General features: G+C 67.8%; 6 protein-coding genes across 16 annotated transcripts; 3 read left to right on the forward strand and 3 right to left on the reverse strand.

The window, feature by feature from the left end:
- The first annotated feature begins 2,027 nt into the window (after nucleotides 1-2,027).
- CEP170B (centrosomal protein 170B) lies at nucleotides 2,028-24,593 on the forward strand. Of its 2 annotated transcripts, XM_045822021.1 has the most exons (20): nucleotides 2,028-2,460; nucleotides 2,667-2,840; nucleotides 6,000-6,130; nucleotides 10,267-10,356; nucleotides 11,453-11,531; nucleotides 12,165-12,223; nucleotides 13,164-13,299; nucleotides 14,297-14,401; nucleotides 14,562-15,029; nucleotides 15,240-15,997; nucleotides 16,111-16,242; nucleotides 16,654-16,744; nucleotides 16,882-18,543; nucleotides 19,610-19,856; nucleotides 21,443-21,593; nucleotides 21,781-21,924; nucleotides 22,059-22,147; nucleotides 22,531-22,624; nucleotides 22,763-22,814; nucleotides 22,959-24,593. In XM_045822021.1, the coding sequence occupies exons 1-20, from the start codon at nucleotides 2,307-2,309 to the stop codon at nucleotides 23,192-23,194; spliced, it is 5,052 nt and encodes a 1,683-aa protein (XP_045677977.1). In that variant the 5' UTR covers nucleotides 2,028-2,306; the 3' UTR covers nucleotides 23,195-24,593. The 2 variants fall into 2 exon arrangements, with proteins under 2 accessions (XP_045677977.1, XP_045677978.1); XM_045822022.1 differs by lacking the exons at nucleotides 2,028-2,460; nucleotides 2,667-2,840 and adding an exon at nucleotides 3,272-3,430.
- Nucleotides 24,594-29,948: 5,355 nt separating this feature from the next.
- PLD4 (phospholipase D family member 4) lies at nucleotides 29,949-37,539 on the forward strand. 2 transcript variants are annotated; one of them, XM_045822023.1, is made up of 11 exons: nucleotides 29,949-30,055; nucleotides 31,653-31,715; nucleotides 31,982-32,163; nucleotides 32,724-32,907; nucleotides 33,062-33,182; nucleotides 33,494-33,621; nucleotides 34,039-34,239; nucleotides 34,863-35,002; nucleotides 35,114-35,279; nucleotides 35,356-35,452; nucleotides 35,701-37,539. In XM_045822023.1, exons 1-11 carry the CDS (start codon nucleotides 30,029-30,031, stop codon nucleotides 35,901-35,903), a joined length of 1,512 nt encoding a protein of 503 aa, XP_045677979.1. In that variant the 5' UTR covers nucleotides 29,949-30,028; the 3' UTR covers nucleotides 35,904-37,539. The 2 variants fall into 2 exon arrangements, with proteins under 2 accessions (XP_045677979.1, XP_045677980.1); XM_045822024.1 differs by having other exon boundaries at nucleotides 31,988-32,163.
- A 1,207-nt stretch (nucleotides 37,540-38,746) lies between these two features.
- On the reverse strand, nucleotides 38,747-68,290 carry AHNAK2 (AHNAK nucleoprotein 2). The gene is given in 44 exon segments (XM_045821975.1): nucleotides 38,747-42,596; nucleotides 42,661-43,023; nucleotides 43,026-43,841; nucleotides 43,843-44,040; nucleotides 44,042-44,323; nucleotides 44,388-44,495; nucleotides 44,497-44,925; nucleotides 44,990-45,163; nucleotides 45,165-45,683; nucleotides 45,685-46,380; nucleotides 46,382-46,801; nucleotides 46,803-46,910; nucleotides 46,912-46,953; nucleotides 46,955-46,997; nucleotides 46,999-48,824; nucleotides 48,868-48,894; nucleotides 48,896-48,975; nucleotides 49,013-49,085; nucleotides 49,087-49,344; nucleotides 49,346-49,408; nucleotides 49,473-49,646; nucleotides 49,648-49,713; nucleotides 49,715-49,756; nucleotides 49,758-50,207; nucleotides 50,492-51,031; nucleotides 51,096-51,331; nucleotides 51,334-51,651; nucleotides 51,715-51,901; nucleotides 51,903-52,109; nucleotides 52,111-52,224; nucleotides 52,288-52,461; nucleotides 52,464-52,559; nucleotides 52,561-52,785; nucleotides 52,850-53,119; nucleotides 53,121-54,878; nucleotides 55,709-56,038; nucleotides 56,147-56,331; nucleotides 56,568-56,709; nucleotides 57,506-57,607; nucleotides 57,906-57,998; nucleotides 58,102-58,160; nucleotides 65,662-65,774; nucleotides 67,360-67,598; nucleotides 68,198-68,290. Coding segments are annotated over 44 exon segments (16,446 nt in total). The 3' UTR covers nucleotides 38,747-38,888.
- A 10,128-nt stretch (nucleotides 68,291-78,418) lies between these two features.
- Nucleotides 78,419-85,746, forward strand: LOC123808360 (cyclin-dependent kinase inhibitor 1C-like). The gene is made up of 4 exons (XM_045822958.1): nucleotides 78,419-78,904; nucleotides 79,877-80,055; nucleotides 80,335-80,421; nucleotides 82,750-85,746. The coding sequence occupies exons 1-4, from the start codon at nucleotides 78,736-78,738 to the stop codon at nucleotides 82,840-82,842; spliced, it is 528 nt and encodes a 175-aa protein (XP_045678914.1). The 5' UTR covers nucleotides 78,419-78,735; the 3' UTR covers nucleotides 82,843-85,746.
- On the reverse strand, nucleotides 84,403-97,071 carry CDCA4 (cell division cycle associated 4). Of its 6 annotated transcripts, none has more exons than XM_045822955.1 (3): nucleotides 96,956-97,071; nucleotides 95,609-95,711; nucleotides 84,403-86,365 (listed from the first exon to the last, which is right to left on the reverse strand). In XM_045822955.1, exon 3 carries the CDS (start codon nucleotides 86,357-86,359, stop codon nucleotides 85,664-85,666), a length of 696 nt encoding a protein of 231 aa, XP_045678911.1. In that variant the 5' UTR covers nucleotides 86,360-86,365; nucleotides 95,609-95,711; nucleotides 96,956-97,071; the 3' UTR covers nucleotides 84,403-85,663. The 6 variants fall into 6 exon arrangements, with proteins under 6 accessions (XP_045678911.1, XP_045678909.1, XP_045678908.1 ...); XM_045822953.1 differs by lacking the exon at nucleotides 96,956-97,071 and adding an exon at nucleotides 96,266-96,629; XM_045822952.1 differs by lacking the exon at nucleotides 96,956-97,071 and adding an exon at nucleotides 96,266-96,628 and having other exon boundaries at nucleotides 84,403-88,196.
- Nucleotides 97,072-100,055: 2,984 nt separating this feature from the next.
- GPR132 (G protein-coupled receptor 132) lies at nucleotides 100,056-109,862 on the reverse strand. Of its 4 annotated transcripts, none has more exons than XM_045823116.1 (3): nucleotides 109,747-109,862; nucleotides 102,393-102,626; nucleotides 100,056-101,283 (listed from the first exon to the last, which is right to left on the reverse strand). In XM_045823116.1, the coding sequence occupies exons 2-3, from the start codon at nucleotides 102,397-102,399 to the stop codon at nucleotides 100,190-100,192; spliced, it is 1,101 nt and encodes a 366-aa protein (XP_045679072.1). In that variant the 5' UTR covers nucleotides 102,400-102,626; nucleotides 109,747-109,862; the 3' UTR covers nucleotides 100,056-100,189. The 4 variants fall into 4 exon arrangements, with proteins under 4 accessions (XP_045679072.1, XP_045679073.1, XP_045679075.1 ...); XM_045823117.1 differs by lacking the exon at nucleotides 109,747-109,862 and adding an exon at nucleotides 106,685-106,753; XM_045823119.1 differs by lacking the exon at nucleotides 109,747-109,862 and adding an exon at nucleotides 106,685-106,700 and having other exon boundaries at nucleotides 102,393-102,498.
- Between the last annotated feature and the right edge of the window lie 23,062 nt (nucleotides 109,863-132,924).

The raw sequence follows: 132,924 nt of genomic DNA on the forward strand, positions 1-132,924 counted from the left end.
GCTGACGTGTCCGTAGGGCCCTGCTCCCGCCCCGGCTGCGGCGGACCTCTGGCTTCTGCAAGGCTGGGTGGAGCCCTGGGAAGGGAAAAGGGAAGGACTGGCCCCTGGGCCTGACTCTTGGGACTTGCTGGGTCTGTGTCTGTCACCTTCTTGTCACATGCGTGTCATCTGCCAGCACGGGGCTTCCCCTCCCGTGAGCAGCAAAGGCTGGCTCCCGGGGCGCGGCTGTGGCCAGAGCTGGTGATGCGCTGAGGGAAACTGGTGATGAAATGCAGACCTCGGAAGGCACAGGGGCAGCTGGAGTCCCACAGCCCAGCCCTGGGGGGACAGGGCCGCCATGCTCATGGAGACCCTGGCCCAAGGCCTGGACAGTGGGGTGGGGGTCCACGAGGAGGTCGGAGGGAATGCGGGCTGACATCCTGCAAGTGGTTCCAGCCCCAGCCGGCCTGGACCTGCTGAGTCCAGGGCTTCAGAGGGCTGCAGGGCCCTTGGTGGGGGACGGGGTGGTGGGTTGGGGACGCCTCTGCCCCCCCACACCCAGCTTTCCTCTTCTCACCCCCCGGAGGCGGCATCTGCACCCACACCCCCAAGCCCCAGGCTCCTGCCCAGCCCGGAAACCCGCTGCCCTGGGCCCCAGGCCCACAGGACCTGCTGGGCTCTCCCTGGAGTCTCCGCCGCATTCTGCACGGCCCTCCCCCCGGCCACCTCCTGTGTCCCCTGAAGAACACAGCAAAGCCCATCACGGTTCCCACGGCTTCCTCGTTTACCCTGAACCTCGGGCAGACAAGAAACGAGGCCCAGGCACGGCGCGCGGAGGCCGCTGCTGCGACGGGACAGCGCAGGCGTGGGCGTGTGCAAGCCCAGGGCCGTGCCCTCACCGCGGTCATTCGGCCGCGCTCGCTGGTCAGCAGAGCCCGTGTTCAGGCCGCGGCTCCGTGCAGACCGGTCGTCCCGCGCGGCCACGCTGCTGCCATCTGGCGGCCGCTGGGAACACTGCCGCCACCGCGAATGGGGCTGTGCAACTACCCTCCACGCGCCTGCTTTCAGTTCTCTGGGATAAATACTCGGAAGTGGGGGTCCGGACCACATGGCAGTTCTGTTTTGTGTTTTTGAAGAACTCCATACTGCTCTCCGCAGTGGCCGCACCATTTCCATCCCCCCCGGCAGGGCCCAGGCTCCCTTTTCTGCAGGGCGCGCCAGCGCGGCTGTCCTGCGTTTCCTGACAGCCGCCGGCCCCGGGGTCCGAGGGGTCTCCCGCTGCGGCCTCGGTGGGCGTCTCCCTGCCGACCAAGGAGGTGGTGCCTGCTTCCATCTGCTTCTCGGCGTCTGCGAGTCTTCTCTGGATACCTGTCTACCCAAGTCCTGTCAGCCTGTTCGTTCTTTTTGTTTTTTCAATTACAGCTCACACCCAATAGCACTTTGTATCAGTTTTAACATGTACAGCACTGTTTATTCTCGCACCACTATTTTCCTCCTTGACTTTAGGCCTGGTTCACGTGGTTATACAAACACCCTGTACCTCCTTCATTGGGCTGCATTTGGTGTGGGTCAGTTGGGGGAGGAGGGCAGCCCCAGCCCTCCTTGGCCGCCCCTGCAGGTTTCTGACTCTGTCTACCCACCCCCGCCCCCCCATGGCTCCAAGTACCACCCATACCTGCTCCCCTAGCTCTGTGCCAAACTCCCAAATGCTATGGGGCGGCTCACTAAATGTCCTCGGTTCTCTCCATCCCTCCGGGTCAAGCTCGGGACCCCTGACCTCTGCACACTTGCTTGCCTGTCCCCCACTGACAGCAGGGGGTCCAGGTGGCCACGGGGCACCATCCTCACCCCTCCCTCACCTGGGAGGAAAGCTGGTGAAAGATGCAAAGAGAAAGATGCAAAGAGAAAGATGCAAAGAGAAAGAAGGACTTTTTTAGATGTGGGTAAGGGGTCAGAGAAGCCAGCAGGTGGTGGAACTCCTGAGAAGGTGGAGAATAGGGCCTGTGCAGGGTGGGGGGGGGTAGGCAGAGGGGGGGTGGAGCGGGCAATCCCCAGCTTCTGGGCCAGAGGCCACACTCACCGGAAAGCCAGTGAGGGTGGAGGGTGGGGCTCGGGGCCACTGACGCAGTTCTTGGGCCTGGGGAGCGATCCAGCAATACCCAGTCCGACCCCCGTCCCTGTCCTGGCCTCTCCCATCACAGCTCAGGGCTTCTGGCTGGACTCCTGGTGCTTCCCCGGGACCCAAGCTCCCAGAGCTCTCTCCGACTAGGCCCCGAGCAGGCCTCGGCCGGCTCCAAGCTCTCCTGCGGCGCCACACAGTCCTTGGAATGAAGTCCACACTCCTAGATCACCTGGTACAGGCCCCTCCCCGTCCCGCCACCTCCACCCCTGCGCCCCCAGCGCTCGGGGTTCCCGCCACCAGTCCCGCCCACTGCCCGGCGCGCTGCAGGCCCTCTCCCAACCTCCAGGCGGCCACTGCAGGTGGGTATCCCCACTCCAGGGTGCTCCCCCCCGGGCCAGGGCCTCGTCCCAGGGCACGGCCGGGGACGCCCGGCGGATCGTGAAGTGTGGCCGGGACTCGGCGGGCGGCCGGCCGGGCGCAGGGCAGGGCGGAGACTGCCGTTCGGTCTCCCGGGCCAGCGCCCCCGGCCCTAGACCCTCGCCGCCCAACCCCGCGCCTCTACCAGGCCTTCCCCACCGGCGGGGCGTCCCTTGGCCGGGCGTCTCCCACGGCATCCCGCCCCCAGCGGTCACCCCCTCCCCGCGCCTGCCTGGAGGACTCACCCCGGGAACGGCGAGCACCTGCGGGACCCCAACCAACCGCGCCCCTCGACAGGGTCGGGCCCACCGGCGACGCGAAGGTAGGACCATGTCATCGCCCTAGAACCCCAGCTCCGAGCCCCCAGTCCAGCCTGGGACGCCCGGGCCGGGGGTGGGGGGTGGCGCGGGAGAAAGGGTCCGGGCGGGGCCGCCCCAGGGGTCCGGCCTCCTTTCCTCTCCACCCTCCTTTGGCCCGCGGCACCAAAGGTTAGGGGCCAGGGGCACGGCCCGGGGCCCGGACGCGGGGCTGCTGGACACCAGGGGTCCCTCCGGCGCGCGGGGGCGGGTTCCAGCCCAGGAACCGGCGGGCGCAGGCAGGTCTGCGGGCGGGAGAGAGGGGCCGGCTGCCGCGCCGGGGGCGGAGGCCGCGCTCACCTGGCGCCGGGCCCGCCCTAACCTGAATTTCCGGGGGCGGGGCCAGACCGGGGGCGGGACGGGGGCGGGGCCGACCGCGAGGGCGGGGCGGACGGGCGGGAGCCCGCAGACGTCAGGGACCCGCGGCGGGAGGCCGCCGCTCTGCCCCGGGCTCGGCCGGGGCTCCGCGCGCGTGCGGGCCGCGCCGGGCAGGTCCTAGGCGGCGGCCCGGCCCAGCGCTCGCCGGCCGGACGGGAGGGCCCGGGCTGAGGCGCAGGTAAGACGCCCGTCCTCGCCCGCAGCAGCCGGGCCTCCGTCGCCCGCACCTGTGCGCCTGCGGGGCCGCGCGGGCAGGGGGCCTGGGCGGGGAGTGGGGTCCCTGCGCGGCCGGACAAAGGCCCGGGGTGGCGGGCGACCGGCGTACCTGGGCAGGCCGAGCCCCGCGCCGCGGAGTCGGCCCAGGTCCGCGCCAGGCTGGGCGGGGCCGCGGGGCGCGCATCTACGCGGCCTGGGAGGGGGCGCGGGCCCGGCTCCGGCGCGGCCGAGGCCGCCGGGGCGAGCGCTGATTCAGGGGCAGGCGCGCTCCCTCCCCCTCCGGCCCCGCTGGCTCCGGCCGCCTCCCGGCCTGGTCTCTCGGCTCCCGCGGTCCCTCCCTCCGGGTCCCTCCTCTTCCTCCCAGTCTCCCGATTCCCTGCGCCGCCGCCGCCGCCGCCGCCGCCGCGGTCCCCGGCCTCCGTTCCGGCTGCTCCTTTCAGCCACCCGCCCGGCCCCGCCCGGCCCCGGCTCCATCCCTTCCCTTTCCCAGTCCCGCGGCTTCCAGAGCCGGCTCCCACCTCCCGGCGGGTGGTTCTCGCGGCTGGGGGGCGAGGGGACGAGTTTGGGGTGTTGATTATTCTCCCTCCTAGCAACGATGGCTGCCCAGCCCCGGCCCCGCGGCCGGCTGTCAGGGAGTCCCTGTGGCTCCCAGGCCTGGGCCTTTCAGGACCGGCCGGCCGTGGTAGGGCGCCCTCGCTTTCGGGCAGCGTGACCGGGCTCCAGGGGTTTGTCCCTTTGCCTGAGGCTTTGGGTGGGGTCTCCCTGCCCGCGCCTGTCGGGAGCTGTGGCAGGTGATGGCCGAGTGCGGGCCCTAACTGGGAGTCGGGGCTGGACGGGGCTGGGGGCTGGGGCTGGGGCTGGAAAACACAGTGGTGGGTGGCGGCTTCCCAGGAGGGAGCCCTGTGGCCGCCGCTGAGGGGCCGTGGAGGCCCCGAGGGCCGCAGGGGTGTGGCAGGGCCTGCCCCTCCGTCTCCAGGGTCAGACCCCGAGTGGACCCGAGGAAGGGCGGGGGCCCAGGGCGAAGGGACTCTGACCAGGCAGAGCTGCCACCTTCTGGGTGGAGTTGTCTCCGTCTCCCCCCACCACCACCTGCCCCAGGTGACCTGAGGGCATGCATGGTCACATGGGCCCTCGCAGGTGGGTGGGCCTGGGGAGACCCCTACCTGGGGCCTGCTCCTGCCGCTCCCCTGGCTACTGGCTCGGCTCTCAGCGAGTCTCCTGCCTGAGCTCTGCCTGCTCTGCCCTAGGAGTCGGTCAGGATGTGGGACCCCAGGGCCGGTCTCACGGGGCCCCAGGTGTCCTGCCCTCAGACTGGGCCTCCAGGGACGCCCCTCTGGCTCTAGGGCCAGCCACGGACTCCCAGGGCTGCAGGGCCTGGCATCCGGCCGGGCTGCCCCCTTTGCCAGGAGCACCCCCCGCCAGGCTCACACCCCCCTTCTGCCCGCTCTGCACGGCTCAGATCCCGGCCTTCCCGACCACCCCCTCGAAGGGGCCCGTGCCTGTCACTCCTCCTCCTCGTCCTCTGAGGGAAGCCCCGGGTGCAGTTCACGTCACTGCATGTGCGTGTGCGTTCACGTCACTGCATGTGCGTGTGCGTGTGCATGTGGAGGAGAGTGGCCGGGACCCCCGTGGGTGGTGCCGGGGCGCGTGTGGGGCCGTGCGCACAGGCACGTGGCCCGGGCACGTCCAGGAGCCCGGAGCCCATGCACCGGTGCTGGGTGGTGGTGACGCAGCTTAGCCGCTGTCACAAGTGCACAGTGACGGCGCGTGGCCGGCGCTGCCCCAGGGCCTGGTCTCAGGTGACGCCAGCTCTTGTCCGGGTTCACGTGGCCGCTCAAGCCACCCTGCGGCCCCTGCTGTCCCGACCACCTCGGCCCTCAGGTCCTCCTTCGCCGGGGCCCCCCGGGCCTCGGGCACCAGAGCGCCGCTTCCGCCCTGGGCACTGGAGAGGCCGCCCTGGCCTGGGGGCCTCGGCGGGACAGTCACGGCGGCCACAGGGCAACGACCCGTCTCCTCTCCGTGGGGGCATATGGGTGGGCCAGGGGCACCTGTCTCCAGCTGCCCCCTGGCCCCTGTGCCCAGGTCCGTCTGGACTGTCCGGCTGGGGCAGCAGAGCCTCTGGCTCCGAGTGCGTGTCCGGGGCGGGTGTGGTGCCCTGGGCCTGGCCCTGCGGGGACCCTGGCTGTGGGAGCTGCCCCCGCCAGGTCCCGGGGACGCAGGCAGGCCCAGGCGCAGGCGCCGTGGTCCCTGGCCCCACAGACTCCACCCCTCCTGCACTACGAGAGAGGAGAAGGGGCTGTGGGGGCACCCAGCGCTGGGGGGACCCGGGCACCTTAGCCGGGGAGGGCCCGAGTGGGACAGACACACTCAGGGGAGGACAGGTGGTGGGTGGCCGGGTGCAGCTGGAGCCCAGTGTTTCCGGAAGATGCTGCAGGGGGGTGGGGTGGGGGAGGGGTGGGGTGGAACCTCAGGGGGTGGGGCCCGGGCCGGGCTGGGCAGGGTAGCCGCTCTGACCGCCCCTTCTCCCCCAGGCCTGCCGGGCCTCCCCGGCGCCAAGATGAGCGTCACCTCCTGGTTCCTGGTGAGCAGCAGCGGCACCCGCCACCGGCTGCCGCGGGAGCTCATCTTCGTGGGCCGCGATGAGTGTGAGCTCATGCTACAGGTGAGCGCGGCACCTCCGGGGCTGGGAGGGCGGGGGAGGGCCGGGCGGGGCCGGGACCACCCGTTAGCGGCCGGACACCAGCTGAGGAGGCCACACGGTCACCAGGGCCCACAGCGCCGTCACTGCGGCCTCGGGTGGGCGTGTGCAGGCCCCAGGGGGTGCTCCAGGTGCTCGGGCTTCCGGCAGGTTCTCGAGGCATGGGCGGGGGGGCACCTGTAAAGGTGTTGGAGAGGGGACCTGCCCATGTCCTCGCTGTGCGGGGGGCACCCCCTGGGCTGGGCCTCTGGCGGGAGCCACAGGGACGGCTCCGACTGTTGGGCCAGCCCAGGAGCTGGTGCCTCCTCGAGGTGCGGGGGGTGGGGGGTCTCAGGCACGAGAGGCCGACGCCTGGCAGTCAGCTGGGCACGAGGCTCTGGGCAATCAGAGCTTTCTCCCCGGCCCAGGTTCCGGAGCCCAGGGTCAGCCCCCATGGGGCTCATGGGTCTAACTGTTTGGGAGCAGGGTGGGCAGGGCGGGGGGCGGGGGCTGACGCCGTGGGGTGCGCCCTCGCCTGGACGTCCTTTTCTCTGCGGTCCTGGTGGTCTGAGCGGGCTTCCTGCAGCCCTGGCGGGCCTGTCGGGGCCCTGCGTGCGGGCACCTCGGGTACAGGGGCCTTGGGGGCCCCTCCTGCCGCCCTCCCCACTGCCGGCTCCACACACACAGGTCTGCACGTGCAGGGCGTGCAGACACACTGGGTGTGCACACATGCACACACACACCAGCGCGCACACGTGTGCGACACAGTGCACACGTGGTTGCACATGCGTGTGCGTGTGCCACTACGTGTGTGTGGCGGGGTGTCCTCTCGGCCCCTGCCCGCTCACGCCCTGCCTGGAAGCCACGCTGCCCCGGACCCGGCGCGCCCCACGGCCGGCCAGCGGCTGGGCTGGGCTGTGCCGGCTGAGCTGGCAGGAGGACGTGCCGGGCCCTGGCCTCCGACTGCCTCTGGCCACCGCGGCCCGGGCGGGGCTCTCCCCTCGGAGGGCGGCGGGCCAGGATTTTGGAAGCACATCTTTTTTCCGTTTTAAAGTGAGTACAGACAGACCCTTTAAAAAAACAAAACAAAAACCCATGTGTTGGGAGCGTGTTTTCACAGCTGCTCCTCTGGCGCCGCAGGCCCTCCCTGCGAGGCTGGGTTCGTGTCACCCATGGGTCCCCGGCCCAGGGGCCCAGAGCCAGAGGGAGGATTGGGGGCGGGGCTCCTCCCTGCCCTTTCCCCAGGAGCCCAGGTGCCGCCGAGGCCTGGGGAGCGGATGGGTGGGAGCTGGCCCCGGGGGACATGCCCTGGCCAGGCGTGGACGGGGCACCCCAGCTTTGGGTGCAAACTGAGGGGGGGTGCCATGCCCAGTCCAAGGTGGGTGGGTGCATCTTGCCCGGAGAAGGGAGGTGGGTGCGGGGAGAGGGGCGGGTCCTGGGCCCGGGACCTCCCGAGCCTGCGGAGGTGGCAGGCTGGCTGGGGCCGGGTGCGGACAGGGAGGCCTGGAGAGGCCTCAGGGCCTGTGGCTCGTGGGACGAGGCCTGACCTTTCCCCTCAGCAAGGCTCAGACGAGTGGCAGGCAGGGCCAGGTGGGGGCTGGGAGGACGGGAGAGCGGTGGCTGTGGGATGGAGGCGGGTGTCCAGGTGAGGAGGAGGGCAGGGGGGGGTACCGGTGCCTGGGCAGCGGGAGCTGGGCTGGCGCTGTCCCTGGAGGAAGGTGGGCGGTCAGGGGCCCGTGAGGGAGAGCGGGGTACAGCCGGGCAGGGCTTGAGCCGCCTGGGGGCTGGCAGGGCCGTGCAGGGAGCTGGGAGCCTCCGGCCTGGGGATGGGGGGCCTTCCCTCGGGCTGGAGAGGCTGCCCAGAGTCCCCTCCAGGGGCCTCCAGCGGCCTGCAGCCCATCCCTGCTCGCTGTGGGCCGTCCGCCTCCCACCCCGTCCTGGCTCGGAGGGACCTGCGGCCCCTTCGGTGCCCTTCTCGGCCGACATCCCTGCGAGGGCAGAGCCCGGCCCCCGGGCCTCGGGGCTCCCTTCCTCGAGACAGTGGGTCCCCCTGGCCCAGTGGCATCTGTGTGCCGGGCAGGGCTGAGGCAGGCGGCTGGCCTGTCCCTGGGAAGGGGTGAGCCCGGTCCTCTCGGCTGCCAGGCTGGACTCTAAGGACCCCCCGTCCTGATCCCAGGGCTGCCCAGAGGGGCAGTTGCCTGGCCCAAGGTGGGGCGATCCTGAGAGGTGCTGGTTCTGGTCAACTCCACCCCGAGGCTGGGTCCAGGGAAGCTCTCGCCCTGCCCTGCTGGCCAGGGACCGAGGCCGGGGGGGGAGGGTACAGGGCCACAGACGCACTGGGTGGGGAGGCCCAGGCCAAGGCCAGTGGGAGGGTCACGAGGGCCGGGTCCTGGGGGAGGCGACCGGCCAGCAGAGGGACGGAACGAGGAGTCCTGTGGAGGAGGCGGTGGTGGCACTTGGCGTCCAGGGGCAGGAGCTGCCTGGCCGTGGTTGCCGATGTAGACCGGGGATTCGGGACGGGGGCAGAGGTGAGGCCTGGGGGACGGGGCCGTGGGACTCAGGGCCACAGACCCGCTGCCTTGGGAGGCCAGCAGGTGGGCTCCAGCAGCTGCCCCGGGCTCAGGGGGGCCATTCTGGGGGGCGGCCCAGGGGGGCCTCTGTGTCCTCGGGGCCCGGCCGGCCCACAGAAGGTGCTCCGCTCTCTCGGTCACCCTGCTCCCTGCCCAGGGTCCCTGGCAGGGTGCCGTGTGGGCCCCGCACCCGCCTTTCTCCCTCCTCGGGCCTCCCCCAGCCTTCCCTCTGCGGCACCGGCGCTGCGGGTCGCGCCACCACCCGGGGGGGCCCCCAAATCCAGAACCGGCTGCAGTGCAGGGGCCGAGCTCAGGCCCAGGCCGCTGGGCTCTCCAGGGCGGGCCCGGCACCCCTGCCAGGCTGGGTGACCTTGGGAGGGTGCTGGGCCTCCCGGAAACTGGCCCTTGCAGGGCAGTGCCCCAGGGGCCGGGCAGGTGGAGCGGACGAGAGACGTGTCTCTGAGGGGCGGCCGGCCACCCAGGCGGGGCGGGTCCGGGCACACACACCTGTGAGAACTAGGCCTCGGGCTGCGGTGCCCCGGGACTCGGTGGGGGCGTGCGTCCCAGGCCGTGGGGAGCAAGTGCACCGCCCCCTCCCCATTCCTGTGTGTGCCGGGGAGGGGAGAGGGCTGGGTGTCTCCTGGGCTGGGCCCCGGCCTGTGGCTCCTCGGGTGGTGGGACGTGGTTGCCACCCCAGACACCGGGGCTCCAGCTGGGTGGCATGGCCTGGGGGCAGGCAGCTCCCTGCTGAGACCACCGGCCTCTCGGCTGGGTGAGGCCTGCAGCGCCTGGGCGAGGGGAAGTCACCCCAGGACCCTGTCCCTGCCTGTGTCCCCAGGCCCTGGGAGTGGAGGCTGGGGTGGCTTAGCTGTGGCCCCCCAGCTCGTCCGTGTGTGGGAGGTGGTGGCTGTCCCCGGGGTGGGGTCCCGGGGGACCGGAGGCCGGGGCCGGGTCAGCAGCGCTCAGGGCGGAGGCGCCTCGGCGTGTGTGTGCGTGTGTGCGTGGGAGCGGGGTGGCAGGCGTGCTCGGGGCGTGTGTGAGTCCTGTGCGGGAGTGTAGAGCTGGTAGGGTCTGAGACACGCCACCCACGCGGGTGCGCATGTGCCCATCACTTGGGGAGGTCGTGTGGGCCCCCGTGGGGCTGGCTGGGCGGACCGGGGAGGCCTCTCCCTGGGCCCCGCACCCCGGCCCCGTGATCCTCCACTGGGCTGCCCGACCGGCCTGCCTGGCGGCCCCACCCCTGCCCTGGGGCATGGACATGGCTCCCAGGTGCCCAGTGAGTTCCCAGCCCCTCCCACAGCCCAGCAGGAGCAGCCGCTGGGATGGGAGGGGCCCTGGCCCGGGCATCTGGGCAAACCCCCGCGGCCGGGTCAGCCTGGCCACGCTCTGCGGGACACCCCCCCCACCCCGCAGGTGTGCGTGCGTGGGCGTGGGCGCTTACGGCCTCCGAGTGCGGGGCGGTGCTGGTGTTCTGGTGGGGGGCGGTGGGGGCTCCTGCAGGACTCCCACTCCTGGGAAGGCCACCTGAGTGGCGCCTGCCCCCCCCCCCAGAGTCGCAGCGTGGACAAGCAGCATGCCGTCATCAACTACGACCGGGACCGGGACGAGCACTGGGTGAAGGACCTGGGCAGCCTGAACGGGGTGAGTGCGTCTGCCCGCCGCTCCTCTCCCCACGCCCCTCCCTCTGTGCCGGCCCCACCCTCTCCAGGACCACGCGCCTCAGCTGCGGCCCGCCTGGCCCCTCTGGGGCCTGCACCACCTCCAGGGCGGAGACCTCAGGGCCCCCCCGGGGAGGGTCGCCACTGGACAGGGCCCCCTCTGGGAGGGGCCACTCTCTGGTGGGGAGGGGCCGGCCCTTCGGGCGGGCAGGGGGGCACTGAGACCAGGTGCAGGCTGGGAAACGGGGGTCCCGAGATGCCGGGCTGGGCGGGGGCACCCTTTCCTGGGGGGTGTGGCCTCTTTTGTGAGTTGGGGTGGTGGGGCAGGGAGGGGACCAGGAGGAAGGCCCCGGCTGCTGGCGCTGGGTCGGGGTCAAGCGAAGGAGCCCGGGGTCCGGGTGGGCACTGGGCAGGAAGGGCAGGGTGGGCGGGGGCTCTGCAGGGCCCAGGGTCCGAGGTCTGTGCTGCACTGGCCTCGGTTTCGGTAAGGAGACAAGGCCACTGGCCTCCATGCACTTTTGGTGGGTCCAAGGAGGGGCCCTTTGCATCCCCCCGGTACCACCCTGAGCTGGGGTCCCGTGGGAGCCTCAGTCTGGCCCTGCCTCCACAGCTGCCCTGGGGGTCTGCCCCGGAGCCCCTTCCCCCTCCACCCTCCGAGTGGGCCGCGAGGAGGCTGGCACTGGCCGCCTGAGTGAGGGGGCTGCAGCAGGGCCTGGGGCTCCTCACCCCAAACCCCAGGGGCAGGCTCCTCGGAGGCCTGTGACGCCCACACAGCCGGGGCCCCTGCCCACCCGTCCAACCCTGGGCCCACGCCGGCAGGCAGGGCGCCCCGTAGCTGTCCCCACCCTGGGCCTGGGGGGCTGCGCGGGGCCAGCACGGGCGCCTGTGGACAGGAGAAAGGGTCTCCTTCACAACGGTGTCCAAGGCCTTTCAGTGCGAGGGGCTCCCTCAGTCCCCGGGCACTGGGTGAGGCCGGCCCTTGCACCCGCCCCGTCCTTCAGCCGCACCCGCCCCTTCCGGGCGCCAGGCGGGGTGCACGTGTGTCGGGCGGGGGACTGAGCCCGCCTGCCCCCCCGCAGACCTTCGTGAACGAGGTGCGCATCCCGGACCAGAAGTACGTCACGCTGAAGCTCAACGACGTCGTCCGCTTCGGCTACGATATCCTTTCCTCCGCCCCCAAGGCCACCATCGCCCCCGCCGGGAGCAGCTGGGGCCGCGGCGGTCACGGGGGGTTGGAGGGTGGCAGGGACGAACCCCAACTCCAGCCCCTGCAGTCCGCCAGCTGGCCTGAGCCACACGGCCCGGGAACAAGCGGGTCCCCCCCCCAGGACCCGGAGTCCCAGGCGGCCCCCCCACGGGCAGCTGGGGCCGAGTGCCCGACAGGAGAGCATGCTGTCCTCAGCCGCATGCGAACTGGCAGGCTGGCTGGGGCCCTCTTGGGTGGCCAGGGCTGGCGCGTGGTCTGGGATGGCTGGGTGGCTGTGGCGTGTCCTCTGGGGCTCCGTCTGGCCTGCCTGCCATGCCCTGGGCTGAGTGGTGGGTGGAGGGGGCGCCCTGAGCCCCGGGCGTGTACATGCAGTGACCTGGAGGGACTCTGCCCCCCACCCCCCACCTGGCAGGGGCAGTGAGGACATTCGACCAGCACGCGGGCGGCTGTGCGTGCAGGTGTCCACACTTGGGGGACCGCACCGTCCTTGCACATGTCCCCCCAGGACCCTCCTTGCCCGGGAGGGACCCTTGCGTCCCCTGCTCTGGCCACCCACCACCCTGCTCTCCTTAACGCGCCGCCACATCCCAACATGTACGTGCTGGAGCGCGTGCAGCACCGCGTCCCGGAGGAGGCGCTCAGGGTCAGTGCCCGAGCCCGCCCCGCAAGCGAGCCCCCGCCAGAGGGCCGCCGTGCGTCCCCGTTCCCCACAGCCCTCCCCGCCCTGGCCCGTGCTCTCGGGCCTCTGGCAGCCTTGGCCTGGCTGTGCTGCCTGAGCCGGCCCGGCCTGCTCTTCGGGATCTCCCGGTCTGGCAGGTGGGGAGGCCGCCATTCCCCGCAGGCTGGTGCGGCCACTGCGGTGGGTGTGGCCACCGCGGTGGGTGTGGCCAGTGGGCGTGGTCAGAGCCCGGCAGGCCACACCCTGCGGCTTCCGTACCTGGAGGACCCTGATCAGGCCACCGGGGGTGGGTGGCCAGGGACAGGCAGGAGGGGATGTTTGAGGCTGGCAGTCTGGCTTGAGAGTCCCGGCGGGGGCAGCCGCAGGTGGGGCACCACGGAGCGCACACTTGGGGGACGCTGTCCAGAGTTGTACCCAGAAGCCCCCGCGTGGGGGAGGGAGACCGGCCTCGGCTCCTTTTCGGAATGAGCCTCAGGCAGCACAGGGCCGGCGAGGGGCGCAGCCGGTGTGAGGCGGCTCTGACCGCTGCAGAGCTCGGCGAAATGGGGCCCTGGCTAGCACAGACATGCACACACGTGTGTACATGCAGACACTGTTGTGCACACACGTGGATGCATATGAACATACACACCCACAATCTGCTCAGACGGCCCACGTCACCCCCCGGCGCAGACCTGAGCCACTGACCCCCTGCCCTGGGCCCGTCCTGCCCGACTCGGGTGGGTCTGGGGGTGGCCCCTCCCTTCTGCCTGCTCCCCTTCCCCAGCCCCGCAAGCCCCAGCTCCCTCCCGGGGGCTCTGTGGTCCAGAGGATCCCGCCCGGTGTGGGTCTCAGGCTGCCTGCCCTGGGCGGGGGTGTCCTCCCAGGCGGCCGGCAGCCCCTCACTCCCGCCCGCCACCCGCAGCACGAGAAGTACACCAGCCAGCTGCAGGTGAGCATCAGGGGCGCAGCCCCCAAGAGGGGCGAGGCGCTGCCGGAGCCCGCGCCTTACTGCGAGTCCGCCAACCCCAGGCTGGAGCGGGACCGGAGGCCGGGAGCAGGTACCGTGGCACTTCCACGGGGCTGGGGGGTTCACACGCCTCCCCACGGCCCCCCCCTGATTCCCCTCCCCCGGGGGCAGGCCTTTAGCCCCCACACAACCCTCTGCTCCCCCTCAGCTTCCTCGTCTCACACTCCCTAGTAGCCACAGAACAGCCTGCCGATACGCCAGCTCGGGGGCCATGCACACGCCCACCCTGCAGACACCCCCACCCCCACACACACCTGTACCCTGCAGACACCCCCACCCCCACACACACCTGCACCCTGCAGACACCCCCACCCCCACACACACCTGCACCCTGCAGACACCCCCACCCCCACACACACCTGCACCCTGCAGACACCCCCCCACCCCCCCCACACCTGCACCCTGCAGACACACCCCCCCCACACCTGCACCCAGCAGACACACCTGCACCCAGCAGACACACCTGCACCCACATACCTGCACCCGGCAGGCATGCCCACCCAGTGTGCCTGCACTCCTGCTCCCACGCACACGCACCTGCCTGAGCACACCCCAGTCCCACAGCTCTGCAGGCACGCAGGCCCGTGCACGGCCGCACCCTTGCATCCAGTGTGGTCCAGTCAGACCGGTGGTTCTCAGCCTCCAGGGTCGGCCGTGAGTGGCCCGAACCCTGGCAGAGCCATGGAGAGAGGGGGCTCTGGCTGGGGGCTCACCGTCAGGCAGGCTCCGGAGGCAGAGGCCCCCGGCCGGGCCTGAAGGCACTGTCTGCCCGAGGGGGGGCACTGAGGAGAGTGCTTCCCTAAGGACCAGCCTCCCGCCAGCAGCTGCCCAACAGGGAGGCCCCGGGGGGATGGGGGGCGGGGAGTCTGAGTCACCCGGGTGCACACAACTCAGAGCCGTGGGTGGCTGGCCGGGTCCTGGGCACTGACGCCAGGTCCCCCCCAGACCCCAGTCTCCCGCAGCTCCGGGTCTCCCCTGCTGTCTCGGTTGGGGCCATGGCGACCCGGAGCCCCATGCTCCCCCCACAGAGACGGCGGCCTACCGCACACCCCTGTACGGGCAGCCCTCCTGGTGGGGCGAGGACGACGGGGGCACCCCGCCCGAGGACCGGCACCAGGAGGGGACGTGCCCGGGTAGGCACTGAGAGGGACCGGCAGAGGCCCAGACCCCGGGGGGTGGGGGCGGCCGGGCCTGGAGCTGCCTGCGCTGGGCGGATGGGGCGGACGGTCCCAGCCGAGGTGGGGGGGTGCTGCCCCTCGCCCCCACCTGAGGACGTGTCCCCCCACCCCCCAGAGCGGCCCAAGGAGCTGGCGCCGCAGGACGGGGACCCCCCAGGGGTGACGGCCGGCCCCCGGGCCCCCACGGAGCCCCAGGGCTTCCCCTTCCGCCGGGAGCCCAGCTACTTCGAGATCCCCACGAAGGAGGCCCCGCGGCCCCCCGAGGCGCCGGCCCCCGAGGCGCCCACCAAGGACGTGGGGCGGGGCGGGGCGGCGCCCGCGGTGCAGAGCCACGCCTCCTTCACCATCGAGTTCGAGGCCGGCAGCCCCGGCAAGGTGAAGATCAAGGACCACGTCACCAAGTTCTCCCTGCGCCAGCGGCAGCCCCCGGGCAAGCCCGCGCCCGTGGAGGTGGTCTCCGCGGAGACCAAGGTGGCCGACTGGCTGGTGCAGAACGACCCCAGCCTGCTGCGCCGGCCGGGCCCCGGGGACGGCCGCCACAGCACCAAGAGCGACCTGCCGGTCCACACCCGCACCCTGAAAGGCGAGTGCCCCCCGGCGACCCCCGCCTGCAGTTTTCCAGCTCACTTCCCGGGACCCGCCTGCCCCTGCGGGGCTGCTGCTGCTGGTGCGGGTCCCAGGCCTGCGTGCTGGGCTCCGCGCGCCCCGAGGCTGTGTCCCCACGCACGTGCGACAGCTGTGGCTGTGTGTGTCGGCCCCCCTCGGCCTGACGAGTCTCGGCCCCCACCCCCAGGCCACAGACACGAGGACGGCACGCAGAGTGACTCGGAGAACCCCGTGGCCAAGGCGGCGACAGTGGCAGTGGCGGCAGCCACGGCGGCGGCGCCCACGCCCCCCGGGGCCCCCGCGGAGAACGGGGAGCAGGTGCGGCTGCAGAGGCAGATCAAGCGGGACCCCCAGGACCTGCTCCACAACCAGCAGGCCTTCGTCATCGAGTTCTTCGACGAGGACACGCCACGCAAGCGGCGCTCCCAGTCCTTCACGCACGCGCCGCCCGGGGACGCCAAGGCGGACCGGCGCCGGGGCCCCGGGCCGGCCGACAGGGACAGGGACCGCTCGGGCACCCCGGCCCGGGGGGCGGGCAGCGGCGCGGGGCCGCAGCGGGCCAGCTCGCTGAAGCGGGAGAAGACGGAGGAGCGGCCGGGCGGCCCCTCGGCCCCCACGCGCGCCCCCGCCCGCCCCTTCGGCAGCGTGGGCCGCCGCTCCCGCCTGGCGCAGGAGTTCGTGGCCCAGTGCCTGCGGGAGGGCGCCCCGGCTGCCCGGCCCGGCCCCGAGCGGGCGCCCCCCGCGCTGCCCGCCCCCCTGACGCCCCGTGGGCCCAGCCCCGCGGCCCCCTCGCCCCCGCCCCCGCCGGCACCGCCCACCGACCCGCAGCTGAGCAAGGCCCGCAGGCAGGAGGAGGACGACAGCCTGAGCGACGCGGGCACCTACACCATCGAGACAGAGGCGCAGGACCGGGAGGTGGAGGAGGCCCGCAGGATGATCGACGAGGTGCCGCCGCCCGCCGGGGGGCCGGGGGCCGGGGGCCGGGGCCGGGGGCGGGCATGTCCCAGTGGGCCTCGCTCTGACCCGCGGCCGGCCCCCACTCCCCCCCCCCCCCGCAGGTGTTCGGCGTGTTCGAGTCCCCCGAGCTGTCCAGGGCGTCCTCGGCCGTGTTCCGCCCGGTCATCGGAGGGGACAGAGAGGAGCCGTCTGCCCCCCGGGCCCCGGGCGTGGCGGCCCAGGCGGAGCTCCAGGTACACTGTCCCCGTGCAGTGCGCACTGCGCCCCCCGGCCCGTCACGGGGGCCCCTCCGCTCGCACCCAGAGGCCCTGCTCCTGCCTGCAGCTGGGCTCCAACCCAGCACGAGGCCGGGCCGCACGCAGGCGGCTGGTCGTGCGTGGAGGGCCCGGCAGGCCCCGAGGCCCCGAGACACGCCGGGCGCCGGGTTGTGCGCTGCCCTCTGGCAACGCCAGGCCGAGCCACTGCTGCCCACCCCGGAGCCACGGAACCAGGCTCAGGTGCAGGCAGACCCCTCGCTGGGCCCCACAAGCCCCAGCAGGCATGGGGCCTCCTGGCCACCGGTGTGGGGAGCAGGCGGCAGGCCTGGCGCCGGCGTGTGGGGGACGGCTGTGGGGTGGGCTTCCTGTGACCCCCCCTCCCTGCAGGGCCTCCCAGTGCCGGGCTCCCCTGGAGGCCAGAAGTGGGCGTCCCGCTGGGCAAGTCTGGCTGACAGCTACTCAGACCCGGGCCTGGCAGGTGAGTGGCCTCCGGCTGCAGACCTCGGGCAGGGTGGGGGGCTGGTGCCCGGTGAGGCAGCCATGCCTGGGGCGGGGTCAGCCTCCTGCGCCTGCGGGCTGGCGGCCGCTCCGACGGGGCTGCCCTTGTCTTCACAGAGGACGGCCCCGGGCACAGGGCGGGGGACCTCGAGGGCACCCTGCCTGCACGCCAGCGGCGGCTGCTCCCACAGCTGCCCAGCGACCGGACCGACGGCACCGCCGGCCCCGAGGCCGCCAGGAGGAGCGGGCCCGGGCCCCCAGAGCCGGACGGCGAGCTGGCTAGCCACCTCTTGAACCAGGAGGACTTGGAGCCTGACAGCCTCAGCGACGCCAGCGGGTCAGATGGAGGGCAAGGCCCGGAGCCCGGCAGGGGCCCCCCGGAGGGACTGGTGTGGCTGAGGGGCCGGCGCTCGTCCAGGGACGCTGGGGAGCCGGCCCCTGCGTCCGTCCTCACCGGGGAGCAGAGCGGGGAGGTCGCCTTTCCCCGGAGGATGTCCACGGCTCCGCGGGAGGCAGAGGGCCCAGGGCCCGCGGCCCAGCCCGGCCCCTCACTGAGGGACAGCGTCCCCGCGGGCACGGGCGGCGGCAGGAGGGCCATCCAGCCGCAGACACGGCCGTCCCCGGAGCCTGAGGGCCCCGCCCAGGCCAAGGAGGCTGGCGCCTTCATCCGGCAGGAGAGCTTCACCAAGGAGCCGTCCGGCGGCGCCCCCGCCCCCGGGCAGCTCCCCCACATCTCCAGTCACCCCCTGCTGCGGGACCTGGCCGCGGCCCGGGCCTCGCGCGCGGCCCTGCAGCCCCAGGACACCCAGCTGATCCTGAAGGAGACCGAGACGGCCCTGGCGGCCCTGGAGGCACGCCTGCTCTCCCCGTCTGCCGCCGAGGCCCGGGGGCCGCCGGAGGACTCCCTGTCCGGGGACTCAGACGTGGACAGCGCCAGCACCGTCAGCCTGCTCAGTGGCAAGAACGGGGCCAGCCCGATGAACTCCCAGCTCGCGGGGCTGCAGAGGGAGACGCCGCCGTCCCAGGCTGCGGTGCAGGACCTGGGAGGCGCGGCCCTGGGCGGCCCCCGGGAGCGGCTCTCAGAAAAGCAGCGCCACCCGGTGGCAGACGCGGGCCGGGGCGAGCCTGCACGGCGTCTGGCCGCGCGGCGCGGCCAGGGCTCCCTGGACTGGCCCGACGAGGAGCGGGGCTCCGGGCTAGCCCACCCGCCCGGTGCCGACACGGCCGCCTCCGACAACGAGGGCCACTCGGCCCCCGGGATGGGGCGGCTGGGGTCTCGCCGGAAACCCTCGGGGCCCCCGCCGTCCCCAGCCGCCCGGGAGGAGCAGGGCCGCGTGTCGGCCAGTGCCCAGAGGGTGCAGCAGGCGCTGACCCGCTCCAACAGCCTGTCCACCCCGCGGCCCACGCGGGCCTCCCGGCTGCGGCGGGCCCGGCTCGGGGACGCCTCGGACACGGAGGCGGTGGACGGCGAGCGGGCGCCCCTGGCGAACCCCGAGCCAGGGGGGCGGCCAGCGGCCGAGCAGGCCAAGAAGCTGTCGCGCCTGGATATCCTGGCCATGCCCCGGAAGCGGGCTGGCTCCTTCACCGGGCCCGGCGACGCCGAGGCCGCACCCGCCCGCCCCGGCTCCTCCGGCCGCAGCGTCGAGTGGTCCTGCGCCGGCCGCAAGCCCACCAGGGCCGAGGCTCAGGCCGCCGTCCGGAAGACCCCCACCCCGGCCACGGCCCCCCGCCAGCCCTTCAGCAGGGCCCGCCCGGGCAGCGCCCGGTACTCCTCACCCAGTGAGTGCGGGAGCGGGCGGGCAGTGGGTCTGCAGGTTCAGGGGTCGCGGGGCAGGCCGTGGGCGGGCCGCGGTCCCCAGGGTCCCCAGGCTGTCCTAGCGGGAGGGCAGCAGGCCCCGACCATCTCCCAGTGCCGGGGGCTCCCCCCGTCCCCCGGGTGGGCCTGCCGCCTGTCCCCGGAGTCTGGACTTGAGGCTGGGACCCCAACGGGGTGCAGGCTTTGCATCCGGGGGGCCCTGCCCACCCGCCCGCCCACTGTGGGTTGCAGCTCCGTCCTGTGAGCCTGCACCCTGTGGCCAGGGGCCAGCTCTGTCCGTCCCCCCACCCCCTGTGTGAGTCACTTGCAGCCCACGCATGCAGCAGGGAGGGGCGGGCTGTGGTGGCCACTGTAGCTGGCCTCCTGCCTGGGGTGGCCGACGCTTGTGTCCACCCAGCTGGCTCACCCTGCTGGGCGCTGACCCCCTCCACCCCCACGCTGCTCCCAGCCTGGCAGCCTCCTCCTCAGGCAAGTGCTGAGCTGAGGGGCTCCTGGGAAGGGGGGCGGTCGGCAGCTGAGGACCACAGCTGCCCCTCGGGAGTGCTGCCCCCGTCCCCCCCTTGTCCCAGCCACGGTGGGGGGCGCGGGGCCAGGCCGGGAGTCAGGCGTGGAGACCGGGCAGGCGCTGTGAGGGGTGAACTCAGGCCCTTCCCGCAGGCCGGGCCTCACTCGGCCGCCCCATAGTGACGCCCACCCAGGTGGGGAGGTTCCCCCATTCGGGGTCTGGGCACCGCTGTCCTGCTGCCAAGACACTGGTCCCCTCCTGGTGGACATGACATGGCCCCGGCCTGCAGAGACCCCGGGCCTCCCAGCCCTGCGCGGGCCTCGGGGGTGGCCTGGCGGACCCCAGGGCTTGGCTGCTGCTGGCGCTTGAGCCAGGAGCTCCTGGGCGCTGGGGTGCCCGCATTGGTGTGGCCGCCCTGCAGCCCGGGACCCTTTCTGGAGTGGCCCGGGGGACCGCCTCGGGGAGCTGAGCACCGCTGGGCTCTGTGCTGGCTCCTGGACCGCGTCCCCCCACTCCCCCCCCAGGCACGCGCCGCCGGCAGCAGGGCTCCGACTGCACGTCCACCTCCGAGGAGGAGTGCGGCCCCCACCACGGCTCCGGCTCCCCCAGACACGGGCGCCCCCGCACCTCGGCAGCCACGCAGACCCCGAGGGCGGGCAGCTCCGTCCGGGCCCGGTCCCGGTGCCGGGACACCGACGACGATGACGGGGAGGAGGACCCAGACCCCTACGGCCTCATCGTGCAGACGGCGGAGATTGCAGAGATCGCCAGGTGAGCCGCAGCCGGGTGGGCGCTCCGCCCGCTGGGGCCGCCCCGGGGCCGGACCAGGCACACCCGTGGGGAGAGCAGGGCCAGGCCGGGCGCTCTTCCCAGATGGGCTTCGTGGGTGCTCTGCGGCCGGATGAGGGGTGGGGGGGTGCTCATGTTCCTGGGAGGGCGGGGGGCCTCTGGTACTCAGAAGGCCCCCAGCAAGGTTGCTATTTAAAACACACTTTTTTGAGACTTTACTTAATTTCTTCTTAGAGAGGGGGAAGGAGGGAGAAAGAGAGGGAGAGAAACATCAATGTGTGGTTGCCTCTCGTGCGCCCCCTACTGGGCACCTGGCCTGTAGCCCAGGCATGCACTGGGAATCGAACTGGTGACCCTTTGGTTCGCCCACCGGCATTCAGTCCACGGTTATTCAAGGTTTGCTCCCTGGTGTGTGTGGTCATTGGGCAGAAGGGCCCACCTCCAGGCCAGGTGCTGGGGGACGGGGTGCAGAGGTGGGAGGGGGGTGAGGGAGGGTCCTTGCCTGAGCAGGGAACCCTGCTGGGGGGCGGGGGGAGCCCTGGGACGCGGTGGGTGGTGAGTGCCGGTGCTGAGGGTGCTGACCTTGACCTGAAGGAGGCAGCCAGAGGCAGGCGGCTCCCAGGAGAGGGGCCCGTGTGGGGTCTGGAGCTGTGGGCGGCCCCGGGACCAGGAGGGCGACCAAGGCCACAGGCAGTGTGAATGCGAGTCCTCGGGGTGGCCGAGGGGCGTGGGGGGTGGGCTGTGGGGGCTGGGGGCCGGTGTAACAGGAGACGGCAGCACCCGGCCCGGAAGGCGGTCTCCAGCGTCCCAAGGCCTCTGCGCCCAGACCTCCCGTGCCCACCGCAGCCGCGGTTCGGGCCGGGGGCAGCAAAGGGACGGGCACGAGGCACGGGCTGGTCTGTAGCCAAGTTTGGGACCGTGTTTCTTCACTGTGGGGCGGCTGGGCCCGGCGGGGGGCCCCCTGGCCGTGTGGAGGGGCCGAGGGCAGCCCTGTGGGGGCAGGGCCGGGGCAGCCACGCAGGGCAGGGGCTGCGGGCGCCTCCTGAGTGGAGGGGCCCGAGGGCCAGCTGACGCCCTGGTGCCTGGTGGGCCTGGAGGCCCCACCCCCCGGGGGGCACCGTCAGGGTCGTGGCAGCGGATAGTGACGAGGGACTTCTGCCCCACGTCGGAGCTGAGAGCCCCAGGGGCGTGGCGCCTGCTGGCCGTGGCCCCAGGAGCTCCGAGGGCCGGGTGGAGGCTGGGAGCTGCGCCTGGCCGGGCCTCTGCCCTCTTCCCGGTGGCCTGGGGGCCGGTTAGGGAAACGTGTGTTGCCCGTGGGGAGGGAGAGGGGCCAGGCTGGCCCTGGGGGCTGAGCCCACCCTGGCCGCCCTACACCGTGGGGAGGAACCTGGCCTTGCTGGGTCGTCCTGCCTTTCCCTCCGCCCCATCCCAACCCGGCCTCAGTTTCCTGGCTGGCAGAGCAGGGGCTGCCTCCTGGGGTGGGGGGGGGTTGTGCCTGGCCCCTGGCCCCTGCCCCCGACTGGGAGGCACCCACAGCACCAGCCTCCCCGCCCTCCCGCCCGCCACAGGCTGAGCCAGACGCTGGTGAAGGACGTGGCCATCCTGGCCCGGGAGATCCACGACGTGGCCGGGGACGGGGACGCCTCGGTCTCCCCGGGGCCTGTGCGCAGCCCCTCCCTCAACAACTTGCCGGCCTCCACCATCTCCGCCCGCGAGGAGGTGAGCCAGCCGGGCCCCCCCCTCTGCCGGGGATCAGGGCCTGCAGGGACCCTGAGCCGACGGGCCTGGCGCCCACCTGCTGTCCACCTGCTGTCCCAGTGGGGAGGGTTGGCGCCACCGTCCCCACCTTCTGTCAGACGTGCCCCCCCCACCCCGGGCTGACGCACCTGCCCCCCGCGCCACGCAGCTGGTGCAGCGCATCCCCGAGGCCAGCCTCCACTTCCAGAAGGTGCCGCCTGGCGCCCCGAGCCCCCGCGACCTGGACCAGAACATGAACGACCGCCGGGAGGACCCCCTGGCCAACAAGACGAGGCCGCGGAACCGCGAGGAGGCAGGCGCACCCCCCTCCCCCGGACCCGGCTGCGCACACAGGGGTCCCTATGGGCCCGGGGGCGGGGGCAGGCCGGCCGAGGGAGCCGGCTGGGCGGGGACCCCCAGGCCCTGCGCTGATGCCCGCTCTCGCAGGTGATCTTCGACAACCTGATGCTGAACCCCGTGTCCCGGCTGTCCCAGGCCATCCGGGAGGACACGGAGCACCTTGCCGAGAAGATGAAGTGAGTCCCCGCCCACCCCGAAGTGGGCCAGCTCCCGGGGCCCCGGCCGGAAGGGGAGGGGCGGGGGCTCCCAGCGGGGCTCCCCCCAGACAGACAGGAGCGCCTGGGAGCGAGCCGGGACCGGGCAGGGCTGGGGTTCTCCAAGGCCCACGGTCCGAGGACACGTGTGCACGCGTGTGCCCAGGGGAGCCAGAGCCCCCACCCCACCCCACCCCACCCCCTCCCTTCAGTCCTCTCCAGCCCTGCCCATAACCGGACCGGACCAGCCTCGGTCCTGCCCGAGCCGCAGGCTCCCCTGGGGCCTAGCAGGGGTGGTCTGGGGTGGGGGGGCTTGGCTCCACATCACCCTCTTCCGCCTGCTCCCCCTGCCCCCCCCGCCGCAGGATCCTCTTCCAGAACTCGGGGCGCGCGTGGGAGGACCTGGAAGCCAGGATCAACGCCGAGAACGAGGTGCCCATCCTGAAGACTTCCAACAAGGTGAGGCCGCCCGGCCCGGACCCCCCAGCCCACTGGGCTGCAGGGAGGGGTGGGGGCGCGGGCCCGAGCCCCAGGGAGAGGGGGCCCCTCGGGGGCCGGGCCCCTCGGCGCCACCAGACTCCTCCCCGTGGCTTCCAGGAGATCAGCTCCATCCTGAAGGAACTGAGGCGCGTGCAGAAGCAGCTGGAAGGTGGGTGGGGCCCATGCCCCGGGGCCCTCGGGTGCTAAGGCCTGGGGCTGGGGGTTGGGGGCCCTGAGGGAGGGGCTGGGGGTGTGCGGGCGGGGCCGGGTCCTTCCCACCACCTGACACCTCACCCTCCGCCCCACCCTGCAGTCATCAACGCCATCGTGGACCCCAGCGGGAACCTGGACCTGCTGACCGCAAGCAGGGGCTCTGCCTGCAATGCCCAGCCCGGGAAAGGCCGGCTGGCTGTCCAGAGCCCTTCCTCACCGCCCTCGGCCCTGTCCCTGAGGAGCTTCCCGCAGAGGGCCACCTGCGGGTCCCCCAGCCTCCCGGACCCCTCCTTCCTGCCCGACTTCCTCCCGGACTCTGAGAGGTTCCTGATCTAGGGGGCAGTGGAGCAGGGGCAGCCCCTGTGTGGGGGCCCCTGGTGGGTGCCTCCCACTCGCCCTTCCCGCTGCCTGCACCCCTCCCGGCGGCATCGGTTCACCACGAAGACCCCCACACGTGCCATAACCCACGGCGGGTGCTGCCCCCAGGCCCCCTCTCGGCTCCCAGCCGGCACCCCACGGGATTGCCCAGCCCCCGCCCCGCCGGCCCCCTGGCCCAGCTTCTGTTGTGGCCACTGCCAAGGGCTGTGCCCCGGGCCTGTCCCCACACCCTCTGCATCACTGTCACTTTCGTCTTTAGCTTTCAAGGGAAGAAGAGTCGCCTGTTCCGTCTCAGCAGCCCCCCTGCCCCGTGGGCCGGGGCACGTGCTTACCTGTCCCATACCCGTGTGCTGGCTGGCCAGGCGGAGGCGGGGGCTGCCTGTGGGGTCGCAGAGTGCCAAACAGGGGGCTGGGCGGGCTGGACGCCCGGACTCGAGGGCGTGGGCAGGGCAGGGACCGGCACCTGGAGCCTTCGGTGCCAACACGCCTGCAAACCCGCCCAGCCTGCGGGCTGCTGCTGCGGTGGGGAGGGGCCGGGTGTGCCCCGGGCCTGCTCACTGCCGGCCCGGGCACATCTGTGTGGTGTGCAAGGCCTGTCCCGAGACCGTGCTGGGCCCTGCACTTGGCTTCCGGTAGCTCTGGGCCAGGTGGAGGTGCACGCCAGACCAAAGTGGCCGCAACCCAGCTCCCGAAGGCTCCCCAGGGACACGCCGCCCTGTCCCGGACTCTGGGCGGACTGGGCATCTACAGGCGCCCCCGCCCAGGGGTGGGGGTGGGGACGGGCCCCAGAAGCAGTGTGTCATTTCTCAGGATTCTGTCAGCGGGAACGTGCCAGGCGGCCCCTCCCGGGGGCTCGGGTTTCTGGAGCCTCTAAGCCAAAGAGCCGTGGGCGGGGCGGGGCGAACCCCTCAGCAGAGTGGTGTGGCCGCTGCACACGCGCCTGGTGTCTGTGTGTCACTGCAGGGGGGCCGGGGGCGGGGGGCAGGCTCTGTTTACATTGGCGTCCAGGCGCAGCCCCTGCCCGCGGATGTTTACCTGTGTGAGTGGCAGTCACGTGGAGGCGGTGCTAGTCCTGGCCCCGCCCACGCGCCCCGCCCCACTGCCCCAGCGCCAATCACAGCTCTGCCCGCAGAGCCTCCTCCCTCCCCCCGCCCCCGGGGCGCTGCACCGTGGATCTCTCCATCAGCCTGTGCCCCTCCGCAGCCCCGGGCCGGGATCAGTAACTTATTTGTCTGGCTCCGCGGAGGCTCCTCTGTGCTTGTCCTCAGGTGGCCTGTCGGTGTCTTCGAGAAAATGGTTATTTTATATGATTTGTCATGGAACTTGTTCTAATAAATCATTCTATCACGTGGCAACATCCTGGCGGTGGCGCCTTGGCCTTGTTTCTCGCTGGTGAGGTTTGTTTAGTGCGGGGGTTGTAATCCAAGGGGCCCCCTTTCCTGGCCCGGGAACTCGGTTTTGACCCCCGAGACCGGGGGACGCTGCAGTGCACAGATGTGACCACCAGGTGGCGGCCTAGGTGAGAAAGCAAAGTGGAATTCCCAGATGTTTGCTCCTGGAAAAGTTATTTTATTCCTGCCGTTCAGGCCGCACCCTCCAAGAGCACCCCCAAGAGGCAGGCTGTGCTGGAGAGCCCTGGGCTCTGTGCCGGGCCAGCTCCTCCCCCTGGGTGGCCGCGGAGGGGGTTCTGACCACCCACGGTGCCGGCATCCCCCCACCCGGTGCCTACAGCCTGCGTCCTCCCTCCCTCCCCAGGCCAGTCATGGCCCCCCTTCAGCCACAGGGGTGACCTGGAGGCCAGAGGGACAAGTGCCCAGCACGGGGGGAGCACCGGTGTGTGCGGTGGGGCCACCTGCTCCCCAGGGGAGACCTTCGGGAGACAGCTGCGCCCTGCTGGGCCTCGCTCTCTGACACCTTTAAGATGTGAAACAGAAAGATGTTGACTATTCTTGGAGTCAATAAATTATTTGTGAGCCCTGGCTGGCGCAGCTCAGTGGATTGAGCGCGGGCTGCGAACCAAAGTGTCGCAGGTTCGATTCCCAGTCAGGGCACATGCCTGGGTTGCAGGCCATGACCCCCGGCAACCACACACTGATGTTTCTCTCTCTCTTTCTCCCTCTCTTCCCTCTCTAAAAATAAATAAATAAAATCTTTAAAAATAAATACATAAATAATTTCTATCGAGCCAGAAAGAGGGAGACGACCCAATGGAAAAGTAGGTAAAGGACTTGAATGGGCAGTTGACCGCAGGTTACCAGAGTGGCCGTGACGACGTGGCCATGTCACGGGGGGAAGGGCGTGGCAGCAGCACGAGGCACCACGGCACCTGCCCGAGCAGCTGCAGCCCGAGTGCCCGCCCAGCCGGTCAGTCGAGTGGCGTTTGCTGAGCCAACCGAGGGCCCCGCTCTGTCCAACCCAGGACGGCGCGCACTCGGCCACAGAGGCCACGTGCAGGGGCCCAGAGTGGCCCTGCCACGCACCCCCCTGGAAGCACCTGCACGGCCCCCACAGAGGGGGTGTCCCTTCTGGCACGTCCGTGCCCCGCGAGCACAGAGCCATCAGAAAGAACTCGGGCCCCACACGCTCTGGCGAACAGCAGGTGTCGCCAACGCCCGAGTCCGCGTGCCGTGACAAGTGTGACAGCAGAGGTGACCGTCTTGGTTCCCTCTTGGAGGAAGGCCGGGACCGAGGGGGTGTTCGAGGGACTGTCCCCACCTTGGTCTCAGTGGTGGTTACACAGGCGTGCGATGTGTAAGCAGCCGCGGAGCACACTCGAAAGTCTCTGCCCCCCCCCGCCCCCAGGTGCGTCCCCGGCGACAGAGGAGGCTGGACATCGGAGCCGCGTGCGCTGCCGGCCTCCTGGGGCCTGGAAACGCCGGGCAGCCCTGGCGCACCCGCCCTCCCGCCCGGTCTGGCCTGGTCGCCGGCTTTACCGCGCTGCGCGTCGGCCTGACGTTCCGGTTTTGTGGGTTTTCCGTATCACACACTTCTGTCTCGCTCGTTTCTGCTGTTGTTCAGTACTTACTGTTTTATGTTTATGGGTTGGTTTTCCGTTCGTTCTTCCTCTCCCCTCCCATTCCCGATCAGCTGCGGTGCACACCGGGTCTGTGTTTCTCGCTGTCGAACTGCGCCGCACACCCCGGGTTGGCGGCGTGGTGTGCCCGGCACCAGCTGTGCAAAGTCTCACCCACTTCCTCTTCGGATGCCGTTCTCAGCTTCCCGCCGCCCTCCGCGTGGGCACGGGCCCACGCCCTGGGCCTCTCTCGTGCTCTCTATTTCCATGCCAAGCGGCTCCAGGTGGGCAGCGACCCCTGGTCCCTGCAGGGGCGAACGCACGTCACCTGTGGAGAGAGGCCTCTCGGGCCCGGCGTCCTCAGCAGCTCCCGGGCCCACTCAGCCAACGGGAGCTGCTGCCAGAAGTCGGAAACACACCGCGGGCGACCCCAGCACAGCCCAAGTAAAACTGAAGTCAGAAAGGTGCCAAAAAGGCAAAAAGAAATAAAACGCAGCTGGTTAGGGTTGGAAAAGCATCACCCTGGAAACTAGAATGACTGGGAGCAAAATCTTGAAAAAACATCCCGGCGGGAGAGGTGGAGAGTGGGCTACGCACAGCCAGACCGAGAGTCGGCCCACCGCACGGGAGCTGAGGGGGAGCACCCAGAGCGCAGCACGCGGGGACCCGGAAACGGGACGTGGGGGCAGCCCGTGGGCGCAGGGGGCTGGGGGGCAGCACCAGGACACGCGTGTGCTCTGGGTATGCTGTGTCCCCCCAAAAGTGTTGAAGCCCAAGTGCCCATCCTTCGAATGCGGCTTACTTGGGAATAAGGACTCGCCGGCGACCGAGTTGAGAGGAGGCCATCAGCGTGTAGACCCGAGACAGGGCGCCCGGGGTCCCTGCAGGAAGGGAGGCTGCGGTCGCAGACACAGATGTGGGGGTGCCAGCGATGAGCGGGGAGGCTGGGAGCCCGCCCCTCACGGCCCTCCAAGGGAGCCGGGCCGGCCGGCGCCAGACCGGGCCTTCTGGCCCCCAGAACTGGGACGATGAATTCTCGTGTTCAAGCCACCCAGTGCTTGGCTCTCCGTGCCAACAGCCCCACAGGCTCGGGGAGCCCACGTGTCCCGGGGGGCGTGGCTAAAACACGGAGCAACACCCAGTCCCACCAAGCAGCGCCGGAGGGCGACAGAGACAGACAGAACGCGTCAGAAGCCACAGAGGCAGGACTGCGTCCCTGCAAAGCCGCCGCAGCAGGTCCCTCGCCAGCAGCAGTGGGACCCGGAGCCCTCGGGTTTCCGGAGGGAACTCTGCCGGTCGAGGGTTCAGATCCTAGAGACGTGACCCTCACCGACGAAGTGAGAGACACTTTCCTGTTACTGAAAGCTGGCCACTGACCCCCCACTCACGGCAGACAATGGACAGTCAAGAATTTTGTGCCCAGCCCCGGCTGGCGCAGCTCAGTGGATTGAGCGCGGGCTGCGAACCAAAGCATCGCAGGTTCGATTCCCAGTCAGGGCACATGCCTGGGTTGCAGGCCACGGCCCCCAGCAACTGCACATTGATGTTTCTCTCTCTCTATCTCCCTCCCTTTCCTCTCTAAAAATAAATAAATTAAATCTTTAAAAAAAGAATTTTTTACCCAGTGAAATTAGTATTCTGGCTGGTTCTAAAGAAGGGATCCCAGGAAGGACAGCAGTCACAGAGGGAGGGGCTGAAATAAAGCAAAAAATTGGAGTAGATAAACTGGTGAAAGTGGGTAATTCTAAACATACCCCGACCAGGTAAAATAATTATAAAGTATGTAACTTATTTTTTAAAAGACTTTATTTATTTATTTTTAGAGAGAGGGGAAGGGAGGAAGGAAAAGAAGAAGAGAAACATCCATGTGTGGTTGCCTCTCATGCGCCCCCTACTGGGGACCTGACCTGAAACCCAGGCACGTGCCCCGACTGGGAATCGAACTGGCGACCCTTGGGTTCGCAGGCCAGCACTCAATCCACTGAGCCACACCAGCTGGGGCAGGTGAGTAACGTATGGGCTTAAAATAACAATAATAACGGCACTGCGAGAATTCGATAAAATCCAGGGGTAACTGGCTTGATCAGGAGTGACCACTGCACTGTGATTTTGTAAGAGATGTGTGTGTTTAGGAATGCAAACTCGAGCAGTCAGGGGTGAAATGTCCTTTGTACCCTCCTTTAAAATCCCTCAGCAAAAATGGCAAGGAGGCAGGTGTGGGCGTCCGAGGTGGGGGGACCTAAGTGGCGAACACGTGGGAGCTCACGGTGCTGCCCCCCACACACACACTTTCTGCACACCTGAGAATGTTTTTAAAACGTCAGGGGAAACGAGGAAGTAAGTAGGGGAACGTGTTGCTCACCCTAAAACTTATGATTTGGAATATTAAGTAAATCCTCTAAATCTACGTTTAAAAACTCAGTGAGTGGATCTAAAGAGGGGCAAAGACGTAACAGGGCCCCCCGGGGCCGGCCGGCGCGGGCACGTGCTCAGTGCCCCTCACGGCCAGTCGCTGGCCTGCCACCTTGAGACGCTGGTGCTGCCCCCTGCTGGGCTTGCGTGGAGCCGTGTGAGCCCACGCCAGTGTCGTCCTGGAGGGTGAGGACCCCCACGCCCGTCAACAAAGAAAACCGGGGCAGGCGTCCCGCCACCCAGCCAGAGAGCCCAGGCCGCACAGTCTGGGTCCTGGAGATGGCCCTGAGGCCAGACTGGGCAGCAGGCCCAGGAAGCACATGAAGGGACCCGGAGGCCACCATCCTCCACTCCTGTCCCAGGCCACCCACCCCGGCCCCTGAACCCCCTGTGGACACTGATCTTGGAAGCTGCCGCCCATGTGAACGGTGGGCAGGTGGCCACCCCGAGGCTAGCACCCTGGAGTAGGCCCCCTGCAACCCCTGTCCTGGGTGGGAGCTTGCAAGGGGGAGCTGGGGGGATGCCCGGCCTTATTCAAAGTGAGAGGGCTCTTCTGAAGGTGAAGTCTGCAGGGCCACAGGGTCCTGAGTTCAGGGAGCCCCCCCTGGACGGGGGGAGGCAGTGCCCCTTGCTGGGGCTGAGAACCGGCAACATCTGGCCAGGCCTGCCTTGTCTGACAGGCCGACGAGCAACCCCCTGCTCTCTCCGGGATGGAGTTCCTACCTGCCTCCATTTCCCAGCATCCCTTGCAGCTAGATACAGTCATGTGACTAAGTTTTATTTTTATTTTTAAATTTTTTTGTAACGAAGTTTTAGATCATGAAACATACATAAAAGTGCCCTGGGAGACTTCCAGGAAGTCCTTGGGATAGCCTTTGTGTTCTGCTAGAGGTGATGGCTGAGCTCAAGCAGCTATTATGGGGCCATGAGGCTGCAGGCCAACCCTTGGGAACAGCTGAGAGCTGGAGGGACCTAGCTCCCACGGCTGTGGGGCCAACACCATCCCTAGACCATCAGTGTCTGACCCTAGTCAGTGTGAGAGAGAAATGAGCACTCTTGCTTGCACCTCGGTTCCTGGGGTCCTTGGGTCTGCATTAACCCTGCTGACACACAGGTCCGTGCCTGGAATGCGTCCACCTGGGGCAGTGCAGGGAAGAGTGATTTTTCTCGAGTGGAAGTTTTCAGCACCACCCTTGAACTGGCTGACCCTGTTCCAGAGGTCACTTGCCGGGAGTGTGGAGGGAGGTTCTCAGGACTAAGAGGAAGTAACCGAAGGGGAAGCTGCAGACAGGAGGCAGGTGGGCGGGCTGGAGGCAGCCGGGGAGCCCGCCCAGAGAGCTGAGGGCTGCAGTCGGGCTGGAGCCGAGATGGGTGTCAAAGCAGGACCCCCAGAGGTGAGTGCCGCGGAGCCAGGGCCGGGCCCAGAGCGTCGCAGAGACACGGCTCGGCCTGCACACCGCCCGCCCCTCCCGAGGGTCCGTGGTGGGCCTGTCCCAGCCCGGGCCCCCTAGCCAGGCCCCGCACCACCAGGGAGGGTGTCCTGCACCTTCAGCCGACCTCTGGCGCCTGCGGGGCCCACGGCCCCCACACAGGGCTTGGGGGCCAGCTGTCCCCGGGGAGGGGGCCTCTCAACTCATCACAGCCCCGAGGACCAGCGCCAGTGGGTCACCCTCTCCGAACAGCCGCCCATCTGAGGGACACGGGGGTCCCCGGGGATGCAGGGAGCACACGGGGCTTCAGTTGCCTCAGCCGCCCTGCTGGCCGGCGCCCCCGTTCCCGCGGAGTTCCCAGTGGCCCTGAGCGGGAGACCACATGTGCAGGGGGTGGCTGCAAGGCGGTGCCTCAGGCAGCTCCGGACGGGCTGAGCCCCGACCTGCCGGTCCGCCGGTCGCACGTGTGGTGTGTGGTGCGGCGTCCGGAGCCTCCTAGGGACATCCCTGGTGCCCTCTTCCCCACCCCCGCCCTGTCACTCTGACGACCTGTCCTGTGCTGCCCTGCCCTGAGAGGCCCGGGCCTGGGGGCCTGGTGCTGTGCCCCGCACCCTCCCTGGGAGGGGGGCTGGCCGGCTCGAGCTCCAGGCCTCCAGGCCCTGACGGCCCTCAGGGGACACTTCCTGGAGGGAGGGTTCCCGCCCTCGGGGACTCTAGCAGGGCCCCCCCTCTTGCTCTGGGTTCCACCCCGGGATGTTCTGGCTCGGGGCGGGCACAGACCCTGGGTCCAGCTCCTGTGGCCGCCCTGCCCTGGGCGAAGGCAGAGCAGGTGTCCCGTGGGGGGACAGCCTCAGAGGGCCCTCAGGGGCCCGAGGCGGAGCTGGTGCTCCTGGTCTGTGTCCCAGGCAGGCCATGCAGCCCCAGGCCCCAGGCAGCATGGTGAGTCCTGCTCCAGCCCACAGCCCCCCGCGAGCACAGGGGGGCCCTGGCTCAGCCCACACTGGGTCCCTGTCCCTCTCCCAGTGGTGCCTCCCCTGCAGGACGGGGACTGGTGCAGCTCCAGGGCGGGTGCCGGGGGGCCGGTGGGGAAGGAAAGCGGCTATTTATAGGGCGGCAGCGAGAGCGAGAGCGAGAGTGAGAGCTCGAAAGCAGAACCGACTCTCGCACTCACTGCGGTTGTGGCCGGAACACGGAACTGAGATTCTGGCGCCCAGACACCCGCCGCGGGGGGACCGAGAGAGGGGAGACACAGAGCCGGCCCTGCACTCGGACTCACAGACACACGGACACACGCAGACACGTGCACAGAGACACACGGGCATGCAGACACACAGACACGCACGTGCACTAGCAAACAGCCAGGGACGACCCCACCCCAGGGTCCACCGCCTGCCGGCCAGAGCCCGTGGCAAGGGCAGCGGGGGGAGACGCACACGGGTGGGACCTCGGGCACCAGCGGGAGGCCCTGGGGGCTCGAGCAGGTGTCGGCAGGGTGCCCACAGCGGTGGGGGGGTGTCCCCAGCGCCCAGGGCTGCGGGTGACATGGGGCCGCCCCGCGCAGGTGCCGAGCCCCCCGCGGAGAGTGTTGCTGGCCCCCAGCCCACGGAGCAGAGAGCTGGGCATGGTAGGTCTGGGGCTGGGGGCAGGGGTGGGGCGGCCTCACAGGGCCCGTGGGCAGAGCTGTGAGGGACCCTCAGGGGCACCCCGGCCAGAGAGCCGCCCAGCCCTGGCCCACGCGCTGCTGTCGTGCGGGACCTGGGAGGACAGCCGATGACCACGTGGCCTTGCCAGCTCGGTGGGCCTCATCCCCGCCCACGCGCCCCCCCTCCCCCGCAGGGGCGGGCCTCGCCCTCCTGGGGGGCGGGGACCCCTCAGTGACACCTCCTCCAGTTGCAGGACCTGGGGACACTGGCAGTGCTGTGGCTCAGTGGCGTGGCTCTCATCTACCTCCTGTGGCAAGTGCCCCATCTGCCCGCCTGGGGCCAGGGGCAGTCTGCCGGGTCCCCGGCCCGCGGCCCCCGCCCAGCCTGGGAGCCCCTGGGAGGGGGGCGCGGGGGGCCAGACTCCTGCCGGTGAGTGAGCCTTTGGGGTCTGCCTGGGGGCGGGGTCTGCCTCGGCCCTGGGCTGTGATGTCCCGGCACCCCTGCCCCGACCCAGAAGCCCCCTGCCAGCTCCTCTCCGAAGACGCAGGCTCCAGGGAGGGAGGGTCCCAGACTGGGTGGGGTGGGCCCACCTGGGGGCTCGGACAAGGTGGGTGAACCGAGGCCCCCGCCCCCTTCCCCGGCCCCCCTGGGTGGAGACAGGGACTTGCCTTCCCCCGGCCGGCCCCGCCGCCCCCGCCGCCTCCATGCCAGCTCCACGGGCTCCCCCGGCAGCAGCTCCGACTGGGTAGGGTCCTGGGCCCCCCATCAGGCCTGCTCAGGCCGCCCCCCCCCGCCGGCTGCCCGCTGTCACCCCCGGCTGCTGCGGGCTTATGGGGCTCAGGCTGGGCACCTGCGCTGCCCAGGCAGGCGGCCGCCCCTCCCTGAGCCCCCGGCCGGCGGCCTCGTCCCTCTGGTCTGGGGCGGGGCGGGAACGGAGCGAGCGGGGGCTGGGAGGTGGGCCGGCGGCCTCACGCTGGGCCCCGCCGCAGGCTGCTCCTCGTGGAGAGCATCCCCCAGGACCTGCCCTATGCGGCCGGCAGCCCGTCCGCCCAGCCCCTGGCCCAGGCCTGGCAGCAGCTGCTGGACGCCGCCCAGGAGAGCGTGCACGTCGCCTCCTACTACTGGTCCCTGACGGGCCCCGACATCGGGGCCAACGACACCTCGGCCCAGCTGGTGCGTCCCCGCCCCCGCGCCCGCCCCTCCTCCCGGGGAGCAGGGCCGCCCACCACTCCGCCCCTGGGCTGGGGGTGGCCAGGGTGGGCCCTTCGTGGTGGGGGCGGCAGAGGGCCGCCTGGGGCCGCTGCTCACCGCTGCTCTGGGCCCGCAGGGCGAGGCCCTCCTGCGGAAGCTGCAGCAGGTCCTGGACCGGAATGTCTCCCTGGCGGTGGCCACCAGCCACCCGACGCTGGCCAGGAACTCCACCGACCTCAAGGCCTTGGCAGACCGAGGTGGGTGCCCGCCCGCCCCTCCCGCACGGGGTGGACGTGGGCGGACCAGCTGGTGCCGGCCCGAGCCGCTTCCAGGCAGCTCCACGGGGCTGGGCTTTGAAGAGCCGGGGTGCCGTCCGCGGGCACAGCACGGGGTGACCACCTGTGGGGGGCAGCGGGCGACAGAGGCCGTCAGCACGGGTGCTACGAGGCAGCTCCAGAGCCAGTCCGTGCCTCAGTTTCCCCACCCACAAAGCGGCACCGACCTAGCAGACGGCAGGCCGTGAGGCTCCCGGGAAGCCGGTTCACCCTGTCCCCCCGACCCCGGCCAGGTGCCCAGGTGCGCCGGGTGCCCATGGGGCGGCTCACCGGCGGCGTCCTGCACTCCAAGTTCTGGGTCGTGGACGGGCTTCACGTCTACCTGGGCAGCGCCAACATGGACTGGCGGTCCCTGACCCAGGTGAGCCCCGCGGCCTGGCAGGGGAGACCCTCCTGGAGCGCGCCCCCACCCCACACTCGGGGCTTTTCCCGGGGTCCCCTGCCGCCACCGGGGGGAAGCCTGGGTGACACAGCCACGGCATCGTCTCGGCGCAGCGGAGCCCGTGAGAGCTGCTTCCCGAGTCACAGGCTGCCGCCCGCCACCGAGCTCACCCCACCGAGGCAGGCTGGCCCACGCCACTCCCAGGGTCCCGGCCAGCGCTGACCCTGACCTTTCCGCCCCGTCCGCCGTGTTTGTGTGGTGGACGTCCATCACTCGGACCCTCTGGCCGCCGCGCCCCAGGGCCCCCGCACCCTGCCCGTTAGGGATTCCGGCAGTGGGGGTGCTGCTGCTGCCCTCCTGCACCGCGCCCCTGGCCACCGCTGCTGCCCCCTGCAGGTGAAGGAGCTCGGTGCGGTCATCTACAATTGCAGCCGCCTGGCCCGGGACCTGGAGAAGACCTTCCAGACCTACTGGGTGCTGGGGGCGCCCAGAGCTGTGCTGCCCAAGCACTGGCCTGGGAACTTCTCGACCCACATCAACCGCTTCCAGCCCCTCTGCACCCGGTTTGACGGGGTGCACACCACAGCCTACTTCTCGGTGAGCGGCCGGCAGGGCCCACAGGGCACCCGGCAGTCACTGCAGGGCCCTTGGGTCCTCGGGGAGGCAGCCCTGGCCCAGCGCCCTGGACGGCCCCGGTGTCGGGGGCGTGGGGAGAGGCCGGCCCAGTTCCAACACAGGATGCAGCCCTCACCGCCCACAGGAGAGACAGGCGGCCAGGGGGTGCCGCGGGGGTCTCCCAGTGCAGTGCCAGCTGGGGTTGAGGGGCTCCACTGGGGCCAGGGAGGCCGTGCGAGGCCAGTGCACCCCGCGATCTCGTCACTCTGCAGGGCAGAAAGGCAGCCGGGCGGGCCGACCGTGGCCCCAGCAGGCGTCCTTCCCTCTGGTGCAGCCCCCCAGCCACATGGCCAGTCCAGGGCCAAGACCTGGGGTCTGGGCAGGGACTCGGCCCAGGGCGCCCAGAGCAGATGGGCAGCCTTGCCTGGCACCGCGTCTGTCTTTCTCGGGGTGGCCAGGGCCGGTCCCGCCCCCTCCGGCCTCTGCAGGCAGCGCCTCGCCCCGGGGCCCCAGAGGCCGGAGGGAGGGCTGCACGAGGGCCCCAGGTCAGGGAGCTAGAGGCTCGGGACAGGGGCAGCGCCTGCAGGGGCCCCTCTGTCCCGCAGGCGTCGCCACCTGCGCTCTGCCCGCACGGCCGCACCCGGGACCTGGACGCGCTGCTGGCCGTGATGCGGGGCGCCCGGCGGTTCCTGTACGTCTCGGTGATGGACTACTTTCCCACCACCCGCTTCACCCGCCCCGCCAGGTAGGGCCCCAGGGCCCGGGGGCCGCGCCCCGCCTGGCGTCCCTCCTGCCCACACCTGGCCGGCCAGGCCCCCGCTGACCCCGGGGCCCGGGCCCTGCCCCGCTGCCCCAGGTACTGGCCGGTGCTGGACGACGCGCTGCGGGAGGCGGCCTTTGGCAGGGGCGTGCGTGTGCGCCTGCTCGTCAGCTGCTGGCTGCACACGGACCCCAGGATGTTCCCCTACCTGCGGTCCCTGCAGGCCCTCAGCGACCCCGCGGCCGGCATCTCCCTGGACGTGGTGAGCACCCCCCCGGGGCCCGGCGGGGGGAGGTGCCCCCCTCCTCTGTGACACCCCCTCCTCTCTGCCCCCGAAGAAAGTCTTCATCGTGCCCGTGGGGAACCACTCCAACATCCCGTTCAGCAGGGTGAACCACAGCAAGTTCATGGTCACAGAAAGGGCAGCCTACATCGGTGAGCGGCTGCGGGGGGGTGGTCTGCGGCAGGGGCGGCCCGGGGGCCCTTGAGTGAGGGCACCGAGGCCACCCAGACCCATGGGGAGGGACCGGCCCGGGGGCTGGCAGGGGCACCGCTCTTGGGCTGGAGGACGGAGGGGCCGCGGATGGGGTCTCAGCACCGTCTGAGGACCACACGGCCGCCCAGCTGTCGTAGTGCCCGCAGGACTGGGCCAGCCAGCCAGCGTCTCTGCCCTGCACCCCCAGGCACCTCCAACTGGTCGGAAGATTACTTCAGCAGCACCTCGGGCGTGGGGCTGGTGGTCAGCCAGAGGGCCCCGGCCGGCGAGCCCGGGCGAGGCACCGTGCAGGAGCAGCTGCGGCAGCTGTTCGAGCGAGATTGGAACTCCCCCTACGCCGTGGGCCTGGACGGACAGGCGCCGGGCCAGGACTGCGCGTGGCAGGACTGAGGCCCCCCTCCCACCCCCAACCCCGTCCCTGGTGGGCACTGCTCCCCTCCAGGCCCCCCACCCTGGCCCCCCGTCCAGGCTCCAGGCAGCTCCTCCCGCACAAGTCATGGTCAGGGTCAAGACTGCCCCGGCCCAGGGCAGCAGAGCGAACTGTTCGCTGTCCCCTGCTCTCCAGATACAGCCCCTCAACGCCCCCCCGCCCCGCACCAAGGGAGCCCCCCAGGAGGCCTCTGCGCACCTCCCCCTGAACTGCAGTCCCCGCCCACATGAGGGGCCTTCCAAGCACCCCCGCCCCCCCCCATCTCTCTCTGTGCGTCCGGCCAGGGCTGGAGTCCACACTGCACTGGAGTCCACGCGGCAGTGGGTGAGGGGGTGCTTGTGGGTCATGGGGGCCCCTGACTCTCACGGGGCTCAGCCCCTCCAGGGGGCCCTGGGCGGCCCGCATGCCAGAGCCGTTGGGTGGGGGCAGGAGCACTGGACCGGCCCTGTGCCCATGGGTGTGTGCTGGTCGGGGTCGAGGAGTGGGGCCCCGGACTGGGGCCGCCGGGCAGCAGCAGAGAGGACCTGGGATTGAGCGGGGGACGGGAACACAGGGCTGGGGTGGGGCTTGGACGCCGCCCCTGGGAGCCCACCCTCCCCAGGGGCCACCCTGCAGAGCCAGCTCCGAGCTCAGCCCCAGCCCTCAGGCAGCACTTGGGCTGCGAGCCCACCTGGCCTGGGGGTCCCCACGGCTGCCTGAGGCTGTGTGGAGCTGAGGGCTGCCTCAGGGGCTGAGGGTCACAGGACGCTGAGGGAGTAAGCCAGTGGGTGCCAGGGTCCGGCTCTCCCATGTCCGGGGTGGCCCCCTCCTGGCCCCCGCCCCGGTGCGGTCTGCCCCGGGGTGGGGGGCCCGGTGAGTTGGTGCTGGGCGTCTCAAACACCGGCCTCCTCGTCTGGGACGAGGCTCCCGGGAGCCAGCCTGCCTCCCCGCCCCGACGTGCGAGCGCCCGAGGGGGTCCCGGGGACCCATGCAGCACCCCGAGGCACCCGGGGCATCTGGGAGCCAGCCAGCTCGAGAGCCGCACCAGGCCAGCGCCTCCCATCCCTGTCCCGGAGCAGACGCCCCCGGCGGTCCGCGCGCTCAGCCAGCGCTAGGCCTCCTGTGCGCGCGGGGGGCCTGGTGGTCACACCTTGGTGGCAGCCTCGAGGTCTGCTCCAGAGCAGAGCCCGGTCCACAGGAGACCCGGAGGGAGGAGGACGCAGAGGCCCCGCGGGCCCCTCGGCGGGGCGGCTCCTGGGGCGCGCAAGCCCCGCCCCTCGTGAGCCCCGCCCCTCGGGGGCAGCGAGTGCTGCTGTCCTTGCCTGTGGCTGACTCCGTGCACAGAGGGGGAGGGGACACAGGGAGGTAACAGCGGGGAGTGTCCCCTGCGGGCGGGCTGACGGGCCCCGAGTGCTGCCCGGGTGGGACGTGGAGACTGCGTCCCCCACCCTGCGAGCTCGGAAGCAGCTCCTTCCGCAGTCAGGGCTGGAGAGGGGCCCGCGGCCCGGCTGCTGCCACCTGGGTCACGGCCCGTGGGACCCTGCGGGGGGCGGCTGAGCAAGGCTGGAGCTCCTGACCCGCGGAATCGGGGTGATAAACGTGTGTTGTTTAACCGGCGGTGTGTGGTGGTTTCTTACACGGGCAGACAGCAGACACCAGGGGCACGGGCGTTGGCCCCTGTGGCCTCCGGACTGAGGCCCCCGCATCTCGGCCCTCGACTCGGGGTTCCCAGAGGGATGAAAACCCCTGAAGCCAGGCGGCACCCCCCGCGTACCCTGGGGGGGCGCCCCACAGAGGCCAGGCAGGGAGGCAGGGAACCTGGGGGCTGGACGGCATGGCCAAGGCCCCGCTGGACGCCCCCTTCATGCATGAACCACTCAGGGACCTGGTGTCAGCTCACTTTCCAGAAGCTTCCACGCCCCCTCACTTGGATGCCCTCGGCAGCCCATGGGGGCGCGGGGAGGGACCTGGCCTCGCCTCTGGACCTGAACTCCCGCCCCGGTGGACCACGCCCCCCCCCACCCCCCGCCTCCAGTCCCCACGGCTCTCCAGCCTGGCAGCAGCAGCCCTGCAAGGCAGAGCCTGCGGGCCGGCCCCCCCGGGCCAGGCCCCTCAGAACATGTCTGCCCGTGAGCCCACGGGAGACGTGGCCACTGCAGGAAACCCCTTGCCCCTCATCCGCCACCCGAGTGGACTTGCTCCCTGTGGGCTGCTTGGAAGAGGCGGCTGCAGAGAGGGAAGCTTCTGAGAGGGCCAAGGACCCGCCTCCCCCGCAGGCCGGACCCCTCTCTCTGTGCCGTCCCACTGGGGCTTGGGGGGTGCGTGTCTGTGCCCCCCCACACCTGCCCGTGGTCTCCCACCTGCTGGTCCACAGGGGCCTGGACCCACACAGGGGTCGCTGGACCACCGCTCCCAGACTCGCCCTGAGTCTGCGGTCCCCGGAGCCTGGGGGCGGGGCTGCGTGGGGTGAGGGGCGGCGCTTCCCGGGACAAAAGCCCTCGCGGCAGTCACTGCGGTTCATCACCTCCTTTATTGCCGGTCGGGGACAGCGAGGCCCACGGGGCACGGCCCCAGCCGGCGCCGGCCACCCCACCCCCTCCACCAGCCCAGCGCCGTGCCCGTTGCAGGAAGCCCCCCCCCCCCCCAGAGCTTGGCTTGGCGGAAGGTCAGCGAAGGGGCCAGCTGGTCGACGGCGCTCAGGGCGCGGGTTCCCAGGAACGCGCCGGCGGGGAGGCCCCCTCAGCCGGGAAGCAGCGCGGGGCAGGGGCCACCGCGGCGCTGTGCGCGAGCAGCAGCCTATGCGGGGGTGTGAGGGCGGGTCCCTAGAAGCGTGTGCGCCAAGACCCAGGAGCACGCCGCCCGGCACGGTCCCGGCGTCCGTGGCTGCCAGCGTCGGGCCGGGGCCGGAGGCTCCGCGATGGCCGCGCCCTGGCGCCTCCGCCCTCCCCAGAGAGCACGCGGCAGCCTCACTCGGTTGTGGGCCCGGCGCCCGCCTCGGCGGGCTCCACGCCCTCGGGCTCCTCCACAGAGAAGCTGTCCCGGGCGTCGAAAAACGTGACCGCTTCTTCCTGGGGCTTGGGCCCGGCCGGGCCTGCCTCGTCCTCCCCCGCGCTGTCTCTCTTCCTGCTGGGGGCGGAGGAGAACCCGAGCTTGGGGAATCGGAACCAGCCGGCCTTCTCCGGCTTCTCGGGCGGCCCCGCCCCGGGGCGGGCCTCAGGCTGCGTTTGGACCGGAGCCGGTGGAGCGGGGCTGGGCGCGTCCTCCGCGGGATCCGCGCGCGCGTCGGCCGCGGAGGAAGAGAACCCGATGCTCGGAAGCCAGAACCGGAACCGGCCCGAGGGCCGCTGGCTCCCGGGTCTCTCTGCCGCATCCCCGTCCTCGTCCTGGCCGACGTCAGGGGAGAATTCGAGGATCTCCGCGGGCTCCTCGTCCGAACAGCTGTCTGCGCGCTGGGGGCCGCGGTGCGCTTCCCATGCCGAGGCCGGCGATCCGGGCGCGAGGGCGGCGGTGCGCGAGATGATTTCGAACGGCTCCCCGGTGTCCGGCTGCAGCGCGCCAGGGGCAGCGTCGGGCGGCGGGGCGTCCGGGGAGACCAGGTGCAGCTGCGCCCGCAGGGGCGCCTCCAGGACCTTCCCGGTCAGCAGGGAGAACCCGTAGGCCGGCGTCTGGATCTGGGAGGCGGGGACCTCTGCTTCCCGCACGATCTGGGTGGAAAAAGCCTCCAGGCCCTGCAGGTCGGCAAAGTCGGCTGTGACCCTGCTGCGGACGGTGACTTCGTGGCTCTCCCCCCGGGCGCCTTGAATGTGCACCCTGACCCTAGAAATGGGGGAAGCGTCCGAGGGGAGGTCAGGGGCCGAGGGCTGCTGCCCGGGGACCCCAGCGCCCGCCTTCAGGAAGCTGGCGCCACAGGCGCCCGGGCCATCCTCACGCTGGGCCAGGGCCTCGCTCAGGGGGGGGACGAAGACATCCCCCTCGGAGCCCGGGGCCGGGAAGGTGAACCTGGGCACCTTCAGCACGGGGAACCTGACAGTGAGCACAGAGTCCGCCCAGAGCTGCCGCACGTCGACGACAGAGACCCGGGCAGGGGTGTCGGTTCTCGAAGCCTTCAGGGTGAGGGGGCCCTCGGGCGGGGAAGGCCGGCGCTCCGTTCCGCCTGCACCCCCTGCCGGAGTCCCGCCCGGTTCCCCAGGGGGAGGCTGTGCTTCCCAGGAGGAAGGTCTGCCCCCCGGCGCCTGCGGGGGGCGGGAGCCCTCGCCGGGGCCCAGCCGGGCGCTCTCGGCGCTGGGAAGCTCATCCGAGGCGGTCCCTGCCCGAGGCAGGTGCACCGTCAGGCCTCTGCTGCCCAGACTCGGCCTCGGAGCCTCTCCCTCGGCCTCTGGGGGTGGGGGGGACACAGGGACCGCCACCCCCGACCCAGCGGCACCGACCCCGGGACTCGTGACCGCAGCTGGAGCCTCTCCGTCCTGCCGAGCGCCCGGCCCGCCAGCCGCGCCCCGCTCCTTGGAGGAGCGCCAGAAGCTGGGCAGGCGGAGCGAGGGCATCCTGAACCAGCTGTCCTGCGAGCTGGCCGGCACCGCGCCCGCTGCCGTGTCGCCCCCCTGGCTTCCCGCTGCGGGGGCCGCCGCCTCCGCCACAGGCAGGCTGGTGGGGTCGGCCGCCAGCCGGGGGCCTCCGCTGCCCTCTCGGAGAGACGAGTCCGGCGCAGGGGGGGGAAGGCCGCCTGCGGCAGGGCTGGGTCTGAGGTCAGGCCCTGTGGGCAGGAGGACCTGTGGCAGGGGGACCTCCGTGCCCACGCTTCCCGGGGGGCCCTCACTGCCAGCCCCTGGGGCGGCATGGGGGGCCCCCCCTGCTGCTGCGGGGCTGGCGGAACTGGCAAGGGCGGGCTCCGGGTCCCCTCCCCTGGAAGACCTCATTTTGGGAAGGGCCAGTTTCGGCACGGCAAAGCCAGGCGTTTTCGCCTTCCCCTGCTCGCCATTGGTCTCAGGGGTCCCGTCCCCGGGGGCACCGGGCACGCCTGCCTCGGCAGCCAGGCTCTGTCCAGGGTCCCCTTTAGGCACGACCTCCTTCTTCGGGGACCGCCTGAAGGACGGGAGGCGGAGACGGGGCATTTTTAGGGGGCTGCTTTTCCCCTCACGATCAGTGTCTTCAGCCGGCCCGGCCCCTGAGGCCACTGCTGGGATCCCCACACTGCCTGGCATCCCCTGGGACAGGGAGACACTTGCACACAGCGGCTGGTAGCCCGGCCACGGGCCCACAGTGGCTTCCTCGGAGTCTGGTCCCGGCGCGGGGCTGGGGAGAGACAGGGCACACCCCACAGATTGCGGCTCCTTGTCCGCCGCCGCAGCTGCAGAGCCTGGAAAAGCAAACTTGGGGCCGTGAAATTTAGGAAAGGTCACCCGGACTTCCGATGTGAGAGTCAGGGTGTCCACGGGGCCCGGGCGGCTGTCCGGTGGGGACAGAGGAACGTGCTCCCAGGACTGGATGTCAGCACAAGCCGCAGAGCTGAGAAGGCGAGCCTCCCGCTGGGGCTCGGAGCGGGTTTCCTCCTGCAGCTCCCCAGAAACGCGGGTCCCGGGGAGGGCCACTTGGTATCTTGTAAGAGTGACGCGCTCACAAGACGTGGCGATAGAGGACTCGGTAACGGGACCACCGATATCGTGGCTGGCTGAGGAGAAGCCGGGCCGGCCCAGGTGGCGCCGGGGCACCGGTGGCTCTCCAGACACCCCGACAGACCAGTCCTCAGCTGCCATCTCGGGGGCAGCTCCTGCAGGGCCAGATGTGGGGGCCCCCGGCTCTGCCCCCAGAAGGACCAGACCTGGAGGAGACTTTCCTGGGGGAGAGAACACCTTGGGGATTTTGAAATGCGGTTTCTTAACTTTGCTCTTTTCTCCAGATTTGGGGCCAGAAACTCCATGCAGCTCAGCAGACGGAACAGAATGACCACTGGGACCCACTGAAACAGAGCCCTCGATGGCAGAGCCCACACCTGCAGGACCGTAGCTGAAGGCAGGGTCACAGGAAACTGAAGTCTCACTGGATGATGGACGGAAACACGGCACCGTCACTTCGGGCAACTTGAACTTGCTGCTTCCGTCATGGTCACCCCGGCCCAGGTCCGCCTCCAGCTGGGCACCGGGAGACTGCACGTCCACCTCCACGTTAGGAGAAGAAAAATCCCCCCGGGGGCCAGAAAATGAGCCCTTGTGACCCTTCATGTCCACTTTGGGCGCCTTCAGGTCCACCTGGGGGCCCTTAAAGTCAACCTTGGGCATCTTGATGCTGGGAAAATGCACCTTGGGCAGGTGGCCCTTGAACCTGGCGCCGTCTGCTTTGCCCTTCAGGTCGCCCAGGGCCACCTCTCCCTCGGGCAGGGCCACCTCCACTTCTGCCCCTGGCAGCTCCATCTCAGCAGAGGGCAGCTGGACGCCTCCGTCTGGGGCCCGCAGGTCAACGCCCACCGAGGGCAGGCTCACCTCCCCAGTGGCCTTGGGCATGGTCACGTCCACGGAGGTGCCCAGATCCTTCCCGAGCCCGGACATGCCGAAGGACGGCATCTTGAACTTGGGCATCTTGAACTTGCTGGCCCCCTCCTTGTCACCCAGGCTGAGGTCACCCTCCAGCCTGGCGCCGGGCGCCTGCACGTCCACCTCCACGCTGGGCAGAGCCACGTCCACCTCAGGGCCGGTCACCTGGCCCTTGGGGGTCTTCACGTCCCAATTTGGGCCCCTTGAGGTCCACCTGGGGGCCCTTGATGTCCATCTTGGGTGCCTTGATGTCCACCTGAGGGCCCTTGATGTCCATCTGGGGGCCCTTGATGTCCACCTTGGGCATCTTGATGCTGGGCATCTGCACCTTGGGCAGGTGGCCCTTGAACCTGGCGCCGTCTGCTTTGCCCTTCAGGTCGCCCAGGGCCACCTCTCCCTCGGGCAGGGCCACCTCCACCTCTGCCCCTGGCAGCTCCATCTCAGCAGAGGGAAGCTGGATGCCCCCCTCTGGGGCCCGCAGGTCAACGCCCACCGAGGGCAGGCTCACCTCCCCAGTGGCCTTGGGCATGGTCACGTCCACGGAGGTGCCCAGATCCTTGCCGGGCCCCCGACACGCCGAAGGGACGGCATCTTGAACTTGGGCATCTTGAACTTGCTGGCCCCCTCCTTGTCACCCAGGCCGAGGTCGCCCTCCAGCCTGACGCCGGGCGCCTGCACGTCCACCTCCACGCTGGGCAGAGCCACGTCCACCTCTGGGCCGGTCACTTGGCCTTTGGGGGTCTTCACATCCAGCTTAGGCCCCTTGAGGTCCACCTGGGGGCCCTTGATATCCAGCTTGGGTGCCTTGATGTCCACCTGAGGGCCCTTGATGTCCATCTGGGGGCCCTTGATGTCCACCTTGGGCATCTTGATGCTGGGCATCTGCACCTTGGGCAGGTGGCCATTGAACCTGGCGCCGTCTGCTTTGCCCTTCAGGTCGCCCAGGGCCACCTCTCCCTCGGGCAGGGCCACCTCCACCTCTGCCCCTGGCAGCTCCACCTCAGCAGAGGGAAGCTGGATGCCCCCCTCTGGGGCCCGCAGGTCAACGCCCACCGAGGGCAGGCTCACCTCCCCAGTGGCCTTGGGCATGGTCACGTCCACGGAGGTGCCCAGATCCTTGCCGGGCCCCAACACGCCGAAGGACGGCATCTTGAACTTGGGCATCTTGAACTTGCTGGCCCCCTCCTTGTCACCCAGGCTGAGGTCACCCTCCAGCCTGGTGCCGGGCGCCTGCACGTCCACCTCCACGCTGGGGACAGCCACGTCCACCTCAGGGCCGGTCACCTGGCCCTTGGGGGGTCTTCACGTCCCAATTTGGGCCCCTTGAGGTCCACCTGGGGGCCCCTTGATGTCCAGCTTGGGTGCCTTGATGTCCACCTGAGGGCCCTTGATGTCCATCTGGGGGGCCCTTGATGTCCACCTTGGGCATCTTGATGCTGGGCATCTGCACCTTGGGCAGGTGGCCCTTGAACCTGGCGCCGTCTGCTTTGCCCTTCAGGTCGCCCAGGGCCACCTCTCCCTCGGGCAGGGCCACCTCCACCTCTGCCCCTGGCAGCTCCATCTCAGCAGAGGGAAGCTGGATGCCCCCCTCTGGGGGCCCGCAGGTCAACGCCCACCGAGGGCAGGCTCACCTCCCCAGTGGCCTTGGGCATGGTCACGTCCCACGGAGGTGCCCAGATCCTTGCCGGGCCCCCGACACGCCGAAGGGACGGCATCTTGAACTTGGGCATCTTGAACTTGCTGGCCCCCTCCTTGTCACCCAGGCCGAGGTCGCCCTCCAGCCTGACGCCGGGCGCCTGCACGTCCACCTCCACGCTGGGCAGAGCCACGTCCACCTCTGTGCCGGTCACTTGGCCTTTGGGGGTCTTCACATCCAGCTTAGGCCCCTTGAGGTCCACCTGGGGGGCCCTTGATATCCAGCTTGGGTGCCTTGATGTCCACCTGAGGGCCCTTGATGTCCATCTGGGGGCCCTTGATGTCCACCTTGGGCATCTTGATGCTGGGCATCTGCACCTTGGGCAGGTGGCCCTTGAACCTGGCGCCGTCTGCTTTGCCCCTTCAGGTCGCCCAGGGCCACCTCTCCCTCGGGCAGGGCCACCTCCACCTCTGCCCCTGGCAGCTCCATCTCAGCAGAGGGAAGCTGGATGCCCCCCTCTGGGGCCCGCAGGTCAACGCCCACCGAGGGCAGGCTCACCTCCCCAGTGGCCTTGGGCATGGTCACGTCCACGGAGGTGCCCAGATCCTTGCCGGGCCCCGACACGCCGAAGGACGGCATCTTGAACTTGGGCATCTTGAACTTGCTGGCCCCCTCCTTGTCACCCAGGCTGAGGTCACCCTCCAGCCTGGCGCCGGGCGCCTGCACGTCCACCTCCACGCTGGGGACAGCCACGTACACCTCAGGGCCGGTCACCTGGCCCTTGGGGGTCTTCACGTCCAATTTGGGCCCCTTGAGGTCCACCTGGGGGCCCTTGATGTCCATCTTGGGTGCCTTGATGTCCACCTGAGGGCCCTTGATGTCCATCTGGGGGGCCCTTGATGTCCACCTTGGGCATCTTGATGCTGGGCATCTGCACCTTGGGCAGGTGGCCCTTGAACCTGGCGCCGTCTGCTTTGCCCTTCAGGTCGCCCAGGGCCACCTCTCCCTCGGGCAGGGCCACCTCCACCTCTGCCCCTGGCAGCTCCATCTCAGCAGAGGGAAGCTGGATGCCCCCCTCTGGGGGCCCGCAGGTCAACGCCCACCGAGGGCAGGCTCACCTCCCCAGTGGCCTTGGGCATGGTCACGTCCCACGGAGGTGCCCAGATCCTTGCCGGGCCCCCGACACGCCGAAGGGACGGCATCTTGAACTTGGGCATCTTGAACTTGCTGGCCCCCTCCTTGTCACCCAGGCCGAGGTCGCCCTCCAGCCTGACGCCGGGCGCCTGCACGTCCACCTCCACGCTGGGCAGAGCCACGTCCACCTCTGGGCCGGTCACTTGGCCTTTGGGGGTCTTCACATCCAGCTTAGGCCCCTTGAGGTCCACCTGGGGGCCCTTGATATCCAGCTTGGGTGCCTTGATGTCCACCTGAGGGCCCTTGATGTCCATCTGGGGGCCCTTGATGTCCACCTTGGGCATCTTGATGCTGGGCATCTGCATCTTGGGCAGGTGGCCCTTGATCTTGGCACCATCTGCTTTGCCCTTCAGGTCGCCCAGGGCCACCTCTCGCTCGGACAGGGCCACCTCCACCTCTGCCCCCTGGCAGCTCCACCTCAGCAGAGGGCAGCTGGATGCCTCCCTCTGGGGCCCGCAGGTCAACGCCCACCGAGGGCAGGCTCACCTCCCCAGTGGCCTTGGGCATGGTCACGTCCACGGAGGTGCCCAGATCCTTGCCGGGCCCCGACACGCCGAAGGACGGCATCTTGAACTTGGGCATCTTGAACTTGCTGGCCCCCTCCTTGTCACCCAGGCTGAGGTCACCCTCCAGCCTGGCGCCGGGCGCCTGCACGTCCACCTCCACGCTGGGGACAGCCACGTCCACCTCAGGGCCGGTCACCTGGCCCTTGGGGGTCTTCACGTCCAATTTGGGCCCCTTGAGGTCCATCTGGGGGCCCTTGATGTCCAGCTTGGGTGCCTTGATGTCCACCTGAGGGCCCTTGATGTCCATCTGGGGGCCCTTGATGTCCACCTTGGGCATCTTGATGCTGGGCATCTGCACCTTGGGCAGGTGGCCCTTGAACCTGGCGCCGTCTGCTTTGCCCTTCAGGTCGCCCAGGGCCACCTCTCCCTCGGGCAGGGCCACCTCCACCTCTGCCCCTGGCAGCTCCACCTCAGCAGAGGGAAGCTGGATGCCCCCCTCTGGGGCCCGCAGGTCAACGCCCACCGAGGGCAGGCTCACCTCCCCAGTGGCCTTGGGCATGGTCACGTCCACGGAGGTGCCCAGATCCTTGCCGGGCCCCCGACACGCCGAAGGACGGCATCTTGAACTTGGGCATCTTGAACTTGCTGGCCCCCTCCTTGTCACCCAGGCCGAGGTCGCCCTCCAGCCTGACGCCGGGCGCCTGCACGTCCACCTCCACGCTGGGCAGAGCCACGTCCACCTCTGGGCCGGTCACTTGGCCTTTGGGGGTCTTCACATCCAGCTTAGGCCCCTTGAGGTCCACCTGGGGGCCCTTGATATCCATCTTGGGTGCCTTGATGTCCACCTGAGGGCCCTTGATGTCCATCTGGGGGCCCTTGATGTCCACCTTGGGCATCTTGATGCTGGGCATCTGCATCTTGGGCAGGTGGCCCTTGATCTTGGCACCATCTGCTTTGCCCTTCAGGTCGCCCAGGGCCACCTCTCGCTCGGACAGGGCCACCTCCACCTCTGCCCCCTGGCAGCTCCACCTCAGCAGAGGGCAGCTGGATGCCCCCCTCTGGGGCCCGCAGGTCAACGCCCACCGAGGGCAGGCTCACCTCCCCAGTGGCCTTGGGCATGGTCACGTCCCACGGAGGTGCCCAGATCCTTGCCGGGCCCCGACACGCCGAAGGGACGGCATCTTGAACTTGGGCATCTTGAACTTGCTGGCCCCCCTCCTTGTCACCCAGGCCGAGGTCGCCCTCCAGCCTGGCGCCGGGCGCCTGCACGTCCACCTCCACGCTGGGCAGAGCCACGTCCACCTCTGGGCCGGTCACCTGGCCCTTGGGGGTCTTCACGTCCAATTTGGGCCCCTTGAGGTCCACCTGGGGGCCCTTGATGTCCATCTTGGGTGCCTTGATGTCCACCTGAGGGCCCTTGATGTCCATCTGGGGGCCCTTGATGTCCACCTTGGGCATCTTGATGCTGGGCATCTGCACCTTGGGCAGGTGGCCCTTGAACCTGGCGCCGTCTGCTTTGCCCTTCAGGTCGCCCAGGGCCACCTCTCCCTCGGGCAGGGCCACCTCCACCTCTGCCCCTGGCAGCTCCATCTCAGCAGAGGGAAGCTGGATGCCCCCCTCTGGGGCCCGCAGGTCAACGCCCACCGAGGGCAGGCTCACCTCCCCAGTGGCCTTGGGCATGGTCACGTCCACGGAGGTGCCCAGATCCTTGCCGGGCCCCGACACGCCGAAGGACGGCATCTTGAACTTGGGCATCTTGAACTTGCTGGCCCCCTCCTTGTCACCCAGGCCGAGGTCGCCCTCCAGCCTGACGCTGGGCGCCTGCACGTCCACCTCCACGCTGGGCAGAGCCACGTCCACCTCTGGGCCGGTCACTTGGCCTTTGGGGGTCTTCACATCCAGCTTAGGCCCCTTGAGGTCCACCTGGGGGCCCTTGATATCCAGCTTGGGTGCCTTGATGTCCACCTGAGGGCCCTTGATGTCCATCTGGGGGCCCTTGATGTCCACCTTGGGCATCTTGATGCTGGGCATCTGCATCTTGGGCAGGTGGCCCTTGATCTTGGCACCATCTGCTTTGCCCTTCAGGTCGCCCAGGGCCACCTCTCGCTCGGACAGGGCCACCTCCACCTCTGCCCCTGGCAGCTCCACCTCAGCAGAGGGCAGCTGGATGCCCCCCTCTGGGGCCCGCAGGTCAACGCCCACCGAGGGCAGGCTCACCTCCCCAGTGGCCTTGGGCATGGTCACGTCCACGGAGGTGCCCAGATCCTTGCCGGGCCCCGACACGCCGAAGGACGGCATCTTGAACTTGGGCATCTTGAACTTGCTGGCCCCCTCCTTGTCACCCAGGCCGAGGTCGCCCTCCAGCCTGACGCCGGGCGCCTGCACGTCCACCTCCACGCTGGGCAGAGCCACGTCCACCTCTGGGCCGGTCACCTGGCCCTTGGGGGTCTTCACGTCCAATTTGGGCCCCTTGAGGTCCACCTGGGGGCCCTTGATGTCCAGCTTGGGTGCCTTGATGTCCACCTGAGGGCCCTTGATGTCCATCTGGGGGCCCTTGATGTCCACCTTGGGCATCTTGATGCTGGGCATCTGCACCTTGGGCAGGTGGCCCTTGAACCTGGCGCCGTCTGCTTTGCCCTTCAGGTCGCCCAGGGCCACCTCTCCCTCGGGCAGGGCCACCTCCACCTCTGCCCCTGGCAGCTCCACCTCAGCAGAGGGCAGCTGGATGCCCCCCTCTGGGGCCCGCAGGTCAACGCCCACCGAGGGCAGGCTCACCTCCCCAGTGGCCTTGGGCATGGTCACGTCCACGGAGGTGCCCAGATCCTTGCCGGGCCCCGACACGCCGAAGGACGGCATCTTGAACTTGGGCATCTTGAACTTGCTGGCCCCCTCCTTGTCACCCAGGCCGAGGTCGCCCTCCAGCCTGACGCCGGGCGCCTGCACGTCCCACCTCCACGCTGGGCAGAGCCACGTCCCACCTCTGGGCCGGTCACTTGGCCTTTGGGGGGTCTTCACATCCAGCTTAGGCCCCTTGAGGTCCACCTGGGGGGCCCTTGATATCCATCTTGGGTGCCTTGATGTCCACCTGAGGGCCCTTGATGTCCATCTGGGGGGCCCTTGATGTCCACCTTGGGCATCTTGATGCTGGGCATCTGCATCTTGGGCAGGTGGCCCTTGATCTTGGCACCATCTGCTTTGCCCTTCAGGTCGCCCAGGGCCACCTCTCGCTCGGACAGGGCCACCTCCACCTCTGCCCCCTGGCAGCTCCACCTCAGCAGAGGGCAGCTGGATGCCCCCCTCTGGGGGCCCGCAGGTCAACGCCCACCGAGGGCAGGCTCACCTCCCCAGTGGCCTTGGGCATGGTCACGTCCACGGAGGTGCCCAGATCCTTGCCGGGCCCCGACACGCCGAAGGACGGCATCTTGAACTTGGGCATCTTGAACTTGCTGGCCCCCTCCTTGTCACCCAGGCCGAGGTCGCCCTCCAGCCTGACGCCGGGCGCCTGCACGTCCACCTCCACGCTGGGCAGAGCCACGTCCACCTCTGGGCCGGTCACCTGGCCCCTTGGGGGTCTTCACGTCCAATTTGGGCCCCTTGAGGTCCACCTGGGGGCCCTTGATGTCCATCTTGGGTGCCTTGATGTCCACCTGAGGGCCCTTGATGTCCATCTGGGGGGCCCTTGATGTCCACCTTGGGCATCTTGATGCTGGGCATCTGCACCTTGGGCAGGTGGCCCTTGAACCTGGCGCCGTCTGCTTTGCCCTTCAGGTCGCCCAGGGCCACCTCTCCCTCGGGCAGGGCCACCTCCACCTCTGCCCCTGGCAGCTCCATCTCAGCAGAGGGAAGCTGGATGCCCCCCTCTGGGGGCCCGCAGGTCAACGCCCACCGAGGGCAGGCTCACCTCCCCAGTGGCCTTGGGCATGGTCACGTCCCACGGAGGTGCCCAGATCCTTGCCGGGCCCCGACACGCCGAAGGGACGGCATCTTGAACTTGGGCATCTTGAACTTGCTGGCCCCCTCCTTGTCACCCAGGCCGAGGTCGCCCTCCAGCCTGACGCCGGGCGCCTGCACGTCCCACCTCCACGCTGGGCAGAGCCACGTCCCACCTCTGGGCCGGTCACTTGGCCTTTGGGGGGTCTTCACATCCAGCTTAGGCCCCTTGAGGTCCACCTGGGGGCCCTTGATATCCAGCTTGGGTGCCTTGATGTCCACCTGAGGGCCCTTGATGTCCATCTGGGGGCCCTTGATGTCCACCTTGGGCATCTTGATGCTGGGCATCTGCATCTTGGGCAGGTGGCCCTTGATCTTGGCACCATCTGCTTTGCCCTTCAGGTCGCCCAGGGCCACCTCTCGCTCGGACAGGGCCACCTCCACCTCTGCCCCCTGGCAGCTCCACCTCAGCAGAGGGCAGCTGGATGCCTCCCTCTGGGGCCCGCAGGTCAACGCCCACCGAGGGCAGGCTCACCTCCCCAGTGGCCTTGGGCATGGTCACGTCCCACGGAGGTGCCCAGATCCTTGCCGGGCCCCCGACACGCCGAAGGGACGGCATCTTGAACTTGGGCATCTTGAACTTGCTGGCCCCCCTCCTTGTCACCCAGGCTGAGGTCACCCTCCAGCCTGGCGCCGGGCGCCTGCACGTCCCACCTCCACGCTGGGGACAGCCACGTCCCACCTCAGGGCCGGTCACGTGGCCCTTGGGGGGTCTTCACGTCCAATTTGGGCCCCTTGAGGTCCATCTGGGGGGCCCCTTGATGTCCAGCTTGGGTGCCTTGATGTCCACCTGAGGGCCCTTGATGTCCATCTGGGGGGCCCTTGATGTCCACCTTGGGCATCTTGATGCTGGGCATCTGCACCTTGGGCAGGTGGCCCTTGAACCTGGCGCCGTCTGCTTTGCCCTTCAGGTCGCCCAGGGCCACCTCTCCCTCGGGCAGGGCCACCTCCACCTCTGCCCCTGGCAGCTCCACCTCAGCAGAGGGCAGCTGGATGCCCCCCTCTGGGGCCCGCAGGTCAACGCCCACCGAGGGCAGGCTCACCTCCCCAGTGGCCTTGGGCATGGTCACGTCCACGGAGGTGCCCAGATCCTTGCCGGGCCCCGACACGCCGAAGGACGGCATCTTGAACTTGGGCATCTTGAACTTGCTGGCCCCCTCCTTGTCACCCAGGCCGAGGTCACCCTCCAGCCTGGCGCCGGGCGCCTGCACGTCCACCTCCACGCTGGGGACAGCCACGTCCACCTCAGGGCCGGTCACGTGGCCCTTGGGGGGTCTTCACGTCCAATTTGGGCCCCTTGAGGTCCATCTGGGGGCCCTTGATGTCCAGCTTGGGTGCCTTGATGTCCACCTGAGGGCCCTTGATGTCCATCTGGGGGCCCTTGATGTCCACCTTGGGCATCTTGATGCTGGGCATCTGCACCTTGGGCAGGTGGCCCTTGAACCTGGCGCCGTCTGCTTTGCCCTTCAGGTCGCCCAGGGCCACCTCTCCCTCGGGCAGGGCCACCTCCACCTCTGCCCCTGGCAGCTCCACCTCAGCAGAGGGCAGCTGGATGCCCCCTCTGGGGCCCGCAGGTCAACGCCCACCGAGGGCAGGCTCACCTCCCCAGTGGCCTTGGGCATGGTCACGTCCCACGGAGGTGCCCAGATCCTTGCCGGGCCCCCGACACGCCGAAGGGACGGCATCTTGAACTTGGGCATCTTGAACTTGCTGGCCCCCTCCTTGTCACCCAGGCCGAGGTCGCCCTCCAGCCTGACGCCGGGCGCCTGCACGTCCACCTCCACGCTGGGCAGAGCCACGTCCACCTCTGGGCCGGTCACTTGGCCTTTGGGGGTCTTCACATCCAGCTTAGGCCCCTTGAGGTCCACCTGGGGGGCCCCTTGATATCCATCTTGGGTGCCTTGATGTCCACCTGAGGGCCCTTGATGTCCATCTGGGGGGCCCTTGATGTCCACCTTGGGCATCTTGATGCTGGGCATCTGCATCTTGGGCAGGTGGCCCTTGATCTTGGCACCATCTGCTTTGCCCTTCAGGTCGCCCAGGGCCACCTCTCGCTCGGACAGGGCCACCTCCACCTCTGCCCCTGGCAGCTCCACCTCAGCAGAGGGCAGCTGGATGCCCCCCTCTGGGGGCCCGCAGGTCAACGCCCACCGAGGGCAGGCTCACCTCCCCAGTGGCCTTGGGCATGGTCACGTCCACGGAGGTGCCCAGATCCTTGCCGGGCCCCGACACGCCGAAGGACGGCATCTTGAACTTGGGCATCTTGAACTTGCTGGCCCCCTCCTTGTCACCCAGGCCGAGGTCGCCCTCCAGCCTGACGCCGGGCGCCTGCACGTCCCACCTCCACGCTGGGCAGAGCCACGTCCACCTCTGGGCCGGTCACCTGGCCCTTGGGGGTCTTCACGTCCAATTTGGGCCCCTTGAGGTCCACCTGGGGGCCCTTGATGTCCATCTTGGGTGCCTTGATGTCCACCTGAGGGCCCTTGATGTCCATCTGGGGGCCCTTGATGTCCACCTTGGGCATCTTGATGCTGAGCATCTGCACCTTGGGCAGGTGGCCCTTGAACCTGGCGCCGTCTGCTTTGCCCTTCAGGTCGCCCAGGGCCACCTCTCCCTCGGGCAGGGCCACCTCCACCTCTGCCCCTGGCAGCTCCATCTCAGCAGAGGGAAGCTGGATGCCCCCCCTCTGGGGGCCCGCAGGTCAACGCCCACCGAGGGCAGGCTCACCTCCCCAGTGGCCTTGGGCATGGTCACGCCCACGGAGGTGCCCAGATCCTTGCCGGGCCCCCGACACGCCGAAGGACGGCATCTTGAACTTGGGCATCTTGAACTTGCTGGCCCCCTCCTTGTCACCCAGGCCGAGGTCGCCCTCCAGCCTGACGCCGGGCGCCTGCACGTCCACCTCCACGCTGGGCAGAGCCACGTCCACCTCTGGGCCGGTCACTTGGCCTTTGGGGGTCTTCACATCCAGCTTAGGCCCCTTGAGGTCCACCTGGGGGCCCTTGATATCCAGCTTGGGTGCCTTGATGTCCACCTGAGGGCCCTTGATGTCCATCTGGGGGGCCCTTGATGTCCACCTTGGGCATCTTGATGCTGGGCATCTGCATCTTGGGCAGGTGGCCCTTGATCTTGGCACCATCTGCTTTGCCCTTCAGGTCGCCCAGGGCCACCTCTCGCTCGGACAGGGCCACCTCCACCTCTGCCCCTGGCAGCTCCACCTCAGCAGAGGGCAGCTGGATGCCTCCCTCTGGGGCCCGCAGGTCAACGCCCACCGAGGGCAGGCTCACCTCCCCAGTGGCCTTGGGCATGGTCACGTCCACGGAGGTGCCCAGATCCTTGCCGGGCCCCCGACACGCCGAAGGACGGCATCTTGAACTTGGGCATCTTGAACTTGCTGGCCCCCTCCTTGTCACCCAGGCCGAGGTCACCCTCCAGCCTGGCGCCGGGCGCCTGCACGTCCACCTCCACGCTGGGGACAGCCACGTCCACCTCAGGGCCGGTCACGTGGCCCTTGGGGGTCTTCACGTCCAATTTGGGCCCCTTGAGGTCCATCTGGGGGCCCTTGATGTCCAGCTTGGGTGCCTTGATGTCCACCTGAGGGCCCTTGATGTCCATCTGGGGGCCCTTGATGTCCACCTTGGGCATCTTGATGCTGGGCATCTGCACCTTGGGCAGGTGGCCCTTGAACCTGGCGCCGTCTGCTTTGCCCTTCAGGTCGCCCAGGGCCACCTCTCCCTCGGGCAGGGCCACCTCCACCTCTGCCCCTGGCAGCTCCACCTCAGCAGAGGGAAGCTGGATGCCCCCCTCTGGGGCCCGCAGGTCAACGCCCACCGAGGGCAGGCTCACCTCCCCAGTGGCCTTGGGCATGGTCACGTCCACGGAGGTGCCCAGATCCTTGCCGGGCCCCGACACGCCGAAGGACAGCATCTTGAACTTGGGCATCTTGAACTTGCTGGCCCCCTCCTTGTCACCCAGGCCGAGGTCGCCCTCCAGCCTGGTGCCGGGCGCCTGCACGTCCACCTCCACGCTGGGGACAGCCACGTCCACCTCAGGGCCGGTCACCTGGCCCTTGGGGGTCTTCACGTCCAATTTGGGCCCCTTGAGGTCCACCTGGGGGCCCTTGATGTCCAGCTTGGGTGCCTTGATGTCCACCTGAGGGCCCTTGATGTCCATCTGGGGGCCCTTGATGTCCACCTTGGGCATCTTGATGCTGGGCATCTGCACCTTGGGCAGGTGGCCCTTGAACCTGGCGCCGTCTGCTTTGCCCTTCAGGTCGCCCAGGGCCACCTCTCCCTCGGGCAGGGCCACCTCCACCTCTGCCCCTGGCAGCTCCACCTCAGCAGAGGGAAGCTGGATGCCCCCCCTCTGGGGGCCCGCGAGGTCAACGCCCACCGAGGGCAGGCTCACCTCCCCAGTGGCCTTGGGCATGGTCACGTCCACGGAGGTGCCCAGATCCTTGCCGGGTCCCGACACGCCGAAGGACGGCATCTTGAACTTGGGCATCTTGAACTTGCTGGCCCCCTCCTTGTCACCCAGGCCGAGGTCGCCCTCCAGCCTGGCGCCGGGCGCCTGCACGTCCACCTCCACGCTGGGGACAGCCACGTCCACCTCAGGGCCGGTCACCTGGCCCTTGGGGGTCTTCACGTCCAATTTGGGCCCCTTGAGGTCCACCTGGGGGCCCTTCATGTCCACCTGGGGGCCCTTGATGTCCATCTGGGGGCCCTTGAAATCTACTTTGGGCATCTTGATGCTGGGCATCTGCACCTTGGGCATGTGGGCCACGGGCAGCTTCTCGCCCAGCTCGCCTGTCTTCATGTGCACGTCGGCGGAGGCCAGCTCTCGGCTGATGACACTGGTCTTCACCTCGGCCTGCACGGAGGGCAGGGACACGTCCGCCGAGGCCTGTACGGGCTTGCCGGAGGCCGACACTCCGAAGGACGGCATCTTGAACTTGGGCATCTTGAACCTGGTGTCCCGGGCTGCCAACTCTGTGTCCCGACGTCTCACGTCGCCCTGCAGTGTTCCTTGTGGTTCCTTTCCGGTCATTTTTTTTCGGCCTTTTCTGAGTGCTCTGGTATCTTCTCCATCGCTCCCCTCTGCATCCTTCTGCAATTTGATAACGGTGAGATGTGTGGACCCGTGCGTCTGTGTCTTCTCCTGTCCCTCCTCCTTTCACCTCCCTGGCCTTACGTGTGGTCCACCCCGTGAACGGCCGTCCTTGGACCTGTCTGATGTTCCTTTCGCTCCCTCCCGTCGCTGCCCCTGTGTGCTCCCTCTTTTCTCCTTCCCCCCTGGTCCTGTCCGACCCCACTCTCCTCTTACTTTCTCCTGGGTGCTGGAGACCCTTCCGTGACCCTGCCCCTCCGTGTCTGTGGGCCCTGTTCTCCAGGGCTCTGTGGCCTGCCCAAGGGCCACCCCTCCTCCTGCCGTCCCCAGCAGAGTTTCTTTGGAAACGGTCAAGTTGTGTGTCTTCACGTTGGGCATTCGGAGGTGGGCCTCAGCCGGCCGGCCCTGTGTGCGGCCTTCCTCTGCAGCCTCTTGCAGGCGCCACCTTCCACCCCCGTTTTCCACCCTTGTCCCGGCTCCCTCCTTGTGGCTCTCCATGCCCTGTCGGGGGCTTGTGCCTGTTTGGGTTTCCCTTGCGGCACAGGCTCCTCGGGGACGTTTACCTCCTGTGACAATTCTTGGCCTCTGGGGTTTATGCCAGCCCCACAGCCCAGGGCCCTCTGTCCGCTCTGCAGGTGGCTGCCTGGGGAGGGCATGTCCCCTCCCGGGCGTCTTCCCACCTTGGCCGCTCCCCTGCCGCAGGCAACAGCCCTCGGTCCCGTGGGGTGTCATCCCAGGACCCTGCCCCCTCCAGGTCCCGGGCCTGCACAGCCCTGCCCTGGCCCCTCCATCCGATGCCCCACCCACGACGGCCCCACCTCCGGGCCCACCTTGAACTGCAGGTTCAGGAGCCTCCTCCTCCGCTGGCCACCGGGCCCTGCGCGGGGCTCCCGCTCCTCTGCCAGGAACTGGGCCTCCGCGTCTGAGCTCGTGGGGGACACGTCCAGGGCCTGGCCCCTCTCGCCGGCCTCCGAGGAGCTGCGTGACCTCCGGGGCCCTCGCTTGGTCTTTATGGCTTGGAACTTGGGCCAAGAGAGCCTGTCCCCCCGGGGACGCCGGCCTCGGCCCTCTCTGGGCCGGGAGATGAGCCTCTCCTGGTCTCCTTCTGCGTCCAGCGACCGCACGGGAGTGTCCGTGCTCCCGTAGGCCTCGCCCACGTCCTGAAACACAGGGAGAGGGTGCCTGTAGCCGCGAGCACGCGGCGTCCGAGGCCCGGGCGTGGGGACACCCTGGCCCGGGCCCAGGGGCCGCCGCGGCGGTGGCCGCACCTGCTTCTCCGTGCGCTCCGGGGCGACCTGGGTGGCGCTGTGAGCCCGCTCGCCATCCCCGCCGGCGGGAAGTGGCCGCTTGATCCTGAGCTGGACCTTGTACGGCTCCGAGTACTGGAGGATTTTGAGCGCGTCCTCATAGCTGATGTTGTCGAAGAAGATGGTGGCGCTGAGCAGCTGGTCCCCTGGACAAGCACGGAGTGGGCACGGCCTCAGCTCCCCAGGCCCGCTCCCGAGGAGGAGGGCCCTGCGGGGGTGCGTGTGTGGGGGGAGCCCGACTCACCACTGCCCAGCCCTCCCCGCCACAGAGCCCAGGCGGGGCCGGCCACCCCCGCGCCACCACAGGGCAGGCGCTCCGCCCTGGGACAGGGACCATGGGGACCGGGGGCCGGGGGGCCCAGGGCCGGGGCGGCTGTGGCACCTTCTCTCAGGCTGAAGAGCCTGGCGGCCGAGGAGCCCTGCAGCACCTGCTTCACAAAGATGCCCTGTTCCCCGCCGCCCGTGACGCTGTAGCCGCTGACTCCAGCCTCCGCCTCAGTCTCCAGCGTCACCTCCGTCGCCTCCTGCGCGGACAAGGCAGAAGCGTGCCGGGGCCGCGGTTGAGCTCAGTGCCGGGGCCCCCTCCCCCGAGGACAGAGACCCCAGGTCCTGCCTGTCACCCAGCAGCAGAGGGCGAGGGGAGGGCCCCACCAGGCAGGCCGGGAAGGCAGCAACACCCGCTGCACCTGCGGGGGGAACGGCCTTTTCCCGTCTCCGCCCCCACCTGCCCGGACTTGGGGGCAGCCCGTCCGCAGCCATGCAGACCCGGAGGGCTCGGCCAGCAAGGGGGAGAGGTCTCTGCTCCCCGGGACCCGGGCCTTCCTCCGTCTCCCTCTGCTCACTCTCCAGCGCTGCAAGCTCCGCTGGCCCACGAGGCAGCTGCTGCTCGAGCCACGCAGGGTCACCAGTGCCGAGGGAAACGCCGCCGGCCTGACCTGGGGCATGGCGGGGCCCTGGCGGCCGGCAGAGCTGGACCCTTGCCGAGCCGCTGACCACAGAATGGGCCTCAGGGGGCAGTGTCCCCGCCTCACCGGAAGCCACAGACCTGGGCGCCGTCTGGGCCCGCCTGGTCACCCGTGTGTAGCCAGGTCTGTGCACCGAGGTCCTCTGGCTGGAGTCCAGCCCTTCACCGCAGGGCGCTGGGCCGTGGGGAGGCCTGGGCTGGCCTTCGGAAGCCCTTGAGCCCCAGGCCTGACGAGGGGACAGGGGCCGGGCACAGGGCACAGGAGCACGCCGCCATCCCCCCTGCCCCTCCTTCCCGCCCTGCTGCAGCCCCTGTTGCGGGGCCCAGCCCCGCCCCCGCATTCCCGCCTTGCCCACCTCTGCACGACTCATCTTGGAAAGTGTCCGGGAGTCCCCGGAATCCCGCTTCCACCAGGACCGCCGTCGCCCCGAGGGGGCTCGCCTGCTGGGTGTGTCTTCCTACAGCCACAGACACCAAGGGTGACCCGCCTGCCCCAGCCCCGCCCCGCTGTGGGGACGCTGTCTGCACCCCCCGTCCGGAGCCAGCACGCCCCTCCCCACAGGTGGGCCCACGAACACACACTCCAGGTGGGGGGGGGGCCGGAGAGGAGGGCCCGTCGGGCACCGCTGTGGCCCGCGGGCTGCGCAGACAGGCGGAGAACTGCCCGCACAGGGCAGTGCAGCGGGAGAGGCGTCCCCTTGGGGCCCCACACCCACGCCTGCCCTGCGCCCGTGGGCCTCTGTCCAGCAGGCTCACCGGGCGTCCGAACTCCTCCGTCGAGCATTCGTAGACGGGCGAGGACCCCTGTGGCCGAGGCCGAATGATCTCGTCCACGGGCCCCTCGGTCACCTGGCAGGAGGAGAGAACCGGGTGACCCTCGGCCTCACAGGGTGGGCCCGGGCCCGGGGGAGGGGTGGGGTTCGAGGAGGCCTCGCCCCCTGGGCTCACTCACAGAGGGGTCCTCCTCCGGGTCCGTGTCTGGCAATCCAGGCTGCAGCTGGCGGCCGGACACTGTGGAGAGAGAGGCAGAGTCAGGGCTGCCCCGCAGGTCGGTGGGCCTGAGAGCGGGGGCCCAGGGGGCCCAGAGGCCGTGGGAGCAGGGTCACCTCGCCTGGCCGCTGAGCCTGAGGCCGCCTGCAGGGTGGACCCACAGCCGCTGGGCGGGAGGCTGTGGCCTCAGGTCAGAGGGCTGCGAGCCGGGGCGGGGCCGCTCAGACCGAGGGGCAGCCTCCGCGGACGTAGTCCCAGGAAGGCGCCAAAGGCAGCGCGGCGACGATCGGCCCGAGGGGACTCCGAGTCCAGAGCGGCTGCAGCACGGAGCCCGTGACGTCCCGAACTCGGCAGACGGGACGTCCGGGACGCCCAGAGACACGGGAGGGCGGGGCCGCGCCGAGGAGCAGCTTGGGACCGGGCCCGTCTCTGAACACCCGCCGATGGGGCGTTTAGGAGGGGCCCCGCGGCGACTGTCGAAAACTGGTCCCAGAGCTAAAGCGAACCACGTTTAGAGGATGGCTGGAAAAGGCGCGGCACCGAGGAAGGAAGACGGTCACAAGGAAATACGTCGTAGTTTTTAAAGACCGCAAGCCGGAGTGCAGGAGCAGAAAACACACTGCGGGGGGCGGGGGGGGGGGCGGAGCTTAGCGGCAGAACCGGGACAGACGCGAGGAGAAAGGAGAAGAACGCCGGCTGGTGAGCAGCGCGAACCCACTGGGAGGACGGGGGAAAACGGGCCGGACGCCTGCGGGGCGCCGGCTCTGCGTGTGCGCGTGTGCAAGTGTGTGTGTGTGCGCATGTGTGCGCGCGTGTGCGTGCACGGGTGTGTGTGCATGTGTGTGTGCGTGTGTGTGTGTGCATGTGCGTGTGGAGCGGAGGTCCCGCAGGGGAGGGGGGAGGGCGGAGGCGCGTCTGAAGCGTCTGAAGACGTGATGGCTGAGAAAGCTGCAGAACCACGGAGCTCAGCGAACCGCACGAGGACAGGCCCCGCGACATGCGGGCCAGGCCCAGCTCAGCCGAGCACTTGAGAGACGGAGGGGACGGCGGAAGCCACCGGAAGGAAATAACTGGGCCACAGCATCAGGGCACGAGGACCATGGGAAGCTGACACCCTGGAGCCGGAGGACAGTGGGAGGAAAACGCCGTGACCAAGGATTCTGTGTGCGGCGAACCGTCCTTCAAAACTGAAGGCGAGCCCTGGCTGGCGTAGCTCAGTGGATTGAGCGCGGGCTGCAAACCAAAGCATCGCAGGTTTGGTTCCCAGTCAGAGTGCATGCCTGGGTTGCAGGCCATGACCCCCAGCAACCACACATTGGTGTTTCTCTCTCTCTCTCTTTCTCCCTCCCTTCCCTCTCTAAAAATAAATAAGTAAAATCTTTAAAAAATTAAAAAAAGGATAGTTGATCCTAAAAAAAAAAACAAAACTGAAGGCGAAGGCAGAGGAGCCAGCAGACAGAGCGGCCCTGGGGGCCTGGGGGGCGGCCCGGCCAGGAACGCCGCGGCAAAGGGGCGGGCCCCACGCGCCGGCTCAGGCCCGCCGGCGGAAGCAGAGCGTGGCGAGAGCTGTCCGCGTGGCCTCCACAGAAACACAGCTTTCCACACTCAGTCTCCGAACCTCCTCGAGAGACACGAGACCCTGCGGGGGGGGCGGGGGGCTGGCTCGCTCCTCGCGAGAACGGCCGGGCATCCCAGGCTGGGCAGGCGGTGGTCGCCGTCACGGTGCTCGGCCGCGGCAGGGCGGCCGCTGCGGACGACACACGTGTGAGGGAAAGTGGCCGCGCCCCAACGACGCTGTGACCATGGAACACACGCAGGCCGACGCCCACCAGCTGCCCGGGTGAGGCGGGGATCGGGACGCCGTGGCGCTGGCGTCCCGACGTGCGGGGCGTGGCGGCTGTGGCCGTCCAGCGGAAAGGACACGGGTGTGTCGGGCCCAAGCTCCCCAGTGTTACCAGAGTTAGGCAGGCGCTGCCTCGGGTGGGGGGCCTGGGACCACCACCAGGCGGCACCCGCACTGCACACCAGGCGGGCCGACCGGCAGGTGCCTGCTCTTGGTGACCTCCAGCACACCCCTGAGTCTGCGGACACCTGCTCGCAGGGTCCAGGTGCGCCGCAGGGAAGCCGGAGGAACGGATCGGCAGGTCCGCAGCCCCAGCGGCAGGCGCACCGCCGCACGGTGACCGTGGCCTCACAGAACCGGGCAGGCGAGAGTGCGCAGCCTGCCACCGGCCAGCAAGCTGCCACAGACCACGCTGCCTGGCGTGGCCAGACCCACGGCCCTCCTGAGTGCACCGAGGCCGTCACCGAGGCGGACCACACGCTGGTGCCTTTCAAACGCCTCCGTGGTCGTGGGGTAGTGTAAGTGACACTCGGCGTCTTCTCCGACTCCCCGTGGGGCTGAGGCACGCGTATAAACGGGAATATGGGGACAGAAAGCCCAGAACGGTCCCCGCTCCACGCGCCCACTCGGCTCCGACAAGGCAGCCAAGTTATTGCAAAAGGAGGACACTACATCTTCCCACAACGGTTCTGGGTGGGCTGGCTGTTTCTCTGTGGGTGGTGGGGGCGGGGGCACCCGGAACGTCACCCCGCACATAGAAACTAACTCAGGGTGAGTCACAGAGCCGCCGGGTGTGAAACCTGAACTCTAAAACCAGAAGAAAACACGGGAGAGATTCCTTGCCACTCGGACGAGGCAGAGCTCTTTGAGGCAGCATGCAGAAGGTGTGAGTCACAGAAGAAAATGTGGTAAGTTATATTTCATCCCAATTAAATACCTGTGGTCTGGAGTGGCATTCTTTTCTAAAAAATTTCTATTGATTGATTGACTTCAGAGAGAGGGCGAGGGAGAAACATGGATTGGCTGCCCCACCCAGGCACTGATGGGCTGATGCCCGGATGTGTCCTGACCAGGGGTTGGACCCGCAGCCTTGGGAGGACGCTCTAACCAGCTGAGCCGCCCCGCGGGGTGGAAAGGCACTCTGAAGGAAATGAAAGGTAACCGATGTATCTGTCCAAGGGCCTGCAGCCAGAAAGACAGCTCAGTAGAAAAAGACAAAACCCACAATTAAAAATGGGCAGGAGCTTGGAGCAAACAGGTCCGGAAAGCTGTTTGCAAACAGGTCTCGATAAGCGCAGGAAAAGACGCAGGAAAAGACGGCGGGCGCCCTCAGGCAAACGGGAACAGAGACAGAAAACCAAGGGGACCGAGCAAAGGTCCCAGAAGCGCGCTCAGTCAGACGCCAGCTCCAGCAGACCAAGGTCCTGCTGCTGGGCCCCTGTCTCCACATTAAAAAACGTCCCTGTCGGCCCCCCCTCGGCCCCGAGAGGGCGCGTTCCCTGTGGGCCAGAGAGCCGCAGCCGATGGCATAACAATCGGGCTTCCAGGAGACACACGGAACAATTCTCCCCCGGGACAGGAGAAGCGCCGAGAGGAGCCGGCGGAGGACGTGACGGTGCAGAGGCTACGGCGATGGAGCACGTCAAGTCCCACCGCGGGCCTGGCGGGGAGACGCGAGGCAGACACCGCATGACCTCCGACACGAGTGCGCAGAGAATCCTGCCCACCGAAAGCAGAAGACGGGCAACCCGACTGCAGAATGGGCAGGGAAGCTTCCGAAAAGCAACTAACTCGCAAGAAAGCCCCAACCAGCCCGCCAGCTAACCCAGAGGGGCGTGCGGCCCCTCCGCCAGTGGCGGCCCGGCAGCCCTGCCCCGCCCCGCCCCGCCCCGCCCCGCGCTTTGCCAGGGCCCGTTGCGTCTCAGCGCAGCCCGCCTGCGGCCCCGCAGCGCCACACCCGGCTTCGCAGGAAGTCAGGCGGGCGATCGCCGTGGGATGGGCGCACAAATGCCCTCCTAGCACCATTTCAGAGCCCAGAAGGCTCAGCTGTCCGTCACGGCTGGAACGAGAACACAGCCGGGTGCTCGTCCTGTGGCACCGCGCAGGGCGAGGCGCGTGAACGCACGCGTCCCCAGGCAGCGCCGGCGCAGGAGCGGGCGGGGGAGGGGCCCTGGCGGCGAGGGTCTACCTGCCAATCCCGGCGCTTGCTTCACTGGTGTGTACACTTTGGGGAAATGCTACACACTTAGGGTTTGTGCCCTTTTCCAAGGGAAAAAAATCAATCCTACATAAAATTGAAATGAGGAAATCATAAACGCTGTGCCGATAAATCTGAACACTCAGAAAGATTGGATATATTCCTAGGGAAACACCCTGCCAGCCCAGCAGGAAAAACAATCGGAGTGGCTCTGTGCAACCCAACAATCAAACCCTTTATCTGCAACCTTCCGCGCGCCGCGCGGTGCCCAGCCCCGCCCTGAACCGCTGGGATCCCTCTCCAGCCCCAGGACCGCCCCCTGCTGGTGACTCCTGGGCTCGGGCTCAGGGGCTGTGCACGGCTGTCCCCAGGCAGCAGACAGGGCCCCCCAGCCCTGGGCAGTGGAGCCAGCCGGACCCTGATTCGGCCCGAGGAAGGGAGAGGCGGAGACTAGAGCCTGTCCCTGCGGAGTCATCTCCCACCCTGGCGCTGGGTCCCACTCTCCCTGGCCGTGGTTTCCCTTCCCCTTCCGCCCAGACCCTCGCCCCCTCCCCAAAGCGCGTAGGGCACTGTGCGTAGGCAATGAGGCAAGTGAGGCTGGCAGAGGGGCAGCCGCGTGCCCAGGGGGGCCAGGCTGGGCCAGGGCAGCGGAGGGTCTGGCCGGCCTGGGGTGCAGGCAGCCCCCACAGAGGAGTGGGAGGTCTGGAAGCTCCTGGCCACCCAGAAACCCAGCCTCCCCTCCCTTGGCCTCCGCAGTGAGACTCTGAGTCAGACAACAAAACAAGGTCCAGTGGCCGCCCTCCTGGGCGGGTGGGCGGGCAGGCAGGCATGGCCCCACGGGGGCGGCATCGGCACAGGGCGGAGGGGCTCTGGGACCCCGGGCAGGGGGAGGCCGGGCCAGCAAGCGGGGTTTCCAGCCGGGTGCTGGGGAGGCTGCGTTTCCAGGGGCAATGTGGAGGAAGGGCCCCCAGCCAGGCAGGGACCCCAGGCCCCGAGAAGCCCTACCCCCAGCCTGCTCCAGGGAGTCTCGTGGGCGACCGGGGCGGGTGAGGGAGGTGGGGCGTGCCCAGGCTGGGAACCTGCAGCAGGGGGAGCTCGGCTGCCCGTGCAGGCTGGCCCACTGGCCCGGCCGCCCCCTCAGCGGGCCGAGCCCACCGCCGCGGGGAGGAAGAGCAGGCGGGGGGAGACCGTGGCCCTGGGAAGTCGCCTTAGGCTCTGGGTCCCCCGTGCTCCCATGGGAGAGCCCCGGCCTGGCCAGGGGCACACAAACAGGAAGAAGGAAACCGTGCCGACCGGGCAAGGCTGCTGGGCCGGCTCCAACCTGGCCCCCGGGGCGGGGACAAGGAGGCATCCGGGACCCTCAGAGCATCTTGCTGCCAGTGCCCTGTCCTGAGGGGGCCGCCCCTCAGTCCCCAGTGCAGGGGAGGCGTCCCGTCGGCCGGCCTGGCCTGGCCCAGTCCCCATGGCCCATGGCCCTACAGATAGGCTCCGTAGACAGCCCGGCCCCAGCGCTCACCCCAGACAACAAGTAATGACCAGCTCACCAAAGCCCCAGATTTCAGAGGAGGACGGGGGGGGGGGGGGGCGGCGGCACGCTGAGCCAGGTTCCAAAGGCCGTTCCCTCTTCCCCTTGGCTCAGGGCCCAGCCCCAACCCCGGTCCTCTGTGGCCTCACGCAGCAGCTGGCCGGGCCGCAGACCCTGGGGAAGGAGGAGCTGGCCACTAGGGAGAATGGGAGGGGGGCGCTGCTTCAGCCAGAACGTTGCGTTCCCAGGAACGGGAGTCTTCTGGGGGCGAGGGGCCAGAGCCGAGGCATGCGGGGACCAGGGGAAGGGGACACAGGACGACTTGCCCATAGGGCTCCAGACCCAGCTAGGGACCCCGCCAGCATCAGCACCAGCCACGTGGGACTTCTGTTGCGGGGGAGGGGGGCAATTTTGCTTAAACAAAAACCAACTTTGCATCTGAACAGCCACCCCTGGAGTCCAGCACCTGCCTGCAGGTAGACCCAGGTGTGGCTAGCGCCTTGAGGTTGAATGCATTTGCATGTCCCCAGGGCTTGTCCCCAGGGCATGTCACCAGGGCAGCCGTGGGACTGGGGACCGAGAGACTGGCCTGGAGAAAAAATGCCTCAGTGGGGTGGGGGGGGGGTGCCCAGATGGCGGCCTGAGAGGCCCAAAGGGTGTGCAGGGACAAGTGTGGCTGGGCCTGGCACCCAGCACCCAGGGGGCCAGGCAGTGGGAGAGGGGAGCCCTGGGGCAGGCTCACCCTTGGGACACCGCTCTCAGGCTCCCGGCCCAGACCCAGGCCTCACCTCCTCCTGGAACCCAACAGGGAAAGGCTGGGCTGACTCGTCATGAGACGGTCTGACTTCCAGAAGTGGCGGCAGCCGGCAGCCAGCCCAGGGCCCGCCCACCCCTCCGGAGGTTGCTGCTGCGTCTCAGGGTAGCTGGTGGGAGGCCACCAGGCTCCTGCTGAGCCTCCAAGGCTCCCGGGCTCCAGAGGGCAGGCACCCAGCCTGGGCCCCCCAGATCTGGGTCGAGGGTTCCGCACCCACCCGCAGCCCTCCCAGGCCACCCTCTCCGCAGCGCCCCTGCAAAGCCCCCTGCTGCCGCCTGGTGGTCAGCGTGGTTTGGGGCCTCCCCAAGTCTGGCCGAGCTACCTCGGCAGCCCTCACCGCTGCAGCCCCAGCCTGGGCCCCCCAACTCTGCAATTCTCATTTGCCAGTCCCTCCGCCAACTCACAGACCCACCTGGCCACCCTGCCATCGCCCTGGCCACTGCCTGCCATCACCCTGGCCCTGGAGCACGGCGCTCACCCAGCACCCAGCACACAGACCTCAGCACAGAGCAGGTGCACACAGGAAGGAAAGGAGCGGGGCAGATCTCCCGGAAGGAGGCCAGGCTGCCCGGCCTGCAGGTGCGGCCAAATCCCGAGTGCTGAGGGGGGCGGCAGGTGGGCCCAGTGCCCCTCCTGCAGCACCTGGAGAAACTGAGGCACGGGACACACCAGCCTACCAACTCCCAGGGGCCCAGCGGCCAAAAGGAGCAGCTCCACGCTCCTGTCCAGCCAGATGGGACCAGCGTGACCCCTGGGGGGTTGGCTGGCCACTGCAGGCCCCACAACCCACCTGGCACCCGCAGGTGAGTAGGTCTGGGCTGGCTCGAATGGCCCCCACACCCCCAGGGCCTCCAGCATACCACACGAGGGCCATCATCTGAGGAGCCCCCTCCAGGTCACATGGTCCAGCCTTAGGCATACCCGTCCTGGGCTGCTGACCTCGCACATCTGCCCCTCCAACCTCAGCGGGGGGCTGGGGCAGGGCAGAGAGGCAGGGGGATGCCGAGTCCAGCCGTGCCTGCTGGCCCCCGAGGCCTCCACACAGCCCCCACAGGTCTGCGGGGCCCAGGGCTGAGCCAGGGCGGGGGCGGGGGCTGGGGCAGGGGGCAGGGGTGGGCCCAGCAGACGGCCGCAGCCGCTTACCGAGGCCAGCGTCCTCCCAACTTGCCCGGCAGTGATGGTCCCGGGCTGCAGGCTCCCCAGACACCCTCCCGGGCGCCTCCCTTCGCTGCCCCACCCTCGGGCCTCCTTCCAGGCTGGCCCCAGCCCACGGCAGGGAGTGGGCTGCCCTCTCCTAGCCAAGGGATCCAAGCCTCTCCCCCACTGTTTCTGTGAGCCTGGGCCCGCCCCTCCCCTGGAGCCAGCCCCCTCCCCCATCCTGAGCAGCTGACTGGGGGAAGGAAACAGGGCCCAGCACGGGGCACGTCTGAGTCACTGCCACCCACGGGGCCCCGCCCAGTCTGGTCCTGCCCAGCGCGGTCCGGTCCAGTCCGGTCCAGTCCTGCCTTGTGTGCAGACTCATAGGTCAGACAGGACCCCCCAGGGAGGCTGCACACGAGCCCCCTGCCTCAGTCTCCCTGTGGGTGCCCGGTGGGGGACCTCACACAGGCACAGAACCCCGCTTTCCCTGGGACCGCAGGGCGAGAGGGCTGCCCACCAAGGCCCAGCAGGTCTGGACTGAGCCTGTGCACGGGACCTCGGGGGAGTGCCCTTGGCCACCACCTGCCTGCCTGACCCCTGCAGCTCCCTCAGCCCCAGCGCGGCAGCCCCTCCCACTCAAAGCGCGGCATCGGTGGCCCTGAGATCCAGAGTGTTCAACTTGCCATCTGCATGCAAGTAGTGGCCGAGGAACACGCCCCTGAGTCTGAAGACCCCCAGTCCTGGGCTCCCCAGGGCTCGGCCCGCCTGGCCTGCCTCTTCCTGTCACCGCCCCCTGCCATCCTCCAGGACTCAACCCCACCCCAGGCACGCAGGCCCCTCCCAAGTCTGGGAGCGCTGACAGGGCTGGGCAGGCCGGGGCTGGACGGGCAGGATGCCTGCAGTATGCATCTGCAGGATCCCAGGGCTGCCCCGCCCTGCACCCCGCAGCCCCGAGGGTGGGGCTCGGCTGGCGGCTGCACCTGCACCCCACAAGCAGGTTGCGGGCCCGGCCTGCGCAGCCGAGGGGCCCAGCCAGGGCTGGATGGCAGCGAGGGGAGGGCCTGGGCCGCACCTCTGCCTGCCACACCAGGCCAGGGTCAGCGACGGTCGCTGAGGGTGGGGGGGCTGCTGGGCAGCTGGGGTCAGCAGGCACCAAAGGGAGCTGCTGGGACTGGGCCCCCAGCCGGACACAAGAAGCCAGGAGCAGAGGGGGGTGGGTAAGTGGCAGGGAAGGGCCCCTGGCCACTCGGAGGGCTCCTGGCTAAAGCTCCAGCCCAGGGCAGGGGCACCCGTGGGCAGACAGGACCAGAAGTCCTGGAAGAAGGGCCGACAGAGGCCCCTTCTGGCCGCCCCCACCCCTAACAACCTGACGGTCACCACCACCTTTATTCACAGAGAGGGAGGGAAGCCCACCAAGCCTGCCCGCCCGTGACCACCCCCCACTCCCACGGCCCAGACAGCCCCCACCCGGACGGAGCCTTGTTCACAGCCTGGCGCCTCGCAGGACCAGCCCCACCCCCACCGCTGACTCAGCGAGGAGGCGGTTGGCCGGAGCAGTGTTGCCAGGCCTCCTCCTGGGCCCAGGTGTCCCGTGCCCTCTATGCTGCCCCCGTCTCCTGGACCCCAGCACCTCCTTGACCTCGGGCGCTGCTCCCCGGGAACAGTCTTGGCCAGAACCCCACCTCAGAAGCCAGACCACACCTGTGGCCGGGCGCCCGGTGCTCCCTCCGCCCCACGAAGGTCTCTCCTGACTTGGGCACGTCCACTCGCACTTGCTCTGCCCAGCGCGCCCTCCCAGCTCCGGGCCGGGACCCTCCCTGGGCCCCAGTGGCCCGCACCAGCAGCCCTGGCCCGGCGCTGGGTGCCCACGGCTCCCAGGCTGACGGAGGGGCGGGGATGCACAGACTGCCCGGGACACTGGGCAGAAAGGCAGGGTCAGGCTGGAAGCACAGGGCCCAGGGTCAGCACCACTGGGACCCTGTAGGGGCGCCAGCCAGGGGGCGGGGGGCGCCCCTCACACCTGGCCCCAGAGCTGGTTCCAGTCCTACAGGTGCACACCTGGCTCTGAGCAAGGCCCGCCCACCTGCTCAGCTCCCAGGGACCCCACCTGCCTGACCCCGGCTCCACGTGGCCAGGCCTGGGAGGCGGGCCGGTCCCGAGATGCCACTGTCCAGCCTGTGCCCACTGTGTCCACTCCCCGGGCAGCTGCAGCTCAGCGCCACCCAGCCCCCAGGCTCCCAAGTGGAGTCATGGGAGTTCCGCTGTGGGCAGGGGAGGGCAGGCACAGGGCAGCTGATAGTGAATCAGCTGGCAGGAGGGCCGGGCCTGAGCGTGGCATTCTCCGGGGATGTGTCACGAGGAGCCCTCGGGTGCTGGCGAGACCCAGGGGTGAGGCCTGCTGGGAAGGGGGCCGCCCCCGGGGTCCCACCCACAGCCAGGTGCCTGCCGGGGGCTGCCGTCCTTCCCCCACCCTCGAAGGCGGGGCCCAGGGGCCGTGTGGGGGTGGGGCAGAGCACCCAGAGCCCCGTCTGGGCCCGACCTCGCCATTAGACAGCAGACCCTGGGCCTGAGCAGCCTGTCTGCCCATGGTGCCCATGCTGCCCATGCTGCCCAGGCTGCCCAGGCTGCCCATGGTGCCCAGGCTGCCCAGGCTGCCCAGGCTGCCCAGGCGAGAGCCTCACCAGGGTCCCGTCCCCAGCCCACTCCTTTCTGAGCTCGGCTGCGGGGCGGACACCAACCTCTGGCACCGTGTCCAAGCAGGAATACGGCTGGCAGAGCCTCCCCAGGACTCAGCAGCTCTGCCGTCACCCCTGGGTGATGGGCCTGCCCAAGGCTGCTCCTCACAGACTCTCGGGGTCAGCAGGGTCTCCTGTGGCTCCCCCCAGGGCAGTGGAGAGGCCGGCACTGGGGAGGTGCCAGCTCCCACCCCACCCCACCCCACCTTCCTGCTCCTGGGCCCAGGTCCATTTTTCCACTTTCAAAATGCTTCTGACGATTAAATATGCATCCCAGCAAAGCAGGCCTTTGGCTCTCAGCCTCTGTGGCTTCCAAAAAAAAAAAAAAAAAGAAAGAAAGAAAAACAAAGGGAAGCCTGGAGGGGTGGGCAGGGCCGAGCAGAGATGCCCCAAAGGCTCTGACCTGACCCTTGGCCAAAATTCCCATTGGCCTTGCAGTGGGGAGGGGGTTCACGGGGTGGAGGGGCCACTCTCACCACGTCCACACCCAGCCCCTCCGGGCTCACCCCAGCTCCCTGCCCTCAGCCCTCAACTCTCTGTCTTCTCACCCAGCCTCAGCCTTTCCCACAGGACCCGCCCTGACACCCTTTGGAGCTTTCTCATGCCCCTAAAACAACCCTCCCTCCTGACAGCCTGTACCCTCCGCTCTCCACCCCCACCCCACCCCCACCCCACCTGGTTAGGCCACTTGCTGCCGCCCCGCGGACACCCTCCCCAGGCCTCTTGTAAGTGCAGCCATCCCCATCAGACAACCCTTCCTCCAGGGAGCCCTCCCTGACTCCTCCACACACCCGAGACTGCACTGGCCACCAAAGTTGATTGAAGCTGACTGACCACGGTGAACCCCTGCTCCCTGGGGCTTGACCTCTCAAGTCCCAGGCCCCTTGGGATTCAGACAGATGGCTGGAAGGGTAGGGGCCCCCCACATTAGCTCTGAGCTCAGGGTCGGCCTTCTCCTGGGCAGAGGGCCAAGCCGGGGAGATCTGGGGTTTTCACCCCTGAAGTGAAGGCAGGGCCCCCAGAGGGCCAGTGCCTCACCCCACCTGCCTGGGGGCCTCCTCCCTGGCACTTCCCCACCCCCGGGCTGAACCTGAAACACGGAGCTGGGAGGAGAGAGAGGGTCAGAGCCTGAGGAAGGGCTGGGGTGGGCCGCCACCAGGAGCCTTCCTGGAAGAGGCAGCTGCTGGCGGGGCGCAGGACCAAAGAGCTCGGGCCGAGGGAGACAAGGCTGCCAGGGCGCTCTTGCCGCAGGCCCACCCACAGCGGTCCCGGGTGCAGTGGGCACACGCTGCCTCTGTGCCTGGGGTGGGGGCTAGGGGCCTTGAGGCACTGGGCCCACCTATGCACTCCTGGGCCCCACCCCAGCACATGGGGCAGGAGCCCGGCTGCCCAGCACCAGTGTCCCCACCAGGGAAACACCTGGGGGTGCTGTCGGGAGCACAGGTGCCCTCTCCAGCAGTGGCTTTGAGAACCAACCTCATCAAGGTGTGGGAAGGGCTGGTACCAGGGCCAGGATGACCTCTGCTGCCTCCCGCTCCGCGCCCGCCCCAGCCAGGGACGCGGCAGGACTCTGCCTCACTGCTCCTGCGCACAGCGGCCCTGTCTACGGAGTGGGGACACAGCCCTGCGCTGGCGCGGCCGCACGGAGCCGGAGCCCGGCTGCACAGCTCTGCCTCCCTGCCCCAGCTCCGCGGTGGGCAGCGGTGGGCACTCCTGTTCACAGATGTGCGCTCCCGCCCACGTCCGCGCGCAGCCCAGCCCGGGCGCAGGGCTGTGCGGAGGCCGCCTGCCGGATTCAGAGGGCGGGGCATGGCAGCGCCCTCGGGAGGGGCCGCGGCACTCCCATAGCCACCCAGACCCGCTCTTGCGCGGCCGCACCACACATGGAGCCTCCCTGGCCCTGGTGTGCGTTTCTCAGCGTGGCCAGTGGTCTCAGGCCAAGCCAGGGGCTCTCAAGTGTAAGGCAGGGGCCAGGCCGGAGGTCAGGGGGCTCCCTGTCAGCCCAGCTGTACAGGCCCCGGTGTGCCTCTGGAAGCGACCAGTGGTCCCTGGGATAGGAAGGGCTGTGACAGCTGGGGCCCATCGCGGGGTGAAGTGGCTGGTTCCCGGCATGGGGGTAGTGCGCCCAGGTGGAGCTCCCTTCCTACACTGGAGTAGGGGATGGTCACCGGGGGGCACAGTGTGGGGTGGGGGAGGGGTGTGGAGCTGGCCTGGGCAGTGAGGCTGGGTGGATCCCTGCGCGGGCATGTTCCCTTCACGGCCACCAGGGGGCAGTCTCTGCACGCAGGCCAGACAGGCCCGCGCTGCCTCCCCAGGGCCTTGGGCAAGGGTGCAGACAGCCTCACCCTTGGGGTCTGGGAGGATGTGCATGGCTGGCTCAGCACAGCAGGCTTGGACTGGGTGGAAAGACAAGGGCACGTGGCCCTTCCGGGCCTGCCAGGAAGGAATTTTGGCTGGAGAGGCCGGGACTCTATCCCCAGGGCCCTTACTGGAAATGTGCGTTCCACCTCCTGTGAAGGGGTCAGGAATCTGTGTGCTGGACAGCACCCCTGCTCTGAGGCAGCAGGTGTCCCACTGCCACCCCATGGGAGTCACTGACCTCGGCCCCTAAGGGCAGATGGGCTTGTAGGCTGGACACAAGGAGGCCAGGGAACCGCCAAAGCCAAGCAGAGAACAAGGGCCTCACTCGTGGACAGGGACCCAGCACAGACTTCGGAGACAGAGGGCGAGGCCAGATGGTGGGTGAGATGGACCTTAGGGCCTGCAGCCTGGGGGACTCTCAGGCCCCCTCCCCTCTCCCTGCCATGTGGTGGATCCCTCAGTGTGGGCCAGGGCTAGCCACCGTCAGAGGAGGGAGCTGGGGGCCACCTGCCGACTGTGGCCATCATTCCCCCGTCGACTGTCCAGGGAAATCCAAGGCACCTTGGCTCCCAACGGGGTGTGGGAGGCCTGCACAGGAGGCCCCCTGGGCCTCAGTGCCCCCAGACAAACTGGGAACAGGAGGGGCGTGTCCAGGCCGAGGACCCCGCCCCTGTGCATCAGCAGCATCATTGTCATCATCGATCTGTTGTCCCCAAGGAGTGGGGTCCAGCCTGTGCCAATGCGGCTTGGCCCCAGCTCCCCAGCCGGCAGCTGGCCAGGTGTCCTGGGTGTGGCCAAGCTGCTGCATCACTGACCTGTATTACTGACCTGTGTCCCAGACCCCGTAGCGGAAGGACTGCACCTGCCCCACCCTGCCCTCGAAGATGCTGAGATACCCAGGCCCTGGAACCAGATGACAGAGCACCTGGTTCTCACCCTACGGCCAGAGGCACAGAGGGAGGCATACTGCCCCACGGACAACACCCGCCTTCCCTCGCCCAGCGCTGCGGCCTGAGCTCTGACCCCTCCCAGATCCCTCACCAAGCCCCAGACCTCAGGTCCCTTCCCGCCACAGCCACTACCTACTCAGTGTCCCAGACGCACTGTAGCCACACGGTGGGCCCAGACCAGCCCGGCCTGGCCACCCCAGACCAAGACCAGCAGCTCTAACTCCGCTCATCCCCAGAACGTGTCAGACAGCAGGCCTGGGGGCCCACGGCCCTCACACCCCACTCACACGTGCAGCCCTCCCCAGGCGGCCACCTCCATGGACAAGACAACTTCCCAGAGGGTTGCAGCAGGGGAACAGTGACAGAGAGGGAGGGACAGACGTGGACAGTGAGTGACAGGGAAAGAGGCAGGGAGCGACAGAGTGAGTAGCAGATATGAATCAGCGACCTGGAGAGACGAAATGAGGGATGGGAGGCCTAGGGACAAGGGCAGGTGAAAGGCGATTCGAGCAGGAGGAGGGAGGCAGAGACCCGAATAGCCCCGGAGGCACACAGACGCGCGCGACACTGCGGGCCGGTCCGCGCGAGGTACCCCCACCCCGGCCGGCATCGCAGCCCGGCGCGCTCCCCTGCACCAAGCCCACCCGCCCCAGGGGAGCGGGCTGCAGGCGGGGAGGACGCGCACCACTGCCGGGGGCTCCGGGCCAGGTGGGCAGCACCATGTGGAAGCAGTCGCACATTGTGGCGGCCGAGCGGTGCGGGCCGGCGGCGGCCCGTCGCTTCCAGTCGCTGGTCCCGCTCCGGCGCGCGGGCAGCCCGGCGCCACGCTGGTCCTCTGCTGCCCTGCGCTGCCGCTGAGGTCCAGCCTCGGACTGCGGACGGAGCCCGCGCCCAGCTACCAAGCCACCGCCCGGGCCCCGCCCAGGCCCGCCCAGGCCCGCCCAGCCCGCGCCCCGCCACTGCGGAGCGAGCGCGGGCGGCACCGCCAGCCTCATTCAGCCTATTGGCTGTCCCGCCCCAGGCCCCGCCCCCGATCGGCAGACCTAGCCCAAGACCCGCCTCCACCAGAGCGTCTTGCCAGGCCAGGCCCTGGCCGCGCTCTCCGGACACGCCCCCTAGGTTTGACCACCCCGCTTCGCAAGTCCCAGCTGCAGTCGCACCCCGCCCCGCCCCCTCTGCGGGCCAGCCCCGCCCCTCGTTGGCCCCGCCCAGCGCCACCCGCCCGCCCCGGCCCGGGCCCGGAGGGCAGACTTTGGATCCCTGCCAGGGAGGGGTCTCCAGGCTCTGCGCTGAGGCTTGAGGATGCGACCCGCGCCCGAGGTCTCACCTCCTAATCCGGAGACGGACACTGTTGTCACAAGCTGAGTGAGGGCGGCCAGCGGTTCAGTGGGGAAGGAGGCTGTGACTTGTGGTCTGACCTCTGACCCCTGCCCTGGGGGCTCCGGTCTGGAGGTGGGCAATCCCGGGTTGCACGGCACAGCCCTGGGGCGAGGGGCAGGTCCTGGAAGGCTGGGGCAGACTCTCCAGGGCAGGCAGTCCAGGCTACCGCCTCAGGAGACAGGAACAGCGCTCGGGACAGAGGCAACGGAGGAGTGTGTGTGCAGAGGACGGGGATGAGAGACCCGAGGCCAGCTCCCCCGCTGAAAACCCCGTGGGGTTCGGGGCAGTGGGGGCTGAGGGAGGACCACCCTGGTGCCTGGGGCAACTGCTAAAGGCAGGAAACCTTCGAGCGCGTGGGGGCTGGACCAGGGTGGCACTGGAGGAGGGGTGTCTCGGAAGCTGGCAGAGGGGCTTGGGGAGAGCTGGGGCAGGACAGCCTGGGGGAGTGGGTGGGCAGGGGCAGGCCCGGGAGAGCTCTGCTTCCAGGGGAGCAGGGGGTAAGCGGAGGCTCTGCCTGGTGTAAGGGCACCTTGTAGCTGCCAGTCCTGCTGGCGGGGGGGGAGCCTGGGCCAGGACGGACCCAGGGGAGCACAGCCACCGGCCAGGAGGGCCACTCCTTGGGGCTGCCAGGGAATGGTGCGGGGACGGACGGATGGATGGGCACACACTTCGCAAGCTTGACACACTCAGAGACACACACAGACACACACTCGCCCCAACACGCAAACGCAGATCTACTTGGACATGTCCCCTCGCACCCTGCGACAGGCACACACCTGCTGGGACATGCGCGTGCGTGCACACAGGTGCACACCACCTGGGGCGCCCCGGGATGCCCTGGGCCGGCGGGGCCCAGGCCGGCCTGCGGCTGGATGACTCATGCTCCATGGTTCCCGTTAGCCGGCTGCAGCCAGGCAGCCTTCCAGCAGCCGGTCAGACAGACGCACACGTCACTGCCAGGAACGGGCCCTGGCCACCTCCCGTGTCTCAGGCCCGAGCATGATGAAGCGCGGTCCTGTCCTTCAGGTGGGGACACGGGCACGGGTCTCGCCCTGCCTGCCCTGCGTCTTCTCCCGAGCAGGCAGCAAGCCCTGGGGCCGGAGGCCCTGCTCTCAGCTCCCTCCCAGGAGGCCTGCCCCCGGGGGCCTGCCATGCTCTGCCCATCTGGGGGTCAAGTCCAGCCTCTGCCCGGGCTCGTCACTGGTTTTGGCCTGCACCTCTGGCCGTGGGGCCTGGGGACACGGGCAGTCTCAGGAGACCTTAGGGTTCAGCCCTGTGTCCCCTGCCCCATTTGGCCTGTGACCTTGGAAAAGTTGTGGGGACCCTAGACCCCATCCAAATGAAGTGGCCTCACTCCGAGTGACAAAGTGACATCTCCTAACTGTTGAGCATGATGCACAGGGGCCTGTGATAGCTGCACCCCAGTCTGTGGGGAGGGGGTGCAGCCCTGGCTGGGGAGGCTGAGGGCTGCCCCGCCTAAGCGCAGGCAGGGAGGAGGGCCTCACATGGCCACTGAGGGGGTGCTGAGCCTCACGCTGCCGGCCCCCATGCCACGGTGGTCCCTGGGACCCCTGGCCACCCAGGGCCTGTGGGAGGCTGGGGCAGGGACCCTCCCTGGGGCCACTTCTTCGCCCGGCGTTGGCAAGGGCTGGGCAGACTCACGCCACCCTGCTGCAGCTGTGTTCACTCTGCAGCTGAGGAGTTGACTCAGCACTGGCTCGAGCTCCATATTCAGCATGGGGATGGGCAGGGACCCCCCACCCAGGAGCTGTCCCTTCCCCTCTCCTGCCGGCTCTGGGGCAGGGACTTGCATAGCTGCTGTGCTCACCCCCAATGCCCCACGTACCCCCCGGAGCCCCATGGGCCTGTTTTACCTCTGGAGGGCTCCGAGCCCATGGCACTGTGCCCCACTGCATGTGCAGGGAGACTGCCCACGAGTCAGCTCTTGCCCCCCGGCCAGCCACACAGTGACCTGCCTCCTCCTGCTGGGCCCCTCCTCCTCCCCCACTCCCACCTGCAGGGGCTGGGAGCCCTGGCCTGGCCCAGGGTCACAGGCCCTGCAGGAGAAAGCGGCCCGGGGCGGACCTGAAGCCCATCTGTGCCCCCTACCTGTCCTGACCCCGAGCCGAGGCCTGGCCTCATGCCTGCCACAGAGCCCTGTGCTGCCAGGAGCTGCTGTCACCATGCCCAGCTCCAGCCCCGTCCTGATGTCCCCCTCTGGGGACAGATGCCCTACTTCGGAAGACTACAGCATCTGGGCATGGCTCAGGAATTGCTGTCCCCCCAGGGCACAGAGACAAGGGCCCAATTCACAGCCAGCCCCGCACACACAGGGCCCCACACCACCCGTGGGTACCACTCATGGGGTGGGGGCCGCAGTGGCTCAGCAGTGCTCTCTCCACCCGACAGAGGCTGATCACGTCCCCGGGACCACCATGCTAGAGACTGGGGACCACATGCAGTCCCGGCCCTTGCCCACTGGCCCAAGCCCCAGGCTCGCTTGCAGCCTCCCCAGGCTGGGATGCAGGAGCCAGGGTGAGGAGCAGGGGCTGCCAGCTGTGTTTCTGCAGCCCTGGCTCCTGGGCAGGGCCCCTACCCAGCCCCCACCGCCTGGACAGGGCTCACCACCTCTCCAGGCAGCACTGATGCCCAGAGCATCAATGATTGATGTTTCTTTGCAGCAGCCACAGCAGCATAAGCAAAAATAGCTCCCGCCATTGTCCCTGCCTTAGCCCAGCCCAGCCCAGCCAGAGGAGCACAGTGGGGTGGGTGGGGCACCTGGACCCCCTCCGCTGCCATGTGCCCTCCCACCTAGCCCTTCGCATGTAAGGATGGGGGAGCACTCCGGGACTGCTGGCCCCTGGCCTCTGCCTCACCCCCCCCAAGCTGCACGCCCACTCCTCACCTGGGGAAAGGCACCACCCCCACCTACCCACAAGACGAGCGTCTGAGGACCCTAGGGGAGCAGATACCCAGTGCTTCTTGGGGCAGGGACCCCTCCCCTCCACGTACCAGGGATGCTGGGAGGCTCCAGGATGCTGTGGGGCCCCGCCCTCCTGAGACTGGGCTGCAGAAGGCTCGACTCCGCAGCTGCCCCCGCCCCATTCAGCAGGGCTGGGGCTCAGGTGGAGCGCGGCAGCCCTCCCAAGAAGGGCCTGGGAGGGCTCCTCGGCCTTTCTCCTGGCCACACTGCACCCACCCCCTCCATGGCCCTCTGGGGGCTTGTGGCTTGTGTCCCTGTACCCCAGCTTTAATGGGGACCTGCCCTCCTGCCCAATCTCCCCCAGCTGATGAGGGCAGCCTGTGCTGCCCACCCAGATGGAGGCCTGGCCTTCGGCTCGCACCCCATGTTGTGCCCAGTCTGCCTGTCTGGATGCTGACCTGAGGGACAAGGGGCCACCTATCAGCTACCTGGGCTGCAGTCAGCACTGGGCACCCAACGTCAGGGTCACCTCTGCTGCCTCCTCTCAGCACCTCCTCAGCGGGGTCGTGGGTGTGCGAGTGTCTTGCGGTCACTGTGACAAGTAGCCACAGGTGCAGTGGCTCGACCCTACACACTTTCGCGCTCTTACAGTTCCAGGCGGGGGCGGGGGCGGGGGCGGGGGCGGGGGCGGGGGCGGGGGCGGGGGCTCCGTTCCCTCTGGGGTTCCGGGGGAGGTCCGAGTCCTCGCCTTTGCTAGCTCTTCGAGGCCATGGGCATTCCCCAGCTCCCGGCCCACAGCACTCCACCCTCTCTCACACACTGACCCTCTGCCTGTGTGTTTTTAATTAAATTTATTGGGGTGACACTGGTTAATAAAATCATACAGGCTTATGTGTAATCGTTCAGGTGTATAGTTCTGTAACACATCCTCTGTACACTGTGTCGTGTGTTCACCACCCCAAGTCAAGTCTCCTTCCACCACCACTTATCCACCCTTTACCCTTGTCTACCTGTCCCCCACCCCCCCCACCCCCCTCCCTCTTGTAAGGACCCTTACGATTCCACTGGGCTCCAAAGCATAACCAGGGCCCATCTCCCCACCTCAGGAGCCCTAACTCAATCCCGTCTGTGAAGTCCTCTTCGCCCTGCAAGGTTCCATGTTCATAGGTTCTGGGGGTCAGGAGGGGGACTCGCCCGGGATGCCAGGGAATGCTGTGTGTCTGGTGACGTCACCCTGCATACCGAGGGTCACAGTGCTCACTCTCCAGGGGCCCAGACAGGGCGTAGGGGACTTCACAGGAGCTGGCTCCAGCCCCAGCAGCACTTCCCACCCAGGCCTTTGGGCCTGGGCCTCCACTTCCCTGCCTGCAGGTGAGGACAACGCTTCTACCCCTTCCAGCTCCCTGGACCGTGAGGACAGCAAGAACAGTGGACGACGGGTCCTGGCAGTAGGTAGGCAGCAGGACCACCCGGGGCCGATCACCCTGTCCCCGGGTGGCATCAGGCAGGAGATCCGCGTCTGGCCACCCTCTGGCAGGGTCGGGCCGCTGTCTGCCCGGCGCTGGGCGGGCTGCCCGCATCGCTGCACACTGCAGTGCTGGCGGCTGTGCCTGCGCGAAGCAGGGGCGGGGTTCAGAGAATGATCTCATCTGGCCGTTTTTTAAGTTAATATTTTCAGTAGCTTGGCTGAGGAGGACCAGGGAGAGAGTGGGTGATTCACGCAGACAGGACTGGGCCCAGGAAGAGCCCAGGGAAGTCCGGCGGGGGGTGGGGAGAGCAACGTGGGTGCGCAGGTAGACTCGGGGCCAGGGCCGCACGGCCGCGCGGGAGGCTGGAGCCCGCTCCCCAAGGTTGATTTCGGGGGACGGTGTGGGGGGTGATGGGTGAGAAGCCTGGATTGCCTGGGAGGGGGCGGGCTGGAGGGCGAGGCTGGCCCGCTGGTGCCCCTTGCCCGGGGGGTGCTGCAGGAGTGGGGGGCCCTGCAGGCAGCAGGAGGTGCTGGTGACCTGGTGGAATCCGGGCGCTACAGCGGGCCCGAGGCGGGGCGGCGCCTCTTCTCCGCCCTTAGGCAGCCATCACTCACCGCCTTCCCGTTGGGAAGGACTAGGTGGGGGTGTCCCCATCACACAGCTACACCGACAGCTCCGCGGGCCGCGCGGGCCGCGGGTCCAGAGCTCGCACAGCGGAGTAAGAGCCTCGCTCCGCGCAGCGTCTGGGCCGCACTGCGCAGGCGCGGGGAGAGGAGCCGGGTGCTGCTACGCCCTACGCAGCGCCGGGGCGTGACGTCACGTGGTGACGCGAGAAGTGCGGCTGGTGCGCGTCGTTGCCGGGCAACCCGTCGGAGCCCGGCTCCAGGAGTGAGAGCTGCTGGCGGCGCTCGCGAGCGGAGGGGAGATGCGGCTGAGCTGGGTGCCGGTCGGAGCCCGCCCCTCGGGAGCCGCACACCGGGCGCACCGGGGCCTCAGTCGCCGACCCCGACCTCCGGCTGCCTTCAGGCCGGCCCAGCCAAAAACTCACCTGCGCCCCGACCCCGCTCTCGAGGACTCTGGGCGCCGCCCTCTCCGGGCACCGGATCGGACCGCGCCTCGCCGACCCCTGCCAACCCGGCCCGCCGGCCCCCGCAGCACCTAGTTGTCCCTGGGACACGACCCTGTGCTGGGCAGTCGCCGGAGAAGGCCGGGCAGCGGCTCCGGCCCCCTCCCCGGGTGCCAGGCCGTGGACGTTGTGTATGTCCGTTCCGCAGCGACGCTGGGCCCACGCCGGGCCACCCGCAGTCCCGAGGAAGCCACCAGCAGCTCCGGGGCGGTGGGCGCGCAGGCGGCCCCCGAGGCCCAGTCCAGGCCTGGGCCGTCCCAGCAGAGCTGTGCTCCCAGTGTCCTCCCAGGCAACACCAACAGGCAAGGCTAGAGGGAGCGGGGGCGGGAGCCTGGCCAGACGGCCCCTCCAAGAGGGTCTCAGGGTGACCTCACAGGGGAAACAGGCGAGGCCTCCCTCCACCAGGCCTCGGAAGATGGCGGTGCAGGCGACGCCCCTGGGGGGCAGAGTGGCGCTCCTGGGCGGTGGGTGAGAACCCGCTGCCACCTCCCCGGTCGCCTGGGGAGGCCTGGATCTCCGGGTTCGGTAGGGTGTCCCCACCTTCACCACCTGTGGCCTGCACCCACGGGGACACTGCGGTGCTTGGGGCAGTCTGAAGGCTTTCGAGGGTCTTCAGCCAGGTCTGAGCAGTTCTCTGAGCAGTTCCCTGCGCCCTTGGAGCTCCCAGGGCGGCCCACAGCACCTGAGCAGCTGAGAGCGGCTTCTGCCCAGGAGCATCGTGGCTCCCGCCAGCCTCAGCAGGGTGGCCCTGGGAGTCTGGACCCCCGGCACCTCCCCTTCCGAGGTCTTTCTAAAGTGCGCAGGAAGCATTTTGTGCGCGGGAAGGCCGCAGACCCAGGCTGTGGAGGGCTGGCCAGGGATGGGGCCTGCCTCTCTCTGGCCTCTGTCCCCCCATCCTCTGTGGCCAGGGAAGAAGTTCGCCCTCCTCCTGGCTCTGGCCATACGTGCCAGGCTGTGCTCCCCTGGCCTCAGCTCAGGGCAAAGCCTCAGCCGGGGCCCCACTTCAGTCTGTGTGTGGGGATGGCTGGCTGGAGCTGGCCCCCAGGGCCCAGGCCTGGCCCCTGCCCCTGGCTCTGCCGCCCCCACGAGCCCGCCCCCCGCCACCGTATCTGCCTGTTCCGGGACTGCCTCAGCCCCTTCCCTGCCATCTCTTCCCAAACGGGCACCCCCAGTGCCGCAAGAACAAAGAGGAAAAGGAGCAAGGGAGCAGAGAGAGGGTTTGGCTGGCTGTAGGGACAGACGGTGTGGGCTCTAAACCAGCCGGTGTTTCCCAGGGCCTCTGCCGGCGCCCATTCTCCACATGGCCGTCAGCTCTGCGCTCCCGAGGCAGGTTTCAGAAACAGGACTCGCCTTCCAGCTCCACCAATGCATCCAGCAATTTGAGCGTAACGCAAACTCTGCAAGAATGACCAGGGAGGAGGGCAGGGGGGGCGCCGCGCTGCCCCGCATGGAGGTGAGTGGGAACACGCCGGCCTCTCAGTTTCCCTCCCCCACTGCCGCCGACCCCGACTCCCATCGTGGCTGGTCCTTGTGTGGGTGGATGTCACAGCCAGTTCCCACCTGGGAGACGGCGTAACTCCACCTGTCGGGTTTTCAGGACGAGTGTGCCCTGTGGCGGCGGTGTCTTTACTCCCATGTCTGCCTAAATTAAGTGTTCGGAGTACGGTGACATTCCACGTGTACTTCTCCCGGGCTAGGTTTGTTTGTCTGTTCTCTTTCCGCCCACTCTCAGCTTGGGAATACGGTCAGGCTTGCTTTTCGAGAAGCACCAGTCCAGCAGGCGGCCGAAGACGTCCCTGCCTCAGCCCAGTCCCTAGAGGTGAGCGGTGGGGCCGAGCCGGGCCTGGGGTCTGCGTGCACCCGGCGGTGGGGAGCTGGGGCTGGGCCGGGTGTTGCTCGGCGACTCCCCGTTTACACTCTGGGCTGACAGAACAGACACATGAGGCTCTTTGTTTCTACCTTTAGAGAGAGCATTGTGTCTCTTGAGTCCCCCGCAGAGACCAGGTGGGGCGGGGCGATGCGTTGGCCGAGGCCCCCCCTCTGGAGCCACATCCAGTCCACTCAGCGTCCCTTCAAGCTCCCCTGGAGTGAAGTGGGCGGGGGCGCCAGCTCCTCGGGTCTCAGTGCTGGGAGTGCGGGGGAGACGGGTGGGCCTGGGCCGTGGTCCTGGCACAGGGAAAACAGCCCCGTGCCCTGGAGGGACGTTCTCAGCCCACAGAGCCGCCCGCCTGTGTCTCCTGGGGCAGGCACACGGGGCTGTCCTCTGAGGCAGCCTTGCACTGAGCACGGGGAGCGGACTGCGTGGCCCGTGGGAGGGCAGGTCTGGGTCTCTCCACGCTTTGCTGAGCAGGCTGAGGCTTGGTCAGGGAGCTCTGCAGACAAGCTCTTCTGGGCCAGCACCCAGCCTAGGGCACCCCTGGGGACTGAGGCCTGGAGCCCAGGGGATGGGAGCATTGCCGTGGTGGCCCATGAGCCCTCTGGATGAGCTGCACCCCCTGTGTGGCCCAAGCCAGCGGGCAGGCAGAGGGGCCTCTGGCGGCAGGGTGACTAGGCAGGGCTGGGCCGTGCGGGGAGGCAGAAGGTCCACGTTACTTCAGGTGCTAAAGCCGGGAGACAGGGACACAGTCCAGGCGCTTGGTGCTCTGTCCCCGTGCCTCCCCGTCCCTCTCAGGGTGGCCTGGTGACAGTGGGTGGCACGTGGCCATCCCTCCTCTGTCCCCTCCGCCGAGTGCGCGTCCCAAAACCACGTCAGGCTGGGTCCAGGGACGTGGGGCTTCTGCCCCTCGGAGGGGTCGTCCGGCTATGAAAAGGAGTCCTTTGGGGCCGGGGTCGTGCTCGAGGAGGGAGCAGGGCTGGGGAGGAGGCAGACGTGCTTGGGTCCTGGGGGGCAGCGGCTGTCGTCGGGCAAGTGGTCATGCAGTGGCAGAGCCAGGCCCCTGGGGCTGCTGGCAGGACCCCGAAGGGTCAGGTGCCCTTTTCTGCTCGTGCTCTGAAGGCTCTCGAGGTTGCCTTTTAACGCGTGCCTCCTTTGCAGTCCCGAACCTAGAGCGCTCTGGAGAGCCCCTCAGAGCGCAGACAGCATGCCCACTCCCCGATGCCTCTGGAGCGGGCCCCGCTGCCAGGAGAAACCCCCCAGTTCTTGGAGTGTATGCTGCCCGAGGGTGGAGTGATCTCGGTGCAGACGGGCTCCAGGGGGTATGGGTGGGATCCACAGAGGTGGGGCCAGCCACCTTCGGCCGCGGCCCACCTCAGGGAGCCACCGTCTGGGAGACGGCGGGCTGGTCTGCCGGGGGCACACCTACCCCGGGGCCACCGAGACACAGCCTTTCCCCTGCGGCGAGGCCGCTGCTCTCAGAGGGGTGGGTGATGAGGCCGGGTGGCTGTGGGCGCCTACCCTGTGCAGCCCTGGGCGCTAGTGAAGGACGGAGGTGTCCGGCTCAAGCAATGCCCGATTGGCAAGGAGCGGAGCTGTGGGGAGACCTGGCTGACAGTGTCTGGCTCACACAGACTGTGCTGAGTCCAGCAATCGAGGAGCAAAGGCCTTTTTCCCATTCAAGCGTTAAAAATACCCCTGTGCACCGAAACCCCAGAAGGGGCAAAGCAGCGCGTGAGGACAGGGTAGCTGTGTGGGCCGAGGGGCCACACTGGGCCGGAAGGAGCTGGAGAGGCCCCGTGAGGGGTGCCTGGCTGTGCCTTGGCACCAGGAACACAGGACGGGAGGGAGGGAGGGGGCACAGCTCTGACCTGGGGGTGGTCAAAGGGTTCAGGGCCCCGCAGCGCTGCAGGGACCGGGCCACGCGAGCTCATGAGCCTATGGCTGCCGAGCACTTTCAGAGCCAGGAGCAGGCTGCCCTCCTCCTGCCGGTGCAGGAGGGCTGGGGAAGACGGCAGGCCCAGGGGCGTGTTCTGGAAGATTCCAAGCTCAGAGAGTCTGAAGAGGTCCAGGGGCAAGGTTTCCATCTGCCCCCGTGCAGAGCCCTGAGCCAGACCCAGGTGAGCCGCTGGGAGGGCGGCGGGGCCTGCTGGCGGCCCGGGTCTCCACGTTTGGGTTGCCTACTTTTCCCCCGTTGAAACGCAGTCCCACTGTCGAGGGCCAAGGGCCGAGGGCCTCTGGGGACAGATGTGTCCTGCCTTCCCCCACACGCAGGTTCAACCTGGGGTACCAGCGCTTGACGCGTCTCCACGGCACCGCCCTCGTCCCTCCTGGGGGACCCCCATTCAGCCCAGCGTCAGAATCTGAATGCTGCCCCACCCAGAGCTGCCCCTGCAATCGGCCCTTTCAGTGAACTGTACCGTCACCCACCAGCCCCCTCGCTCCCCGTCCAGGCAGAGCCCAGTCTGAGGCCTAGCCGGTCAGCTCCAGGAGGGGGCTTCTGACCCGGGAGGGGCCTGCACACTGAGTGTCCACTGGTTGCCTGACTCAGACGCGCAGGTCGCAGAAGCGGTCTTTCTCCCCAACCACGTCAGGCCCCGTCGGCCACAAAATCGTGGCTTAAAATAGTCCAGAGCCGGAGAACAAAGAAACCTAAGGAACTGAGTTACGCAAGGGAAGAGGCCCTGGACCACTCACCCCACGGGGCAGTAGGAGAGCCCGGGGTGGCTGTGTGTGAAGACATGTGCAGACCAGAGTCTTGAGGGCCGTCCTCCAGCTCTGCGTAGAAGGCCGGGGGCAGCAGGGGCAGCTGGAGGGAGCGCCCCAGGTGTACGGACCCCCAGGGAGAAGGCCACGGGAGCACGCTGCTCTGGACCCTGTGGCCGGGGCGCGTGCCCGCCTGGCCCCAGCCTGGAGCAGCAAATGCGTGTCCCTGCTGGGCCTCCACCTCCCTGTGAGGGGAGGGGACACGGCTGCAGGGGATACATTTGGGTTTTTTTTCCCCAGAAGAATTCAAAACTACAAACAAAATCACTCAAGGAGAAGGGTGGGTTAGAAGAGAAAGAATTACCAAGTCGACACCAGTGAATTTCAGACTCCAGTGGAAAATGCTCGAGCTGCTTCCTGAGGTGTCTCCCCACTGGTTCCCGTTGGTCTGGAAGGCGCATGTCCACCAACCCCCCCAACCCCCCCCCCCGCCACAGTCACTTGTCTCTCCCGCCACCCAGATCATGCAGCGAGTGCATCACAGACTTTCAGAGTGGGCAGCCGCCCCCCAGGCTGTGAGCCCCCGGAATTTCCTTTCCTGGCTGTGGGCTTCACCCACCCAAGCCCCACGTCCCCTCCCTCCCCACTGCCAGCCTGGGGGGCAGGCAGACCCCAAGTCCTTCCCAGCCGAGAACCGGCAGCCGCTTAGTCGTGCTGGGAAGCGAGCAGAAGGGTGATGTGCTGGGCCCAGGGCTCCAGGGCCCGCGCTGTGCATGGCTCAGCCCCCACACTCGACCACGGAGCAGGGCGGGGCAAACAGGGGCCCTGCCCAGGAGCCCACGGCCCTGTACCCGCAGGAGCCCCCAGGGCCCGAGTCTTGTCCTACCCAGTTCCGTCCCATCTCGGCAGCTGGCCACCGGCCCCTCCCCCCCTCCCTGGAGAACCGTCCCCACTGGCAGGGCCCCGAACTGAGCTGGGCAGCTGAGAACAGACCAGAGGAGCGAAGGGAGGGAGCGGTTCCCGCCAGGGCAGGATGGCACGCTGGAGCTCAGTGGTGCCAGCCGAGTGGGGACCCCAGGGCCCCGGCGAGAACCCCCAGGCCTGCCGGGCCCCCCGCCCGCTCTCTGCATGTTTTATACTCTGAAGGCTGGCCAGTCGACGCCACAGCTACGCCAAAACTGAACGAGTGTTTGAAACACGAAATGTATCAAGGACACAAAATACTGATTTAAGTTTATTGCTTCTAAGACCCATACCCTTTAACCTATTTCCCACTAGAAAGGACAATTTCAAAATCTGAAGGGAGGAATCCTGGGAGCTGAGGGCCACACCCTACCCTGCACGTCCCCTGCAGTCCCCTTACGAGCCCCGCCAGGCCCCACCACCCAGCCTTCAACCGGTTCCTCCCGGCGGCCAACTCCAGGGGTGCGCCCCTCTTCCGTGGGCCCCCACTCGGTCCCACTGGCCGCTTCCCCAGCTGCACAAGGGCCTGAGTGGAAGCAGGAAAAGGCCCCTCAAGGACGGCGTGGTAGACAAGTCACACTCCTCCCGGCGTGCCGAACGGTTTTTAATGACGCGACGAGCACACGTGCAAGGGAAAGGGCCTTCTCTGGTGACAGGGCGGGCGGGAGGGAGGGAGGGAGGACACGAGAGACGGGACCCGTGGGAGAGCAGCCTCCCGCATGAGCTGGAGACGAAGATGACGAGGTGTTGTGTCCGGTGTCCACGCAGAGTCACCAGGGCCAGGTGCCCCCCAACCCCACTGCCAGCCCCCCTCACGGTCGAGGGGCCACCAGCCCACGTGCACCCACCTGTTTCATCCCAGCACCAGTTCCCGCGAGCAAGTGTGGGCTGGTCCTCGGGGCACCGGGCAGGTAACTGACCTCCGCCCAGTGACACTCACACATAAATAGCCATAAATTAATCCCTAACCAGCTACGCTTCACACCCTCAGGGACGAAGGCCAGGGAGGCGCCCACTCCGGACTCGCGCCGCCCCCTGGGCTCACAGGGAGAGGGCGGCCGCGCACGTGGCGCTGGGGGTGTGGCCGTCGGGAGAAGCAAACCTTACGCAATCAGACACGCCAACTGCCAGTGTTCAGGTGATAGATGCTTCTAATTAGCAGCAGAGGATGTTTATAGAAAAAATATATTTTTAAGAAAATAGCTGAAAAAGTCTAAAGAGATAAAAGTATAAAAAGTTTAAAAAATATATCTTAAGCCAAAATATTGCCCAACACATATAAAACTTAATTTTAAAAAAATTCACCTAGCTAACGTTGAAGGAGGCTCAGGCAGCCGGGGGCCGGTCCCCCGCGGAGCTGTGGGGCTCCGAGCGGAGGGGGCCCGGCCGGCCCCAGGGTGACCAGCTTGCAGGAAATGGCTCTGTTCCCGCGTGTTCTTATGATCACCAGGCAGCAGGGCTGGCCCAGCGGCCCGAGGCGCTCGGGGGACGGCCGGGGCCCCACGCCTGCGCAGCAGGCTCAGGTCTCCACCAGGATCTCCACCACGTGGTCCAGCTCGCCCAGGTCCCGCTTGCAGCTGGCGCTGGGGGGCGGGGCGCCCGCGGGGGCCAAGGCCTGGAGCCCGTCGCTGCCGCCGGGGCCCGACTTGCCGCCCACCATGCCTGTCAGCACAGCGTCCAGGTCGTAGTAGGGGCCATCTGCATCCGCAAACAGCCCTTCCACTGGGCTGGGGGCTCTGCTCTCCAGGGTCTCGAATATCTGATCCAGCGACTTGGGAAAGCCCCCTCGGTGTCCGCGGGAGCTATCCGCCTCCCAGATGCAGCTCTGCGCGCTCCCGGGAGCCGGCGCACCCAGGACCCCGGGCAGCTCCGAAGGCAGGTCGGGCGAAGGGCGCTGCCCCTGCTGCTCCCAAGCTGCACGGCACAGGATTTCCGTGGAGACGAGGTGGTCTAGCGGCCCCCGCCCCGCCACCGGGGGCGCCGGGAGCCGCCAGGCGCCGTCCTGGGTCATCTCCTCCTGAATCTGCCGGACCGTGTTGGCGATGAGGACCGAGCGGCAGAGGTTGGGCTCCACCAGCGTGTGGCACAGTTGCAGCTTGACCAGGGACATGTCCAGGAGCGACTGCCGCTGCAGGCTGTAGGACGGTGCGGCCAGGGCGCCCTCCACGTCCTCCTCGCTGTCCCAGCACTTCCTCTTCAACCCTCGGGCGAACATCGTGCCCTGCGGAGACGGAGGAAGACAGACACCCTTTAGCGCCGTCCGAGCCCCTCGTAGACCCGGCCTCGGAGAAGCGGGTGCGCGTCCTTCGTTCACACACAGCCCCTCGGACTGAAAGTGGGCGCGAACCACACCCGCCTCTAACTGAGCACGAAGTTTCCACCCGCAAAGACAAGTGGACCGAAAACGGGAGGAAGAGGTTCTGAGGAACCGGGCGGAGAACCTTCATCACAGCCCCAGGGCTGGTGCCGGAGGGGGAGGGTTTGGGAGGCAAAACGACCACCAGCCCAGTGGGGCCAGGGACCACCCGACCGCGTCATGCTGCAAGGACCCCTGACAGACAGGTTGCGGGTCCTGGATGCTCAGGGCTGCTCGCCGCTGATCGGCCCGGAGAAGCGGAGGCAGGAGGACCTGCACCCCGAGAGCTGCTCAGCCGAGGGGCGGGGCCTCCGGGCCAAGGCCGCCCTTTCTGGGAAAGCCAGGCCTCCCTCCGGCTGCACCGTTTCTCCCTTCTCGGGTGTGTAAAATAGCGAAACATTTTGTTTCAAATAAATCATTTCAAGGTATTCATAAAGAGGGTTATAATCTTTAATACGCAAACTCTTGCATTTTTGTATTTCCTTTGTAAAAACACTGATCCTGTGGCCCCCATGGATGGGGCTGGAGGGGGAGGGGTGCGCGGCCCGCAGTGGAGGGGGGACTGGCCGGGGCCCCACCTTTCCCAGGAGCCTTGCGCCCGCCCGCCCGGTTCTCAGACAGAAAAAGGCTCACCTCCCATGCGTGTGACATTGTCAAAAACTAAGTGGCCTTGGGCGTTGCTCCACCGGAGTGAAAACCAGCATGCATGCGAAACCCTGTACGGGCTGTGCTCAGGGCCCACCCCACCCCCACCCTGCGGGGCCAGTGCACCGGGCGCCTGCACGGCCCTCAGGGGAACCGCGGTGCTCGCCGACCCCATCGCTGGGACCTTCTGGGCGAAGCGGGCTGGGCGTGGACAGGACTGCACGGCAGCGGCCAGGCTAAGGGCACAGAACCACCCGCGTGCACACCACACACGTGCCATGTGATTCCGCGCTGTGGCCGACGCGGGAAGGGTGACCTTCCGGACATTTCTTTCCCACTTCCTGTGGACCAATAATTATTTGGAAATAAAAAATTTTAAAACCCGACTGCAGCTTCTTCCCCTACAAGACGAATTTCCCCAGAACGGCAGGCGGGTCTAACAACACGCCGACACCGCCTGCCACCTCTGCCCCCGCGCCCCCGCACACCAGCGCAGGCTGGCCCTTCCGGAAGTGAGCGCCGGCACCAAAACACACGAAAATGTTCCAACCGCTTCTGGTGACAGAGGCTCAAGTTTTCTGTCTTCGCAAATTCAGCTTTCACAGCATTTGTCCCAAAGTCGCCAGCTCAGCACTGCTAAGTACAGGGTGGGCAAAGCAGGCTTCCAGTGGTGGGTGCAAGAAGCAGTCTGCGCTTGCTGCTGTCGACTGGCTGCGTGACCTTCCACACCAACGACCGCAGACCTGCGTCTGCCCCGCCTGCATTCTGACAGCGTGAGATGGTGCTGAGCTCTAAAAAGCCATCCTGGGTGCAGGAGAAAGACGAACTTCCACGGGTTCTTCTGCGGCGAGTCTCCTTTCTCGCTGTGAGTGGTGTTTCCAACAAACCCTAGCACTCCAACTCTGCCCGACAACCGATTTCATCCAGGGTCCCGACCAAACTCACTGCAACACCCTTAGTCCTTTGCTCCCCAGCAGATCTGAGGGTCTCCGAAGACCAGGGGGCCATGAGGGGCTGCGGGGCAGCCAGGGGGCAGCATGCCAGGGCAGACCTGCAGGGAGTCAGACCTCTGTCCCGGGCCCGGAAGCCAACCACTCCCTCTACAGCCACCACATGCCCCCACACCCGCCAGGGAGAGCCAGACGACCCCAGCACTCACACGGGCCACTGCTTCCCCAGGCCCCCAGTGTCCCGAGCCCCCTTCCCACCAGGAAGTGCTCCCCTCCCTGACTGGTCTGGCCCCAGCAGGTGTGGGGACTGCTGGGCAGTCCCCAGTAAGCCTCCTTCCCTTCCTTGGCCCCTCCCGTCGCTGTACTGGCTGTGACCCCGGGAAGGGGGTCAGAAAGTGCAGTCAGCACAAGGCGAGTCTCCCTGGCTCCCGCCTGCACCGTCTCTGAGCACCTTCTGGCCTGTGGCACTGGCCTCGCCGCAGGTTCTGCTCTCTTTGTTGACCACTGTCCTGGCCAGGGGCAGGTTACGGTTCTGACAGCTGCCCAACATACAAACACGGTCCCAGGACCCTCATGCGAGGTGCTCCACCGCTCACCACCTCCCCTGCGGCAGGGACAGGGGCTCTGACTTGGGCCCCTCTGGAGTCCCGGCCCCGGCCCCTGGAGCATCTCCCCGGACGGGGGGAGGCGAGACAGGCACGCGGTGAACAGGTCTGGCCGCTGCAGGGGAAGGTGGACCACTCACCTCCGTCAGGTTCTTCTGCACCGAACGCCCTTTAGATTATCCCAGAACCACAGGAGCCCCCCTATGCTCCCACAGCCCCGTCCCAGAGCTCCACGGGCCTCTCCCATCTGCCTGTTTCCCACCAGAGGGCGTGGGTAAATGGTGCTCTATTTGACCCTGCAGCCAAATCCGCCATCACTAGACGGACCACATGACGAACCTGCAAACGTGCTCAGTAAAAAAGCAGGAACAAATGTAGGTGCCACAGGACGCCACACGACCTGTGGGAAAGGGCAGCTGACCCAAGGGTGTGACAGCCCAGTGACTCCGAGAGCTGGCCCGGCGACCCGGCTCCGCCCCAGGAGCTGCCTGCAGGCATCTGTGCAGTTCAGGGCCCCACGTGGCGCTGAGGAACAGGGACTTGGGTGGAACCTGCCCTTTCCCAACACCCGAAGACCCGGCCCCACCGCGCACCCGGGCTCCAGGCCGGACCCGGGGCGAGGGCGTGCTCGGTCGCTCCCCCGCGTGCCTCCCGAACACCGCGCGCCCCCAGCAGCTGCTTGGTTGTCAAGTCAGCAAGAAAGTGCCACCGACCGACGACTCAGCGTGTCCAACCCCATGAGCGCGAGTGCGTGCGGTCGCCAGAGCCCGCCTGCCGGTAACAGGGTCAGGCTGAGCCCAGAAGGGGGCCTGTGAGGACCGCCCCCCACACACCCGTGTCTGGGGAGTCGGCAAGTGCCGGCGCAGAGCCCTCGCGGGGCTCCGCACCCGTCCGGCAGAGCCCCGGCCGGCGGAAAGTTACCGACACAACGTGACGCGTCGCCCACCTCCATTTCCTCCGAAGGCGCTGGCCGAGTCCTGCGGCGCATCTAGAAAATGGCAGATTCCTACTTGGAACCTCCCAGGTCAACAGCACTGCCCTCAGGCAACCTCCAGACCACGCGCTGACCAGTCAGAGGAAAAAGAGGGACTGAGTTCAGGGGGGGCGGAGCCACCGGGGCCCACGCTCACCCAGAGCGCCGCCCGGGCAGAGCGCACTCAGGCCCACGGCACAACCCCGCAGGGGTGGGGCTGGAGGAGACGCAGACCCCCGATTCTGAGCGGACCCCCGATTCTGAGCGCCAGGACCAGGACGGGGCGGGCTCGGACCCGGCTGCTTCCCACAACCTTCGGCCCCGCCAGGCACCCTGCGAGCCTTGGGTTTTTACGGCAACTCAACATTCCCCGTGTGTCACGTGGCCAGGTCTGCGGCGAAGAAATACGTCATCAGCCTTCAGAGTGCGCGGGCAACCGAGACTGGGGCGTCCAAGTCGGGGGCGGGGGGCGGGCCCCCGGCCGCTCGGGTCTGACATTTCCCACAAGCCGCTGCTACAGAGCTAACGTCAGGCACTTCTGTGACCTGGAATGAAATGCGCAGACTTTCTTTGCCTGGGGACCCGTCCCAACAGCGAGGCGAAGGAACCTCCGCGCCCTCTTCCCGAGCTAAAACCTGCAGAGGCCGTCACCGACATTTCATTTTGAATTTCAACTTTAATGTGCAAGCGCGGCAAAGCTTGAACACAACGCAGCTGTACGTACGCAGCTGTACGTAAGTGCCCCTAGCATTTTTCTCGGCTCCTTTTACAAGAACAGTGGCCGGGGTCCTGTGCCGAGGGAGCAGCACACCGGCCACCGGCCGAGGAAACGCGGCTGGAAGCCTGCTACTCAGACCACAGCTCTCCCAGCCAGCTGTTACCTGGGGCACCCCTTTCCTGGGCATCCCAGTTTGGGGACAATGAGCTTTTGCAAAGGTGGAGCTGAGCTGTCCTCCAAGTTGCGGAAGCGACTTCCTGGTACTTTTCCGAGTCGAAGCTCGACGCCCCCGCTGGCTGACTGCGTCGGCAGGCGAGGAAGCACCAGGAACCCACTTGCTCTCTCACCAGCTGGGGTCCAGGACTGTCCCGTCCGCCCCACCCCCCTTGGCCAGTCTCCGCTGGACTGGGCAGCGTAAGGGAAGCGGCACAGGAAGCGGGCAGAGTGCCAGCTTTAGACCACCGAGGCCAGCATCACTTGCTCGGGCCCTCCCTGACCAGCCCAGAGGGAAATCAGACATAGTGCAGTTGGGCGCAGGGAAACCGCTGCCAAATATCCTTGGTATTCCGCTACAAAGTAGTTACAACCAAGAAACAAAGGGGAAGAGCGCAAACTGAACACTGCAGGGGCCGCTCTGTTCTCCCCAGCCCCAGAGAAAGGCGACTCTGGCTGGGCGGCTAAGGGGGGCATCACATCGCCAGCAAAACCGCGTTTTGCTAGAAGGACCTAAGATGAAACTCAAGCGTTCCATCGCTGACATCCACCACCCGCCCGGCACTTCGCAAGGACTGCAGATTACGAAGGAAACCTAGAATCACAGCCAAGGGCAGACCACCACAGGTGTGTGGAAGGGCAGGTGTGTGGGTAAGAGGAAGGGTGGGTGACTGGATGGGTGGGAGGGGGGATGGGTGAGTGGATGAGTGACAGACGACGGGGGCAGCCACGGGGCCTCTGGTCAGAGCCGTCCGTCCAAGTCAGCTGGACAGGAGCCTGTCCCGGAGTCCCCGCAGGGCTTGCAGGAGCGTCTCCCGGGGACCAGGAGGAGGAGCCGGAACTGACCTTTCCCAAGGCGCAGGGAGAAGGGAGGATGGGGGCTCGGCTGCGGAGGCCGGCACGGCACGAGCCGCCCACCCCCACCCCCCATTTTAAGTGCTCCTCGGACCAACAAGAGCCCCGGGCTGGGTCCAGGCCACGAAGGAGCTGTGGCTCGGGATCAAGAGGGTGCGGGACAGCGAAAATCGAGGCTGTGGCAACACCGGCGGGAATCCAGGAGGCATACGACCGGACGGGCAGGCGGGGGCCGCAGGGTCGCGCCCCTCCGCCGAGGGCCCGCCTGCCGCGACCCAGTCCCCCGACCCCCAGGACCCTCGGGTCGCCCCCGTGTCGACTCCCCGCCGTCCCAGACCCCGGGCCGCCCCGCCGCCCCGCGGCCCCCGGAGTCCCCAAGGCGACGAGGGCCGCCGAGGCGGAGGAACCGAGAGCCAGAACCCAACGCTCACCTGGCCGCCCGCCGTCCACGCCACTGCCCGCAGCCGAGGGAGGGGCGGGGCCGGGGCGGGGCCGCTCAGCTCCCACAAAGGGTCGCCGGGCGCACACCGCCCCGCCCGCGGATTGGCTGAGCTTGGAGGCGGGGCCTCCGGTTCAAACCAGGGGCGGGGCCTGCCTCTCTAGTTCCCGCGCGGCCGCGTTGGCCGTTGGGCCCGCGCGCTCCACTGCCCCGCCCCACACAGCTCCCAGGTCTCCGCGCGCTGCCCGAGTGCGCCTGCGCGGGTCACCTGGAGGCGGGGCGGGGACTTGGGTGGGAGAGGACCGGGCCGCGGCAGGAGGAAGCTAGGGGCGGGGGCGGGGCAGGACAGCAGCCTCCTGGACAGCCCGGGTCACCAAGGCGGGTGCTCGGAGTTTACGTGGAACCAGTGAAGCCGTAGAAGTGGAAAGTGGGGAAGGTGCTTTTTTTCTTTAAATTTCTTAGTGGAAAAGGCATTAAATAGGTTAGAAAATCCTGAATGCATTAATCCAAGTAACATTTCTGAGTGCCGGTGAGGATTGTCCTGTGTCCTGTGCGGGGGGCTGAGGACACAGGCATCGAGGAGACACCCCGGGGACGGAAGGAAGAGAATTGGGGGCCGAGGGGCGTCGGCTGGGGAAGGTGAAGCAGGTCAGTGCCTGGCGCAGTCTAAGCGGGGTGGCCGCCTGGGCTCCCCTTCCCAAGAGGCCGACCCCCGCGGGGCTGCTCGGCAGAGGCGCCGTCCTGAGATGGCTTCAAAAGGCTCACCGTTGAGGACAGAGTGGGGGCAGGGCTGGGTGGAAGGTCCAATTAGGTCGCAGTCCTGGGGTGAAAGACAACGACTGTGACAAATGTGAGGACATACAGGTGTAAAAGGTGCGTGTGTTCCCAAGCACGTGCCACACAAAAGATTAAATTCCTTAATACACAATATTCGGTAAATAAAGACAAGACCAAAAAGCCAGGAGAGACTGGGCGAAGGATGTTAACACAGCTCGGAATAGAGGAGAAAATGCCCTCCAGCTGGTGGGAAGCAGGTCGGAACCACGTGGGCGGTGGGCAGCGGCGCAAGCTGTCAGACCGGCAACACCAAAGAGGCAGTTTCTTCCAGAGCCAGCATGGTTTCTCACCCACGGCGTCCAGCATAAAATCAAAAATTTAGCAGGCATACCAGGACACAAGAACAAAAATGTCCCCAAAAAAATAATAGGGAAAAAAGACCCAGATAACAGAAATAGACTCAAGGGTGGCCCCGATTTTTTAGAAATAGTTAACTGTTGTGGTCAAGAAACTTAATGACAAGGAGACCTGGAATCTGTTAAAAAGATTAGAACAGGAGCAACAGCGCTCACTGTACCCAGAGCCCACGGGGGGTGCAGGAAGAACGCTCCCCAGCTAGTTCTCAAAGGCCCACGGAGCCTCGGCGTGAACCCCTCGGAAGGAGACAGGAAGGAAAGGCTACAGGCTCGCCCCTCGCCCAGCCAGACTTTAAAGTTCCATACAAAACCTTAGCACATCAAACCCAGTGACACATAAGAAAGAGAACACCTCACACCAATTGGGTTCATCCCAGGAACGGGCGGGCGGTTTCCCATTTCAACCAACCAACGGAATTCATCGAAGTAATAAAACCAGGGAGCGAACACTGGAAAAGCTCAGTGGGTGGCAGAGACTCACCCGGTAAAATTCAACACACGTTTGTGACACAAGTTAGGGAGCCGAACACACAGGTTCGACGTAAGGACCAGTCGACAAAGGCTCGCTCGCTGCAGACGCCCATTGCGAGCAGCGGAGTCACCAGAGCCCGTCAGCGTCAGGATTCATGGGAAGTTCACGAGCTTGCTGAAAAGAGACACACACACACCGCCACGGTTCATTCCCGTGACAGCAACGAGATGAAAGTCAGCCAGGGGAGCGGCACATGGGGCAGGTCCAGCCAGGCCCCAAGGACGGGCTTCCACCCTGGATGGCCCGGGCTCCCCCCAAAGCACATCTTGGACTGTGTGGTGTGGGCCCCGCGCCCTGGCGAACAGACACTGCCGGCAGGCAGGGAGCCCCAGGCATTTCAATATCCCCTCTGGGGACCCCAAGGGCTCGCACCAGACCTGTCCTTGGGCGGGAAATCACTTCTTCACTGCGCAGCAAGGGGACTCCCTTCGGTTCAGCAAAGTGCGTTTACAAAAAGCTGTGGGAAATGCTAGAATGTGTGGATGAAAAGGGGCCGCACACCAAATATGACAAGCCCAGGGAGGCCAGCATGGGCCGGCCCGACAAACTCAGAGACCGAACCAGCCACATAGGACGGCCTGAACAGAAAAACTCCCAACTGCAAGCAGGTCATGGCAGGTAGTCACGTCCTGGGCCAGTAGCTTCCTTGACAAAGGTCAGTTTTTACCTTAACTGAGCCTATCAGTCCTCTTTCAGATCTAGGATAACATACCTTTGAAATGTCAGCCGGATCTCCTTTTCCAACCCCCCAGGGCTCACCTGCCTGCTCCAGAGCCCAGAGCCTTCCCTGGTATCCTGCCCCGCCCCTCCCCACACCGTCTCCCTGGGCTGTGGTAACTACCTGTCCCCACCAATATGAAAGAAGTATATGCCTCTTCATTTTGCTTTTTATCTAATCCCAGAGATCCCCCCACTTTGCTTTCTCCTGTCCCCTTATCTATCACCCAGGGATTCCTGTGACTCCCCCACTTATGTCTCCTCCTCTGATTCTAATGTATACAATAAGGCGCAAAGCTGCAATTCTCAGGAGCGCTTTCTCAATCCGTTGAGATTTTGCTTCTCAACAACTGTCGTTACTTTGGCTCAAATAAACTCATAAAAACTCCGCCAGTCAGACGTCTCTCACACGGGCAAGTGCACGGGAAACGGCAGGAATGCGAGGGCTCTGTCCTGTGACAAGAACGAGAGCAAGGTGTGTCTGCGGCCCCGCTGCCTCCGGGCCATGTGCTGGGCAGACTGGCCTGGGCCGGCAGGCAAGAAAAAGAAGCAACAGGCATAGGACCTGAGAAGAATTAAAATCATTCTTTCCAGACAGAGGTTTGGAATGTAGAAATGCAAGGAATCCTGTCCCAACCAGCTCAGGCAGCTCAACGGAACTCCACAGAGGGCCCCTTAGACCACTGGCATTCCTTTCCTGCAGTTCTGTCCACGATCGAGCTGCCCATGCGGCTGGGCTGCAGGTGAGCTCTGTCCTCCAGGCTTGCAGGCGGCAGAGGGGAGACAGATGGCTCCTCCTCTTCTTTCAAGGGCCCCGTCCTGTTAGATCAGTGCCCACCCTCGTGGCCTCATTCAACCTTAACCACCTCCTGAAAGCCCGGCCTCAAAGACCCTCACCCTGGGGGCTAGGGCTTCAGCGTATGAATTTGAAGGGCACGCAGTTTAGTGCATAGCAAACCTTCAGATAAGTGGATCAGATTAATAAAGAATTCAGCCCTGGCTGGCCTAGCTCAGTGGATTGAGTGCGGGCTGCGAACCAGGCATCGCAGGTTCGATTCCCAGTCAGGGCACCTGCCTGGGTTGCAGGCCACGACTCCCAACAACTGCACATCAATGTTTTTTTTCTCTCTCTCTCTCCCTCTCCCCTATCTCCCCTCTCTAAAAATAAATAAAATCTTTAAAAAAAAAAAAAAAAGAATTCAGTGTGACCATCAGATAAACAGCTAATACAGAAAAGTCAATTATATTTCTATATGCAAGTCACAAACCTTTTGTCTATTTAAAAAAAGTTTTCAGTGATACCATCTGCAGAGCATCAAGACATCGGCCAGCACCCAGGGGGGCATCGATCTAACAGCAAACAGGCCAGACCTGAACGAGGAAAAGCACAGGTCAGTGGGGAGAGAAACTGATGCCGGCTCCGTGCGCAAGAGGATATTCCAAGTGCTCCCAACAGAAGACGCCCCATCGCGAAGGCGTCCGCTCTCTCCAGACGTCTGCCTTCACAGCCACTGGGGCCGCCATCAGCCCCGAAACCTGTCTTCGTGGGAACTGACAAGTTGATTCTGAAATGTACATGGAAACGCAAAGAGCAAAGAAGAGCCCAGACCGCCTTGGAGAAGGTCACCAAAGCCCGACTTTGGGACCAGCTTTGGAGGCCCACATGGCAGGCGCCCACAACCTGTGACTCACCACCACTCCTGCTCCCAGGGAAGTGCCCGCGCAAGGGCCTGCACACCTTCCCAGGAGACTGGCACCGGGGGTTTACAGCAGGGCCACCCATGAGAGCCCCAGCCTGCAAACACCCCAGAGCCCCCATGGGGCAATGGGCAGGCCCGCAGGGGCTTTGGGCTTCAGTCTGCGGGGAGGGATCTGAGGTGCCTATTTTTAAAACTGCTTCATTGAGATGTACCCTGGGCACTCACCCTTGGAAGCACACAAGTCACATTTTCAGGGGTTCAGAGACCCGCAACCACCGCCATGGCACTTTCAGGACCTTCCATCACCCCGGGAAGAATCCTGTGCCCTTAGCTGTTGCCGGCCATCGCCCCTCCAGTCCCCCGCCCCTGGCAACCGCTGGTCACTTTCGGTCTCCATAGACTTCCCTGCTCCGCACACCGCGCAGACGGGGCGTCCCAGTGACGGGATCCTCTGCGTTCGGGATCTCGCACGCAGCGCGGCGCTTTCAAGACTCCTGCACGTCCTGGGGTGTCCGCGCCGCTGCTGCGCTCAGGGCTGGGTGGACAACGGGGCGGTCCCTCCTGGGACGCTGTGAGCATGCGCGTGCGCTTCCCCTCGCTTGGGCGGATCCTAGGAGTGGGACCAATGGGTCCTAGGGTGACGCCACTTTGGGTCATCTGGGGAGCCTGGGACCGTTTTCCGTAGCCGCGGCCCCACCTTACGTCCCCCCAGCCTCCTGGCCCAGTTATCACAGTGTCTGAATTTGCAGTGTCGCCATCCGAGTGGGACGTGCACAGGCAACTGCGTGGCGGGTGGGTGGCAGGGAGCAAGTGTGAGCTCCACGCCATGCAGGAAGGCGGGCTGCCCCTGTGCCGTGGCTTCCACTCGGAAGAGGGTTCCGAGCTCCCTCCCCGCGCTCCCACCCTGATGCTCACTCTGCCCCGCGGGTCCTGCGGGTTGGCACTGAGGCCAGGCTCTGGCTGGTGTCACTGTCACCGGAGGCATGGATGGCTGTGTCACCCAGCTCACGATTCTCAGAAGCGGCCCGGGTCCGGGGGTGGAGGGGGTGGCTCTCGGGTGGATGGCTGCGGGATGGGCCCGGCTGCGCATGTCCTGGGGGGGCGGGCGCGCGGGGGAGGGGGCTGGGGCTCCAGCGGTAATCCTGCCCCCTGGCGGCCGCAACCGACACTCGGGGCTCTCCGGCCGCACGGCGCCCTCTAGGGGCCGCCACGGGGTGGGGGGCGGGACACACGGCTGGTGAAGCTGCAGGAGGGTCTGATCTCCTTATGAGCGGCCCTCTGTGTCTGGCTGGGACGCGCGTGGTCTCCGTTAGTGCCCCCACGGCCCTGCGGGCGGGAATAGTGGCCGTCCCCAAATCACAGGAGAAGAAACCGAGGCACGGAGGGCTGAGCTCGCCTGTCCGCCAGCAGCCGTCCCAGGGCCGAGGGCAGCCGGCCCCTTCCTCAGTAGGACCAGGCACTCCGACTAGCCTCCATACGCGCCGCGCCCGGCGGAGTGGCGTGAGCCTGGCCGGGGCCGCCCTGCCCGAGGTGTGCAGGTGCAGTGGCAGGCAGGAAGCTGGAGCATGTCTGGTGGAGTTCCTTTAGTTTGCTTGACACCTTGTTAAGTATGTGTGAGTGCTGAAAATGTTGCGGGAACCTGGGGGGGGGTCCCCTGGCTGGCAGAGGGCTCGCCCCTGTGCCCCCATCCGTGCATACATTGTGATTCGGGGATCATCAAGAGGACTGCTCAGGCACAGGTCTTGTCCGGGGAGCGAGTGGCCCTGAATAAACTGTGAGTGTCCTGACCCCTGGCGGCCACCCTGCCTGGGGACACACCTGTGGGAAGAGCTGGGAGTGTAGGACCGTGAGCTCCAGGTGGCAGGGACCCCTGGGGGCTCTCAGGGCTCCCTCCTGGGCTCCCACCTCCCTGCAGGGAGCTCCCCACTTCCAGGGTGGAGCTCAGGGAGCCTGTCTGCTTCCCGCCCCCTCCGGTCACCGCGGGGAGGGGCCGATGTCAGAGGGAGGAGGGAGCGAAGGAGCCAGTGGGGGGGGGGAGGGGGAAGGTCCCCACGTGGGCTGCCGAGTTTCCATGCGCCATGTGAGTAAGACGAAAAGGCCAAAGGTTGGCGGTCAGAGGCTGCAGTACAGTCACGGTGCGGCCGAGGTGAACCGTGGAAGTGGTGGTGGGGCGGGTGTGTGCACACAACAGGGCACACAGGCGACACTTGTCGCGTTAACCCACGTCCCCCCAGGTGACTGCATTTCAACAAATAAGTAACGGAAGAGAGCGAGGCACAGAGGAGGTGGCCTCGTAGGGCCGGCAGCCCCAGGGCCGCGCGGGCGCTGGCGCCGCCTCTCCCTGCGCCTCCTGGGGGAACCGGCCCCTCCTCACCCGGGTCCCGGGCCTCCTGCTGCTGACCAGCTCACTGCGCAGCTACCCAGTGTGGGTTGGGGGGGGGGGGTCAGTTAGGGCAGCCCCGGGAAACACACATCACGCACCGTGGGGACAGCACGCTGTCTCCCCTCGCCCCGGAGGCCGTTCCAGAAGCCCGCTCGGGACCGCGAGAGCCCAGGGCGCATGCGCCAACCATCGCCCCCACCCCCGCACCCGCCTGGCCTCGGAGACAGCCCTAGAGGGAAACACCTACCCGAAAAGCTAAAATGACATTATTTCACTGAAAGAGGATGTTGGGACTGACACGTATTTGTTGCGTTTTTATTTCTAAACACATTTTCTAAATGTCTTCGCAATGCCTCTCCCAGTGAGGACGGCCGTCAGCGGCTGCCTTGCAGAGACCACAGGGAAATTGGGCACGCAGCAGCCCGCACAGCTCCCAGGAGAGGAACCCCCGAATCGGGCCTGGGAGCCTGGACCCCGCCCCTGGCTGCTGTTTCCGCATCTGTGCTGCCCGCTGTGGGGCGCCTCAGACTTAGTGCCTCAGCCCCAGACGCGGGCCGGCCCGGCCCTGCTGCAGACCGGGAAACTGCAGCAGCGGTGTGACCCGGCCGGGAGGAGGCTTGTCAGGGGCAGAGCCTGTGCGGTTTCCAGGGAGCCCAGGGCAACACAGCACCCGCAAACCCGGTCCCGCCCTCTGTGGGAGATTTGGTGAGGGGATGGAGGCCGACCGGCCGTCACCTGCTTGCCCCGACCTGCCCTGTCCCAGCCCTTGGCAAGCCTCTCCCCTGACAATGCATCCAGGAAGCCTTGACGCGGAAGCGAGATTCCAAACATCTCTGAGCCTTGTGGGCAGCTGCCCCGTTCCTGGAATCCACTGCCGCCGCTTCCAGACAACCTGAGCACCTGGGGCCCTCCCGAGGCATGTGACCCCACCCCCTGCTCCCCTGAGTGTCCACGACTTCAGACCCGCCCAGCACAGAGGGCCCCAGGCCTTGCTCCTGCCCCCAGAGGTCCCAGGCGTCCCCCGCCCCCGCCAGGACCAGGCACTGCGGGGAGATGCCTGGCTGGCATGGCTCGAGGTGTCCGCTCACAGCCAGCCCAGCGACGCCGACAGGAATGCACAGAAATAGAGTCGTCACTGTGGATGCTGACCGGGTACCTACCCGTGCATGGCGTGCGCCAGCTGCCACAGCCCCAGGCAGGCACGTGGCCTCTGCCAAATGCCCTGCTGGTTGCTAACAGCCGAGCTAGCCAGCAGAACGAGCCAGGGGTGCAGAGGCCCTCCAGCCTGCCCCACGCGGTGTGGGCTTCTGGGCCCTGGCACGCTGCCACCTGCCCCGTGGGGCCCTGCGGGAAGGGGGGGGGACTGGGCCTGAGGGACATTGGCTCACAGACCGCCGGGTGCCAGGAACGGGGAGTCGGTGGGGCAGCCCTGGCTGGCGTGGCTCCCTGGGTCGGGGGTCGCTCCGCAGACTGAAGGGTCACCAGTCTGACTCCTGTTGGGGCGCGTGCCTGGGTGGCAGGCCGGGTCTCCGGGTGGGGGCGGGCAAGGGGCACCCGATCGGCGTTCCTGTCCCCCCCCCTTCCCCTGTCTCTAAAAATAAATAAATAAATAATCTTTAAAAAAACGAAGAAGGACTCAGAGGCTCCGGGCAGCGGGAGCTTCACCGTCAGGGCCACGACGCTGGCTGGTGGGCTCACGGGCGGGGCGGCCACGCAGCGGGCCCCGGGCTCCCCTGCCGGCCCGCCCGCCCCACGGGACACGGGGCTCAGCAGGACTCCTCGCCCAGCCGCTCCGGGGCGCCCGGCTGCGACCCAGGGGGCTGGAGAGGCCTGGGGAACGGGCAGCTGTCCGCAAGCAACGTGGGCGACCGTGCCTCCTCCGAGTCCTTCGACCACGAGCTCTTGGTGACCTCCATCCTGGTGGACCACTTCTGCCACCTGCTGCAGATTCTGGACACCTCCTGCCGAGAGCTGTCTGTGGCCAGCACGTAGATGATGGGGTCGGCCACGCTGTTCACCGTGGCCAGGCACAGGCACACCACGGTGGGCGTGTACAGCTGGCACTCCAAGGTGTCCGTGGTGCCACCCGCGGCCCCGTGGTAGGAGAAGGCGGCAGCCTTGATGAGCAGCACCAGGTGGTAGGGAGCGAAGCAGGCCAGGAAGATGACCACGACCGCGGTGACCGTGCGCCTCACCCGGGCCTTCTGGGCGGCGCCCAGGCCGGCGCTCCGCTTGATGCCCCTGAAGATGCGGTGGTTGGTGAAGGCGATGACGGCCAGCGGCAGGGCGAACCCCACGGCGAACCTCGAGTAGAAGTAGCTGGCGACCGTGCCGTCCATGGGCGAGACCTCGAAGCAGCTGTGCTCCTGGAGCTCCATGGTGAACACCGGGTAGTGAGCCAGCCCCACGAGCAGGAAGACGGAGGCGGACACCAGCACGGCGGTCCGCTGGCGGCGGCGGCCGCGGCTCTCCAGTGCGTAGGCCACGGCCACGTAGCGGTCGCAGGAGATGCAGCACAGGAAGAGGATGCTGACGTACAGGTTGCAGAAGAAGATGTAGGCAGTCGCCCGGCAGGCGCCGCACCCCAGGGCCCAGCGGTGCCCATTCTGCACGTAGACCACCCAGAGCGGCAGGGTGCTGGTGTAGAGCAGCTCGCAGAGGGCCAGGCAGAACAGGTAGATGGCCAGCACGCTGCCCTGCAGCGCCTGCAGCAGCGTCAGCACGGCCGTCAGGCAGTTGGCCGGCAGCCCCAGCGCGCACACGACGCTGTAGACCACCACCAGGCACAGCCTGCTCTCCTCGAACTGCAGGGGGCAGGGCGCAGTGCCAGTGCTGTTGGCCGGCAGCGTGATGCAGTTGCCTGGGAGACAGAGACGGGCGCGTGAGGGCGGCTGGAAGAGACTTTCCAGAGGCGCCGAGAAACGCCAAGACTCGGGGTGGCTCCGGACTGGACGCACCAGGAGCTCATCGTCCCAAGAGAGTTTCTTCTCCTCCAGGTGACGCCGAGACCTGCGACCCCCAGCCGGACGTGTCTCGGAGAGAGGCCGCAGGTGCCCCACACCCAGGCCCCCCGGTCCCTGTTCAAAGGGGCTGCTCGGGGAAGGAAGCTGTTCTCTGACTGCTGATGCAGCCTCTGCCACGCAAGATCTCTGCAGACTCCGGGCAGGCAGGAGAGGGGACACCCGTCTCTGCCCCAGCCGACGCCCCACCGCACGGCCCTCCCAGCCTCTCCGCCCCCACCTTGCAGCCTGGGCCCACCCCGCCCCCACGCAGCCCTGGCGCCATCCCAGGCTGACTGTGTCACCAGCCACGGGACGGTCCCACGGCCTGGGGGGTAGCCGAGGCAGCAACCCCAAACCCAGACGCAGGCCCAGTTGTCCACCTCCGGGAACCACCTGGGCCTCCCTGCCCCCCACCGCCCACCAGCACTGCCCTCTGCTGTGGCCACCTGGCTCTTGGTGCTGTTCGGCCCAGGACGCCTGCCCGGGGCCACGGAGGGCCGGCACGCGGCCTCGGGGCCGCGCTGCCCCTTCTCGGCGCCACGTCGGGCCACCAGCCCTGGCTGTGCGGGTGCGAGCCTGCCCACAGCCCCACGGGTGACCCCTGGGTGGGGGCAGACAGTCCCCCAGAGCAGTGGCGGGAGCTCCATTGGGGGTCGTGGCGGCCACGTGGCCCAGCGTGGGGTCTGCCGTGAGAAACGGGCGCATGTGCGGCCCCCGGGGACGGCAGAGCCTCCAACTGCCCCCCCTGCCCGACCCCGGGGTTCCAGTCTGTCCCGAGGACAAGGAGCGGGCACTTCCCGAACATCCTGACGGGGGCCTCTCACTTTGTCGTTTCTGAGTCAGCCCTCGGTTGCTCATTTTTCGACGTCACGGTCCCCTTTCTGAGACAGAGCGCAAGCGCACTGGGGGGAGCCCCTCCCAGGCCCCCTCCTGAGCGTGCAAGGCCACGGGAGGCGGGGGCTCTCACCTGGCATGTTCGCGGGTTCCAGGGGCGGGGGGCGGGGCACCGGCTGTCCAGCGCACGCTGGGTCCTGTCGGTCCTGCCGGGAAGGCCCCTCGGAGTCGGGAACGGCCTGGAGAGAGAGCAGGTGGGACAGCTTCAGGGACACCGGCTCAGATCATAAGCAGCCGTGAGCCCGTCGGCAGGTGGGGACTGTGAGCCAGGCCCCGTGCCCGTCCTGTGGCCTGGGCGGCGTGTGTCCTTCGAAGACAAAGAGAGAGCTCTTACCAACCAGCAACAAGAATGCCAACGCCAATGAGCGGATACTTCACAGAAGAAAAAACGGAGTTCCTAAAAAAAACATGTGCTCCATGTACGACGAAAGAAAGTTGAACAACATTTACGCATGGTCGTCTTTTCTCGTCTCTTGGATTGGCAAAAAAAAAAAAAAAGAAGAACCTCTGTTTCTGGTGTTACGAGTGGGAGGAAGTGACGCCCTCGCCACGCAGCACGAGGCAGCACACTGTGGTGGCGTGTTCCCCAGACCCTTCAGTCACCCAGGAGGCACAGCCCCCGTGAGCTAGAAGCCTGTCCCCCAGCCCTCCCCCCGTGAAAGGGGCCCAGACCCCCAGACGGCACCCAGGACGCCCCGCCTCCACCGGGCCTCCTGCCCTGTCCACAGGGGCCCTCAGACAGGCTCCGCTGGACCAGCCCGGGAGGGGCCGGGGGAGGGAGCACTGGACATTCGCCCTCCCCACGCTGCAGACTCGAGGACCCAGCCCTGGGGAGCCGCTGGCCAGCTCTGCCCCGTGGGGCCGGCACGCGTGTCTCCTGGGTGTGCAGCCGGGGCCACGGAGGTCGGGCCGGGAGGGGTGACCGCTGGCTCCCATCCCTACCCCACCGCCTGGAGCCAGCTTCACGGCTGGCCGCCCTGGCCGTCCTCCAGACCAGCCCCCGGCCCCCTTTCTCGAGGGTGTCTCTGCCAGCTGGAGGCAGCAGGAAGCCCAGGCGTCTGCCCGAAACTGCAGCAGGTTCCCTTCCGTGTTCTGAGCGGGACCTGGGGACGCACGCAGCAGAGAGACGTGGGGCAGAAACAGACCCAGAACGGCCTTCGCCCAGTGGCCGTCGCTTCGGAGACCGGCACGTGCCCGTGGGCCCACAGGGTCGCAGGGCCCTGCCCGTCCCGCCCCCGGGTCGCAGCGGGGCAGAGGTGCGGGCCATCCCGGGGCTGTGGCTGAGGGCCACCTGCCAGACGCCGCCCTCCAAGGGGAAGGGGTTGGAGGCCCAGCAGGCCCCAGACCGCCCCCCAGACAGAGACCCAGCTGGCTCTGGGGTGAGGGAGGGAGCGTGGTCTCGGGGGCTGGGGGACCCGGGGGAGAGCTGCCCACCTGCCAGCTGTCTGGACACTCTGGGCCCCAGCGGCCTGTCCCTGAAGGGAGGGCACTCAGGGAGCCTGCCACCCCCACTTGAACTCTCCAGTACTCTGAAGGTGAAAGGCCAGCCCTCCCTCCACGGCCGCCCGGCAGGCCCGCCCTGCCGACAGCAGACCGAGCCTCGGTGGGTGGAATCTCTAGAAACCACTTCTGCAAAAGCCAGCGGAAGTGGTGGCCCAGCAGAAAACCCTCCCCCCCCTCAGAGATCCTTCACGTGCTGAGGTGGGGTCCCGGCCCGCCAGGCACTGGCCTCCAGCCCCGGGCCCCAGCCCCGACTGTCTGGCCCCAGCAGCCTGGCTGGACACGTGGGGACCAGAGAGGGTCCCCAGGGAGGACCAGCGCTGCCGGCAGCAGGCCCAGGCCGGGGCAGCAGGGTGCCGGGGCAGCCCGAGCTCACACCAGCCCCCAGGACCTCTGACACCAGCTCCCAGTCCCACCCCACCGCCCACCCGCTGGCCAGTGCTCCTCAGCTGGTCCTGACCTTGAAACACATGGCTTCAGGTGTCTTTTCAGGGACTTCCTGAACCTGGTGACCCAGTTTGTGGCACTTCCTGTCCCACTGTCACCTCCTCTGCTTGCTGCCTCCTCCCAAGTCCATGACCCCTACCTTGCGCCTGCCCAGCCTCGGCGGGTCCTGGCGTTCCCCTGAGCTAGCAGCTGGGACGCCAGCGACAGCCAGTGTGGCCGGGAATCGTCCCCACCCCACCAGCCCAGAGTGCCCATGGCCCAGCCTGGCCGGTGGCTGGGACTCTGTGGGGAGCAGGCCACCCTCCCCAGGCACAGGCCCCCCCTTGTGCCTGGGACTTCTCCTGGCCTCTCCTGTTGGGGGTCAAGAGAGAGGACAAGGTCCGGCAGGGGCAGCCCCTGCGGCCTCCCACGCTGCCCTTCCTGGCCACGCACAGCAGCCTGCTCTGTCCTCCCCCTGGCCCAGCCCACCTCGGGGACCCCCAGAGCAGGGTCCGGGCTGTGGGGTGATAGACCCCGGGGGGTGGCCCTCAGGGGGCTGCTGCCCCCAGGGCCTCAGGGAAGGGACGGGCCAACCTGGGCTGGTGTGTCGGGGACCTGTGACAGTTGCAGTCTGGCTGGGTCAGCCCGAATTCCCGTCACACCTGCCCCTGGGCTCCAGTTGCCTCCATGTCCCTGCCCCCGCTGGCCCTGGGCACCTCGGGGCCTCAGAGGCCCCCACCGGCCCAGACCCCACAGCCTCCCAGCCCACCCTCTGCCCAAAGAAGCTTCTCCTCACGGCCCTGCTGCCTCTGCCCCCCCCACCCCCCCCACCTACCCCCCCCACCTACCCCCCACCCCCCCGCCGCCCCAGCACTGGCCTGTGCGACTCTGCCAGGGTCTCAGCGCAGCGAGACGCCAGCCCGCTTCCCAGCCGAGAGCAGCGCGGCAGGGGAGGGTGGCTACGCCGCCCACCCCACAGCACCGCCCGCCCCACAGCGTGGCCCCTTTAAATCTCGAGTTTTTCTTCGCCTGCCTGTTTGTTCTGCTATGAACTTCTCATGCAGGCTGGATGCAGTGACAGTGACCTCTGCGCCTCCAGCCCCTGGTCACCGGTCACCGGCCCGTCCTCTGTCCACATCCGTGACACCCCAGTGAGACCCGGCTCCTGGGGCTGCTGTCCGGGCTGGCACCCTGCGAGTTCGTGGACGTGCCCAGCCTCCCGTCTCTCCTCGAGTGCCCCCCGGACCCGACTGCAGGGGTCCGGCCTGTTTGGGTCTGGCAGGTGTGACCCAGCTCTGGACGGAAAGCCCACAGGAGTGAGGTGGTGGGCAGAAGCCAGACCCTCAAACCGGGTTTTCCCGTGGGAACCAGGCCTAGAAAAGGCACACTAACTGTTACGGCTTGCTCCTGCTAAAACTCCCTCACCCTGGTCTGAAACAACACGTGTGTGTTGTCTGTCTTCAAGGTCGTTTCCAAAGCCTGTGTGAATTCCCCCAAGGACGGAGCGAAGCTGCTCACCGCCCCTCCCCCTGCACGTTACTTCCATTTCCTCGGATGGACCCACGGTGTGGACAGCACTACTCCACGTAACAGGTGCTGGACCCTTCTGCGGTGTAAGACCGAGAAAAGCAACAGGAGCCTGTCTAGGCAAGGGTGCCTTTTCCCCGCAGGGCGGCTGCTGCCTGCGCGTTTGTCCTCCTGCAGCCACCGCGGCAGGCTCCGCCGGCCGCCGGAGTCCGCCACACCCGGCCTCGGCTCCGCCTGGGCCCAGGCCTCCCGCCCCGGCAGCAGGTTGCCGTCACCGAGCGGCCGGGGGGTGGGGGGCAGGCCACCCCTCACCGCCCACGTGCTGCTTCCCCGTTTTCATCGATGTTCAAGGTGACTTCTAAGACACGCCTGCGCTTCCTCCGTCCCTCGTGAGGGGGAGCCGCCGCCCCCCCATCTGTGCTCTTGCTCATCTCGCCCCCTCCCCACAAGGTCCCCAGGCGGTGGCAACCCTCCTCAGGTGCCTTGGCCCAGGCAGCCCCCGGAGATAGGGAGCTCGCTGCTCTATACCCCCCCCAACACCCTGTGCCTGTGCGTCCCCGACAGGCACAGGGCACCCAGGAGGCACATGGATGGCCTTGGGGTGACTCTCTCGCCCTGGACCAGCACGAGGCGAGGGCTTTGAGGACACAGTCTCAGGCTAGGGGCCACAGGAGGTCACCCCCTGCACCCCAAACCCTGCTGCCGACACGGCACTGTGGGCACTGGTGCCCCGGAGTCCCTGATGGAAGACCCAGGCTGAGACCCTCCCACAAGCCCACCATTATGCCAGCGGTCAGGACCCCCGGTGGGCCCCCCACCACCACCCCAGGGAGACTCAGGCCCCGCCTGGTGGCTCAGCCCTCCCTGCAGGCCCAGCTGGGTGGGGGCTTCCAGGAAGCGGGGGGTACTAACCAGCTGTCTCCAAAACTCCCGGCCCCAGAGAGTCCCGGCGGCTGGCCGGCGGCTGTGGGATGAGAGCTGTCTTGTAACACTGCAACCTGCCACCTCCCAGGGACAGGCGACAGGAAACAGGCCCAGGCCCACTTCCCCTCCTCACCCGACACCAGCCAGAGATGGAGCAGAAGCCTCTTCCGAGTTCCCGCAAGACCTAACCTGATGTCAGCCGGCTGGGGTGGACACAGAGCCAGCGGCTTGGGCTGCCGGTGCCCGGGTCCCCACAGACAGACCAGGCAGGACACACGGGGGCAGGATGCTTGCGGGGGGGCACCCAGCTCCTGACCCGGCGCCTCTAGGAAGCTGCACCCTCCCAGGAACCCCGTGGGCACCAGGAGGGGCCACAGCCGTCACCGGTCACAGTGGCCCTGGCTCAGCTCCTGACACCCACAACCCCACCCCCATTGTAGCCCCCACCACGTAGGCCCAGCCATGCCCACGATGCCCTGCCCCCACCCCCATCCCGGAGTCCTGTGGAGGAAAGGGGCCTCCACACACCAGCCTGGGCACTGCCTGGCCCTGCAGAGGCGACCCACGCTGGACCCCGGGGCCTCTGTGGGTGGGACTCCTGGACACCGTGTCCCCCTCGGAGGTGCCGCCCACCCCAGCTGGCTCTCAGACACCCGCTAAAACAGCCTGTGCCCCAACACATGGCCTGGGCTTCTCAAAAACACCGCGGCTGCCCGAGGCCCGCTGCCCCACAGGCGGGTCCTGAGTTCGAGGGGAGGCAGGGCAGTGTGGGCCCCTTTCCTGTGTCAGCCCCAAAGGCCTGGTTGTCTCAGCCCCCCAGGCAGGGCCAGGCGGCCTCCGCTTCTGGGGCTTCCTCCGCTGCACCCGTGTGTCCTGGGCCGGGGGTCCCCAGGTGCGCCCCCACCCTTCCCTGTCCTGCAGACTGGGCTGGTCACAGCCGCCTGGGTCCCTGGAGCGCAGGCAGGTCTGAGCACGGGGCCCCCAGCCTTCCAGGCGGCTGGCTGAATGGCTGCGGTGTCCACAGGCCACTGCCCAAGGGTGACGTCCACCTCCCAGGGGCTCAGGCCCAGGACAGCCCTCCCCAAATGAGCAGGTGGAACTGAGGCTCCGGGTGCCCGTGGCCCTCCGTCACTGTCACTCGCAGCAGCCTCCAGAGGCCCGGGTCCCAGGCCGGGGGGGCCTCCGCGGGGGCAGAGCCCAGGTCAGCTGAGCCAGACACACCTTGGGACACTCGGTTCGTGCTGGGGCCTGCTCCCTTCCTCCCCCACTCAGGGGGTCCTGCACCCAAGTGGGTGGGTCCTGGGGGGAAGCACAGGCCTCCCCCCGGTGCCCTGCTGGTTGCGCGATGTCAGCCGAGGCCGCCCCTCGGTTCCCCAGCGCGCTCTGGGGCCAAGCTGGGTGGCAGCTGTGTCCACTCCCGCAGGGCCCACACGGCCCCTGCCTGAGCAGGAGGGGTGCGGGAGGAGGGGTTTGGAGCAGGAGAGGGCTAAGGGGCACCTGTGGCTCAGGGCCCTAGCGCAGCCGGCATGCGGTCGCCTGGGCGGAGGTCTGAGGGCTTCTCCTAAGGGCAGAGTGTCTTCCACCGCGGGGGGCGTCTGCAGACTCCCGTGACAACACCCCCTGGGCCCCCCCACCCCCCGGGAAGAGGGCCACGTGCTTCCCTGGCCCTCAAGTCCCGCTGGGCAGGTGCCTGCGAACCCGCAAGGGCCTCCTCAGGCATCCTGTGTGCGATCCCGTTCTCGCCATCTCGCGAGAGGAGAAAGGGTTCACCTGCGCAGGGATCCAAACCGCAGAAGGCACGGCGGGGGGGGGGGGGGGTGCAGCCCCACGTGACCCCCCTGGTCTGGGTTTTCAGGGTTTTACGAAGAAAAGCAGCGGAGCGTCAACCCTGCGGAGCCCCCCGCCTGGATTCAACAAACACGCGCTCCGAGACGCAAGGCTTCCGAAAGCGGCGTGTTTCTGAGTCAAACGCACACGCCGGGGCTCAGCGCCGGACACCCACGCCTCCCTGCCAGAGCCGAGCGCGCCCTGCCCTCCTGGCCTCTCACCGGAGTGGTGTCGCCCCAGCTTCCCTGCTGGGTCCCCGCAGGGTTCGCCGCCTGGCGAGGCCGGGGCGCCCCAGGTCGTGGGCTGGCTGCGGGTCCCCCTCCCTCGGACGCAGCGCCCCCTTCTGGCAGCCCCTGACACTGGCGTGGGAAGGGACCTGGCGGGCCATCGCATACACTGTCCTACATCCTGGGCTTTGCTTGACTGGGGCCTCGGGGTGCCACTTACTGTGTCTCTCCCCCCTGCGGTTCCTGTTTCTGGAAGTTGGCCCTAAAGCCCTGAGGGGAAGTGACTCAGGTGACAACAGGAAGTGACCGGAGGGCGAGGCGCATGAGGACATGGCTCCCGCCGCTGGCCACCTGCCTGCCTGGGGGCTGCACGGTCCCTCTCGATCTCACGGGGCCACCGTGCCGCCTGTGGCCGAGCAGTGGCTCCCCGTACGTGGTCTCCTCGTGGTCCGGCAGGCGGGCCGGCACGGAACAGTGCCCCCGGGACACCCGGGGACGCCGGTGTCCTCCGGCCACAGCCGAGGAGCCGGACTCTCTCTCAGGATCATTCGGGACTCAGGGACCGTTTTATTGTGGTGAATCTCACGTAACACAGTTTCCCATCTCGGCCGCTGGCAAGCGTGCAGCTCGGAGCCCTCGGGCACACTCGCGGCGCTGTGCAAACCGCCCCCCCGACTCCAGACTGGCCCGGCGCCCCACCTGAACCTCGTCCCCACCTCCCTCGGATGGACCCCGGCCCGGCACCCCCGTCTCCCCTGCGCCCCGATGGCTCCGGCTCCTGCAGGGACCTCGGGTCAGTGTTCGCCCTCCTGCGTCTGCTCATGTCACTCGGCGTGACGGCCGCACGGCCCACCCCGTCAGAGCAGGGGCCAGAGCGGCCTTCCTCTTTACGGCCGAGACACAGTCCCTTGCGGGGGGACACGGCCTCTCGCCCGCCCGTCATCCGAGGCCGCCACCTTCCAGCGGTGGTGCACACGCATGGCTGCGTGGACTCACGGGCTCCCATGCTTTCGGCGTGGTTCTGTCGACCGCACACATGACTCTGGGGGACCGTCATCCCACACTCCACACGCCGGGCACCTGCCTCTTCACGTCTGTCACCGAGACACACGTCTGGGCGCCTGATGTCACCCCCGGGCCTTGGTGGTGCTGACTCAGGGTCCGGGCTGGGGAGGCAGGGGACTCCCAGGGGTTTCCCCTGGACTCAGCCACACTCAGAAGAGCGGAACTTTCTCAGGCTCTGGCCGCAGAGGGACTTTCGGGGCCATTCCTGAGACAGCTGGCCTGGGGGGCTGAGGCTGGGGCGGGGTTGGGGCTTTTGAGAGGCGTCACAGAGCTGGGCGGTCCTGAAGCCCAACTCTGAAGCCAGCCTGTGCTCCAAAGGGGGGCGCCCCGCGTAAAAAACAGAAGTGGGGGTTTCAGCGAAGTGGCGGCACGTCCCAGCTCAGGCACAGGCAGATGGCCGGTCACCCCTGCTGACCTTGCCAAACTGACAGGCTCTTCTCTCCCTCAGGCTGGCCGGACAGTGTGCACAGCCTTGGGAAACCCGGGCCTCCTCAAAGTCCCAGAATGGCTGCTTGAGCTCCAGCCTTCCCACCTGCATTCCAGGTGTCAGGAAGGAAGGACCCTGAGAACGGTGGGCCCTCCCTGTTAGGGGACGCCCCAGAATGCACCCTCTGTGGCTTTAGGAGCTGTCTGTTTGGGCACACAAGGTCCCAAAGACCAGGGCCACGCCAGACCTCACCCAGAGGGACAGCAGAGGTGCAGCCCTGTCCCCAGGCTACCCTGGGAAGCTCCGTCCACCCCACGAGAGCTGACAGGGAAAGGGAACCTCTGCTTGGAGCCTCCGGGCTGGGGGTGGGGCTGGTGTCTGAGCTGCAGAGGCTCCGGCAGGTCCCCAGTCCTCCCAGGGTCGGAGGTCAGCAGCGGACAGGAGAGGAGAGCCCACCCCCACTCCCCAGCCGCCCCCACACCCCCGAGGCCCCGCCCAGCCCTGGGCCCCGCCCGTGTTCCCCAACCAGGGCGACTTCATCCCCGGGGACATTTCGCATTTCGGGAGACACTTTTCAGGCTTCAGTGCGTGGGGAAGTTGAGGGATGACGCTAACCTTCCCATGATGCTCAGGGCCGCCCCTCCCCAACCACACAGAGTCGTTGGCCACCAACGCCGCCCTGGCCACACCACACCAGGGAGGCAGGCCCGATGCCCCGGGGGCCCCACGGGGGGTGGAACGGGGACACGGCACCTGCTACAGCTGGGAAACCAAAGTGGGGAAGGGACGTGGCCTCCGACCCTCCCCCCACCGCCCCCTGCCCGGGGGAAGCCCTGGTGGCCGGCCAGCCAGCCGCCCAGGCCGGGCAGCCTGACTGTGACCCTGTGCCCTCCCCGACCCGGAGCCCACTGCTGTTTCAGGGGAGGGCCTGTCAGGGGCACTGCCCTGGGGCCTCCCACCCCCACCCTCCATGACGCCTTCCCAGGCACGAGACAGCCAGCCCCACGTGGTAGGGCGTGGGTCTGGCCCACACTCACGGCTCACTGCTCACACCAGAAGGACTGGGTTCCCCTCCCCTCTGCAGGGGAGCCTGCCGCAGCCTCGGCCCCTGTGTCCTGGGACACCTTCCACCGAGCAGAAGCCACGGCCCTGTGCCGTGCACCGCCTGGACAGGTTCTGGGGCGACAGGGGTCTCACCCCAATCTGCTGATGTCGGGGGGCCCCTCCCATCAGCAGGCACGGAGCGAGGGCTCCCGAGGCCACCCTGGGCGTGGGGTCATGACCCTGGAGTGGGGTCAGAGCAGTGCGGCGGGACCTGGGACCTGAGCGGGGTCAGCCGAGGCCCACAGGGGCTTCCTGGGCAGAGGGTCAGCAGAGGCAGCTAGCGTGAGCCTGTTGGGGGAGTGGCCCCAGAGCCCCACAGTAGGATAGGGGCAGCCTGTTTCCCAGGCTGGCAGCGTCACGCTGCCCTGCCAGGTGTCAGGGTCAGAGGTCAGAGGCCAGAGGTGGGGGGAGGAGGGAGGCTGGGACAGTGTCCAGGGCTAGAGCCGCAGGCCAGGTGGCGGTTCAGGGGTTTCGACCCCAAGGAGACTGTGGGAAAGGGGGCAGCAGGGGATCCGGAGGTTGCCAAGTGTAAGGCCAGGCCCAGGGGCGTGAAGGGGCATGGAAGGGCGTGGAAGGGTGCCCAGAGAAGACTCCGGTGGTGCCGGGGTCACGGCAGCCGAGCAAGGCCAGCATTGCCCAGCCACCTGCCCACAGGGAGGCGAGGTGGGCCCGAGGGCGGGTGGGGGTGCAGCCGGCGCACCTAGAGGCTCAGGGCGCAGAGAGGGGGGTCGGGGGTCAGCCCAGGCTGGAGATGGGGGCAGTGCCGGGGGGGAGGGGGGGCGGCATGCTGCCTCCCGGTGGGCGGGCGCCCGGCGGTGGGTGTGTTTCCCATGCCGTGTGTGTGTGTGTGCATGTGCGTGTGAAGGTGTGTGTGCATGTGCGTGTGAAGGTGTGTGTGCATGTGCGTGTGAAGCGCTTCTGCCACTTGGTCTGTCGGGCTCCGACCTCACAGAAAATTCGGGTCACGGCACAAGAGCTGCCTCCACTTCCTGCCCCTCACCTGCGGGCTCCACACCCTCCGCCTGTCACCTGAACCGCGGGGCTTCCTTCCTGGGGTCAGGGTGAGCGCCACGCCCCCTGGAGCAGGCTGCCTACAACCCCGCCCCCGCCGGCCCCCCCAGCCTCCTCACCACCCGCTGCTCACCTGCGCACATTCGCACACTCACACACACACGTGCGCACAGACAGCCGTGGGCACACTTGCCCACGGGCCAGGCAGGCACGGCTCCGGCTCCAGGCTGGCCAGCAGGCGGGGGCAGGGCGCAGGACTGCCGGACCGCCCTCCTGCTGGGGGGCGGGGCGCAGGCGGGTCCCCCGGTGTCTGAGCCGGGCATCGGTGCGCGGCCAGCCTGGCCTCCTTCACACACACACACACACACACACACACACACACACACGGCCTGCCCCTCTGGGGCCGCCCCTGCCCCTCAGTCCGGTCCCGTCCCCCGGGTCTGCTGCGGGCTGGGAGGCGGGGGTAGGGAGGCGCCCATCGCTGCACCGTGAGCGGTCACTCTGGCGGTCACTCGGGGTCCCTGGAGGCCCCGCATCCATGCGGGGTGGACGCCTCTCTTTCTGTTTCTGCGAGGCTCTCGACGGGGACGTAGAGGGGCCGTGCCCGGACCCTGGGCACCCCGCGTTGCGCGTGGGCTCTGCCACGCCGGCTTGCGTCGTCTGCGCTTCCCTGCGACAGCTCCCCGGTCTTCGCTGGGCGAGTCGGTTCCCAAGCGCGTCTTCCTCCGGAGGCCGCGGAGCGCCGGACAGGCCTCCTCCGCCCCCGTGCGGGCGGTCACCGGCTGTGCGCACACGCTGCCGACGTCAGCGGCCGACCTCCCTCGCCCGTTCCGACGGGCGCTCTTCCCGGGGTTTTCTGCCTGTGAGACGCGGCCGTGCGCACACAGAGACCGTCTCGCCGATTCCCTCCCACCTGGGTCTGCCCAGAACACCCTGCTGGCCCGTTGCCACGGCCTGACCCTTCGTAGGAAAGGAAGCCGAACCTCATTCTGCGGAAAAGCGCCCGGTTCCGCCGCACTCTACTGCTGGCCGCTCTGTGCCACCCCCGGAGCACCCGGCCCCTCCCGGGTTCCCGGCACCGGCTGTCCAGCCCCGAGGCTCCCCTGGGGACGCGATCACAGGGCCATTCCAGACGGCGAGGCGCGTCTGCCACCTGCAGCCTCCGCAGGGCCCTTGAGGTCACAGCAGGCTGGGCTCAGACCCGCTGTGGCCCCAGGCTCCGCGTGGGGGCCGAGGGCAGTGACCGGGCTGCTGTTCTCAGGCGCCCGTTCCCAGCTGCGGCCCTGGGCTCCGGCTCAGGCTGGGCGCTGGGCCCCTCTCAGCTCCCGCCCGCCCGTCGTGGTCGGGAGAGCAGGTCCTGACCTCAGGCTGCCGCTGGGAGGCCCTGTCCTCCGCCCTTCCAGCCCCAAGGGTCCTCATGGTGGGACTTTTTGTTTTTATTTTTATTTATTTTTAGAGAGAGGGGCTGGAACGGAGGAACAGAGGGAGAGAAACATCGATGCATGAGAGAAACCTCAGCTGGGTGCCTCTCACACACGCCCTGTCCGAGGACCTGCCCTGCAACCCAGGCGTGTGCCCTGACCGGGAATCGAACCGGCGGCCTCTCAGTTTGCGGGACGGTGCCGAGCCACAGTGCCACGCCGGCCAGGGCCCCCGCGGCAAGATGCTTAAACACCACTTCAACCGATCTCCGCGTCGTGGGACCAGCGACGCTTTTTATTTCTTGTGGACAGGCCTATTTCCTAGTAATTCATTCATTTCATCCCTGTTCTGGAATGTTGGCCCCATTGTTTTATTTCTTTTTTGGAGTTGATTTTTGGGGCACTTAATGTTCCACTTACACATGGCACAATTTGCTGTGTGACGTTCAGCTCCGCGGGCTTTGACACATGCGCACAGCTGCGTGCGCGGCAGCACAGTCACGATCAGAAATCTCCCTCTGCCATGTCCCCTTCCCCCACCCCGGCCGCTACCACGGGTCCTGTTCCCCCCCACCCCCTCTAGCTTTGCCCCTTCCAGAACGTCACAGGGACCGATCGCACAGCCTTGGAATCTGGCGTCTTTGCCACAGAAAATGCACTGGACACTCACCCGCGCTGCGCACATGGGCGGCGCACTGGACACCCACATGCACTGCGCTGCGCACGTGGGCGGGGCCTCCGTTTTGCTGCCGGAGCCGGGCTGCGCCTGCAGACCAGCCAGCTGGAGGGCGCCCGGCTGGGCCATGGCGCGTGCGGGTCGTAGACGAAACTGCTCTGAGGCTCGTGTACAGGTTTTCTGCATGAAGCTCCGTGTACCGTTCTCGCGAGTAAATAGTGGGTGAGAATCCTCCGCGGTGTCCCCGCGGTGCTGCCCGGCCAGCACGCCCCATGGGTGCGGGGAGCTCCGCCTTCGACTTCGCCGCGGCCCTTCGCGGTGGGATTCTTTCCTGCCGGTTCACCGGGGTGCAGGGGTGCCGCACCGGGGCCTGGGTTTGCATTTGCCTGGCGATTTCACCGGTGTGCCTCTCCCCTTTCCCACCTGCGGCCGCACACCTCCGTCCCACCTGCTCAGCTCTGACCCACTTCTAAACTGGGTTACTTGTCTCCGATCTGTGGCGGTCGGGCCGTCCTTACATAAGCTGAACGCAGGCCCTTTATCTGACGGCCGGTCTGCGAGTGTGTTCCACCCGCCCGCGGCCGCCTCTTGCCTTGGAAACCTTCGGTCGGGATCCGTGCTGCGTCTGGTGCTTGCTCGCGTCCATCGCTCCCAGAAGTCCGTCTGTCTCGCTGGTTGGCTGACTGTCCCGAGAACGGCCTTCTCCCTCGCTGGCCCTCCCTCCGTTTCCCGTGTTGCGACCCCCAATCCTGTTTTTAACCAGTTTTCCACTTTCTTTGGGCTCTTCTGGGGTTCCCCCTCCACCTTTGTTGTTTTACTGGATTTACGGAATTCGGGGGTAACCTGCGTGCAGTACCAGTTACCTCCCTGAGCTGTGTCGTTCTGGCTTTTCACGGATGCACCTCGCTGTGTGGCCAGCAGCACAGCTGAGCATAAAACATGCATCACCCCCAGTTCCCTGGAGCTTCTCTGCAGCACCCCCTGCCTCTCCCCCGCCCCGACGCCAGCCCCTCCCGCTGGGCCAGGACTCAGCTTCCTCCCCACCCAGCGAGCCCCCGGGGGGGCACCGCTGTGGCAGCCTCCACGAGTCTGGACGCCCAGTGGTTCTGTCACTCCTCCGCGCTGGGTGCTTTGAAACGTCGGTCACTCTCTCTCCTTCCGCTCACTGGTTCCTGAGCAGTGTGTGTGTGTGTGTGTGTGTGTGTGTTACAGCGCTTGTCTGTGAGTTTCCCCAACACCCTGTCACATCTGCACACGCTCGGCCCAGTTAAAGGGATTGCACAGCCGAACCCGGGCACCCGCCACTTACATTTCACGGTTAACGACTTCTGTGCGTTCTCTCCATCCACCCCCACCCTTCCCTCCCTCCCTCTCACTGTCTGTTCACCTGCCCTGCTCCGGGCCTTGTCTCCCACGGCCCTGGTCGCCACCTGGCCCTGGACTGTGCCCAAGGGCGCCAGCAGGAGAGGACAGGAGGGGCCAGCATGGAGCGGCACCCAACGCACCAGCCCGCCGCCTGGCCTGCGGCAGCCCCGCACAGCTCCCTTTGCTCCTTGTGCGGGGGAGGGGCTGCTGTATCCAGCCGGGGCGCAGGGGCCGGAAGCCTGGGCCGGGGGAGCCCTCTCACCTGCCTGTGCTCCTCTGGTGACGCTGGATGAGGGGAGCCCCGGGGACCTCCTCCTCTGTGGAGCTGGGCCTGGGAAGGCGGGCCTCTGGGGATCGGTCCCTCTGCTGGAGGCTGGCGGCGCCCGCGGAGGGCGCAGCTGCGCTGGGTGCAGAGTCCTGCGGGCGCCTGGGCTGCGTTCTGGGGCGGGTCGCGGCGCGGCCTTAAATTGGGCGCCCACCCTGAGTTGGGCCCCACCCTCCCCTCCCCTCGGCTCTCCAGACAGTGTATGACGCACGCGCCCCTGCTGGAAACTTTGGTGATTCAGAGAATCCCCCAACCACCCTCGGTCGAAAGTTCTCCCAGGACCCTTTCCGGCAATGACTGAAGTTCTGTGACCACCCAGAGGGCACGGACGCCGAGTCCGGCGCCTCCCCACTCGCTCTTCCTGGTGGGCCGGGGTGGGGAGGGGGCGGCATGGCTCGGTCGTTCCGAGCCTCTCCCGCCGGGCGCAGCCCCGGCCGCACGGCCGCGACCCCGGCCCTGCCCCGCCGCCTGGTGGCTGCTGTGCGCACTGCGCCCGCCCACGGGGCCAGGCTCCGGGCGCCGGCAGCCCGAGGGGCGTGGCGGGGTCGCGGCAGCCCCCAGTCCCTCCCCCAAGGCGGCCCCCGCGTTAATAGCTGTGGACAAACACACAAGTCTGCTCACGTTGCGGCTTGTCTGTCGGAACTTCGCGTGAACTTCCAGGGGGCCATTTCCGCGATCACGTAGAAGAGAGACTAGCCAGGTGCGGCCGTTCCAGAAGCCTCCGCGTCCTAGGGACACATGACCTCCCCGGACTCTCCCGCAGCCCACGCCACAGAGCAGATGCTCCTGCCGTGGGCTCCGTGCCCGCCGCGCCGCCCCCTTCAGCCACAGCTAATGCAAATGCTTTCAGAAGACTGGCCTCGCCCCCCACCCACCTGATGGGACCCCGGCCCTGGGTCACGGTATGCCTTTTCCCCTGATGCTGCTGCTGGTGGCTCGGCCTCCAAGCCTAGGACCCGGTCTTTCTGGCTAGCAAGGGCCCCATACGGCCCTTCCTTGAAAGTCTTTCAGCTGTTGCACTGAAGATTTGCAACACCTACCCTCCCCCACTCACCCCTGCTCCACACCAGGGCTGTGCACACCATCCTGGGTGGGGTCCCTGGGGGCGGGGGGCGGGGGGCGGGGGGCTGCTGCTGCTGCTGCTGGCCCTGCGGACAGCAAAGCGGTGCTGGGGGGGGGGTGGCGCCTGGGAGACCCCACGGTGAGCTGGGGCGGGCAGGGCAGAGGGGTGGGCAGCCCCACTGGCGTCTCCTCCACCTGATGCCTGGCCCAGGAGGGCTTGACCCTCACCCCCTGTCCTGGGGTCCCAGCCGTCCTTGTCCCCGGGCACGCAGTGGCAAGCTTGCACCCAGCTTCTCCCGTCGCACAGAGCCCACCCCGCCTGGGCCCCTCACTGGGCTTGTCTTCCTCCGACCCTGCCCCTGCTCCTCCTCCCCTGAGCCCACTGGAGCTGCCCCCGGGAGTCAGACCCCTGAGGATCCAGGTGCCAAACCCTGCTTTCTCCCCTTCCCTGGACTAAAGCTGAGCCGTGAGCCAGAGTCGAGGGTTTCTCCAAAATGACGGGTTTGCTGAGCAGGTGGTCGCTCTGACTTCCCTCAGGTTGGCCGGCACAGGCCCCACGTGGAGGAAAGCTGCTCTTGGGGACGATGGAGAAGCCACCGGAGTCCCAGCCTGGGAACAAGAAGCCGCCCACGACCTCCTGATGTGACCGGGTTCAGAGGCTCCTGTGGCAATTCTGGGGGCTTTCCTGAGGCTGTCTGTGGGTGCCATCCACGTGGGTCCCCAGAGTCCCAGGGCACCCACCACACGGCCAGCCCCAACCTGCGCCTCTTGAGGACTCAGTGCTGCCTTCGGGGACACATCTGTGGGGCCACCTTAGCGGGGCCACCTTAGCCCGGAGTTCTCTGTGGGCTGGACGAGAGCTGCTCTGCTCCAGTGCACAGGCCAGACGGTGTCGGCTGAGCCGGGCAGGCAGCCCGCGGCCCGGGCGACTGACTCCACGAAAGGAAGCCGGCTGAAACCCCTGACCTCCAGCTCCAGGGGACAGAGAGGCCAGCCCGAGACAAACCGCAGCCCGGGAGGGTGCCGCCGCTCGTGCGCACAGCTCAGCCAGCGGAAGAAGCACTTACCAACCCGAGGGGCCGCTGGGCCCCACTTCCTCCCCTGAGCAGACTTGGACAAACCACTCTGCAGAGGGAGCGACCCCCGCCCCGGGAGCTCCCTGACCGCGGGCCGCCCAGGTATGCAGCCCCCGGAGGTGTCTCTGCCTGCCCTGCCCCTCGGTCTGGGCCCTGGGGGCAGTGCCTGCCCTCCTCTCCGGGGCCCCTCCCCCCTGTTCACTCACTGCGCTGGGGCTTCTCAGAAAACACTGTGCGGGAACTTGTTTCTCCTGAGAGAGAGAGAAAACTCCAGAAACCGGCCGTGGTGGCCAGAGTGGCCAGCTGGGCAGATAGGATGACCCTTCAGCTCCTTTCCTGTGTCCCATCTCTGATGGCACTGGAGCAGGTCCTGAGGACACTGGTCATTTGTCCCTATGGGGTCAGCGACCACCCTCCCTGTAGGCAAGGCCCCCCCGCTCCTGGGGGCAGAATCCACCAGGCAGCTCCTGTCGGATCCAGGTGGGCCCCTCCATGCCACCCCCAGAATCGATCCCACCCGTACCTGAAGAGGCCCCACCCCACCCAGGGCGTCCTCAGCCCCTGCGGGCAGACCTGGTGGAACACCGCCCAGACCTCAGAGCCGCGAGCACAGTCACCCCTGGGCGCCCTGTCCTCCCCAGGCCCACACTGCCTCGCCCTGCGCCCCACGGCGGCCACGTGTTTGCTGTAACTCGCAGGAGTGTGCTTTCCTGGGAGTCGCTGTGGGCCCCCCCGCCAGTGTCCCTTCCCTTTCCCCGCGGGGGACGGACAGAGGCACGCTGGGACGGCGGCGCCCAGCGTCTCGCAAAGCGGGGACGCTGACGTGGGTGAGTGTCCGGGAGGCTCTGCCTTTCCCCGCTCGCTCGTCCATGACGTGCTTCTCTGCCCCCTCCCCCGGCCGCTTCTCCAGGCTGCGCCCCGGGAAGGCGCTCAGCCCCCAAGGGCCTCGACTCACTAAGGAGAAACTGCGCTTTGTCCAAACTCAGGCCTGCTCTTCAGGGCTCCTGATCTCAGCCTCCAGCGCAGCCAGGCCTAGGGGCGTCCTGAACGCCCCCAGACCTGAAGCTAAGCACCAACCTTGAACTCTCGGGCCAGCTGGCTACTGCCGCCCGGTTCCAGACTTCGCTCACAGCCCTGCCTCTGTCTGATTCACTAAAAGACAAGGAACCTGGCCCTTTCGTTTGGGAACATCAGGATGATCTGGCTTTTTAGAAAACACATACATTGATTATTGATTTTTAGAGGGGGGAGGGGAGGGAGAGAAACACGGAAGGGCTGACCCTTGCACGTGTCCCAACCCAGGTGCGTGCCCTGACTGGGGATTGAACCCACAACCTTCTTGGCGAAGGGGGTGGTGCCCAACCCACTGAGCAGCACTGCCCAGGGCACGATGACCCGGTTTTCAATGCCAGTGGATGACCCTGGGTCCCCTTCTGACCTGGAGGGGTCAGCCGCTGACTCCGACCTGCAGGGGCGGCCAGGACGGACTCACGTCTCCATCCGGCACTCCCAGGGGCCGCCCAGGCCGGTGCCTCGGGGGCCACCACAGGGTGCGCCAGGGTCAGCGGTGCGCCTGTGAGGGTGGAGGGGCTGGGGGGCCACTGGGAGCCTGGCACCCTGGTCTGAAGGGGGTGGCATAGCAATATCCTGAGACCTCAGGGGGTCCCCGGCCCCAGCCTGGTGGCCCAGAGGCCTCAGCAGGACCACACCCCACATCCGAGCAGCCGGTGGTCATCTGCCTTCCTGCTGTGTGCGGGCCCTGCTGCCCTGAAGCCACCCTCCGGGGACAGCGTCTTATGCCCTAGCAGCCTTCGGTTGCCAACAGGACGGGTGCCGAGGTCCTGACCCCATGTTTGCAGCCTCCCCTGCAGACACCCAGGCCCTCCGTGTGTGGATCAGCCCAGGGACCCTGCTCCAGGCCGGCAGCCCCTCTGCCCTGTGGCTCCCATCCCCGGAGGCCTGCCCCTGCCCCTTGCCCTCTTCCAGGTCCTTTCTCACCCACCTGCTCCATCGCAGCCTGCGGAGGACACGCGGCTTCACGCCACAGGTGGCCACCAGGGGGCACCATGCTTGGATGCAGAGGGAGGGTGCATCGGCGACCCTGAACTGGGGGCTGGGAGCTGGGTGGGGGGCCTGGGTGCAGAGGAGACTGACTGTTTGCCGGCACCTTCTGGGCTTCTTGAGAACTGGGTCAGGTGCTTATGGCGAGCCAACTCCCCAGGTGAGGAAGTTGAGGCCAGAGGAGGGGGTGCTGCCCACCCAAGCTCTCGGGGTGCGAGGTCTGGGTCTTCCAGGTTCCTCCAAGTCCTCCATGACTCTGCCTTCACCTTGCTGTGTGACTTCTGGGAAGTCGCCTGACCTCTCTGGGCCCCAGATCCCCCTCCTGTGATGTCACTGCTGCGGCCAGCCAGAGCCAACTGCAGGACGGAGAGCTGAGCCCTGGCCGCAGCTGGGATCTCGCCGGTCTCCCTGCCCCCGCCCAGCACAGGGCACCCCTGAAGGCTGCCACCTCAGCAGGCCGGCAGCCTCGAGTCCATGGGGCTGGGGTCTGCAGGGCCCGCCCGGCCCCGCCCCAGCCAGCAGGGCTCAGGCCCCCCAGGGGCTGCTGGGGCTGCCACAGGCCAGCCGTGTGCACACGTGTGCACACGGCTCAGCACGCCAGCACCCTGCCGCCCTGCGTGACCCCTACCAGGGACCCCCACTCGAACCCTCTCCCGCCCTGGGTCCCTGTGGGCCCAGAGTGCCCCGGAGGGGGATCAGGGCTGCATCTCCTTGGGGGGCAGTGAGTGGACTGGCCCCTGCTGTGAGTGGCAGGGGTTCGGGCCCCACCCTCTCTGAGGCCCCGCCCCCATGCCAAGTACGAGCACCCCCACCCCCGTTTGGCTCCACCCAGCCCCTCGGTGGAGGGCAGAAGAGGCCAGGCAGAGGGTGCTGGCAGCGGCGTGTTCCCACGCTCTGCGGTGCCAGCCCTGCCGCACCCTCGCCTGGTGGCGACCAGGGCACCTGGAATGCGGCTGCAGACTCCACGCCCGGGGGCCACAGATTCCTGTCTCAGTGGGCGAGGGCAGGGCGGCTTGCCGCCCTTTGATCCCTGCCAACTCAGGGAACCGGGCCGGCCCGGGCCTTGCCAGCTGGGCCACAGGGGAGGCTGGGAGGGAAGCCCGGCCGGTCTCCCAGCCCTGCTCCCCCGGTGCCCCATGGGGCGGTGGTTGGCCCCTCACCTGGGGACCTAGACCTGCCCCCACCTTCATTCAGCCCGTGACTCTGTCGCACCAGACACACACCCACCCACACGGGGTCCAGAGACTCCACCCCTCTCTGCCAGCCAGTGGGGCCTGGCCCTGCTCCCCCGCTGCCCCGGCGTCCCCTCGCCACAGCTGACCCAGCCTGAGCCCACTGGGGTGCCTGGCACTGGTCAGGGGCATCGGACTACCCAGGAGCAGGAGGGGCCCCGGATGCCCTGGGCCTCACCCCGACGGCTGAGGACCCAGCGCTGGCTGCAGCCCTCACGCAGACCCAAGGCCCCTCCCCCCCAAATGTGCTGACTTCCTGCCCCTCCCAGCACCCCACGAGTCTCCCACTCACAGCACATGGTCAGGCACCCCTGAGCACCCCGGCCGACCCCAAACAAGAGGCCACACTCCCAGCCTGGGTTTGGGTCAGAGTCTGCAAACTCCAAGCAGGAGAGGGGGGCAGGGGTCTGTTGGGGGCTGCTGAGGGGCCGGCTGGGCTCTGTGCTGCCAGCCAGCAGTCAAGGAGCAGGGGCTCAGGAGGCCCCACCAGAGGAAGGAGAACTCTGGCCTCAGGGGCTGTGGGGCTGCAGTTTCTGCTCTCCTGACCCCCTGGCGCGAGGAAGCCATCCCCACCCGGGCAGTCTCTGCTCCCAAACCCTGCCTGACCTCGGGACTGTTAGAGGCTGGGGTGGCCTTTCCCAAGGGGGTGCCTCCCTCCAGGACACCGGAGGGGGCTGAGCCAGGCCAGGTCTTCAGGTGGCCGCGCTGGAGGAGGTGGCACAGGAGGCGGCACAGGTGGTCCCTTAGGTGCGGGAACGCATTCCTGAGCAAAGCCTGCGCGAGGTGGACAGAGGGAGTGCAGCGGGACCCACGGAGGTCCGGGGCCTTCCACGCGGCCGTGCACACACACCAACCCGCCCGGCGGTTGGAGGGGGCTGGGGCGGTGGATTCCTGCGCGCTGGCCGAGTCCCGGGCCCGCGCGGGGATGGGGTCGGAGGGAGGAGGGTCGGAGTGCCGACGCCCCTCCGCCTGCCCGGTCGGGGGACTGGAGGAAGGGGGTAGCCAGGCCGGCCAGGCGGCGCGGGGCGGGATGGGGCGGCAGAACGCGCCTTTGTGCGCGGCGGTGTCTGGAGAGAGCGTGTCGCGGCCGGCCCAGTGCCCGGCCCCGCTCCAGCTCCCGCCCCCGGCCCCGCGCGCATTCCTGCCGAGGCCGGCGCTACGGGCGGGGTCCGCGGGCTGGCAGAGGACATCCCCCCCCCCCCACCAGCCCCGGGAAGGGGCCATTACCAACTGGAGCCCAACGACGGCGGTGACCCGAGGCCGTGGCCACCGCAGGCATGAACCCCAGGCTCGCTGGGGTGGACCTGCTGGCTCCGGGAGCGGCACTTGGAGGGCGCGGGGCAGGGGGAGGGACGCGAGGCCGCCGACTCGGTCCGCAACGGGATGCGTGCCCTGGCCTGGTGGCTGTCGGGGCGGGGGACGGGCGTGGCGCTGCCGAGCGAGAGGAGCGCGGAGAGGCGGCGCTGCGGCGGCCGGTGCGGTCTGAGAAGCCGGGAGTTCGCGCTGTGAGGTGCCGGGCTCGCGGTGGGAAGTGGAGCCGGCCGCGCGCTCTGCTCCCTAGCTCTCCCTCCGCGCCTCCATCCATTCATGGAGCACGACCTTGCGGGTGCCAGCCTCCGCTGCGCGCTGGGCCAGAGGCGGCGGACAGGAGACTCGCGCCTGCTCTGCGCAGGGCCTGGGGGCTCGGCGCCGGTCGGCAGGGGCCAGCAGCAGAGCATCCAGGGACCCTGGTGGGAAGGGCGGGGCGCACGCGAGTGCACCGGGCCGCCCGGTCAGCCGGAGCCCTGGCGGGGCTCGAGGCTGCCCCCACCCGCAGGGTCTGCACACTCCCACCGGCAGCTCTCAGGGCTGACACCCTGCCCCCCGCCCGGACTGGGCACTGGACACACCTCACTCGCCCCACCCCCAGGCCTGATCACCGAGGCGCCGGTGGGGGCAGCAGGAGCTTGGTGAGGGGTGGGGGGGAGAGGGGCAGGACCAGCTCAGAGGCGGGGGGTGGGGAGCCCTGAAGGGTGCAGGGAGGAGCCCGCAGACCCGAGAGAAGTGCCCGGTGGGCTGCGGGAAGCAGAGGAGCGGCCCTCCCCCTGCAGGGCAGGCCAGACGGAGGGGCCGGCTCCAGCCCGGGGGGGGGCGGGGAGCAGTGGGGCCCCAGGGGAGGTGCGTGAGCTGGGGGGTCGTGGGAGCTCCAGAAAGATCGCCCGGCCGACGCGGTGAAAGCCCGAGGCACCGTCAGGCTGCACCAAGGTCTGTTTAACGAGCGCCCTGCTGCCGGCACGAAGGTGGTTTCCAGATTCCTGGTCGGAGAGAGTTTTGCACTGAAAGCCGCTGTCCCCGCTGTTTGCGCCTTGAGTCACGAGGACGAATCTGCAGACCCTTGCAGACTCCTGGTCATCAGCTGCAGGACAGGGGAGTTGTGCCGGCTTATCCCCCCGGACGGTCAGGACCGGCACACAGACGCCTCCGCGCCCTGCCCCAGCCTGGCCGCTGGCACCGGGACCTGGCGCCCCCTGCTGGGTGACCGCCTGGAGTCCCCAGCTCTGGTCTGCCTTCTGTGCCAGGGCCTCGGAGTCTCTCCCTGGCCAGACTCCTCTGGTCACCGCTGGGGGCACCGGCTAGCCTCCGAACCGCCCCCTGACCTCGCTCATAGCCCCGACATTCAACACCCTCATTCTCTTCACAAGGCCCCTCCCCTGGCTGCTCAGGCTGAAAGGTGTGGGAGTCACCTCCTCCTCGCCCTCCCCCGCTGGCCCAGCCTCTCAAACCTTTGTCCACCCCCCTGGCCCCTCCTTGCCCTATTCCAGCCCCCCCACTGCCCTCCATCCTGGTGGCCACCAGCTACCTCACGCACACACCTGACCGGCCCCTCCTCTGCTCTAAAGCCGGCCATAGCTCCCCAGTGCCCCTCAGACCAAACCCAAGCTCTCCCTCGAGCCCCTGCCCCACCCGCCCCTCCCCACCCCCCGCTGAGCTATCCTTCAGGCACCGCCCCCTGCCTGGTCCATCCCCCTTCCCTGGAACTCAGGTGTGGCCACTTGCGCAGACCCTGGCCTGCAGCTGCCCTCTGCATCCCTCCGCTCACACCACCCCCCCGGGCGAGCCCCACACCACCCTGGCCTGGGGTGGCAGCAGCTGCCCTGGCCCAGGCTCCGCCCAAGTCCCTGGCAAATGCTGGCTGCTCTGACCTGTCTGCGGTCCACAGCTCCTCACACGGCCTCCCTGGGCCGGGCCAGCCTCTGCCCCCAGCTCAGCAAGGGTTTGCAGAACGGGACCCTTGGCCACAGCCAGGGTGCATGCTGGGACACAGCCTCACGGTGAGGTGGAGTGACCGCTGGTGTCACGCAGGAAGTCGGGGGCCGGGTAGCTGAGAGCAAGGGAGCACCCCCGCACGCCCCCTCCAAGTCCCCCGGGAGTTCAAGCCCCCCGCCCCCCAGGTCTCCTGCAGGGTCCAGCCTGCCCCCACCGCCCGCCCTCACAGACGCACCGAGCGGCTGGGCCGAGCCGGGCCGCGGGCAGGCAGGCTCTGGCTCGCCCTGGCATTCCTGGCCTGGTGGGCCGGGAAGAACCCAGGCAGGCCTGGTCACCACCCCAGGCCCTCTCCCAGGAATGCCAGCCGCCGAGGCTGTGCTGGGAAAACCTGCACAGCCCACTGGCCCGGGCTGGCCGTGGAGCAGAGCAGCCTGGGGTCCTGCCCAGGCCCGCCAGCCCAGCATGGGAGGGGCGGCCCTGTGGAAGGCCAGGTCCAAGCTCCACGGGCTGTGGGGGCGGGGCCTATCCCACGCGTGCTGGTGCTGGGGGCCAGCTGGGGTCCACGGCAGACCCAGGGGCAGGAAGGGCAGAGGCCCGCCCCTGCTCAGAGTCTCCAGCCCCCAGGACTCTGGGTGTGGCGGAGGCAGCAGCAGCCCAGGACCCCTCCCCCTCCATCAGTCACTTTGGTGTTTCAAGGTGAGTTTCCATGTGACCTGGAAATACACAGGATGCAGTTGCTGACTCCTTTTTCACCCGGTTCTCCAACTGAGTATTCCTTGTTCTTGTCTTATTGCATGGGCCAGGATGTCCAGAGCAACGCTGGGCAGGCAGAGTGGGGACAAGGGCCCTCGTGGCACCCCCAACTGCACGCTAAGGGTCCATCACTCTCGCCACACGTTGGAGGGGCATGCTTCTTATCAGCTAGGGAACTTCCCTCTAGCCCTTTTTTCCTAAGCTTTTATTTTTTAAAATATTTTTAAAAGATTTATTTATTTTTAGAAAGAGAGGGAAGGAGGGAGACAAACATTGATGTATGGCTGCCTCTCGCGCGCCCCCCACTGGGGACCCGGCCCACAACCCAGGCATGTGTCCTGACTGGGAATCGAACTGGCGACCTTTTGGTGCTCAAGCTGGTGCTCAGTCTACTGAGCCACACCAGCCAGGGCTAAAAGCCACACTTTTGTGACCTGTTTCTTTTTTGAAAACTATGTTTTGTTTCTTTCTTGTGTGTATGTAAATGCAGGCAGTGACAAAGCCACAGCACAGAATAGTGTCCCCTCCACATGCCCGGCTTCCCTTCCGGGGTCACCAGAGTCGCCAGTCTCTCGCATGTGCTGGCGGAGACATTCGAGGCGAGCCGCCACGGTCCGTGACCGGGGAGTTGTCCCTCTCTGCCCATCCCCTGGCCCTTCTCTCTGGTCGCGAGCTCGGCCGGTCAGACCCTCGACCCCCCGCAGGGGAGCCTGAGGACCCAGCCTGGCCAGGAGGGTGCACCCATGTGATGGGACGTGGGGCACAGCCACCGGTGCGGCCTGGGCCGCCGCCCCCTTCCCCTGACCCGGGGGCGGCTGCGGTTGTGCAGCTGAGGCTGTGAGGCCTCAGGAAAGGGCCAACCTGCCCCGCAGAGCAGCCCAAAGAGAAAGCCGGGGCCGGCACGGCCGGGCCGCCTCTGGCCTCCTGAGAGGAAGATCGGTGCGTCCCTGTGCCTCCCTCGAGCTGGGCTGCTTCCTCTGCTCGGAGCCAAACTGTTCCTTTCTGTCCTCGCCACAGGACCATCCTCCCTGGCTTCAGAGGCGGAGGGAGGGAGGGAGGGACAGCGCCGTGAGTGAGAGGCATCGCTTGGTTGCCTCCCACGTGTGCCCGGACTGGGGATCGAACCTGCGACCTTTCAGTCATGGGACGACGCCCCGACCCACGGAGCCTCACTGGCCAGGGCCCAGGCCACTGTAAACATGCAAACCACACATGCACACGCACACACGTGTTTCACACACGGTCGCGGAGGCACCTCGACTTTCCCACCCAGCCGCCGGCCTCGGGGCCCTCGGCGCTCCATGCAGGACCCGCCTCACCCTCCCTCGATGCAGATGACGCTGCACCTCTCGCCCCGGCCTCACGCCTGGGGACGAGCCTCTGGAGGTGGAGACGTCCCCAGGACCCGCACCTCCTGCCCCAGACGGGCCTCTGTGCGCCGGAGCCTCTGCCGCACGGAGGGTGCTGTGGCCCCGAGTCCTCAGGGCGGCCTTGGCTCCTTGCTAGGTCGGCTCCCGAGTGTTTCCTCTCGGTCCCCGCCCGGCTCAGGAGCTGCGCCTCATGCGGACCAGGCCAGTGCTCCCACCTCTCTCATCTGGCCGTGGCGCTGAACGGTCGTGCACAGCGGCGTGTACGCCGACCCTCTCGGGTCACCCAGGGGTTCCGCCATTCCAGCCGCAGAGAGTGACACCGCATCCCCCGCCACAATTTCCATAGCTCCTTCTCTTCTCCGTGGCAACAGTGGTAACCGGAGCGCCGCCGCCGCCAGAACCCTCCCCACCGGCGGGGCCGGGGCCTGGGGCTCCGCAGCCGTCCGTGTCCCGGTGGAGTGTCTGGGCGCTGCGGCTGGAGCCGCACTCGCCTCCCTGCCCCGGCTGTGTGACGGGCGATCCCCGCGGCAGCGGCCCCCGGGGGAACTGAGCAGCAGGGGGAACGTGCCCCTGACCTTGGAGGGGGGGGAATGCGTGCGGTGAGTCCCGTGCTCACCCTAGTTTCCTCCTCTGTTTCCCTCCAGGTACAGGGAGATGAGGCGAACCGGGGGGTGGGGGGGGGCAGCCTCACTGGCCGGGGAAGCAGAGGTCAGAGTTCAGGGCACTGGGGGGAGGGGCGCAGTGGGCAGGGGCGGTCCTGGCAGGAGGGGGCTCGGGCAAGGGCGCCGCAGGGGGAGTCCACGGCGGCCCTGATGCGGGCTCTCCCCACGCGGCAACGTGCCAGCACCAGCTGGAGGTCTGACGCGACCTGCCCACAACGGCGTCGGGGTGAGGGGCTGCGTCCCACGCGACCACCCTCTGCAGGCACCAGTCTCCAGCCCAGGCGGACACCTGGCCTTCTGACCGACCGGCCGGCCGGCGGGTGGAGGTCACCTCTGCCGAGGTGCTGTGGGGACTCACAGGGCTCAGCAGCCCCACCCGCTCACGCGGGTCCAGTGCAAAGGCCACGGAGGGGTTGGGCCCGACAGCCGGACGAAGAGGCACCCCGTGGTGGCCCCGGGAGGCCCTGGGTCCCCAGCGTGGACGGAAGGCCTCCAAACTGTCCTTTGAGTTTCGGGAAGTTCGATTGCATCGCATGACTGACCGAACCCCTGGCCATGGACCACCGGCCCCTGCGCCGTCCCGAGAGGTGGGGGGAGGGGCAAGAGGTCCAACCCTCTACTTACAGGCTGGCTCCCTGGTGATCAGCCCCCACCTTTGAGAGTTTCCCCAAAGTCGCCCCATTGACGTAACCAAAGACACCTCGATGGCTTGCTCGCTGCACAGGAAAGCCCAGGGTTCCAGGGGTTCTGTGCCAGACACAGGGTGAAGGCCAGACACAGATTTCTCACCACGAGTCACGCAATCTCAGGGAGCCGGCGTGAGGCTCCCCCCACCCTGCCCCCAGCCCCCGGGCGGGCGGGCGGGGCCCTGTGGGGCGAGGGCAGAAGTGGGACGGCAGCCCCCCGGCAGCGCCTGGTGACAGAGCTCTGGCCCAGTCAGATGGAGAAACTGCCCCCCAAAGACCAGGGCCTGGGACTCAGAATCACACTCCAGAGTGAGGGCCGAGCCCCAGCCGAACCCCAGGACTAAGAACAGACCCGAAACAGACCCCCTTCCAAAGCCTGCTGGTGTGTTAACTGCCACCCAGAGCAACACTACACCTTTCAGATGCTGTTCGTTTATTTTCCAGAGAAACGGGACAGGAGGGAGACATCCAGGTGCTGGAGATGCAACGATTGGTTGCCTCCCGTGCGCCCCCTGCTGGGGTCTGGCCTGCAACCCAGGCGTGTGCCCTGACCAGGAATCAAACTGGCGACCCTTTGGTTCGCAGGCTGGTGCTCCATCCACTGAGCCACACCGGCCAGGGCGCCTTGCGGAATCTTGTAACAGAAGACAGCGTTGCTGGACCCCTGTCAGCGCGACCCCAGTGCCCCCCCACGCCGTGGACGCTGGTAGGAGGAGCCGGGTCGGGGAAGACAGCCCGGGCCTGCGGAGGGAAGGTGGAGGGGGTGGGCCTGCGGCGACCGGGCTGGGCGAGAGCGGGCCAGCACCCCAGGCGGCACTGTGCGCTCCCAGGAGTGAGTGCGCCCCGCCCCCCTCGAGGAGCGGCTGGGACGCTCGCGGCCGAGAGCGTGTGCGCGGCGGGGGGGGGGGGGGCGGCGCGGGGGGCTGTCTCCGGGAGTGCGCGGCGCTGGCGAGTGCGGAGAACAGGAAAACAAACTCAGAAAGGAGCATCGGGGACGGGCGATCTCCGGGGGAAAAATATGAAGAAAAAACAGCCGGAAAGTGTCCGACCTGGGAAAACCGCAGTCGCACCGCGCACCGAGCCCGGGGCGCCCCCACGCAAAGAGAATCACGCCGCGGCACTCCAGCCGCACTGCTGAGACCAGAGATAAGGAAGGCGCAACCTGAGCCGCCGCGAGATCCCAGCTTAATAATTAACGCGCAGACGCGTGGCCGCCCAGCGCGGTGACGTCAGGGCCAGGCGGGCTCGCCCCTGGCCGCGGAGACGGCCGGTCCGCAGCCCGGGGACGCCGGCGCGGCCCCACGCCCGCTCACACTGCCGCTTCCCCAGGGCCACCCACTGGCCCGAGGAGGGTGTGGCGGCTCCGCTCGAAGCCCCGCCATCAGGAAGACCCCGCGTCCCTCCGTCCCTCCCAGGAGAGGGACCGGCCCGTGCGGTCGCGTCTGCAGCGCCCGTGCGGTCACGTCTGCAGCGCCGTGCTCTCCAGAGTGAAGGGCGGGGAATCACCCAGAGCCGCGGCGTGCGCTGGGGGTGAGCCCCGGGGCTGAGGGACAGGGGGGCCAGGCAGCCTCGGCCGGGGAGGCCCAGTTGGTCGGAGCGTCATCCGGCAAACAAAACACTGGGGGTTCGATTCCCGGGCAGGGCACACACCTAGGCCTTGGGTTCGGTCCCCAGTCGGGGCGGGTCCGGGAGGCAACTGACTGACGTTCCTCCCTCCCCCCACCCCCACCCCCACCTTCTCTGGAAGCGATGAAAAACGGTCTCGGGTGAGGACTGAGCAACGGTGTCCCGCACACACGGGTGCGTGCGCCCTCGGTGCTTCTCTGCCGACGGAGCGCTGGCCGGCCGGGCCCAGGGACAGCAGTCGGAGCGGCGGTGGCCTGTGGGGGCGGCAGGGACGTCTGGCGTCGTGACTGGGGCCCCGACCGCGGGGTGTGTGACCTGCCACGCGCCCCCGGATTGCGCGCTTTGGCGCTGTCCTCTGAAGCAGCACATTCTGCTGGGGGACCGGGACCCAGGGGACCTGTGAGCAGGGCACATGGGGGGGGGGAGGAGGAGGAGCCCACAGTGCAGGGGGCGGTCGGAGGACGCGAGACCCCGCCTGAGGGGCCCCCAGGGGCTGAGCCCAGGGTGGTCTGAGGGGAAAGCAAGGAGGGGAAGGGGCGAGAAGGCGCAAGTAAGTCAGACCCGAGGGATCTGCTCCCCAACAGCAAGTGGGGCCGCCCCCCCAGCCCGGACGGCCTTCCAGAGGCAGGGGTTTGGTGGAAAAGGGGAAAAGTCTTTACTCACAAGGTTCACAATTTTGGGATAACCGAGTCCCACAAGAGTTACCTGTACTTTGCTGTGTATAGTGCACATTTTTTTGCCTAAATTTTTGAAGGAAAAATAAAAATGGGCATTGTACGTGGGTAGTGCTAATTGTGTATCTATATAAATTTTTTTTATTTTGATGCTACTTATTTTTTAAAAAAAGATTTTATTTATTTTTTAGAGAGGGAAGGGAGGGAGAAAGAGAGAGAGAGAGAGAAACATCCATGTGCGGTTGCTGGGGGCCGTGGCCTGCAACCCAGGCGTGTGCCCCCTGGACTGTGGTGCCCCCTCAACCGCCCCCTGCACTGTGGGCTCCTCCTCCTCTCCCCCGGACGCTGCCCTGCTCACAGGGCATGTGCCCTGACTGGGAATCGAACCTGCGACACTTTGGTTCGCAGCCCACACTCAATCCACTGAGCTACGCCAGCCAGGGCCCATATAAATGTTTTTGATTCTTTTATTTATGTGTATGAGTTAAATGTGCAACTTTAGCAAGCAATACCAATATCTGTATGCAAAATAATGCCCTGGAATACGATGATTGGTTTTGTATCTCAACACAAGTAAATAAATAATTGAACTTAAAGATGAAAATGAAAGATTTTCCCCCTGAAAGCCTGGGCCCGCAACGGGGGTGCACAATATACACGCCCATAACTCCGCCCACTCTGGAGCGTTCAGCTTCCCAGCCAATCCCGTCCCAGGCTGTTTACCGTTGCCTCGGCAACGGCCTCCCCACTTCTCCCCGGGGATCTGATGGGATCTCTCTGGATCGTATCCACACTCATATAAATGTTGATTTTATGAGAAAGGGGATTTTTAACTTTTTATTTATTTTTAGAGAGAGGGGAAGGGAAGAAGAAAGAGAGAAAGAGAAACATCAATGTGTGGTTGTTTCGGGCACGCCCCCTACTGGGGGCCTGGCCCACAACCCAGGCAGGTGCCCTGAGCGGGAAGCGAACCCTGGCCTTTCGGTTCCCAGGGACGCCCAACCCACTGAGCCACACCCGCCAGGGCCAAGTTCTCTTATGATTAAAATGTTTCTCTATCCGCCATTATTTTCCTCTTATTTCTTCTCCACTTGAACTTTTCTTGACCCAATTTCCTAATAGTTTCTCTGTTGTACGGTGATTGCGTCCCTGAAGAATCAGCTCTTAGAATCATTTCTCATTTGTCACCGTCCTCTTTCTGGGTTTGAAGTCCACTCCTCTCTGCCCTTCCTCGCCCCTGCCCAGCGACCTGCAGGGGGTCCCCCAAGGCCGGGGCCGATTCAAGGCCTGCATCCTGAGTCCTCCCGGGAGCAGAACCCGGGCCCGGCCGCCCTGCCTCCCAGTGTCTCGGCCTCGGTCAAGGTGGGCCGTCCCTGAGCTGGGGTTTCGGTCAACCACCAGGAGACAAGCGAGGGACATGGCCATCGTCCTGAGCTGAAGTCACTGAATCCCAAGTCTCCCGTGGCTGCCCGGTCTCGACGGGTTTGCCCCTGAACGGGGGACGTCCCGCCGCCCCCGCCTGGGCCTCGCAGACCCCTCCCCCCGGCCAGTGTCTGACGGGACAAACGACAAATGTTGCAAAGCTTTTTGTGCCTGAGCCTTCTTTTCCCGGTGAGGGCTGTACTCCCCCCACCCCCGGACAGCCAGGACCCCACGCTAATTGCAGGTCTGGCAGCGACGGTGGGGGAGCGGCGTCTGAGGACAGGCGCTGCGGCTTGCAAAGCGGCCACATCAGGTGAGGTCACTGCAGGCCCCGCCCTGGGGGAAGCTTCGTGTCTGCCCGGCAGGGTTCTCCGGGCCCCGGTGTTCCCCCGAGCCCAATCGTGGGGCCCAGCCCTGTCCCAGTCGGGGCCCCGACTTTCACAGCCGATGCCGAGGTTTGGGAGCGCGCCCACCCAGCAGCTCAGAGATCGGAGAGCCTTTCCGTGGCTGTAGGAACAGCCTTGCTCCCGGACCGGGTCGTGAGCCGGGCACGCGGAACGGCGGCTGAGGTCACTGCACGTGGCTCGGAGCGGCCGGCCAGCCCGCAGCCACGCTGCTGCCCGCTGCAGGCGAGCACGGCGCCCCTCAAGTCGCCTTTCGCCGCCGTGGGCCCGGACCCCACCCTGGAAGGCCGGCTCGCGGCAGGGCCTGAGGGTGCAGAGGAGACCCTTCGGGCCCCTTGCTGGGACGGGTGGGGCGGGCCTAGACCCAGGGACGCCGGAAGGGCCGGACTCGGCCGAGCCCCAGTGCGGCCCCCACAGCTGCTGGCCGCGGTGCCCGCCGGGGTGGGGGCGGGGCCGAGGGCAGCCTCAGCACTCCGTCCTTGACCTTCGGAGACTAGCCCATGGGC

Source organism: Phyllostomus hastatus, unplaced genomic scaffold (assembly GCF_019186645.2).
Source record: "Phyllostomus hastatus isolate PE091 unplaced genomic scaffold, TTU_PhHast_1.1 phas_scaffold_501, whole genome shotgun sequence".
NCBI lineage: Eukaryota > Metazoa > Chordata > Mammalia > Chiroptera > Phyllostomidae > Phyllostomus > Phyllostomus hastatus.

Coding starts and splice junctions, on each gene's coding strand:
- CEP170B (XM_045822021.1), top strand. CDS start 2,307: ATGAAGTCCACACTCCTAGATCACCTGGTACAGGCCCCTCCCCGTCCC. Junction 16,243..16,653: donor CGGCCCAGGCGGAGCTCCAG/GTACACTGTCCC, acceptor CCCTCCCTGCAG/GGCCTCCCAGTGCCGGGCTC. Junction 18,544..19,609: donor CGCCCGGTACTCCTCACCCA/GTGAGTGCGGGA, acceptor CTCCCCCCCCAG/GCACGCGCCGCCGGCAGCAG.
- PLD4 (XM_045822023.1), top strand. CDS start 30,029: ATGGGTGTCAAAGCAGGACCCCCAGAG. Junction 31,716..31,981: donor GGAGCAGAGAGCTGGGCATG/GTAGGTCTGGGG, acceptor CACCTCCTCCAG/TTGCAGGACCTGGGGACACT. Junction 32,164..32,723: donor GGGGGGCCAGACTCCTGCCG/GTGAGTGAGCCT, acceptor GCCCCGCCGCAG/GCTGCTCCTCGTGGAGAGCA.
- LOC123808360 (XM_045822958.1), top strand. CDS start 78,736: ATGTCCGTTCCGCAGCGACGCTGGGCCCACGCCGGGCCACCCGCAGTC. Junction 78,905..79,876: donor CTCCCAGGCAACACCAACAG/GCAAGGCTAGAG, acceptor GGTGTTTCCCAG/GGCCTCTGCCGGCGCCCATT. Junction 80,422..82,749: donor CCTCAGCCCAGTCCCTAGAG/GTGAGCGGTGGG, acceptor CCCCACACGCAG/GTTCAACCTGGGGTACCAGC.
- CDCA4 (XM_045822955.1), bottom strand. CDS start 86,359: ATGTTCGCCCGAGGGTTGAAGAGGAAGTGCTGGGACAGCGAGGAGGAC.